General features: G+C 46.5%; 4 protein-coding genes and 1 long non-coding RNA gene across 9 annotated transcripts; 3 read left to right on the plus strand and 2 right to left on the minus strand.

The window, feature by feature from the left end:
• Positions 1-9,657: 9,657 nt before the first annotated feature.
• On the minus strand, positions 9,658-13,040 carry LOC135423749 (uncharacterized). Its single transcript, XR_010434941.1, has 3 exons — positions 12,973-13,040; positions 11,332-11,441; positions 9,658-11,188 (listed from the first exon to the last, which is right to left on the minus strand). It is a non-coding gene; the product is annotated as an uncharacterized LOC135423749 (long non-coding RNA).
• A 104-nt stretch (positions 13,041-13,144) lies between these two features.
• On the plus strand, positions 13,145-68,324 carry ITCH (itchy E3 ubiquitin protein ligase). 5 transcript variants are annotated; one of them, XM_064674294.1, is made up of 25 exons: positions 13,147-13,244; positions 35,889-35,979; positions 38,228-38,366; positions 40,323-40,447; positions 41,528-41,665; positions 43,778-43,820; positions 45,897-46,066; positions 47,206-47,440; positions 48,654-48,749; positions 50,017-50,191; positions 51,120-51,186; positions 52,650-52,734; positions 54,197-54,325; positions 54,998-55,070; positions 56,016-56,087; positions 56,687-56,775; positions 57,392-57,551; positions 57,827-57,960; positions 60,510-60,650; positions 62,404-62,524; positions 63,466-63,570; positions 63,773-63,869; positions 64,222-64,294; positions 64,913-65,051; positions 65,357-68,324. In XM_064674294.1, exons 2-24 carry the CDS (start codon positions 35,910-35,912, stop codon positions 65,010-65,012), a joined length of 2,637 nt encoding a protein of 878 aa, XP_064530364.1. In that variant the 5' UTR covers positions 13,147-13,244; positions 35,889-35,909; the 3' UTR covers positions 65,013-65,051; positions 65,357-68,324. The 5 variants fall into 5 exon arrangements, with proteins under 5 accessions (XP_064530367.1, XP_064530364.1, XP_064530365.1 ...); XM_064674295.1 differs by having other exon boundaries at positions 65,899-68,324; XM_064674293.1 differs by adding an exon at positions 18,019-18,117 and having other exon boundaries at positions 13,175-13,244; positions 64,913-68,324.
• A 1,674-nt stretch (positions 68,325-69,998) lies between these two features.
• Positions 69,999-75,708, plus strand: DYNLRB1 (dynein light chain roadblock-type 1). Its single transcript, XM_064674298.1, has 4 exons — positions 69,999-70,095; positions 72,601-72,676; positions 74,025-74,192; positions 75,205-75,708. The coding sequence occupies exons 1-4, from the start codon at positions 70,093-70,095 to the stop codon at positions 75,246-75,248; spliced, it is 291 nt and encodes a 96-aa protein (XP_064530368.1). The 5' UTR covers positions 69,999-70,092; the 3' UTR covers positions 75,249-75,708.
• Positions 75,709-80,510: 4,802 nt separating this feature from the next.
• Positions 80,511-98,174, plus strand: MAP1LC3A (microtubule associated protein 1 light chain 3 alpha). The gene is made up of 4 exons (XM_064674299.1): positions 80,511-80,651; positions 90,717-90,772; positions 96,478-96,584; positions 97,113-98,174. The coding sequence occupies exons 1-4, from the start codon at positions 80,612-80,614 to the stop codon at positions 97,273-97,275; spliced, it is 366 nt and encodes a 121-aa protein (XP_064530369.1). The 5' UTR covers positions 80,511-80,611; the 3' UTR covers positions 97,276-98,174.
• A 16,656-nt stretch (positions 98,175-114,830) lies between these two features.
• On the minus strand, positions 114,831-117,683 carry LOC135423754 (uncharacterized). The gene is made up of 3 exons (XM_064674301.1): positions 117,356-117,683; positions 116,381-116,542; positions 114,831-116,004 (listed from the first exon to the last, which is right to left on the minus strand). The coding sequence occupies exons 1-3, from the start codon at positions 117,452-117,454 to the stop codon at positions 114,925-114,927; spliced, it is 1,341 nt and encodes a 446-aa protein (XP_064530371.1). The 5' UTR covers positions 117,455-117,683; the 3' UTR covers positions 114,831-114,924.
• Between the last annotated feature and the right edge of the window lie 4,213 nt (positions 117,684-121,896).

Below are 121,896 nucleotides of genomic sequence, written 5' to 3' on the forward strand. Positions count from 1 at the left end.
CAGACTGTCGGAGATACCGAGGAGATGATGGAGGTGGACACCCAAGAGTTAGTAGAAGAGATGGAGGTCGATGTTGTGGAGGAGATCGAGGAGATGGATGTGGACCAGCAAGATGAGGAGGAGGACATGGTGCTGGGATGAGGACAGTCCCCCAGCAGCACGACAGGCACGTCCTGGCCATGCCCTGCCCCAGGGTCACCTGCTGGGTGTGCCAGGCTGGGGGCACAGGGAACACCCAGCAGGGCCCGACTGCACTGACCGTGCCCTTGCTTTTCTTCCAGGACTGACGGACCTGCCGGCCATGGAATTGACCCCTCTGTACATATGTTTTTCATTTTCTTCTGTAAATAGGTTTTATATTATTCACTTTTAAGGAAGATTGTAGTTTGGATAGAGAAAATAGTTTAAGAAGATAGATTTTTATTTAAGAAGATAGTTTTTTCATAAGTCAATAGCTTTTTTAAGAAGATAAGTTTTCTTTTTAAGAAGATAGTTTTTTAAAGAAGATAAGGTTTCTTTTTAAGAAGATAGTTTTTTAAAGAAGATAAGGTTTCTTTTTAAGAAGATAGTTTTTTAAAGAAGATAAGGTTTCTTTTTAAGAAGATAGTTTTTTATTAAGTAGATATTTTTATTTAGAAGATAGTTGTTTTTATTAAGAAGATACTTCTATTAAGAAGATAGTTGTTTTTTCAAGAAGATAGTTGTTTTTATTAAGAAGATGGTTGTTGATAGTAAGACTGTTGCCATCAAGAAGACTCTTCCTTCTGGAAAGAAGAATGCTGGAGTTTTTAAAAAAATTAGGAAAAAGTCAATAAATTCTGTAGACGTCTCTGATATGTTGTTGCTTTATTGTCCTTCTGTAAATACATGTCAAAGATTATTGTCATTACATGGGCCCTTAGAATGTGCCCTCTCAGGCCAGCCCCCCCCGTGTGCTGGGCTCATCCCCAGCCCTGGGGGCAGCAGGGCAGGGGGGGTTCTGCCGCTCTGCTGCGCTCTCAGCAGACCCCACCTGCAGTGCGGCCTCCAGCTCTGGGGTCCCCGACACAACAAGGCCAGGGAACTGCTGCAGCAAGGCCAGACCAGGCCACCAAGGGGCTCAGGGCACTCGAGCACCTCCCCTCTGCACACAGGCTGGCAAAGTTGGGGCTCTTCAGCCTGGAGAAGAGAAGCTTGTGTGGAGACCTGGGAGAAACCTGGGGCCCCGGGGAGGCCTCAGTGCGGCCGGGCAGGAGCTGAAGGGGCCCAGAGGAGAGCTGGGCCAGAGTGTTCAGCAGGGCCTGCGGGGAGAGGACAAGGGGGGATGGCTTTACACTGAAGGAGGAGGACTCAGCTTTGATTTGCTTTAGGAAGATGTTCTTTTGCACTGTGGGTGTTGAAGCCCTGGCAGGGGCTGTTCAGAGAGGCTGTGGATGCCCCATCCATGGGAATGTTCAAGGTGTGCTTGGACAGGGCCCTGAGTAACCTGGTGTGGTGGAAGGTTGTTCAAATTTGAAGAAGATGATTTTTAGGGTCCCTTCCAAGTCAAACCAGTCCAGGATTCCATCATTCTACAGTCTCCATCCCCCAGTGTGGAGTGGCCTTGGACCTCCTGTGACATCAGAGCTGCCAGAGCTGTGCCCGTGTTCCATGTGGAACTGCCAGGGCCCGGCGACGAGCACAACGCAGCCATTCCCCTGCTGCCAGCGAACCTTCAGCAGCTCGCAGCGAACCCCTGTCACCTGGTCCAAGACCACCCTTCCCCCTGCTCCAAGACCACCTTTCCTCCTGCTCCCAGCGCCCTGTCCTTACCAGCTCCCTGATAGTCCGTCAGTCCGGAACTCTCCCTGCTGACTGGATCTCAGCATCGCTCCTGCAGGATGTGCAGTTTTGTCCCAGTGAAGGTACAGTGCCGTTCCATGGAGGTGGGCACCCCATGACTACCTGGGATGGCATCCCCTGTGGGGATGGTTTGGGACAGAGACCCCTCTCTGAGGTTGTGCTCCCTGCTGCAGGGTGTCAGAGACACCGAGGAAGCCATGGATGTGGACATGGATGGCGATGGCGAAGAGAGTATGGAAGTGGACCTGGAAGAGCATGTGGAGGAGATGAAGGTGGACACGCAAGAGGAAGAAGAGATGGATGTGGAAGAGGAAGGCGAGAAGGAGGAGGCCATGGTGCTGGGATGAGGAGAGTCCCCCATCAGCAGCAGGTGAGGCCCGTCCTGGCCATGCCCTGCCCCGGGGACAGCGGGTCACCTGCCACCAGGCTGGGGCTGGGCTGGGTGGCCCCGCTCAGGGACACGGTGCCCCGTGCCCTGGATTGTGGCGGCACAACCCCCAGCCCCGGCCTGCCCTGCGCCTGCTTTGGGCCACACAAGCCCCGTGCCAGCGCCTGGGGCCCGGCTCCCATCCCCAGCCGGGCTCAGGCCTGGCGCCAGAGTCCCGCTGTGCCCAGCGTGGGCCAGGCTGGGGGCACAGGGAACGGCCAGCAGGGCCCGACTGCACTGACCGTGCCCTTGCTTTTCTTGCAGGACTGACGGACCTGCCGGCCATGCAATTGGCCTTGCTGTACATATGTTCTCCATGTTGTTTCCTGGTTTTGTACATATGATTTATATTTTTATATTTTAAGAAAATATTTGATTTTATGGAGAAGATAGTTGTTTTCTCAAGAAGATAGTTTTATTAAGAAATAGGGTTTTTTTATAAAAAGATAGTTTTTTAATTAAGAAGATAGTTTTTTGTAAGAAGCTAGTTTTTTATTAAGATGATAGCTGTTTTTAATAAGAAGATAGTTGTTTTAAGAAAATAGAAGACTTTTTTTTATTAAGAAGATTGTTGTTTCTATAAAGAATATAGATGTTTTTATAAAGAAGACGATTGGTTTTATAACGAAGATTTTTGTTTTTACTATGAAGATTCTTGTTTATATAAAGATTTGATACTGTAAATCCATTCTGTATAGCTGTTTACTGCGTTGTTGTTTTATTGTCCTTGTGTAACTCCGTTGTCTGGGGGTGCTGGCACGGCCCCCCGGGCTGGGGGTACCTGTGCCCAGAGGGGTCCCCCTTGGGAAGGTGGCGGCCCTGGGCACTGCTGGTGTTGCTGGGCTGGGGCAGAGCGGTGTCCCCAAGAGCAAAGCTGTCCCCAGCACACAGGGGGGTCTGACATGAGCGGCCCCTGCAGAGCTGCCCCAAAGCAGGCAGGAAAGCTCCTGCTGCCCTTCCTGCTGCAGCCAAAGGGACTGGTGGGGCGAGAGCCAGGATCAGGTCCCAGGGAGGCCAAATGCCAAGGGATGCCCCGAAGGCCATGGCAGCCTTGGGAATGGCTGGAGGCAGGATGTGGGGAGAAGGGTTTGGAGCTGGAGGGGCTGATGTTTAAGGCTTTGAAGCTCCAAGCACTCTGGGCTTTGTTTCCCATCCCCATGGCATTGCCCTGGGCCGTGAAGGAGCCCAAAGGCCAGTGAGGGATCCTTGCCCTGCCCCGATTCCTGCTGCTGGCAGCGGGCACGGGCCCATGTCCCCCACTCGGGGGGACACGTGGAGTGGGCAGCACAGGCTGTGTTGGGGAGAACCCGGGGGCCCTTGGTGTGAGGGTGCTGTTTCTGGGGTGCCATGGGCCCCATGGGTGCAGGGTCCTGGAGGGGGTGCGGGGTGTGGGAGCCGTGGGCGCTGCAGAGAGTGCCGGGGGATGCGATGCTGGGAGGGGCAGGGCTGGGGGATCCGGGGCTGTGGGCGAAGGGGATGGGCAAAGGGGAGTCCCCAGGTGATCCTGCCTTCTTTTTCCTGCAGACATGGGCCAGGTTTAACTCTCCCCTGCCAGAGCTGCCTTTTGCTTCCCCTGCAGCTCAGGAGGGAGCACCAAAGATTGCCTGGGTTGGATCCAGCTTTTCTCATCTGGGGACGTTCATTCTGCCACAGTGACTTGGTTTAAGGAACTCCCTCACACTGGGGTTCTGACAGAAACCCGAGGAGGAAAACTGAGCCAGCAGAGTGCTGGCCTTCACAGGCTCTCACTGCCAGCCCAGGGCACTGGCACAACACCCAGCTGTGCCCTCCCAGTCTGCAGGGTCCCCGCTCATCCAGCTGGGCTGCAGCCCCTTCCCCAGGGGTGGCACGTGTGCCTGCTGTCCTGGCACACACAGGGAAGGGGACAGAGCAATTACTCCTGTCCTTGGGGCAGTCCCAGCTTGCCAGGGGCTGGAGGTGGTGCCCAGCCCCAGCTCCACCCCGTGTGGGACAGGACAGCAGAGCTGATGTGCAGGGAAGGGCAGGGCTGGCCTGGGAGGTGCAGGTGACTGAAGAAGTGTAACAGAAGAATAAGAATGCTTGACCCCTTCTCTTGCAGGCGTCTGGATTCCTGAGTAACTTCTGTGTTATGTGTCAATCCCTTTTCTAAGGACCTTCAGGGGGAGAGGGAGTGTCAAGTAATGAGGACAAAAGGGATCTATAGCAACTCTTCTGCTTTAAAGCTTTCCCCAAGGTACCTGTAAGCAGCTCTGAGGGTGGCACTGTGCAGTTCCAGAGTTCTGAAGTTTGTTGTAGAGCCCACAGCATGGCATAAGTTCTTTCTCCTGCTCCTGCTCAACAGCACAGTCTCCTCTTTTCTCCTTTGTGGCTCAGAGCACTGTTAGTTTGGCAGCTTCAGTCCAAGCCTGGAAGGATCTGCAATAGAGAAAGAGGTGTTTGCAGGTGACTTCTGTGCAGGTGAGAAAAACAGACAAATATTCTTGGGCAGTGCAAGGCAGTCTGTGTTTTACAGATGCTGCTGGAGCTCTGTGCCCTCCTGGTTGCACGGGGCCCTGGGAGGTGTGAGTAGTGGGGAATGTGCTCTACAGGGTGAGCAGGGGATCCAGGGCCCTGCCAGCCCCACAGGTCCCACTGGATGCATTCCAGACAGGAGGCAAACATCTACGGCAAAGGCTCTTTTTGCCAGGAGAGCTGTGGGGTGGTGCTGCTCTCCTTTGGCATTCACCTGTTCTTCCTCTTCCCTTCATCATCACTCACCGTGTTCAATGAGGACACATCAGCTCCACCTGCTGTGAAGGTGCTCCAGCCTTGACCAGACACTCCCAGTTGTCTCTGAGGCCATGAGCAGTGCTGAAAGAGAAGCCACACAAGCAGCATGGTTTGCCCTGAGCCTCTGATTTCAGGGATTGACACCTCACAGCACACAGTATTATACTCCATTTTCATGGAAGTGAGTATTCTGAGCTCTGATGACTCCTACACACCCTGGTCCTTTCATTGCTGCTGCCACTGGTGGATTTGGGACACCAGATGGCGCAAGACAGGCACAGAAGGGAGGGAATAGGATGGAGTGAAGAAAGAGGAACTGGAAAAAAGGAGAGTACAAAACCTGACAGAGTCCATGAAACAGTAACAGGATTTTATTCACGTTATACACCCTGTGACTGTTTCATTTACTGTAGGAGTTCAAACAGGGAAATTCTGGGTTGTAAATTTTTGTATCTCACTGGCACTGAAAAGCTGAAACTCAGGGGAAAGAAACCCACTGTTTTAAAAATAAGAATATGACATTTCTTCAGAACTGTATTTCAATAAAGACTGGGCTTGTTGGCATGGCTGTGAAGTGCTGCAGATGTCAAGAGCAGGAGAAAACATCAGCTTAAGCCTCTGTGTAACACAGGTGAGATATTCACACAGGTGCATCACTGACCTTAGAAAATGCAGCACTATGCCCAATACTCTGACAAAGCACCCCGTGCACATCTTAAAGTGGTACTCACAGAGGAAGAAATCATTCATTGTTGTATTCTGTACCTCAGGTAGCCCTTGCCTGTAAACTGCAATGATTTCATTTTCCCACAAACTTACATATTGCACATATAAATTCAGTTCTGCCTGTGAAGCACAGTGATATTGTGGTGGTGGCCTTCAGGAGACCCTGGTTAGGAAACCAATGTTGTTTTACCCTGCTTGGTTAGGAGTGAAGGAGAATCCCCATGGTGAAGGATGCAGATGAAAGAGGAGGTGTGTGATGCCGTGCCAGCCAGCACAAGCCATTCAGTGCAGAGGGACACACAGCCTTTGATGATCCAGTTAGATCATACTGTGGGAAATGCCACAAGGTGCCTAATGAAGACACTGGTGGTGCATCACTGGTGTCTTCTAAGTGAAGTGTTTTGCTCTGTAGCCTCACCCTGCGAGGGCCCCAGCCAGCAGACGAAGGTTGCAGGATCCCTTTTCCATGCCCATGGAACTCAGCCTAGCAGGGGTCCCGTGGGGGATAGAGCCCCTGTTGTTCATGCCTTGCATTGGCTTGAATTGAGTGCTGTTACAGGCAGCAAACATACACTCAGAGGACTCAGAAACGTGGTCCAGCTCATGCCACAGGTGAACTCCCTGCCTTCAGCGTCGACTCTGAGACATGCCCAGTTTCGTGGTGGCAGAGCTGGGTAAATGGTTTGGCTCAATGGTCTTAGAGGGCTTTTCCAGCCTTAATGATTGCATGTATTGTCTCGTGTTTGCACAAAGTCCTTCCCAACGTGATTTCCCACTATATTCTTGCACAGAATGACACCACTGGGGATCCAGTTCAGTGTCTCAGTCCACAACAACGTTTATATTACTGTAGGAAGCATTTGCATTCTGATGATTAGACCATTTGCCCCAGTGAAATTAAATCTGACACATTCCAGATTTATGCAGGTGACTTTCTCCTCCCCTGCCCTCTGAAAAGTCTCCTGCACTCTGCCAGGTCCTGATGCTGGTGATGCCATCCCTTCCCACAGCAAACTGCCCGACAGAGGGCAGAGGAAGCCTTCCTTTGGCTTCCCTGGGAATGAGGACGAGCAACATTCCAATAGGAGGTTGGTATGATCGAGCTGGTGCCTTTTGGGAGGAGGACAGTTAGTCCAAGGGTTAAAAGGAGACTGTATTTTTGTTGCAAGCACACTAGAAATCATTTACTTGTGATCATGTACTGTGCACACCCAGTGCAGGCAGGAACTGAAGCAAGAGCCAGGAGATAACAAATGAAATACTGTGAAGGGAAAATTGGACTAATTTTATTACCTCTTGCCTCTTATTTCCCTTGTACCCTCAACAGGAGGAGAAACACCAGGTTTTGTTCCTTGTAGGAACCCTGGGGCCAGCCTGTAACACAAGAGGCTCGTTCAGTCCGTGAGAGCCTGAGGCTTGGGGTTGGTGGTAAGTCAAGTGCATCATCTTCTCCTCCCTCTCCAGCTGAGGGCCAAGCCCTGGGCCTCGCAGAGCGAGTTTAACCAAGTAAATTCTCCCTTAATACATCCTGGGAAATCATGAGCACTGCACCTGGTATGTTAATGGCATGTGATGGGACTGGTACAGCCACCTTCCAGCACCTCGCTCTTACTCACCCGAAGGTTGCAGTTCAGTGCACACAGAGCATAAGAAAGGCTGGATGAAAAAAATTAAATGAATGAGCAAGATCACTACTCAGCCAGGGATGTTCAAAGCCTGGACTGTTAGTCCAAGACCAGAGGCTTTGTTCAGAGCTCACAAGTGTAAAGCTGCAGCTCCAAGGGACCAACTTAGTGAAACTTGACCTCTCACTCAAAAGGACTGATAGCTTGGGTGGGGTTTTCTTTGCAGTGGAGGACATCGAGGTATCCTAGCACAAGATGCTACATAAGGTAAAGAAGGTACAGACCCCTGAAGCTGATAATGGCTTTTAAAGAATTATTAATGGAAACCAGCTTTATTTGACTTTGGATCAAAGCTCAGGCACTTAAATCATTCCTCCTCCCTTTGTATTAGTCTTGACATCACGTGGCTTTTTATCAGCACCTGTTCTGCTCTGAAACACCAGCTGATTTATACCAGAGCAATTTGCAAGGAGGTAAACCACTCAGGAGGTGAGTCAGCCTCTGGATGGAGGTAATTCACAACTGTTTAAATGAGGGAGGTGATCAGGATGGGATGGGAACAAACCTGGGTCTAAACAAGAGCTGTCTCTGCTAACCTCTCTGTGTCAAAACCTCTTCTCCAAAAGCCTGGCAAAAGCAGGCATCCAACTGACACTGAGTATGTATTCCCATCCTTTGTGAGTCCTTGGTGCACCATCCAGAGGGTAAAGCTGTAACTGGGATCCAAGTGGTGCCCGGGGCACCCTGCACACCTGCCTCACCAAGGTCTCTGTGGAGGCGAGAGCTGGACAGAGCCATCAGTTAAGAACTGCACGGTTGTTTCACCTCTCCCAGCACCAGCATGTCGTGTCTTCTGCTGAAAACTCCCCAGCACATTTCTGGTATCGTGTTTTTCACTCCCAGCAAAAAATAATCTTCAGCCTTTTGCGTGGGGAAGAGAGGAGCAATTTTCTCAGTAGCTTCTCCTTCCTTTAAAATATCTACATATCTTGGTTGTGTCATTTCCGTTCCCAAGACACCTAATCACTCCCTCCCACTTCTCTGATTATGCACTGCAGAGCAATTGAGTAATCAAATACTTAATTAAATAGCCACACGTCTTTGTTATACCCTTTAATTAGATTACTTGGAAATAATAATAGCTTCTCACCAACCTGAAGGGTTCGTTAATTCCTTCTGCAGATAACAGGAAGTAATTTATCTTTTCCTACTGATATTTTTCTAAATCCCAAGTCAAATGAATCAATTCTGATTTAAAGTCAATTAGAAAGAGATGCACTCTGACACTACACTGTTATCTTCATGAGTGGAGTAATGAATTCAGACTCCCATAACAAGGCAGCGCGACAACATTTCTCCTTTCAGAGATGACAATTTCAGGACAAGAAGTCTGATTATAAAATATAAAGCACTTCCTGCAATAATTACTCAGATAACAAAACACTCCAGAAGACTTCTTTATAAGAATAAGACTATATAGTATTTATAAAATGCTTTGACATCCAGTAAAGAGAAGCAATGTGAAAACAAAATACTCCTGCGTTTCTAAATCACCAACTTTACACAGCCTTAAGTCAGACCGAAGCATTAAGCCACTGTTAAAGACTGAAAATCGCTCAGGAGCTAATGGGTGCTGACGACACCTGATGACTGTTGCACAGTCATTGTGTGATCCTTGCTCGGGGCTGTGTCTGTCCCAAAGCAGATAAACATCCACACTCCCAAAGCTGCCTCCGTGGAGGGATGGTCACTGTGCTCTCCTCAGGACCAGGACCAGCTTCATGTTGTCAAGTTACACAGTGACAGGGACTGAGGTCCAACGGGAAGGTGGAGAAACCTCTCAGGAAACCAAGCAAAGGCAAATACAAGGGGTGAAATTCCAAACAGACACATGCAGAAAAAAATCAATCTATGGGTCATCAAGCACTTGACCAGGGCATGAAGAGGCTGTGGGATCTCCATCCTTGAAGGTATTTGTCTCTCAGCTGTGCAACCTTATCTAAGCTGGTTCTGGTTGAAGACCAAGAGGCCACCATGGGTTCCTTCCTACCTGAGTTGTTTTGTATTTGTGTGATGCTGACAGGATTTTTGTGTGCTTCACTAAAATAAATAAAATAGAAAACATCAAACACTTGTCAAGGAGAAAGAAATGCAGTTCTGTTTCCAATTCTGACAGCAACTTGCTGGACAACCTTTAGGAAATCATGTAATGTTGGAAAGAAGAGCTTTGTCATGTGTGAGGTCAGTGGAGTTGGCTGAGAGTCAAAAAAGGGAGAGAATTGTGAGAAACAGAGTCTCGGAGTAAAATAATTTTTCCAATTAGAATTTATTATATAGTAGAAGCAAGCAGGGCTGGGTGGCAGTGGGGTCTTGCTCCTAGACTTGCCACTCTGATACAGTTTGTGTGCCTGATATTTATTTCAAACATCCCATACATATTCATTACATCACAAACATACACATTTTACATCACTATTCCAGGTATTCAACATATGTTTATTTTTAGAGCTAAGACTAATTTGTTATCTCTACGACAAGTTATAAATTCATATGTTCTTTGACAGAAGGCACCAGCAGGCTACTGACCCGACCTGGTTTGGACATAATTCCTGGCTAGGAGGACAGGGGAGGTGATGGTCTGGTTTATGTCTTTATGGGGGTGTAATTAAGTTTTACAATCCGTTTGTTTCTCTTCTTTCCTGAGGTTACATTAACCCATTTGTTTCCATTTGTTTCCTTTGCTGACACGAATTAGGACTTGTGTTTATTACAGAATGAAGGCAGGGCCTAATTCAGGAGAGAGGATCCCATACTCTGGGAATAGTAGAATAACAAGTGTGTTCAGTGCTGCTCTTGTCTCAGCCCTTTAGGTGAGGGAGCCCAGAGCTTTGAGGTATCAGAGAGCAATCTCCATTTGCAGACTTCTGCTCAAAAAATCTATCAGAATCACAACATTTTAATGATCTTGCAGGGGGGTTTTTATTACCACATGGAAGATTCAAACATGGAAGCAATTTATACAACTCTGCCACACAAATCCTTGTCCTCAGTGGTTTCCCAGTCAGGTCCCAACAGCACTCACTGGTGTGCCAGTTCTGGCTGCAACAACTGGATAAGATTTCATTAGGGATTTGAATATTATTATTATTTACCACAGTCCAAGTGAGAATAAATGCTACACATATTTTGTCATGAGAAACAATCTCTGTCCCACTGACCAGTCTGGATTGGACTGAGAGAGGCAGGTAAAATACTATGAAAATTATAACATATTATCTTTAAAAAATTAACTCCCAAAAGCACAGATTCATCCCATCAAACCTGGCAAATCTGAAAGCCTATAAAGCATTCACAGTTTTCCTAAATAGTCTTTGTACAAGATTATCCTAAACAATTGTGGCAAACTGCACCCAATTTCTTGGGGTTCTTACTAATCAAAAGAAAGTTATGACAGGGGATAGCAAGAAAATTCCATCCTGCCTGGGGATCTTGCAGTTATAAAAAGTACAGGGAAAAAAGAAAATAATCAAGCATTCTCCTCCTTTCCCCAAAGTAAAATGTTGGACACATAGCTCTTCTACCACTCAATTATATTCATCTTTGTTTGTAATGTATTCTATGTTAATTATTTATTTGTTGTTCCAGTTCACTGACAGGCCATGATTTTTACCAGGGAAAATGATCTCTGAAACAGTGTGAATGTGAGGATTGTTCCACGTTCCTTTTGTCCTGGCAAACACAAACTGATCAGTAGTCTGTGCACCTGGAACACATTCTTTTTCTCATGAATTTTGGAGAGCAGATGGCGCCAGTGGAACTTGACTGGAGGCATCAGAAGCTGAAAAACAAAGAGATTAGGGCTGCTGGGGTTGAACAGCAACCACTTTTCTGAAGTGCTGGTTGGGAAGAGGAGGGGAAAAATTATTACAGAGAGGCCAACTGATGTGGTGTCCTTGAAAAGAGACACTGAGTGTTATTCACCTCTGCTGGGAGACAACAAATCCAGCAGAAAGGAAGCCCAGCTGTGCATATGTGGAACTCCAGCTGCAGTCAGAGCCTCATTGTCCAGGACAGGAATTGGTGTCACAACACTGGACGAGAGACAACTGTTTATTTAGGTGATGCATGAGACAGAAATCTCTGTTAATTTTTATCATCATTAATTTGAATAGACCATTAACTATTGGAACTGTATGTGGTCAAATATTTCTAAAGGAACATAAAGACTTAAAGGTGCATAGAAAAGCCTTAGAGGGAAAAAAAGAAAAAAAAGAAAAGAAAGAAACACCTCAAGAACTTATTTCAGCTCTTCAAGTTGTTTGTTCTCATATAGGGCTGTAACCTTGGCTCCAAACTTGCTTCCCAGGGACTTGCACCTCTCTGACAAAGCCACACACCTGACTTTTCCATCCCCCCAGGCTCTGGCTGGGCAGCACCTGTTGTTCTGTGCTGAAATTCAAGTGATTTCTGTGCTGGAAGTGATGTGCACATGTGCCTTGGTCAGTTGTAACCACAAATGGTTGATTGGTATCGAGACATGTGTTGGTCTGTTGGGGGAAACAATTGGAGCTGTTCTCTTGAATCAGCAGAAACACTTAATTGTAGCTGTGAGATCTTATTGGAGTTTATGTGTGGAAGGCATGATGGATTTTCACATCCCTACCCGTTGTAAGAAAATGCTAAACTTTGCTCTTGCAAAGAATGTAATTTTTCCTGAAGAATTATTGAGGATATTCTCCCACTCTCCGAAAATTAAGGAGTCTTTTATCTGGTTTCAGCGCATGGAAACTGAACTCTCTCATTCCTCATTGTCAAAAGAGGAGATGTATTTTAATTTTTATGCGTTCACTTATGCAAAAATGCATTTGGGTCAAGAAAAAATACAATGAAAACAAGAAAGGTGTTACATAAAAGCTTAATAGTATCAATAGCTGAAGTCTCTGAAGTGGATACATTAAGCAGCAAAACCTTCACTGTGTGTCCCAGAGCCCTCCCGGCCACCAGGGATGCTCCAGCTGCTTGGCAGTCAGAAACTCCTGTTACCCAGGACATCCCTCTGTGCTCTGGGAGAATTCCAGTCATAGCTGTCACTGCAGTGCCTGGTGCCAGGGATGGCCGTGGGTTCCTCAAGGTGTTCCTGCTCCAGCCCAGCCCACAGCGGTGCTCTGGTGAGCAGTGATTTTTACTGTTGTGTGGGTGTGCATATACATATATATGTATATGTATATATACTCCGTGTGTGCATATAGAGTCACAAATCATAGAGTGGTTTGGGCTGGAAGGGACCTCAAAGCTCATCCAGTCCCTCCCCTGCCATGGGCAGGGGCACCTTCCACTGTCCCAGGTTGCTCCAAGCCCCGTCCAACCTGGCCTTGGACAATTCCAGGGATGGGGCAGCCACAGCTCCTCTGGGCAACCTGTGCCAGGGCCTCACCATCCTCACAACCAAGAATTCTTTCCCAAAATCCCATCTAACCCTGCCCTCTGGCAGTGGGAAGCCATTCCCCCTTGTCCTGTCCCTCCAGCCCTTGTCCCTCTCCAGCTCTCTTGGAGCACCTTCAGGGACTGGAAGGGGCCCTAAGGTCTCCTGGAGCTTTCTCTTGTCCGGGCCGGCCTCCCCACCTCTCCCCGCCGCCTCCACAGGCCATGGATGCCGAGGACACGCGCTGGACACCAATGGATACCAGGGGACATCCCGGCCCCTCCCGGCCCGCACCGAGCATGCGCGGCGCCTGTCGCGGGGCACGCCGGGAGCTGTAGTCCCTGCGGGCCACCGGGGGGGCGGAACTCCGCGCCTGCGCAGGTGGCGGCCGACTTTGCCAAGTGCCTGTGGGAGGCCGGGCGGGCCGCGCTGCCATCTTGGAGCGAGGGACGGCGGAGCCGCGGCCGCGCCGGTGAGCGGAGCGGGCCGGGGGCCACGGGGGGTCGGGGAGGGGGGTACACGGGCCTCTGCGGGCGGCGAGGGGACACGCGGGGAGCGCGGGGCCGCTGCAGGGGGGCCCGGGCGCGGAGGGGCCGCTCGCCCCGGGAGGGGCTCGCTGAGGGCGGTCCCGCCGCCCGGGGCAGCAGCGGGGGCAGCAGCGGGCCCTCCCCGCGGGTCCCGGGACCCCCGCACTGCCCGGCCCCGCCGCCTCCTCCCCGCTCGGTGCCGGCGGCACCTCCGGTCCCGTCCCCGGCGGTGCCGCGTCCCTGCCCGGCCGGACCCGCCGGCCTGTCCCGCCCGTCTGTCCCGCCCGTGTCGCCGGGAGCTGCCCCTGAACCTCCGGCCTGCCGGGGACTCGCTGCCCACGGGGCTGTGCCCTCCGCAGCCCTGCCGGCACAGCCGCCTTCCCCCGGGTGTGTGTCCCCCCTGTCCCGGGGCTCCCTCCTGGGGCACGGGGGCTCGGTGCCCGTGTGCCGGCCGGGCACAGCCGTGCCGTGCGGGAATGTTCCCCGGCAGTAAAGCCCGGCTGCAGCCAGAGGTTTGTCCCGAGCCGTGTTCCCTCTTGTAAACACGGCGGAATGGCAACGCTGGTGCCACCGCTCTGTTTTGGAAACAGGGACAAGTTCTGGCTGTTAACCCTCCCGCTCCCGACCGGGCTGCCTGTGACCTTGTGTGCCGGTAGCGTACACATAAAGCAGACGATGATGTTTGAGGGTGCGTTTGTCCAATTTGCTCCGAGAATTCAGCTTGTTTTAATAGCTGTCATTTGTGGTGTTAAACAGGCCGAGGAACTCCCGATCTGTGTGTGGTGCAGAGAGAGGCAGGTGTAGCATTTGGGGGGTGTGTTGTGTGCCATCCTTTACCCTTGACGCTTCAGGAGACATCCCCAGCACAACTTATCTCTTTGGCTTAGAGTTGAAGAGCTCAGAAACCAGGACATTTTAGGCTATCCTTTCCCAATATATTACTGCTTATTTTAGTAAGTTTGTCATTGTTTGGTCTCTGCTACCCTGCCACTCAACCTTTTCAAAGAGAAAAGGAGAGAGATCTGGGCTGCTGTTTGTAAAAAGACATTCCGTGTGGAGAAACAGTACATCCAGCTACTGCTTGTATTTACCTGAGAAGAGGTGCAGGCATTTAAGAGCAAAACATGATCTGCAAGCTGTCTTTGGTTCTGAGGATTTTAATGCTTAAAAAAATCTTGTTTGAAAAAAAATTAATTCTTTTCTATCTTCTTGAAGCAGAGGCCCAAACCAGTTCTAATTTAAATACAGTTAGATTGCTATTCACTACAGCTGTTTAAATCTGAGCTTGCTCTAGTGTGCATTCTGAGTTATGATTTAGGGGACATTTAATCATTACACTGAATGCTTTCACCTCCAAGTGATCATTGGAATAATATGTAGCATTCTGATCCAAACTGGGTTTTCTTGTCTTTAAAACAAGAGCTGATACAGTACATGTGAAAGATGATGTTGCAGTGGAAAATAACTGAGACTTCTGAGAGCTAACTTTGAAAGCTTCTTACAGATTAAAGTTATTTTGGGGCTTAAGAGAGATTGAGAGAAGATTATTTATATGAATTTATTAGTTAAGGAGCATCACCTCTTTTTCTTCCCTCAATTTACTCACCCTTCCTGAAGTTTTGTTTCTTCTATGGTGGAACAGACCTGAAACATGAAGTTTCTTTGTTTCTACATTTCAAATGGTTTGGAGAAGTTAACTATAGAATAAATAAGCTCATAGGAAGACAGGTAGTAAAGTAGCATGATTCTCTTGTAGAGTTTGAATTAATCATTGTTTCTAGGAGAGTGTGCCTTAGACTGCTTGAAAAATAGGTTTCATTTTCTCCTATTTTACAGTATATGCAATAGATATTGTTTTTCAACAGCATTATCAATCAGTGATAGCCTCAACATCTTTTTTGAGTTTAAGCTGTTTAAACAAATTGGTAAATGTATTCAACCATACTGAAGTACTTTTCATGTAGCAAAACCAATTTAATTTCTGCTTAGAAGCAAGGAAAGGAAGGTGCAGGGTTAGAGAGAAGAAGCAACCCATGCACATGGTAATGGTGAAGCTTCTGGTTGTGCTGTAACTGGTGGAGTTTATTTGTAAGCCCTTTTGCTTGGGTGTCCAGTTGTGCTCATGTCACGTTCCAGTTTTTATCACTGTGCTGTGCTGAGGTGTAACTGTGGGAACTGCTTTGTGCCCTCACACCCAGGAAAGTGAACCCTGTGCAGAACCCAGAGCAGGGCTGGCCTCAGTTCCTGGCTGTAACTGCACTTTGCCCAGCTGCAGGAGCCCTTTGAAGTGTGTGCTCGCCTCAGAAGAGGAAGTAGACAAGCCATGATTATGGTTTAACTTGGGAGGATTCTGTTTTTCTAGTTATTTGCTTTTTACTGTCTCGTAAACTGAGTATTTTTAAAGGTTTTAGGTAGTCCTTCTTGGGTTTGGTTGGACTGTTACCTGAGCTAATTCTCTGTGCAGGTTTTGGAGAGGGAAAGGCAGTTGTTGCTCTTCATCCCTCTCCTCTGAGGAATAAAGCAAGAGAGATTTGGGCATTTTCTGTAAGTGACTGGTGTTGGGTTTTACTGTAGTGCAGAGTTGCTGGAGCTGAAGGACTGATCTTTTTCTTCATAAGTATTGCAAATTACTTTAATTTCTATTAAGTGATTAAGTGTATTGCAACAAAGTGGGAAAAAGCAGTTTAAAGAAGCCAAGGCCCTGTTTCATATGAGCAGCTCTCGAGTTCTGCCTGGAATTTCTCCTTTTACTCTACCAAAGCATAGCAGGTTTGTTCCCCACTCTGAGGAAACACGAGACCAGATCTTGTTGCACCGGTAATTCAAATAATTTTTTCATACTTGGCAGCATGTTGCTGTTCTTTTTTTTTTTTTTTTTTTTTTTAAAGTTTCATTACAGTCCTTCCATTTAGGAACTGATAATTCCTGCCTTCCACCCACCTGCCTGAGCTATTCTCAACTCTGCTGCTGGGAGAGGCACAGAACTACTGCCATGTTTGCATCTGCATCATTGATTCTGAACTTGGAGCTCACACTCAAATGCTGAGCAAGAAAAGGCCCATTCTCTTCTGGGGGATTGTTAAAGTTTTATTGGGTGGAACCTTGTTTCTAATCCAAAAGTGAAAGTTGAGTGACTCTCCTTTACTTGAAATGTGCAGATCTCGGGTTCTGGGTTTGGTAGGTGGTGATGTGGGAGCTGGAGTTTCAAGAGGAATGTGTCAATATGAACCTCTATAAAGTCTTCTGTTCTTTATAGATCTAACTTCTTGTCAAGAGTACCCTTCAGGCATACTAAGTGTTAGCTGGATACCTGGTAATCTTTTTGAAGTTTATTACTAAGGAAAAGGAAGATCAGGTAAAGTTTAAAGTGGTCTTGAAATAGAAGAAGACATGATAAGACAGGCCTGTAATCTGGTTCTGATTTACTCATTAATTCATCAAGTGGATAGCCATTTGCAGGGAAATATCCATCAAGAATATAATGTTTGTGACTGGGAACATGTTCCTTTACTGAAAAACAAAACAGGCTCTTTGATTCTCTGAGTTTCATGTGATTGGGGTGGAACTTTTGCCCGGGCAAGTCATTGATAACTTACTGCCCTAGTTAGCTTTGCATGTCCTGTACGATGGGAAAAGCAAAGGAAGGGTTGTTGCTGAGCAAGCTGAAGAGATGGACTGAGACACAGAAGAGTGGATTTGTGTTAATTTTTAACATGCTTTTGGTCAGCATCCATCCTTCGTGCCTGTTCCAGTCCCCAGTGCTAACTGTCTTTTAATTATGTATTAATAATTTGCTCTTGCTTAACTCTTAGAGTGCTCAGATATCCAAATTGTTATTTCTTTCCTGCTGGTTTCATAAACACTTGAATGGATTAAGACCTGTTGCTCTGAATACTCCATTTGTTCTTTTCTGACACCTTGATTTTTGTTCTTCCAGTGCCATGAGCTGCTGCTCTTTTGATGGAGTGAGATTTTCTGTATAAGGATTCCTCATCTTTAAAGTTTATTTGCTTTGGCTTGTCAGAGCCTGAATTAACTGATTATTGGATCATTTGGATTAATTTTTCTTGGTAGGACTTGCCTCTCTTAGTGCGTATACCTTGTGTGTTTATGTGTGTGTTTATTTGCTACTGCTGGAAGTATGTCACTTCAGGGACTAGATAACAGATGTGCTGGGCAATATATCAACATGTTCACACCATGATAATGTGTTTGGCCTAATCTTTAACCAGGCTTGCTATCCTCTGGGAAAGTGTGGCATATTTTCACCAGCTTTTACCTGAACAGCCTTTCCTCTCCATTCGAGACCTCCTGGGCAACCCTACATGTGAAGGTTTCTAAACTGAGAGAAAAGAAAATATGTGAGCTTAGAAAATGAAAAAGTATCAGAGTGACACCGATTTGCTTTTCGTCTCAGGATCCCAGAATGGTTTGGGTTGGAAGGGACATTAAAGATACCAGTTCAAAGATCACAAAGCTGCTTTGGTTCTTAAATGTCTGTGATTGACCCAGTGCACATGTTGTCATCAATAATGAAGTCTTGAAAGCAGCTTCTTATTCCAGCTGTTTGAAGGGGAGTGATGTGTATGATGCTTACAGGAAAGAGGAGGGAAGTGCTGAAGGTTTAGTAAAGCACTCTGACCACCTCACTCTATGTTGAAAAAGTTTCCAAACTAAACCTATCTATCCGGACTAAATAGCTGTCACCTGCCTTCTCAGGTGAATACTGGCCACGTGTCACATTTCTAATTCCATTTAAGTGTTCATCACCTAAGGACACAGAGGAGAAGTTAGAATCCAGGGGCAGTACTTCTGCAGGTAATTGGCATGTTCCCTTTTGTGCATGTCAAATTGAGTTTGTCACTAAGATAACAGAATCCTTTTTACCTTTTGCAAGCATGGCATTTCCTGTATATTAACAGCAATTTCTAGAGCAATGCTGCATTTATTAAACATTTGCCTGAACCAGATCTAGTTCAGGTCAATGAATAAGCTATGGCAAGGCAGCAGTGTTCTCATTGTTCTTCTATGCACCCATTGGATCAGGGTATTTAACCCCTGTTCTGAAATCTAGTTTGGCCAGGTGGATTTGCTCTGTGTGGAGACCTGTTGACATTGCTGGTGGTTTATTTATTTTATATTCTCCATGGTTTAAAGGTTTTAAACATAGCCCTGTGAGGTGTGGCATATCATGAGTTTGTTCCTTTCCTTTCCACTATCAGAATTACAAGACTTATGGTAGTAAGTACTCTTAGTAAGGTTTGAGTTATTAAAATAAAAAATAACATTTAAGGAAAGTCTTGCTTTCATCTGGGATGTGAACAAAATAATACAGTCCTGAGGGGGATATTAGAGGTGAAAATGCTGTCAGACTAATGCCTGTTCACTTTGAAGCTGGGAAGCTGCCCAGTGAACTCTACCTTTGAGTGGAGGAAACACCAGCAAAATGGAATTCCCAGTTAAGGGTGGGTGATAGGGGAGGTGAGAGAGGAGGGACTTCAAAGACATTAATGATAGGAATGGGATCTATTCTGAGAGAAAGCCTATGTCACAGCTGGGATTCCTTTGCTTTCTGCAATTTCACTTCCTGTTTTTTAAAATAGTAAACTTTCTACTTTGTATTTTGCATTTCTGCCTTCATGACTTCTAATCAAACACAGTAAGGCTCTAATGTATCACAAACTAGATAAAGTGGTGGAACAAAATTTAGAAGAGCAATTGTCAGAACTCCTCACCGGGTTGAGACTCAAGGATATTTTGCTGTTTAAGAAGGTCACTGCACAGCATTATAACCCTGTGGACCTGTACCTTTATTCCAGGGTTCCTTTTTGGTTTGCCCCATGGTGCCTGGACAGGGAAACCGTGATGGGGGGGCTGTACTGTGTGGGATGTTCACACCGAATTACTCCCCCTGCATAGTGTGCTTTGCCAGGACATGCAAAATATGCCTATTTTATGTAAAAAAAATTTTTTTTGCAGTTCTCAAGGCTTTTTTCTTGAAGATTTACTGGGTTTAGGCAGCTCAGTGACTGTCAGTTTAGCACTGGAACTGGCACAAAGGCAGGGAAGGACTGTGAGACCGTGTGAAGGGCAAGGTGGGCTGTCCCTGTGGCACTGGGGAGCTGCTGGAGGGGAACTCCCGGGCTGCACTCCCCTGAGGGCTCAGCAGCTGCACTGCTGACACTTGTGCAGTTGCCTCTGGCTCACTTTTTTGGTTTAGTTTTAGTTTAGGAGCCAGTTCTAAACTTCTTCACAGTCCTGTGGTCTTCCAGTTGGCAGTATGGAGAGCCCCTTGGAACTGAAGGGTGTAATTCATGTTTGTTGTTAGCAGATGGTCCTGTTCTTTTTTTTTTTTAGTGTGCAACTGTCAGTTCTTCATACAGAAGGTCTAGGATGTAAAGACTGTCATTCAAGGATTTCATTTATTACTATAATTGGAAACAATGGGTAACCCAGAATTTCCAAAGTCTACTTTACCTGCTTCTAAAGGGCAAAGGAATTTTAGGGCAGCCCCACAAAAACCAAGATTAGGGGAAATGTTGGGAATATTGAAATAGTGGTACAGTCCTAAGCCACCTTTTCCCTGTTGTTTCTCTTTTATTTTTCAGAGAGGCATGAGCTGGAGCATAGCAGGCAGTCAGATTGTGCAGGGTTGGGATGGTTGTGTTGTCCCCTCCTGACCATCTGGTCACTTGCAAAAGATTCTTGGGAAGCAAGTAATGGACTTCCATTGCAATGAGAAAACATGAAGATGATTCCTCTGGAACTCAAGATTTTGCTTGCAGCAGTTTGCAGTTTTGGAAAAGACAGTGACCTGTAGCAGAATTTCAGATAACTCAGGGTTGACTTAAATAGTCTCAATACTTTTTTTCCCCCAGAAATTCTAATTTCCATTACATCTTTTGGATTTGCGTGCTCTGCTGTAGTAATAAATAATTTAGGTTGGAAAGATGCAACCTTTATTTTTGGCTGACATTGGTTTTCACACACAGGAATATTACTTTATTTTATTGCAAATACTAGATTTCCAGTTCTACTTTATTTGATTGTGATGCTTAAGAATATTCAGAGGAGCAGCTTATTTTTCTCATGGGGCAATATATGTGTAGTTATACCTCGGTACCAAGTTACCTGTGAGAATTTCAGTGCTTGCTCTTACAGCTGTGTCAGAGTTAATCAGCAGGAACTGCCTCACACCATCGACTTTGCTAAAGCACAAACAAGCAGCAGGTGACCAAGAGCTTTCTTTTTCGAGAGATTTCAGATCATCAGCACGTTACAGTTGTCCCTGGTAGCAGGGAATGATTCATCACTTCTTTGATGAGCCTCCCAGGTTGGATTGCAGAGCTGTGCACTTTGTTTTGATTTCATTTATTGCTCAGGTACCTACAGTGACAATCTGTTCAGCAAGGTTTTGTAGGCAGTGTGTTTCTCCTGAAAGCTCCATGGGCATTTTTATCTGTGCTCTTGGGAGCAGTGGAGCTGTGTTTGAGGCTCTCTTCATTGCTGCACCCACAGAGGGAGGTACCTTGTACTCCTTGAACCTTCCTCAGTGCTCCTGGACACTTAAAACCAGGTGCACTGTGTTCTGGACAGTCCTGCACAGCACATCCTGAAGGATCATGTTTAGGTTCATGCAGGCACTGGAATTATGCTTGTGGAAATTGTATCTGCTGCATTTGAGGCTTCCAGGTGACGGGATCAGGGTTTCCAGTCTTTTAGTAGGCAACAGATCTTACCAAAGGCTGCTTGTAAAAACCTTATTTAAAACAACTGTAAGGGCAGGTGAAGTTGCAATGACCCCAGGTAATGCTGTAATTTAATGGTGAAGCTTCCTGGGTTTTTTCATTCCCCAGAGTTAAAGCCTTTCTGCAGGTTTGTTTAAGTGTGTGTACAAACCATTGATAATGAAATGTAGCTCTGAGAAAGGAATGGGGAAATGTGTGGAAGCAGGCACTGAGCTGTAAACAAGGAGGAAAACTAATGGCCAGAGATGATGAAATCCTGTGTGGATGCTGTCCTCTGTTAATAACTGAATGTGTTAACTGCTGCTGAAGAGGCTTATTCCGAAGCTGCAAGGTGGGTGGTGAAACAGAAGGTGGTGGCCTTGTATTTTGTTTTACTGAGCGAGTTTGTAGCAGAGAAATTGTTTCTTATTGACACTTTGAAAATAACGCCTTTGAAATGCCTTTAAAAATAGCTGTGATACAAAAACCATTGGTTTCCCTCTGATTCCAAGTCACAAAATAACCAGCCAAATTAGTTAAAGCTCAAGTGGTTCTCCAACATATCTACTGATGTCAGTCTTTTATCTCTCTTCCCGTGAGCATCAAATTAAGTTCTGCAGTTTCTGAAATTTGCTCCCGAAGGTTAATGATTTCTACCTTTTAATTGGAAAATATCATAAAGCATAATGTGAACTGTGGTGCTGTGTGGGTATGTCTGTACTAGTGAGATAGGGGAGGGAAATGTGGGAACTGGAAACGAGGGAAGGTTAGTGGATATGTGAAAATCATAAGGTTGATGTGGTAACGTTGATGGGAAGTTATCCACTTGGAATGCAGCTGTTTTATGCCTCCAAAATTAAGTTACCTGTATATACATCCCTGGGATTTTTGGCAGCATCATTTTTGTTTGGTTTTAGTATCAGAAGTGAAACTCCACTGCCATTCCCACTGAAGTTTGGATTCATTTATATAGACACCTAGGAGAAGCTTTTAGAAACTGTTAGAGAATCAACATCCTTTAAGTGACACTCCAGCCTAAATTTGTCACACATGGGATATTTTTAATGTAAAATAGAGTAATTAGTTTGATTGAAAGTGCTGCAGAGATTGGGACAGGAGCTTTAAAGAATCATGGGAGAGATGCAGAGCAACATATGGATAAATGTTATAACAGATTTGCTTGGGTGAGTTTTTACCATATGAGTTAAAATGAAGGAAATATGTAGAAGTATCAACAAGTTAAGATGTCTTTTCAAATAAACAGACTATTAACCATGATATTCAATGACTTCTCCATCTCTGATGTTGTGTAAATAATGACAGGATACCACAGGTTCCAAGGCAGTGATATGTAAATGTTTTATGAGGTTTCTTATCAGGGCAGAAGAGAATGAAAATCAGCCAAGAGAGCAGTGTGCATGTTAAGTGTCCAGTAGCATTTTCCTGTTGGGACCTGGCCTTGATTTCTGCATATTCTTCAGTCTCATGTTACCTGACTGTCAGTAGTTGGAGCAGGTAACACTTGGGTCTGTACAGTCCTGCACATGGTGTAGAAGATTGACTCAAGCTGTGTTGCTTTGTTCTTTATAATAGAGAGCAGCAATGAGGGAAATGGAAGTAGTTTTTAAAACTGGGAAAAAATACCTGGTGTAGGTTTGTGCATGAATTTCAGAGTAGGACTTGGGAAAAGCTGTAGAAATTAGAGGGACACTGAAGATGAAGATTGCTGAACCTGAAGAAGGTGTAGTGCTGACTGATGCAGTCTGTACTATTCAAACTAGTAAAACATAAACTGGGCACTGAAGGAGAACCTCAGTTTGAAAAAAAAGAATAACCTCTCTAACTCTCTTGATAGGTGTCTCTTTAGAGGAGGAATCTGCAGCGAGACAGACATAAAGAGAACAAGCAGGAAGAACAGGACAGGAACAACTGGAATTATTGAGGTAGTTTTAGGGGACTCAAAGAATCACAGAATACTTGAGGTTAGAGGAGACTTCTGGACATGGTCTGGTCCAAACCCATGTGCTTAAAGCAAGGCCAGTCAGAGTGGTCAGTAACGTGTTCAGTCGGGTTTGGAATGTCTGAGGATGGCAACTCAACCTCTCTTGGCAATTTCCCCACTGTTCAGTCACCTCAGTAAAATAAATAACTCCATCCCATTTTTACATTGAATTTCCTGTGTTTTAATTTGTGCCCACTGCCCATTGTCCCATCCCTGAGCACTGCTGGGGACAGCCAGCTTTTTAACCCTTCAGGTATTTATACACGCTGATAAGATCCTCCTGAACATTTCTCTTTTCCAGGTTTACAGTCCTGGCCCTCTCAGCCTGTGCCCATATGTCGTGTTGCAATCACTTTGTCATCTCTGTGTCCCCTGGCTGGTGTCACACCAGCACATCTGTGCCACTCTTGATGTGGGGAGCCCAGAATTAGAGTTGAAAGGAAGGATGACCTTTCCTCTCCTGCCAGCGATGCTTTTCCTGATGCAGCCCAGGCTGCTGGTGACCCCTTTTTCTGCTGTGAGGAAGCATTGCTGCTTGGTGTTCAACAGCACCAGTGTTTTCTGCAGAGTTGTTTTTCTGTCCAGCTGCCCCCAGCCTTTACTGGTGTGTGGGTTTATTCCTCCCCAGGTGCAGAACTTCATGGAATTTTTGTTCCATCAGCATATTTGCCGAGAGTGAGCTTGGTCCCATTGTCCAGGTCATAAATGGAGAAGTTAAACTGCAATACCAGGAGTGTGGAAATTCACTCACAGGAGTTGAGGGACCTTTTTGCTTTATTGTGGCACAGTGTGGACTTCACTGAGCCCAAATATGACTTCAGAGAGTCATTAGAAAGATTAATTTTGATGAATGATTTTCTCTGGAGCATAGAATGAAAAGCAAGTTTGTTTCAGTTGTTCAGCACCTCTGTGGATGCTGAATACTGCTGGAAATTTATCCTCCTTCTTAAAAGAAATATTTATGCTTACATACAGTACTCAGTTACTGCATTTCCTCCCACATGAGACAGGTAGTTCTGTGGTCCAGTTCATCACTTAGGCCTCAGAAACACAGTCTGTTCCCCTGGTCGATGACACAAATACTTTGTGCTTTGACAGACTTTTTTTTTTTTACCTACAGCACTCATCATTCAAGTTAAATATATGCTTTAAATGCAATCTTGATCTATTTGACTAAAAAGACTGTGATTTTTCCCTTAGTTTTAACTGCTGTGGTCATGTCTTTCTAGTAGTTTTGTAGAAACAATTTTCTAGCCTTGATTTTGTGCAGAAGAAGGGACAAAGCAGATCTGTCCCAGTGATGGAGAGTGGGAAAATTGGGGGTTTCCTTTTTAGAATTTTATAAAGGAAAATATGCTGAGAAAAAATCTCCTCTGGAACTGTGAAATGAAGTGAAATGTGCAAGCCTTGAAGGGACTGAGTCACATGGTCACATGTGAAAATACTCCTGTCCACACTGGGGGAATGAAAGGAGGAGAAGAGCAGTAATGCACAAGAGAGAGCTCCAATCAGTGGGTGGAACTGGGACCTGTGGAGGTTTCCACAGGGCCAGAGTGCAGAGAGGACTAGGGCAAGGGAAACAGGGAATGCATCTTCATTAGTGTTTTAATTGTTGTAATTCATACAAGGAGTGTGAATCCACTGATTGTTCTCACAGACCACACGTGGATTGGACTTGTGAAATGAGCTTGGGTCAAGGAAGCTGAGCTGCTTTGGGATGAAACTAAACTGGAGGCTGTGGTGCTGCTGGTGTGGGACTGAGGACTCAGGGTAGAGCTGTTCCAAACTAGAGCTCCAGAAATGTGTTCCCTGTGGGTATTGGGTCTGCCTGGCCCCACTCCTGGTACTTCCCTGCTCGTGGATGTGGGCACAGCTCCAGCAAATCCGATTAGGGGAGGGATGGGGAGAGTTCAGAGACCCTCACCACTGGGAAAAGGCTGTTAGCACTGTAAGAGAAGCTGTAACAAAAACCAGGTCTGCTACAGTGTTTCTGAAAGGTGTGGGCAAGGAGTTTTTAGGATGATTACAATACAAGAGGTGAAAATGGGTCTGTAAGAAAAAAGGGATCTGTTTTGGCAAGTAATTCCCTCAGTAAGCTTAGGAGCCGTAAGACAGTGCAATGAGCTGATACAAGCTAAAGGGTAATTATTTTGAAATGCAACTTTTAGAAAGGAATTATTTTAATTTTCTGTGAATGTGTTCAATATGAACAATTGTTGAAAATGAAGAAGCACTGAAGGTCTTCAAGAAGAAATGAAACAAAACAGAAAGAAACCCAAATTGATAAAAAGGAAAGCATTTATATGGATTGTTATTAATAAAAGGCACAGAGGAACATACATCTTAAGGTGTTAAAGGAATAGCTGTTGCATTTACTAAGTCCAGAATTATTTTTGGAAGACAACTGGAGAGTGCTTCCAAAGGAGTTAGCTTGGGAACTCTTCTCAGTCTTTCAGCTGAGAGCCGTATGAAATGAATGTCCAAACGTGTAGTGGAAAAATTACTGCACTTCTGTGAATTAAATCATGTAACAAAATAGATCTGGTTTGGTTTGTTTGTTTTAACTTTTAGATTTGTCCTGTGGTTTTAGCAAAGTAGTTTGATATATGGTTTTATGAAGTAAACAGTCTCTTATCAAATGGAAGCTGCTGGTGATTGAACTTGATTGGAAGGCGTCCCTTAGGCTGGAAAAAGTTGTCTTTGGAGTTCACCTCTTTGCTCACTCTTTTTCCACGTTATTGCAAGTACGAAGAGCAATGACATTTCTAAGGACTGCATCTCTAGGTAACTATATTTTAGCTTTCCTGTTCAATATGTTTGTTTCTTTTGCTAGGTTTCAGCAGCAGTGTGGCCCGGAGATGTGTAAGGGCAGACATGCTAAGGATGGAAGGCATTGTGCACCTTTATGCCTTAGGAGAATAGGATATATGTTTGTGCAAAGCCTCAGAGCCACTCTCTTTGTTGGCATTGTATCTGGAAAATGAACATCTAGTAAGATGCCTTGATTATAACTTGTATTTTGCTCCTAGTTGAGTGTACTGAAAGTTAGAGACACTGACATTGATGTTAGCCCTGTTTTGGGGGGGTGTTGGACAGGATGATCTCCAGAGGCCCTTTCCAGCCCAAATGTGTGATTCTATTAAAAAAAAAAAGGGTGGGAGAGGAAATTGGAAACCAATTCCTAGAAGTGTGTTCTTGTTTTAAGATCCCCTTGTCTCCTCCTGTGCTCTTTCAGTAACACATTTTCACTTACATTATTTTCAGATCGTTTTTAGGCAGTGTTTTGGTTAAATGCACAGCATAAGGAGAACAGAAATACATGGGAAGGGTCTGAGAGATGAAAGGATAAATTCTGCCTGGTAGTTGTTTAGACTGTGCAGAAATGCCTGAGAGTAAAACCAAACACACTTTTCTCATCCTGGGTGAATTTTCTCACAAGGCTTTGTACCACCACTTCAAAGTCAGTGCCTGCTCAGTGTATTTTGTCTCCTTAATTTCCTGGGCATTTCATAACAGGCAAAATTTTGGGTTTTTTTTTGGTGTATTTTTATCTTTTCAAGTTTTCATCACGTGTTTTACGTGAAATAACTTTTGATCCTTGGATATCTTTGTTTTAAATATGGAAATGTTAATTTCCTGACTATTTCTCCTAACTCGTTGCGTTGCAAGAAAATTGTTAAAACTGCAAAAAGAGGAGTAAAAGGAGGGTAATATAAATTATCTCTTCCCAGCAATCATGAGTTAATAGATTACAAGTACGAAAATTGCTTAAGGGGGGGGAAATAACTTAAACTTTTGACGTGATATTTTTGATCTGGGTGATCACATTAAGATTATATTGTTGCCCTAATTAAAAATTAATTGAATAACATGAATAAGTAGCTTATAGCTTGTGGATTTATGTGACTGTCTCCCTCACTACTGTGTCACACAGCTGAAGCAGTGATAAGCAGAGGCCTCCAGAAAAATTCTTTCCTTCCCTTTCCCATAGCAACAGGCAGGAAGGGACTTTGGGTAAAGTTCTCAAGATTCCTTTGCATGCTGTCATGGTAAGGTCTAAAATAACCTGTTGCCAACACCACCATGAATATTTGACTGAGGTGCTCCAGGCTGGGATTTGTGCTTTGTAGGAGCATTAAATGCTTTTGGATACCTGCTCAGCTCCCTGTCAGCTCACAGTTTAACAGTGGCTGCTCACAACTGTCTGGCCACACTGTCTGCTTTTCCCTGCAGAAAATTGTCTTCCAAGGTTTCCACTGAAAAAAAATGTTGGTTATACTTTCTAGGTGCTTTCTTTGTAGAAACCTGGAAATAAAACAATTGGGGTTTTTTAGAACTGTAGTATAAAAGGGTTTGTTGCTTGTCAGGGCTCTCTCACTACAGGCCTGCCCATTACATTGCTTCAAGCTGTCTTTTTCTCTCTCTGAGGAAGGATGTCCCTGAAGTTATAGCACAGATTATTTTTTTAACCTGTATTTCCAAAAGGTCCATTTGGGACATGGGTCACAGTACAAGGAAGTGAGAGAATTAAGAGGGAGGGCTGGCATTAATTTCTACAGGACATGAGAGTTCTAATTGCTAGAACTTGATGCCTTTATTTTGTTAGAGGTCTATAGTAACAGTCTAATGACAGGAATGTGTATGGTCAGAGGAACTTGGGTGTTTGGAGATGCTAAAAGGGTATTTCCCCATGGAGTTCACACCTTAGGGCTCCCTTACTCCAGCAGGAAAAGGCAACCAACAGTGAGTTAGAACTCTTGACCTCCAGGGTCAGCTCCCAAAAGAGGGGGACTAGAAAAGAGTTTTGTTCATCATGAACTAGATAAAAGAGCACAGACCTGTGTAACTGAGCTTTTACCTTGTGAGTGTGTTGCCAGCCCGGGATAACACCTGGAAACTTTCAGCCATATCTGGTTTTCTTGAATGAAAAGCAAAGTCTTACCTTGCTACCTGCAAAGCAGCTGCTTCCCTTGCAGTCCACATATTGTAACTTTGTTCTGGTCGTGAACTCCCACTGGAAATTTTCCTGAAATCTCATCACAAAAGATGAAACATAATTCTGAGTCAGTGCAGTATTGTATTGAAGCTGTATGATTACAAAAGATTTTTTTAAAGGAATTTTTAAGGCCAAAATGAGTTTCTAAAAGCAGTGGTTTGTAAAATGCAGGAATTAATCCAGTTAATGTCCAGTTAATACCAGTAAATCCAGCAATTTAAAGATCTGTTTAAGGTTGTGGTAGTTAAATTATTCCAGTTTCACTGTCTTCTCCTTTGTCTTCTCAACATTGGTTTAATTCTCTGTCCTGGGGTTACCAGGCATGTTGAGTTTAATTGATCTTGTTTTCCAATGGTGGTATTTAGGAACCAGCCATTTCAAGGATTGCTCTGTTTCAAAGATTACAGCAGTGAACCAGTTTTAGCTTAGTGGTTTGCATATATGAATTGTTGTCCTCTTTGAAATGGATTGTACCACGAGAAGGAAATGGCTGAAACAAAAATAGACCATCTCTTTGTTTTCACAAATGGTTTTAATTATCCTGTGCAGCTCTCTGCAGTGGCTGCTCTTGCCAGGCTTTTTGGAATCAAGGCATATGATGTTCGTGTACACTTTTGTCTTTTTTTCCCCTCTTAAAAGTTAGTAGAAGTTAACATCCTCATAGTTAGAGAGGAAATTCAGTGGAAAGGCAGCTAAGTTGGTGGCAATGCCTGTTTGGTCCCTTTTGTCCTGCCTGCCACAGTTTTAGCCAAAGAACAGCCTCTGGTTGGGAATTACTGATGTACCACTGAAAGAGGGAAAAACTGTCAAATTACGTGGTTTTTTTCTTTGAATTTTGTGTGTTGCAGTTCTGTTTCTTTATGTGTCTTTTCCCCAGTTCTTTTATTCAGTGTCAAATGCTACCTGTGTGTACCAAAAAGTCAGATGAACTCTTTCTGCTGAGGTGCAGGTTTTACAAGGAGGCTTCTCGCTACAGAGAAATGCTAATGACTGAATTCTCTGTAATTTTGATATAAGTCTTCAGTTTGAGAGGCCTGAAGACAGTTTAATTTGGATTGCAGGCAGTGTTGGGAGCATTTTGCTCTCCTCTGAAGTTGATGGACCAGTTTTTCTAACCAAGGAACGCTGGTGATCCCAGGTATTGAGGGAAGAGTTACAGTGTGAATATCACTGAGTGTCTGGCCACAACATTTCCAGCCTTACTCTGCCTTTCCTTGGGCAATGTCTTTGTTTTGACAGGCAGGTTAAATGTTTTTCAGCATTGCCATCTTAGAAACTTTGGATTCTAAGTGTTCAGTTTGGATTCTAATGTTCAGTTCTCTTTTGAAGTGGTAGATATTTAGGCAAAACAAGGAATCAGCACTCAGGATTACTGTTGCATAAATAATTGTTTCTTAAAAAGTTGTCTGAGGCTGTTAGTGTTTAGTTCCTTAGTCTTTGCTGCTGTAATTTAAAATCTGTTGGTGACACAGCCCTTTTTTGATGCCTTTGTGGGATATCCATGTGCTGTCACACTTTACCATTCACGGAGCATTGAGGTCGCGGGGAACTGATAAAACCCAGTGTGAGACTTTACAGGAAGGGACTGTGGTACTGACTCTTCAGATCTCACACTGATTGTACTCACTCACTCTCATTCTCCCACACATTTCATTTACTCCTCTCTCTCAGACCCCAGGACATTTCCATGTGTTTAGCTGGGATAGCCAGTGTCACTTGTGCGCTCCAGGGAGGATGGAACTGATGGGATCTGTCGCTGTTTATCTTGCTCTGGCTTCCTGTTGGTGACAACAAACTACTTCATAGACAGATATTTTATATCCTTTGGGAGTCAAGAGCTGTTTTTTGCTAGTCCTTTGCTCTAGAATCTGGCTCAGTTCAGCCCCCATAAATCTTCAGTGAGGGCTAATGGTGGTTGTTTTTTCCTTATTTGGAATATCCGTATCTCTAAAGCTACAGTATGTTTTCCTGTTGGGCTGACAGGAAAAGGAATGACATATGTGATGTGACATAACCCTGCTGGCAATTTGCTCTTTGAGGCACAGGCTGTTTTGCTGGCCAGGCATCTGCTGAAGTCTTATCAGAGCGAAGGCATCCTGGCCTTGACACAAACACTCCTCAGTTTTATTCCTGCAAGGAGTGTCTTTTGTTATCAATCAAAGCCATTTTAGCCTTTGTTTTGCTGATTTTAGACACACATTTCCATTTCTTCTTTGTTCATCTCAATGGAACATCTCCATTACATTCTCTACAAGGTGTGTTTGCTCATAGCAGGAAAAGATTCAATAAATTCAGTTCTAGAGAACAGATTCAGATAATCTCACTTGTAGAATTAGACCTGTTGATTTAGAAGGGCTGTGACTTCTGACTCTGATACATCACTGTGCTTTGAAAGGGTGCAGAAATGATCCTCTGTAAAGAGATGTAAAAAAAAAAGTGATTCCTGTGTTGAGCCAGAAGTACAGTGGATTGTATATGCTGTATACATGGATCAGATATGGAAAAAAATCAAAGAACACAATTTGAAGACACATAATGGATGAAGTTTCTGCTGCAGTGTCAAGAATTTCTCATTAGCAAGTCCAGTGTAGAAACGGGACAAGAGTTGGGCACCTCCTTTCCTTTGTTTTGTGGTTTATATATCTTGCTTTTCCCTCCTTGCAGCCTCTGAAGGTCATGTCACTTGGTTTGCTTCCCAAACTGATTAAATTGTATTTCCCACAAATACATTTTTAGCCAGTGTATTGAACTGGCTCCAGTGTTATCTCTGGGTCGGGATCTCCCTGGCTGTTCCCAGTGCAGCTGTACCTGGGTGACCTGAGTGTGGGGCTGCAGGGAGCTGGGTTTGTGCTGCCTCTGCCAGGGGAGACAGGACCACACAGCTCAGAACTCCAAGCCAGGGTCATATTTGTTCGGAAATGGGCATTTTCAATGTCAGCAGTTGTGATACAGCACAGGCTGCTTGGATTTTCCAGCCTCCCCAGTAAATGGGGGTAGTGCTGCTCTCACAGCAACACCAAAGGAGCCAGGCTGCGCTTTGTGTTAAACCCTCTCTGTTCCATCCCTTATATAAATATCCCTTGATGCAAACCTCAGGATTGCTTCCCTTTCCAACCTGTACTCAACACTCATAATCTGTGTCTATTCTTTTCTCCCTGGTTGATTACTCAGCAGTCTCTGCCTTTCTGTCTGTCTTTTGATTTGTTTGGGCAAACCTGACCATGGCCTAAAAACTTATCTTAAGGGGGGGAAAAGTGTAAACCACTAAAACCAGCTTTGTCAAACCACATTTTACTTTAAAGATGAAAGTTGAACAGTTAAAGTAACTGCAAATTTGCTAAGCAAGTAAGTTGCCAAACTTGCTGTCTCTGCCTGGGCTCTGTGTATTTACAGCTAACATTAAAGAGAAAAACCCTTTTCCACAATATGCATATCTTCAGTTAAAAAGAGGCTTCAGTGTTTTGGGGGAAGGAGAGAAAGCATTTCTCCAATTTCTCACACATAAAGTCCACGTATTATCACATACCCGCTGGTGTTACATCTTACATGCAGTTTTGTAAACAGAACTTTGTATATTTTATGCTCTTTCCAGAAGTCTCTATTCCTGTGACATAGTGAGGTTTTCAAAACCATTGATAAAATTACCAGGTGTGTGAAAGAAATCTTTTCATTATGCAATTTTTTGTCTCTATTATTGAAGCAGCAAATGCACTTTGAATTAGAACACCTGTAGAGAGCAGTTGAGCCTGTTCTTAAAAGTAATTACTAAACATAAGGCTCACAGCAGCCAACAATGTGCAATTATTTCAGTATTTTTTGAATTATAAAGAGCATGTACCAACATATTTTCAAAGCTGAGGGTGTAATACACAGTCACAGGGTTTCATTCTCACCTATGTGTCTTCGATTCTTTTAAATAAATATAAAACAAAATTCCTGTGACACTAAGTCAGTTCTTTACCAGATGAATTCCATCACTGAATAAAGCCAGATAAATTGGTGTGACACTGAAGATCTCTCAAGCCTTTGATAGCATTTTTCTTCTGTTTATACTGTCTGATTTTTTGGGGTAAGGAGCTCCTTCCAAGCTTCTGGGATTAAAATGCCCCAGCAGCTGGAGCAGGTTGGCCCAGCAGCATCCCCACTGCTGGGAATGCTCCAGGGGGGGTTCAGACAATGCCAAAGGATGCTTGGTCTGAGTTTCCTACTGTGAGGCAGATTTATTTAAAGCACCTTTGTTCCAACCTGCCTGAGTACCAGCAATAGCAGAGGCAATCATGAAGCTGAGCATAATTTCTCTAACAATTTACATGTTAGAGTAGGATGTTACAAAGCTAAACCTCCTGGGGAGTAGGTATGGAGCCACTGAAGAGGTTCGGGCAACCATTTGAGTGGTTTATTTTTAACGACAAGATATTCTTTCTGAACTGTGTCTCCTTATATGCCAAAGAATTTGTCTGGTTCATTTCTGAGAAAATTATACTTGTGTGATCGTGCTCTGAATATCCATTGCACTGCCCTGCTCTGTCACAGCTGTCAAACCTTTCAGCTTTCATGTTCCTAAATCTCAGATTCTGGTGGGTTTCTTGGAAGTGGGTAGCAGCATCTGGGGGAAAAATGACAGTAGGAGTTCACTATAATTTAAAACAAAACCAGAACAACAAAAAAACCCCAAAGCAAACCCAAACCACACCAAATCCCTAAATATCCACGAAGATGTGTGTAATTTTCTACTGCAGAAAAAAACTTAAATGTGCATTCTCAGTTGTTTGAAATTATAGTTTCAACCTGTGAAAGTACTTGTTGCATTACACTGAATTTATAAAGACATTTGCTTTTCACAGAATCCTAAATATTGTTTGTATTGTAATAAAACTAAATGGAAATACTTTAATAATGATTGAGGAGTATATGTTTTCTTATTTTGTTCTTAAGTTTACAAGTAGCCCTAGGCTGGTTTTGGATTGAAATCATCTGCAGTGTTACCATTAAAAATAAGCTGTTAATACAGTAGTTTCTTGCACACAAATTAAATCCGTTTGGTGTATTTGTTATATAAACAAAGAGAAGTAAAATGCTAAACTTTAATTAAATACAGAAATCAGCTGGATGTGTGTGACTGGTGGGGTTATTGCTTTTTGCACTCTTTGTGCTTCTTTCGAAGTCTAGTTCATTGATCCCATGGATTCTTATTTGGCTAATTAATCTATTGTAGCTTTGTTTCCTAAGAAAATGAGGTGTATGTGATTCCACCTGCCAGTCCTGCTCTCTTCTTCCTCTTTTCCTGTGTGTCCCACTGCAGACTTCCTTAATTACTGATCCATTCCAGCTAGAAGTGGATGGAGGTGAGTTGTGAAAACTCTGGGTAGAGTATGTCCAGGCATGGCAGGGAAGGGACTGGAATTAGTGCCCAGCTGAGAGAAAAGCTGCAGTGGGCATTCAGTGATTACTCCTGGCTGGAAGCCTGGCATGGAACCAGCTGTTCCACTTGTGGAGCCTTTTTCAGCCGGCACTTGAGGGGAGTAGAAGAGGCATTGGAGTCAAGGTATTGGAAAACATGGAAAGAGAAACAGGGCTGTTGAAGTGCAGGGCACTTTGTAAATTGCTGCTTCTTCCTCTGGAACTCTCCTTTTTCCTGGCTGATTAATGGATCTTGCTTTAACTGGATTTTTAGCAAGCGTGCCAAAAAACTAAGGCTCTTCAGTTTTATTGTTCAAAAATAATTAGAAACTTTCTGGCAGCTGAGAGAACTTAAACAATGTGTAATGTATTTTCATGGGTTTAGAAATATTGGGAGGCAGTAGATTCCTGGGATTTTCCTTGAGCCAGTCGTTGGTGAAGGCTTTGTCTCCTGACACTCACTTGTACCTCCACACGTGTTAACTTAGGAGGTGGCTGCAGGACACTCATTTCAGAAGGGATTAAGCTGCTGGATTTTTTTGCACATTCTCAATGAAAATGCTCAAGTGTTCCTAGAATCATTTTAATAAGTGTATTTGCAGGTTAGAAATGAAAGTTACCCTTCCCATGTGCTTCTGAATGACTGTTGTGAGGTGTAAATGCTTATTGTATGAGTTCAGTGATCACAGGTGTGTTCTGTGCAGTGTTATTGCTCCAGGTGGGAAATAGCAGCTCTTCTGAAAATCTGAACTCCTCCAGACTATTTCAGTGCTGGTCTAGATGTGATCTGATTGTTCTCCTGAAATGTAAAGGATACCCAGGGTGTTTGGTAGAACCAGTCACAGGATCAGAGTTAAGAATTGTCTTCTAAATGTTTTAAATTTAGGGTACTTTTTAAATACTTCTATTAAAAGCCTTTTCACTCTAGCACAATTTAAATTTGTGTGATTCACATCTGAAATTTAGTAATTGAACTATTAACACCAAATACTACTGAAGTGAATGGTTAGTACTGGTTTTGGTGGTGTCACATTCTGCAGTGGGGAGCACTGGCATCAGCACGTTGTAGGATGCAAGAGCTTCCCATTTCCCCACTTCCAAATACCCATGGAATTACCAATTTCACAGCAACTGTCACAGTATACAGACTTTTGCTTCAAATTGCAGCCTGTAAAAAGAAAGTTGCCATATTCAGATCTGGTCTCCTGGTACAAATTCTTGTTTGCTTGGCCCAGAGAGGCTGGGCCTGCCTGAGGTGAGATAAACTGCTGTGGTGTTATCAGCTGGTCAGGTCACACACACAGCCTTCTGAGTCGAGGCAGGGAGAGCAGCAGCTGAAGCCAACACGTTCCTGTCCTTGTTGGGGTCATGCTGTGTGCAGAGAATGCCCTGAGAGCCAGCAGGTGCTGCACAGAGGGGCAGGGATGCTTTGCAGTGGGTTATGAGCAGTGTGGAAATGTCCCAAAGGAGGGAGCACGGCAGGACAGGCAGGGATGGAGCTGTATCCAGCAGGCAAGTTGGAGTCTTCAATAATCCATTTGTTATCCATTGGTTTATGTGCTGTGGAGTCTTATATCTAGTTCAGCTGGGAGGGGATGTTGAGCTGAAAATGTGTTGTAAAAATGGAGAGAGGAATATCTGGATATTCCAAAGGGATGCCTGTTCTTAATATAACAGCACACCACTTCATTTCTGTTGGTGATATGGAAGCTCTGTAATGTGTATTGTCCACTTCCTCCCCTGCCCCCAGAACCAAATACTGAGTTGAGTTCAAAGGGTAGGAGGGATGTGTGCTGCCTCCTGGGTGGGAGGATCAGGCCAGCCCAGGTGGGAGGGTTGGGGTGTGTTAGCTGTAGGAACTGAAGGTTGTCTTGCCCTCTTTCTAAAGTGATGTATTTCCTTCTCTAGTTGACTGCTTTGTAGAGTTACAGCCCATCTGTAGACTTGATCTGACCAGGGGAAAACAAAAAACATACAAAAGCTGGTAGCTCTAAATTTGAAATTCACTTTTTAATTTAATAATTTATTTTCAGTCTTTTTGCTGCACTTGTGGATTGTGGGTTGGTTTGTTTGTTTTGTTGTTTTTTTTTTTTTTTTTAAAAACCAAGTAATACTTGTCATGGGAAGATAAACTTAGCCAGGAGTTACGACATCAAAACAGGCAGGTGTTCCAGACATGAGAGGTACAGCAAACTTAGCAATTAGAACATCATTGACTCAGTTAATTGGCAAATTGAAGTGACAAAATCAAAAGACCTCTTTTGCCTTGGACCTGAGCAGTTACAGGTTGTGTAATAGAGACTGAGCCTTTTGCAAAGCATATTCTGCACTTTGGGGGAGTGGAAAGGAGCTGGACAGACAAGTGTGGAGGTTTTGCTTGCAGAATAATGTATCTACAGGTGAAAAACCAGATTAACCTTTGATTTTCTGAGGATTGAAATGTTTATCTTCTCTCTCCATCCAGATTCAAGATCCAGCCCATATTATGGCTGGCAGTGGGTCCAGATCAGGACCAGCCAGTGGGTTGTCCATGAAATCACAGCTCCAGATCACTGGTAAGCCTTTTGAAATTACATATCATTTCTGGTTAGAAATGTGGAAGTGTTTTTCCCACAATTAACCCGAGGTTATGATGATGTATTTTGGGAAGTTTTGAGTTGTACAAAGCCCAAGAGAAGTCACACAATGCAATTGATGGTGTTATGCTGTCAGTACTTGGTAGAAATAGAGCTCTTTTATTTAGGATTTTATCTTAAATGCATTTTGAAATGATACATTTTTGTGTAAAAGAGAAAAAGGAAGGAAAAATTCTTTTTGAATGCTGTTTAGTAAATGGTTCAGAGCACTCCTCTTGGAAATGGAATAATGCATTATGATACTGCTTACACTTACTGAAACCTGGCAGAATATCAAATCTGACACTTTCTCCTGACACTCTTCTCACATCTCTAACTAAGTGAACCTGCACTGCTGTTCATTAAATTTGACTTATTGCTTCTCCCTTGTTACGTGTTTTTATGCCCACCATTGCCAAGGAGCTTTAAGAAAGGTGTTGGTGAGAGTATCACTGTAATTGAGCCCCTGTGGATTGTTAGGGAATGGATTTACATGGCATGCTTTGTTTTTTGTAGTGCCTCACCAACAGAGCAGCTGTTGAAATGGAATTACCAAGGTTGCTCACTTCTGCTCTCTGGCAGATTTAGCTGAAGCACTAAAGCTGAATGGGAGATCTGGGGGGATGTGCAGGTCTGTGTTGAGAAGCATCAAGAGTAAACTTGGCACCCTCAGCGTGGAAGACCTGTGGAAATCAGAGAAATCCTGTCCCTGCAGGTTGATGTTGGAGAGAAATTGCAGGAGGTTTGGAAGGAGGTCCATCCTCCACATAGGGGTGGAGAGCAGAGCCAAGGATTGAAGTGGTGGTTGATGCCTCAGGCTTTCTCCAGCACAGGCCTGGGACTCACATAAAGACAGGGAAGTGGAATGAATGCCTCAGTGTTTGGAATTGAGACTACTGAGATATTTGAGCAGTTCTGAATTTCTGTAGAAGTTCAGCCACAGTCTGCAGCCAACTATTGCCTGTGCAAGCAGGTGTTCCCTGCCCTCTGCCCTGCCCTCAGCTCCCCCTCCTGCTGCCCTCCTTGGTTTTGAATGAACTTTCAGAGTGTCTGGGGAAGAACAAACCTTCAAAGTAGGGACAAATCTGCTGATTTCTGCTGCCTCAAGGAAGGTCTTGAGATAATTAGTGGTGTTGAGGCAGAGGTGCTGGAAACAGGAGGGGAAGGGATGGGGAGCTGTTTGTGAAAATGAAGGAGTTAATGTCTGTGAGGTGTCTGTAATACACAAAGAGTTTCCCTTGGGAGCAGCTCCCAGCAGTTTATACTAAGCTACTTCTGTAAATCTCTAAAGGAGCATAGACTATAAAGGGAATCTGGGCAGATTAGCCAGATGGGCCTGAATTAGTCATCCTTGTTAAGGAGGTAGTGAGTGACAAACACATAGGAGAGCCAGTTGTTCTTTGTTAGAACAGTGAATTCACTGGCTGATGGAAATGATAGTATCTTAAGTGCTCTTTTGTGAGTTTAGTGTTGCCCAGGAATCCAAGAACACTCCTGGGAGTCAGATGTCAGGTGTAGACCCATGTCTTAAACAGAGGCAACATAACCACTGTGTTTGGAAAGACAGGAGCATTGCACTCGATGTTGAATGCTTAAAAAAACATTTGAGCCCCCAAACCCACCAACCAAAAAACCAAAACCACCCACCAACCCCCCACATTAAAGCTCGGGGGCTGCAAGGCCTGTCCAGGTTTGTTGTTTCTGTAACAGGAGGTAGTCACTGAAATATGCCTTCAGCTTTTCTGTAAGTTTGGTTTGATACAGAAAACTTCACACAAAACTCTTTTTCTTAATGATTTTCTTTTCATCAAAAGTGGTGGCAGCTTTCCACCTTCATAAGAGGCAGATCATGTTTTGAGCTTTTTAGCAAGCAAGTGTAACAAACTCTAGGAATTCTCTTGGCTGGTGATAGACAGGAGAAGGTTGTAGAGGATATTTTCTGCTTGCAACACCTGAGCACTTTTGTGGATCTTGTACTGATTATTATTAATTATCATCTGATGTTACATATTTTAGGCATTTGTGTCAGCTTTAGCATTGTCTAAAATGATCTGAAACGCAAGAACATTTTTATCCATCTAATGTGGTCTTTTCCTTGAATGTTACTGTCAGGCATCAATGACCTGACACTTGAATACTGAAGCACACCATTGAAAAATAAATTATTGGTTTTTCTCTTTCTTAACAGTGATTTCAGCAAAACTAAAAGAAAAGAATAAATGGTTTGGACCTAGCCCTTATGTGGAAGTCTCAGTAGATGGACAGTCAAAGAAGACAGAAAAGTGCAACAATACAAACAGTCCAAAGTGGAAACAGCATCTTACAGTGTAGGTTTGGTTTCATTTTCCAATTTGTTTGAGCTAAATTAATGCACCTGACAGTGGACTTGAAGGTTGTATTTTTATTTTAAGCAAAGTGTGGAATGTTACATGCCATGGAGATATTTTGGAGCAAATATAATAGAGTCTGGAATGGATATTTACAAACTATTGCATTGTGCTCAGTGTTTATGAGGGAATAAATTCTGTATTAATGTATGTGACATATCAAAGGAGCTCTAATTCTGTGAGTAGTAAGGGCAGTAAGGTAATTTAATATTTCAACAGACTTTCCCGTGCACATTTTTGTTGTCATCCTTAAGGTTACAGTTTTTCAGAAATGCTGTGGCTGAAAAGTGTAGCTGTTCTTTGTGTACCATCTTGTGTGTACCATAGCACAGGTAGTTGGCTCTGTCTTGTGCACCTCTGAACTCCAGCATAAATACAAAATTCCCAGTTAATTTGTGCTTCCAGAGTACAAAACTAACGTCAGATTCAAGATGAACACGTCTGTTGAGGTTTGCTTGGCTCAGTATTTGTGTTGTAGAGGATAGGAAGTGTGAAGCATGGGAAAAAAAGATGCACAGGTTCTACAAAATTTAATTTGATCTTTAGAATGGGACATGGAACTAACTCTGGGATAAAGGTCAGTCTTGTGCTTGCACATTGGAGGGGGACTTTTCACAAGGGCAGGTAGTGACAGGGCAAGGGGGAAAGGCCTTGAGCTGAAAGAGGGAAGGTTTAGATTGGATATTGGGAAGGAATCCTTCCCTGGGAGGGTGGGGAGGCCCTGGCACAGGTTGCCCAGAGAAGCTGTGGCTGCCCCATCCCTGGAAGTGTCCAAGGCCAGGTTGGACAGGGCCAAGAGCAACCTGGGCTAGTGGAAGGTGTCCCTGCCCATGGCAGGGGGTGGCACTGGATGGGCTTTAAGGTCCCTCCAACCCAAACCATTCTATGATTCTGTGACTTGCTTATGCTTAAATTCTAGATTATTCTTCTTGAAGCACTTGGACATTGCTGCCTTATTATTGAAAACCCTTTTTCTACCTATTTATTGTAATTCAGATCACTCTGAAGTTTTAGTCACTACTATTGCATTGAAAACAAATGTATTAAGAAAAGCTTATGCTTTTACATGCATATCAGTGTAGCTGAGCAGAACTTTCTTGTAGCTTTTAAAGCTTTTTTTCTTTCCTTTCTAATGGAAATGTTTGTGGCTTTGCTGTGCAAGTCCATACAGTAATACATGGGTCTGTTTTGCTCTCATTGAGCAGGAGCTGAGCAGAGACACTCCAGGCATATCAAGTTCATTGAAGATTACACTAATGCTGCTTGGAGCTTAGTGAAGGAAGTTGTTTTTAGGAAATTCTTTGGCACAGCTGCTTACATTCAGATTCAGGATAAAAAGGAAAAGTGTAATGGCTTCTTCAAATGGGGATGGACCGTGGGTTCCTGTTCTGGGAGGCTGTTGGTTGGGTGGATCTTCTGAAGGGATGGTCTGACTGGGGAAGTCTGGGCTTATCAACCATGTACAGGTGAAATTAATGAGAAAATAAACCTGTATCTGTAATACCTGTTTCTCACAATTAAAATAATTGAAAAATACATCAATGCTAGAATGTTCCTTATAGAAAAAGAGTATCAGTATTAAAAATTGCTTTGAAGTTACTGTTATGGAATTTACTATGTATTACTAGGGAGCTGCTGGAAGGTTTTCTGTAGATATTTCCCCTAAAATAGTAGTAATATAAAATGTACTCAGTCTATGAACAGCCTTGCAACAGTCTTGATTTACGTGACATACACATGACTGCACATGAGAATGTGATAAATAGAAATGGTTTGATGTTACCCCCATTTTTGCTTTGTTTTCCAAATAACTTTGTGACAGCTGAAGTAAATGGCTCAGTTCACCCACTTCCCCACCAACAAATGCCCTTACAGTGCTCAACTTTTCCTTTTCAGAATTGTCACTCCTGTAAGTAAATTAAACTTTCGAGTCTGGAGCCATCAAACATTAAAATCTGATGTCCTTCTGGGAAGTGCTGCTCTGGATATTCATGAGACACTGAAATCCAACAGTATGAAACGTAAGTACCGGATTAACAATACCCTGTAATGCTGCAGAATTTGTGAGGAATTGTCTGTTAATGAGCAGCAATGCTGTGTGCAGCCCTGTAGATGGCCCTTAAGAATCCCTTTGGGTGCTATTAGTTGATTTCATGAGCTTCCTCCTACTTTTTCAGTCATTTTTTTTGGTTATACACAGTCTGGCGTGGTGTCACTGAAAACAGGATGTTTTTCACTTTGCTGGTGTGTGCAAGAGTGAGTGAAAGGCTAATTAAAGACAAGTCTTTCCTTTTCTATAGCTTGAAAATGAGACCTCTGATATGTTCCTCGTACTAGACAGGAAATGTGTAAAGGTATTTTTGTTCTAAATAATGCCATGGGGATATACTGTATTATTTCATACATCTTAGAACTTTGGGCATTATGTGCATCCTGGGAAGCTTGAAGGAGAAATACAGGATTCTGCACACCCTGGCTGCTCTCCTGACATCTCCTGTCCTGCTGGACCTGGGTGAAAATCCCCTTGGATGTCTGCATTTGGTGTCTGACACCAGGCACCTGCTGGAGTTCACTGGGGTTTGTTTTAAACCCTTTCAGCAGGAATGTTTATTTACAGTTCTGTTTCACTGAAAACCAGTTGTTTACCCTGAATATACCATTGATCTGGAGCTATGATGGAAAATCTTCACATTCTAAATGTGAATGTCATTAGATTAGGGTGAAGCATTTAAGTCAGAAGATAGAATTGATATCTGTTCTGTATCAAGAATAAAGTGAGTTAGACTTTCTAACTCTCTATTGAGGACAGGTGCATTAATTGCTGCAGAAATGTGAGGCTCAATCTCTGCTTTAATGACAGTCCTTTCTTTAGGCAGCAACAAGCTCATGCTCCAGTTTGCCCCTTTTTGTGGAAATAATAACTTTCTACTGGCACATGAAGATGATCAGTTTTACCACACAAAAAACAATGGAGAGGCAGAGCTGTAGCTGTGGGGGTTGTTTTGGGTTATTTTCCCCCTTGACCACTGTGGCCTGTGGATAAAAAGCCCTTTTTCATGCTGTAGTAAGATGAAGTGCCCTTGTTCTCTGCTGTGTTCCAGTTGAGCAGGTGGTGGTGACGTTGCATCTCGTTGGAGACAGAGAACCAGCAGAGGTGGTGGGGGATCTGTCGGTCTGTCTCGATGGGATGCAGGTGGATCCCGAGCTCCTCACCAACGGGGAAGCCTCAGCCTCAAGAAGTAAGTACCTTTCAATTCAAGCATGCCCCTACACATCTGCTGTCCAGAGCTTTTTGTTGGGAAGCTTTAACCCAGTGTTGTAATGATAATGACAGCAGCAGTTACTGTAACTTCCTGTTTGTAGAGACCAGAAATCTCACACGGTTTTATTTGAGGTGGAGTCGTAGTTCACAGGGAAGAGCTTCAGCCTTACTGTAACAAAAACAAGATCAGCATCTCTGTTTTGTGGACTTTGCAAACTTTTATCTAGCAATCCCAAACTCTAATGAAAGTCCCTAGCTTCCTGGGTTTTAATAACATCATAAACGGAAAAATATTAACTAAGTTGGTTTGATCTCGCCATCATAGTAATAAGTATTCTGCTCACTAGGAGACATGGGCTTATATTAATTTTTTCTTAAAATAGCCCATTTAAATAAAGTTATTCATAGATTTTAGTTCCCTCTGGAGAGCTACAGAGAGGGATCCACTTCCTGTTTAGTTGGTGTCTTCGCTTTAACTGAAAAACTTGAATACATGTGAAATGTCTAATACACAAAAATAAAAAGGTAAAGAATTTTAATTCCACTGGTGCAGGACAGGGAGTGGAGCATTTCTGAGATAATTGTACATTGTGAGGTAGAACTAGACAAGAGGTTATTTCTCCAGAAGGCAGCATGGGAGGCTGACTGCTGTAGCAACCAGCTGGGCACTTAATTGGCAAGTTTTAGGCTTTTGGGTTGTAGGGTTGGGGTTTGTTTTTTTTCCAAGAACTAGAGGAAGTTACTGTGAGATTTCATCTAAGTATCATAAGAAACTTGAATTAACACACTAGCTTTGTAATCATTATTTCTTAAAGCTTTTAGTCCATTTTCTTTGCATCTTTTTAAAGGGATCAACCACATGATCTGACTGTGTGGGATTTTTCTGTAAATAAAAGCCGAGTGCTGGGTATGTGTGGGGCTGGTAGAACAGGGCTGAGATGCAGTGACAGAAATACCCAGTGGAAGTAACAAATTGACCTCTTATGCAAGACTTGATTTTCATCTGTGCTTTCTTCCATTACACAAAGTTTACCTACTGGGAAAAAGGTGGGAAAAGTTATGCAGGTAGTGGAATTGAGTCCTCTGTGCAGGTTTGGGCTCAACAGACCAAGGCAGAAGCTCAGCAGAAGGTTCTCAGATGATCAGGGGACTGGAGCCCACAAGGAGAAGGTTCCATGTTGGAGCAGTGTAACACACTGTACAGGCTGAAGGGACGTCAGGCAAATACCTTGTTTATGGAGTTGCTTTATGGAGTGACTTAAGATTTCTCTTTCTGGGATTAAATCCCTTCCATGCACAGGCCACTAACAGCACGTTATCCTGAACCTTTCCATGCCTACATCCTTGTCTTTGGCCTAGATCTGCCTGTAGTTCCCATCAGAGCTGAGAACTGATTTCTTTGTTAATGACAGGTTTAATTCTATGGAAATAAACTATTGGTGCCATCTACATGAATGAGCAGTTCTGTGCTGCATATTCAAGGTTTGCAAATGCTGGCACAAAAGGCAAATATTTCCAAGCTGGCTGAATAAGTAGTTGCAAAGCATTTGCAAATCTAGGCTGAGCTGCTGTAATTCTTTTGGAGTGCAGCCATATTTTGTACCTGCTTCAATGCCTTTATGTTAAATAATTTACTGAGAAGGGGAAGGGTTTGGGCTAGAGAGCCCCAGAAAGCAAAGCCCTCAGCCAACCAAAGAGAAGATTTTTGAGAAGTTTTTGTCCTTTCTGCTCTGTCATCACTGAAAGGGGGAGAATATGAAAAGCCAGCTCCACTTAAAGAATGAGCATTGTTTTATACTGCTACAAAGGCAACTTTATTAAACTGTGTGTGTGCTGGGGAATGTTCATACAGTCAAGTGATATCCTGGTATATCCTCCATAAGATGGAAGTGTTACCATTGGTTTAAAAAATGGTACTCACACACAGCAACATGCAAAACATACTGGCTTGAAACACAGTAGATAAGCAGCACATGGTGTCTGACCTCCACACTGGAAAGAAGTGTGAGCATTAAAGGTGCTGCTTTCCTTGGAAATCATTCCAAGTGTTGCTTATACTTCTGTTGTCTTTCTCTTCCCGGTATTTAAGGTCCTACACAGAGTGAAAGCTCCAGAGTAAGGACTGATACACGGTAAGACTTTATTCCTCTTTTTTTCTATTCAACCTTTTAGTGTTCACAGTTTTGAAAGAGGAACTGTGTGTTTTATAAAGGAGACAGTGAAAAATTTCTGAATATACCTTGCAGCAGTATCTGCTAAGATCTGAGCATGTCCTAAACAAAAATACTATATTGTTGTATATTCACATATATTGAAGTGTTTGCCATGTGAACCCCATCATCTGGCCTCAGTTTGCCTTCATACATGACTGATTTTTGGTTTTTTCCCTTCATGTTCATCTTTCTCTCAAAAAAGATAAAAAGTAAAATATATATATATTAAAAAAAAAGCCAAAACCAAACAAATAAAACCCACTGGTAAGCTGGTGGCACTGGTTATTTTTACACAGGTTTGCTTTATAGCATGGAGGTATCAGAATTATATTTAGCTTTGTTAAGATCCCAAAAGCTGTCTGGCACTTACAGTGTTTTAAGGTCGATAGGGGATTATGAGCCCTGCTGCTTGGTAGGATAAGTGTGTGACCAGCACCATGTTACTTGAATTAGTTCCCAATACTACAAGTATTTTAAGGATCTGTACAGGACACACAACATTACTGGATGACACCTGGAGTAGCCAAGTTAAATTTCAGTGGTTTTTTTAGTAGACTGTACCCTTGGCTATGTTGTCTGAAGTCTTCCCATGAAAGTTTATTTTTGTTCTGTTTGTTTTTCATGCTCCAAAGAATGTTTCTGTGCTTGGGTTTTCAGAATACCTGAGTGTGTAATAGGATAATAATAATAATAGTGATTTGGTTTTAATACCAACTGGGGGGTTGGTCATTAAAGGTCCCTTGTGAGGATCATGTAAATGATCAGGAGAGGGACTTTCTACAGGGGAATATAGTGAAAGAAAAGGGTGAATGGCTGAAACCTGGTGAAGACCTGGGCTAAAGCCCTTACAGACTGGAGACGACTAATGATTTGTACCCACTTTCATAGTCATTTACTTGGGGGTTGGTGTGGTAGGAATTACGTGCACCACAGCTGGTATAGAGCAAAAGTATGTTTGACAGTGATCCTGAGATCAAATGTACATGGTTCTACTTGGTCCTGTTAGACTTGTAATTACTTAGTCTTACCTACTGGTTTTTATTTTGTGTACATTTAAAGGAATGTCATTTTAGAGGTACTGGGCTGAAACTGTAACCTCTGGTTTTATTACTGATGACCTATGTGTTTGACCTGTAAATCCAGTACAATTTTAGTTGATTTTGCTCAGCATATTCTGAAAATAAAATTCTTTAGAATAAGTATGTAGGTACCTGTAACTCTGCTTAAAGAGCTACAAATATATCAGAATAATACTCTGCTAGGTATAACTGAACAGCACAGAATGGTCAGTATTGCTGTGTAGTTTCTTAATTCCTGTAAAGTTGATCAGCTTATATTTGTAGCTGTTGATCAAAACTGTAATGCTTAGTCCTAAATTCTCCAGCCTGTTCAAGAATCGAGTTTAGGGGTAAATTTGGTATATGTGTAAGTAAGTGTTCTAAAAATTTGAAACACTGTCTGTGTTGTGAGTGTCTGCTAGCCCTGTGGAGTGCAGGCACACAGGCTGTTCTCAGGTCTGAGCCAGCCTCTCATCTCATTAGAGACAGGTGGAACTTATGGGCAGAAATAGCTGAGCAGCAAAAGCCAAAGCCTGGACCCAAAGGCAGGTGTATTGAGATTTTGGTGACAGATGTTATATATACCTCTGTTTTACAACCTTTCCGTTAGTTGAGGTTTCATGTGCCTCAGGAGATCAGATGTTTTTACAGATGCAGAGGTCTTTAAAATTATTGTGGATGTAAGAACCTCCCTTAGTTGTGACTGTTGCGTCCTAGTGTCTTGCACATGTCTTTCCAACCCCCCTGCAAGTGTCCAAGGCCAGGTTGGACGGGGCTTGGAGCAACCTGGTCAAGTGGAAGGTGTCCCTGCCCATGGCAGGGTGTTGGAATGAGATGGGCTTTAAGGTCCTTCCCACCCAAACCAGTCTGTGATTTATAAAGTTTGATGTCATCTGTGCACTGTTAGGACACTTCTTTGTGTCTTTTCTTGCAAAAGGACTAACTCAAATGGCCTTGAAAGCTCTGAAGAAGCTGCTTCCAGTGAAAACAAGACTGTTAACGGCAGTGACTCTCCGTTACTCACCAATGGAAGCTGCAAACCTGCCAGACCCCCCAGGCCTGCCAGACCCCCGCCCCCCACTCCCCGCAGACCCCCGTCGGTGGCCGGTACGTACCTGGGGCTGCACCCCTGGGGTGAGCACAGCTCCTTGTGCTCCTCCTGTTTAACTGCATTTTGATGGGAAATTCTTTGGCAGGTAACTTCTGAAGGAGTATTTTTTAGCTTGCATATATGGTACATGTTTAATTGTTGTTACCAATACTAAAAATTTCTTGCTTCCGCATCTGCTCCGTGGTGGTTGCAGTGATCTCCACACAGAGTGGAGCTGGGGCCAGGAGAACACAGGGGAATTCTACTGCTGCACTAAAGCACCCACTGAGGCTGAGAGGGAATGTACTGCAGGACTCACAGAACTGTCTCAAGTTGTTAATATTGTGTTTTGAAATACTAGTTATTTGTTTCTACGATTCTAGTTAAATTCTGTTAATTAGCAGCACTTAAAACATTCATTACTCTTCCATGCTGATTTTTTTTTTTAAACTGTTTATTTAAAAACTACAAAACTGGAAGATCAGTAGTTCTGAAAAGTTAGTTGTTGGTTTTGGGGCAACTCCTTTACCCCCATACACTGCAATCTGTTTCAGTAGTCAAATTATTACAATTGATATATGCTGGTTGTGGATAGGATCTGCAATACAGTAAATACCTTTTAAAGATTATCCAGTGCAGTTAGTTAATAAGGCCTGACTTGTATTAAACTTCTAACCTCACCCACCAAATGGCATACAGATAAAACTGAAAACATTTAAAGAATGTATGTGTTCTCCTCCCATTGCAATAGTTTCTTTTGTGCTGTATGAAATCTTTTCCTGAAAATTTTATGCTTATCATCCCTTAAATTACTATTCCAAATAATAAGTGGAAAATAATTAACTCATCTATGCAAGGAAGTACATTTTTGTTTATCATCATTTAATGTCTACAGAATGCAAACAACAAGGTAAATATGATTTATTCTACCAGAAATATGAAAATTGTGCCATTCGTGGCAGTTCTTGGCATTTTTACAGTGAGACAGAACTGCTCTTTAGATTTTCTGTGAGCTGCAAGCAGTGGCTTTGTGTGCACTTTGAAACAGCAGGTCTTGCAGGTGTGCTTTTGTGACGTACAGCTTCTGCAATGGGTTGGTGATAAATGTCAGTCAGAAGGTTTTTCCTTTCTTTCTCTGGTGTCTCTGACATCCCAGCGAGTGCAAATGGCCCTTCATCCACGTCCACGGAGAGCGACGGGGCCAGTGCAGGATCAGTGGCAGGAACAGCCTCCAACACTCCTTCAGAGCAGAGCCCTGAGGGGGCAACAGCTGCGACCACAGCTCCTGCCACTCCTGCCCTCACCACTCCCCCCGTGTCCAGACAAGTCCAGCCAGTAAATCCTCCACCCCAGGCACTTTCCACAGTCAACCAAGGTCCTCTTCCACCTGGGTATGGCTTTCATGACTTTTTTCTCTCTGTGTGTGAGTGCTGACATTTCTGGTTTTGCTATATTTTACTTACAGTAGGTGTAACAAAACATTGATAACATCTGCCTTTTGCTGCATGACAAAATCTCCCCTGAAAACCATTTGGTGGTTTTCATAACTGTTTTGTCTGGTTGGTCTTCAAGCATTCAAGAAAAGAATTACTCTGTCAGATATTTTTGATAGTTATCATATGTTCCCATGTCAGTGAAACACAGGTTTTAAATGGTGTAGTACCTTGTGGTCTTCAAATTAGAATGAGATCAGGCAGGAAAATATTGGTACAGATAAGTAGAAGAAAAGCTACTGTGGTGTCTCCTGAAGATTTGGATTTCATACTGCAGCTCCTCATGGTTATGTTTCAGGCACATGGGGAATTGGCCAGATGGTTGGTTTGTTACCTCAAATCTCTCATTTAGATTCTAAACTTAAAAAAAAAAAAAATAAGTAAAAGTTTCTGGAGTCTGAGTGATGGAAAGTAAAAGCTTCCTGATGTGAATTGGTGAAATACCTGCCTTAATTTGCAGATAGTTGAACCAAAAGGTAGGAGAGGTCTAAATAACCTCACAGAATAACTGAAATATAAAAGCAGTCTTGAAAACGTCGGTTGTTGCTTTATCATTTTGATTTCAACAGACATGGCAAATTAGCATGTTCTTTTTTTCCCTGTGATGTTACATGTGATGCAAATACAGGGGTAAGTCATTATCCCAAATGCTGCATAGGCAGAAAATGTGAGCAGTGCCCTTATGGTGAACTCTGCATATATGTGATCACTGCAAAATGTGCATATTTTTTAGGATTTATTGAATTAATGCTACTCTAGAAGGGGATTATGATCTAAAAGTGGTTCTGTTCAACAGGTTATTAATACACTTGATACTGAATACAAAACTTCACTAAAATTATGCACCTAGACATAAATTTTAGCTTCAGTTTCCCAAAAAGTCATGTAGAATGTTTGGTTTGTTTTTTTTTTATTTTAGTTGCCACAGAATCACTGTTAATATGAACACTGTGCCACTTCTGATGCACCTCGTGAGCCAGGTGTTAGTTACAAGCATTTTATTTAGAGAGAAGCATTTTATGAAAACAGATGTTTCTCATCTCTGTGCTGTAGAGGAATGGTTGGAGTAGTTTGACCTGGAGGAATACTAAAATATTTGATCTGTTTTCAGTTGGGAGCAAAGAGTAGACCAGCACGGTCGAGTCTACTATGTAGATCATGTTGAAAAAAGAACAACGTGGGATCGGCCAGAGCCTCTTCCTCCAAGGTGAGCCAGGATCAGCCGTATGATCATCTGGAATATCTCTGGGGTTTTCAGGAACAAATTGCCTGACAGTTTACTAAAGCTAGACAGCGTGTTGGTAAATAGAAATGTGAACCCAGTGCAAATGCTGGCTCCAGGTTGTCTCTGAGGAGTACATGGTATGGAGAAGGGCTGAATGTCCGAATTCCCGTCAAAGATTAAGCAAGTGCATCTTTACTGACTGAAAAGTGGATTTCAGTTAAAGACAGTAGACACCCCCAAGTGTAAAAGAGAACCAAACCCACAGAAAAGTATTTTGGGATTGAGGTAACTATCAGCTTGAGCAGGAATGCTCTTGGTTGCCTCTTATCCTGAGGTTACTGTTCACAGGCCTTTGATCTTGTCTCAGGGTTCCCAGCTGCTCATTTACTATGCACATAGAAACCAGCTTTGGTTATTAGGCCTTTCTAGTTCCTGGCAGCAGAACAGCCTGTTTTAGTTCACAGTTGTTCTATGTTTCTTAAAAAATATAAGAAAAACACAAGAGCTATTTTGTTGCACTTCATTCATCCTCAGGTGGTTCACACAATAGACAGACAGTATTACAAAGTAAAAATGTGGAATGGGGAAAGAGCATGTTATTAAAGAACAAAAACTGGCAGACAGTCTCATAAAGGGAGCCCACTTGTCATATTTCAAAATATTTTGAACTCTTTGAGAGGATCAACTACTGTATTACTTAAACTTACTCAGAATGTTATGTTTTCTTTCAAGTTTTGTAAATAGTACCGATTTCACATGAACTGATAATTAGAAAGAAACTCAACACAAAATCAAACCAATACACCAAACCCAATGCCAAAACCTTCCTTTTCTGCCAAATCAGAGTGTGAGGGAGTCTTGCATTGAACAGCCCAAACTGCCAGGGGTTTTGCTGTGTCTTTCGGAGAAACCATAGACTTGTGTTATGGGCTGGGTGGGATGACTGACTGCAGTGATACCAACACAGTATGGCTGGGGTTTGGGCAGCTCTTAAAAGCTATTTCCAGCAACCCTAAAAGTAGAGAAAACGGAATGAGTCTGACTTTTTATAGTATGCAACAAATAAAAGCGACTCTCCTAAAACAACTTCAGCTCTGACATCATTTCAGCGGAGGGTCCAAGGGGGAAAAGCTGCTGCTGAGCCCGTGCTTTTTATTCCCTCCCCACCCTGCCTGTTGCCCTCAGAGTGCCCCTGAGCCCTTAAACTGCTGCTATTCACAACCATGGCTTGTGATTTTTTTTGCCCAAGCTGGGAGCGCCGGGTTGACAACATGGGCAGGATTTATTACGTCGACCACTTCACCAGGACGACGACGTGGCAGCGGCCGACGCTGGAGTCCGTCCGCAACTACGAGCAGTGGCAGCTGCAGCGCAGCCAGCTCCAGGGGGCCATGCAGCAGTTCAACCAGAGGTTTATCTATGGGGTAAGGACCACAGGCACCACCAGCAAGGTTAGGGTGGTTTTGGGGTTTGGGCATGTTTGTGGGTGACCTTCCCCCACAAAGACACCAGGCTTTGTTATGGTTTGTTCTTTATCCCAGTACAGTGTCTGTGTGTGTGCTGTGGCAGGGAGGGCTCACTGTAACCCTGGTTCATGTCCTTGTGATGACATGAACTAAGTGACATTACACATGCAGTGGAGTGGGGTTTAGTTGTCAGTTGAATGCAAGTGGTGTTCTGTGATAAAAATGTGTGTATGGTATCAATAAAGCCTTTGGTTCAAATCAAACTGCAGCTGAGTAGGAAGCTGGTTTATTTGTGTGGTATCTTGTATTGCCTTGGGCAAACACCTGGGAGGTAAACAAGCTCACAGACCATACATTTCTGCTCTGGGTAAAATGAACCATGCACAGTGAATGTTGTTAGGAAAGCAGGGAAATTGAAAACAATCCTTCCAGAATTTCAAATCCATTGTTTGCCTCTGATGAATAGCAGACATTAGATCACTGCAACTCATGCTGCCCGTTTATCAGGAGTGGTGAAGGTTGTGAATTTGCTGTAAGTGTGAGAGTAAAGTGGAACCCCTAAATGGTGGTAGGGAGATCTGTACTGACTGCAGGAGTGAAGTGATTTGCTTTCTGATTGTTTTGGGTGCTACTGTACTAATTTCCTCTTGCGTAGGCAGGGCCACCAAACAAAGAATAATTATTTCTTGGCACTGTAGTTAATTAAGCATGCCAAGGGTCGGTAAAATAGATCTTCTCTGGGGAGAAAAAGAAATTATTGGCATCTTTGCTTATGTGTAATGTTAACAAAAATGCATGTAATTCAACAGTTCAGGATGGCTATGGCAGAACATCTGGAAAGCAAATGACTAGTCATTAATGCCTCATTTGTTTGTGTGACTTGCAGAACCAGGACTTTTCATCCACACAGAACAAAGAGTTTGATCCTCTTGGCCCTCTGCCACATGGATGGGGTAAGGCTGACTTGAAAGTGGTTTGTAATGCAATGTAATTAAACATTAAAGCATACTTCTGCCAAATTATTTGTCAGCTGTTCTAGGCTAGTTTTAAAAATTAAAATCTGGATTAAAAATATTTTAAAATTAGATCTAGTCAAATGTGCTGTTAAAACAGAGTCCTGACAAGGATATGCCATTTCAAAGTAGATTAGAAACTATAAAGTATTTTGGTTTACTCCCTGTAATGAGCATAATAGTTTCTTTCACACTGTCATCCTTTTATGCCTTTTTTTGGGCAGGATCCCCCCACTATCCTGTTCTTGCTAAAAGAGGCTCCAAATCCTCTCTAAATCAAACTGCCAAATTCCCTTTCCAAGCCAATTCTTGGAGAGTTTTGTTGGTCTGAAAATGTTTTTTATAATGACAACTAACCCCTTCTTGACTTGCCCCTCTCCCTGGAATGAATCTGTTCTTGTACTTTACAGGGTTGAGAATTTACAATTAATATAAATCTGGGTGAGGTATAGTCCAAAAATGAAAATGTAAAACTAATTTCTGGCGTGACTGTCAAGTAGATATAAGAATTCAAGTTTTATGATACACAAGCAAAGCTCTCAATTGTGGAATTTTAAAGCAAGTAATTACTTGGCAGAGTTGGAGCTGCGTTTTTGGCTCATCTGCCTTTCAAACAGAACTATTTGGATTTTTAGTCCTGGTATTGATGCAATTTCATGCCATAAAACTGTTGTTCCCCACACTTATGCTGAGGTACATTACCAATATAGTGTTTCAAAGGAAGGTCTTTGGGCTGACATTGTCCAGGCAATGGCAAAACTGAGTTTCCACATCATGTGGAATTCTGTTATAGCATAATTCCATGGACAAGTATCTACTTCCAGACTTCTCTTGGAAACTGAAGCTTTTGACCTGTGGTAGTCAGATTTTTCTCATTTTTATAACTTGTTTCTCATGCAACACTAAATAGAAATGGCACGAACTGCAGAATGGTACAGAAGAGCAAGCTGGAGCATTCCTCCTAAGCTTTGTTGAACTGTGGGCATACTTTAATCTATATGAGAGAAAATATAAACGGGGTTTCTTGGAAACTGCATTGACCATTTTTCATCCCCTGCTCTAATTTGGACACGAGGCCCTTGTACTGTCTCGATACTCGTGTCTACATCTGTTCCCTGTTCTGTTTGCTGTCTGTGTTGCTTGTCAGGAACATCACAATATTCGATGCAGCTGGAGTTTCCTGTGGACAAAACAGCTCACACTTGTCCTTTTTTCCAGTTAACTTTTCCTGCAACTGAAAAATACATAACACAATAAGGAATAAGGTCAATGACAGTGAAAAGATGTTGGATCAGAGGAGGTGCAGAGAAACCTATGGCAGGGCCTGGTGATATCATTTGTTTGATGTAGTCTCAGCAATATGTGAAGTGGTACTGACATTTTTTCCCTCTGCATCTTTTCAGAGAAGAGAACTGACAGCAATGGCCGAGTGTATTTTGTCAATCACAACACACGGATCACTCAGTGGGAAGATCCCAGGAGTCAGGGGTGAGAAATCAGTTGGATCTTCTTATAAGTCTGGAATGAAAATGTAGCAAAGTAGTGGGACTGGGAGGTGGGAAGTGCTGCCCACAGGTGAGGCGTGGACTGTGCCACACAAATGTCAGACAGCTCATGAGAAAGGTAAAAGGTATTAACCAAAATGGAAACTGTCACAGTATTACTTAGTAATACTACAATTACCAGGGAAGTCTTGGTCAACAGCAATAAGCTCATTCCCCAGAAGGACCTTTTGCTGTTTCTATAAGTAATCCCATATGTCTCAGCATTGTTGTTGTTGGAGGAGGGAGAGATTTCTCTTGTATGGTGATGGGATAGTGCAGAGTCCTGAGTAAGACTTTGCTTGTTTCCTAGACAGTCACAGAATCATAGAACCAACTGGGGTTGGAAGGGACCTTAAAGCTCATCTCATTCCACCCCCTGCCACAGGCAGGGACACCTTCCCCTAGCCCAGGTTGCTCCAAACCCCGTCCAACCTGGGTAAGAGACAGAATGAAGACAAACCTAAGAAACTGCAGCACCCCTTCTCACACCTTTTTAAAAAAGGAGGGGAAAAAAAAAAAAAAGACACAGAGAAAAAGCGCTGGAATTCTGTTTATTTTGGACTCTGCCATTCAGAGTCTTTGAGGTAAGGAATGGAGGCAGGAAGCTGAGGGTGAACTGTTCAATCCTAACTCCTGTTTGAGCTGAAAAATTCCATTTGGTGAAGCAACTCCATCTGTCCTTCAAGGAGAAGAAGGGGAAGGGGAATAGCCTAGTATGTGTGAGGGATAATAACTGTATCCAGGGATAACTTTTCCTGCCCAGTTACCTCTGCAGCAGCTGAGTCTGGAGAACACTGTTGCTCTTAAAGCAACCCAACAACCCACTGTTTAGGATGCACAGTCAGGACCATGGACCTACACGGTTCCCTGCTTGTGGAGGGAAGTCACTGTGGAGCCCTTTGCAGGGACCCTACTCAGATCTTCCAAATACATTTTGTTTATACCAAAATTGAGTTGGAAGTTGTCAAAAAATTATGCACAATCAGTATTTACATTTTCTTTTAATTTTGTCATTCTGAAACACATTTTTGGCTGCTGTCATTATACACAAGATACCAAAAGCCACTTATTAAAACAGTGTCACTTTTGGAGTAAAAACATAATAGTTAGAAGATAAAATTCTGTTGTTTGTGGAGGAAACAATGACACCTGGCTTACATTTTCCCCTTAAGTTTCTTTTATTTCATGTAGTGCAACCAAATGAGCTAATGTTTACTTCAACAGTCACTTTGGTCTAATTGGGAGCTGACTGCAAATTGAAGAGGGTGAAAAAAGGCAGCATAAATATTGAATGGGAAGTTCCTCAATCTGTAGGTTTTCTAGACCTGCCAGAATTTTTACTGTCTCAGGTGTTGTTCAACTGACTTTAAGTTGATGTGTTACCATGTTTTTTCTTGTGTCCACAGTCAGTTAAATGAGAAACCCTTACCAGAGGGCTGGGAAATGCGATTTACTGTGGATGGAATTCCCTATTTTGTGGATCACAACCGCAGAACCACCACGTACATAGATCCCCGCACGGGCAAGTCTGCTCTGTAAGTGGGCTTAACTTTATACCAAGCTTTCAAAAGTGAAGTTTAGCACACATCATTTTTGAAAGGTTTATTTTTTTCCTCTTACTACATTTCTAGGCAGAAAGTTTTACATGTAGCAATGCTTCTTAATTACCTGGGCTTTTTCATGCACTGATGATAACTCCCTGGAGAAGGCAGAGTTCTGAACGCTTAGAATCCTTCTTGACAAGTAGTGTGTGAGATTTGAGGGTAATGCAGGAGCTGCATCTGTCCTGTTGATGACCAAATCCTTTCCTTACACCTACTAGTCTTTCTCTTTAAAAATACACTCCACCCTTTCTTTCTTTGATATTTTTTTTTTAGGAGTAAAGTTAAAACCGATATTTAACTCCCAACTTAAATTAACTGTATGTCATCACATCCTTATTGTTATAGACTTTTTTACAGGTAAAATTTAGATATTGTTTAAAACATACAATGTGTGCATTTCACAATTGACAAAGGAAGATTTATTTATTTTTTTTTAATTTAAAGCCAAGAAAATTACACCCCAAAATCAAAAATTGTGACTAAGAATGTCCCAACTAGATAGCCAACTGAGGCATACAGCTGTATAACTAATACATTTGCAGGCTTTTACTTTGCTTACAAACACACTTGTGAAATGCATTCCCCCCCTCCTTTTGGTTCCAGAGACAACGGGCCCCAGATAGCCTATGTGCGTGACTTCAAGGCCAAGGTCCATTATTTCAGGTTCTGGTGTCAGGTATGGATCCATTTCTTGGGATTTCTTGCATTTTTGGGTTGTGCTTACATGCTTTAAATGCTTCAGTGCCTTGCAAATACACATAATCAAACTCCTTTAAGCTTAAGGATGAGTTAAATTAGGAGGGAGTAAACACAGGACTTGTGTAAACTCATGGAAGCTTTAAAGCGAGGTAAGCTATGGCTTTAAAATGTTTTAGAATAAAGGAAAAACTCAATTTCACTACTGCTTTTGAAGTGGTGGGTTTCTGAATAGTGTTTTCTTTCTGCTGTTAATACAGGAATATATGGAGGCACAGTAATTTATGGTTAATACAAGATCTTCTTTCTGTAGAAATGCTTCTGGTAGAAAATGCAGGGCATTTGACACACAACAGACACGTCTAAGCACTGAAGAATATACTGTGGGGCATGTTAGTGTGCTCCAACATAATTCCAAATTCCAGTGTGTCAGTCCTGGTTTAAATATTCCAGTCAGTTTAAATATTCCAGCTTTCAAGAGTCAGTGAATTATCCTTTGAAAACACTGGAGAGACCAGCCTAATTTCTCACTTTGGATTCTGTGCACTATAACCTAAATTTTCTAATTTTGTGTTAATAGAATTCCAGAATGGTTTGGGCTGAAAGGGACCTTAAAACACACCTCACTGAACCCCCTGCCATGGGCAGGGACACCTTCCACTAGCCCAGGTTGCTCCAAGCCCCGTCCAACCTGGCCTTGGACACTTCCAGGGATGGGACACCACAGCTTCTCTGGGCAACCTGTGTGATAGCAATTTGTTCTTGGAGTAAATTAAAATTCAGATATCTTGATTACCGGGTTTATTTTATGTGGATTAATGAAATTCAACTGTGCCTTTTAATATATACTACAAATAACAGTCCAAACTCAGTATTGGAAACTTTAAGTGACTGTACACTTCACCTCTAAAAAATTTTCTTTCAGCAACTGGCAATGCCACAGCACATAAAGATCACAGTGAGCAGGAAAACATTATTTGAGGACTCCTTTCAGCAGGTATTGTGTTAAAACATGATATAGTGGGCATGAAAAATGGAGTTATTTAAATTTGTCACATATTCTTGATCCTTTAATGTCTTGCTAATGAGACTGACTGAAAAATACTAACTTAATAGTTAGGCTGATATATTAAAAGATCATGCTAAATCATGAAGTTCTGGCACTAGACTGATTCATCTAACAGAGAAGGTGTTTTATTTTTTTAAGTTTTTCTTCAGAATGCTTTAAAACAGAGTTAATTTTGAGGGGAGCACTGGGGCAGAGCAGCTCCCCATTCTCAGGAAGGTTTCATGTTGTGCTTATGTTTGGCACACTTTTCCTCACAATATGTTACATTAGCATGGGCAATGTGCCAAAGTACATTAAGTGGATCTTAGTCTGGGTTTTATGGGTCTTGAAGTGAGTAATGAAATAGTTAAAGCAAAAATTGTTAATTCTATATAGATTATTAGTTGCAAAATTCTTGGTAATGTCTCTAGACCTAAGGCCCAGTTAAAATTTTTCCAAATTATTAAATTGTTAGCCAATAGTAATAATTCTAGCCAGTGCTTGTAGTTGTTTTCTTAAAAAGAACTGATTGTTTTTCTTTTACTAAGATAATGAGCTTCAGCCCTCAGGATCTCCGGAGACGTTTGTGGGTTATTTTCCCTGGTGAAGAAGGTTTAGATTATGGAGGTGTTGCAAGGTAACTACACTGAAATGGCAAATAACAGCTTGTTCTGCAAGTGATGGTGTGAAGGCATCCCCAAAGGAGATATTTCAAACTGCAGTGCTTTCACAATACTGAAGTTTATTCCTTATCTTTCCTCAGAACATCTGAGGAAGGCGGTTCTGGAAGATGTGTTTGCATGTCTGTATTAAATCATTTTCAGTTTGCATTAGGAATGACTTTAATCATCTCAGTGATTAAAGAGATGCAGTTCACTGAACTGCAATGAGCCTTTGGCATAACTGTTAATCTCAGAGTAGAGTAGACTGAAAAAGTGAACAGAAATCTACGTTTAAGTCCAAAGTCTTCAGTGGAATGGAACCAAGAAGTTCATATGTTAATGAGCATTTCCCAAAGCCTGAATGTTTAGATCAGTAATGTGCTCATTTAGACAAGGATGTGTTTTATCCAAGCCACTGCCAGTTGTGTATCATTGTAGCTTTGCATTTTAATTTGTAGTTTGCTGTAGTTTCCTTGGGTGTCAGTGGGCTGGCTGCTCTCTGGGGAAGGACCATGCCAACACAAGTTACCTGCAGTAATTTCTGCTGTGTCATTATGTTGAAATGTGTTTTTATTGTTTGTGTGATTTCAGGGAATGGTTCTTTCTATTGTCACACGAGGTTTTGAACCCCATGTATTGCCTGTTTGAATATGCAGGGAAGGATAATTACTGCTTACAGATAAACCCAGCCTCCTACATCAACCCAGACCACCTCAAGTACTTCCGATTCATCGGCAGGTTCATTGCCATGGTAGGTTCTGAAGCAGAAAGGGACTCTCTCCTGTAATGTTCCTATAAACAAATATTGTGCCATTATAAATGGACAATTAAACAGTTCATTTTTGAGCTGAAATTCTTATCAGGTGCTTGTATGTAACTAAGCTAATTCAGCATATTAGCAGTCACGATATCCATGTGGGTTTAATTCTTTGGCTGTCAGATTTCATGGGTACAGAGTACAGAATGTTGTCATATTAGGTATTCAGTCATCCTTTGCATTATTTTGTCTGGTTTTGTGTTTTGCAGGCTTTGTTCCACGGGAAGTTCATTGACACTGGTTTCTCTCTGCCATTCTATAAACGGATCCTAAACAAGGCAGTAGGACTCAAGGATTTAGAATCTGTTGACCCAGAGTTTTACAACTCTCTCATCTGGGTAAAGTGAGTTTGACTTGATTTTGTTCTTGAAATAGCAATACAATGTTTTTGATTTTCACTTGTATCAAGAAGGAGGTGTAAATTTATTACTAAAAACCCCACTGAGAAGTATAATCTCTCATTGCAGAGCAGAATGGAATTTCTACTGGAACTTTAGATACACAAAGAATAATTTGCTAATGCAAAAGCCTTTCTGGTTCATTGACTATTCTGTGCAGCATCTTGGGGTCCATTTTTGCTGGTTTTTAGTAATTCTAGTTGGACATAGAGGTGTGGAGTCTTGAACTTTATTGTTACAAATAAAGTGGCTTCAGTAAATTTCTGTGAGACTTTTCAGATAACTGATTTAAAAAATCAGCAAAAATCCATTTAATGTTTCTCTAGTACCTGATTTAGTTAGAAAACAAAAAGTTTAGTGCTACAGTAACATGAAGTTAACAAATGTAGTTTATTATTTACTACCATGTAATTCTTTTGACTTTAAGGTTAGTATTGAAGATTTAATGCTTTAAGGAAGTTAATGCTCATGTATTTTGCTAGCTGTCCTGGGTTTTTTGCTCCAAGCTTAATGATTCCATAGCATTCCTACATGCAGCCTTTCATGTCTGCATGGTCAGCCACATACCTGTCTGTCCATACTCTTTTGGAGTCTTCCTTCTCTACTCCTTTGCAGATTCCTCTCCAGAGAGCAGCAAGTAAAAAGGATGTGGAATTTCTAGGCCATTATTATTTTGGAATTATGTATTATAAATATTTTAAGAAAGAATTTTTAAAACCCCTTAGATCCAAAGCATTGTAATTCAATACTGATTTTGTAATAGGAGGATGCCAGGATGATAGTCCATGGTTGATGTTCACCATTTGTTTCTGTAACAGAAGCGATTTTCCTTTCCCAGCAGTTAAAAAATAAATTAGAAGGGAAAAAGACAAATTCAGTTAATTTTTCTTTTTTTGCTTCTGATCCAGTAAAAGCAATTTAGCAGAAAAATTAGTCTTTCTTGTCACTAGAGACATAAAACATTTTACTTAAGAATCATACAAAGCCAGAGTAGTGTTAAACACGCTTTGAGAAATTCATAAAAGGTGAGGATAGATTGGGTTTTGAAATGCACAACTAAATATAAACCCCAGGATTTTCATCTCCTGTAGTACTGAATCTTGGAAGCATTTCCTTGAATACTGAGGAGGGGAGAAAGCAGCTGTATGATCTGTTTAAGAATTGAGATAGGGATTTTGGTTTGATTTTCAGAGCAGTATGTTCTGTACTCCATGTATGTGCTGTTAAGGTGCCTTCACTTTAATTCAAAGCAATTTCTGTAGTGATGAAAATCTTCTAGACTGGAATCCAGGAAGGGCTTTGCCCTTTCAAAAAAACACTTAAGGATGTGAAAATTGGAGGAAAGCCTTCAGAGCTCTGAGAGGGGACACACAGAGCCCTCAGTACAGACCCAGCTGCAGTGCAGCTGACCCTGCTGCTCTGAGGAAGGGACTGCACATTTATAGGGGAAAAGAATCACATCTGTCAGGGCAGACATCACTTTTTTCCTCACCAGAAAAGCAAATTTTATAACTCTGCAGGAAGCTTTCAGTAGCTTTGAGTTCCTTGACACAGTTTGGAAGACTCACAGAATCACTGAGTTTGGCAGGGGACCTTTAGAAGTCATCAGTCAAACCTCTGTGCACAAAGTGAGCTACAGCAGGTTTCTCTTCTTTTCAAAGGAAGGGGTGATTTTGTCATCATCCATCCATCTGAAGCCTTCCCTCCTCCCCCCAGGTTTCCTGCAGTATTTTGGAAAGATGAAGTTCAGACACTCAGTTGCACCACGGGGCTCAATAAACCACAGCCATGCTTTCAAGACTGACATTTGTGTGTTACAGTTCAGGACAAATATCTTGAATTTGCACTTTATTTCAGAGAAAAATGGTCATCAAAACCTCTGCATATGCAGGCAGTTCTTCACAGAAACATGTATCAACATAGAAATTAGTCTTGTACCTGTTACCCTTCTGGCTATTAATGCCTATAAAGAGAAGAGAGTTAGTTTAAAGAGAATTCCTCTTTAACAGTATTTGTACTTAATTAACTTAAGAGTTTGGGACACTGTAGTATATGTTTACAAAACAGTGCCATAAAAAGGCTGGAGTTAAGAGATTATTCATTGACCATGAAAAGTGGCTTCTCACCTGCTGTTACCTGTCAGTGACAGCTACCTTTGAACACATCCTTGCATTAGCTGAGAGAAGGGGCAGTCATGCCATGGAATCTGCAAAAATAGCATTGCTTGAGAAGCTTCTATTCCATAGACATTCCTCAGATCAGGAGGTAGTTGGTCAGCCTTGTGGTTGCTAAATTTGACAGTTGTGCTGATCAGAAGTTTCCAATCAGGAGTACAATTCATGTGTGCACATTGGCAAAACGAGTCAGGACTTCTTGCAAAGCCATAATTATCATGTGCTCCACACCTTTTATCTTCAGGTTCTTCATGCTCATCTCCTTTATTGCATACAAGGTCTCAACATAATTATTTAAAATTATACTTTTTTCCTTACAGAGAGAATGACATTGAAGAGTGTGGCTTGGAAATGTTTTTCTCTGTTGATAAAGAAATATTAGGTGAAATCAAAAGCCATGATTTGAAGCCAAATGGTAGCAACATTCTGGTCACAGAAGAAAACAAAGAAGACTACATCAGGTAAGAATAAGTGAAGACTTTAAAATACTCTTTCTGTAATTTTCTTTCTTAAGTTCTGGCAGCAAAAGACCATCTGTGTCACTTGAAGCATTGCTGTAATTTTGTCTCTGAGTAATTGCTGATGTTGGCAAAAAGTGACACTCGTTTGGATCTCATGTTTGAAAGAGGAATATTGGTAGAAATAAGTTTCTAAAATCGTCTTTTCCCAAAGACTGTGGTTAGAAGAAAGTCCACTTTTTCCAGAGATATTTAAGTTTAGCAGAACACCATCACAACAAATATGAATGTCAGGTATTTCATGAAAGCTCTGCACATGTTAATTACTGTAATTATATTGCTTCAGAGCCTGCTGATACTCTACCCAGCCAGTGGTTTGGTTTGGGGTTTTCTTTAAGAACATTTCTGGATGCTTTCCTGATGATTCATATTTTTAAAAAATAGTTGCAATTTCATCTAGTTTTATCTGAACTAATGTCACAGTCTAATTGTAACAGGACAGTGTTATGAATGATCTCATAAATTGTATTCTCATAAATGAAGAATTATATTTGCAGTGCCAGAATGTTTTAAAGCAATAGATTAGGAGAGAAGGAGCCTAAGAGCAATTAAGTAATACAATTGTGAACAGTGACCTGCTCTGTCCCTAGACATCCCCTCCTTCCTCAGTGTGCAGCAGTAGAGAAGCTCTGATTTAAGGTGTGAACTTCAACACACAGACTTGGAGGATGTGCTTGCAAAAAAAATCACACATAGCAGGCACAAACTAAACTGAGTCACAGGAGAGTTTTCCTGTTTGTTATGATGTGTTCTGGAAGGCTTTTTCCACGGGCAGGGGGAGGGAGAAGGGAGTGGATTCTGTTTTCATCACATAAGGAATCTGTGTCACTTCAGGGATTCACAGGAAAGGTGGTGTTTGCAGAGGAAACACACTGGCATTTGGCAGGAGGGAGGATCTGCAGAAAATCATTCCCTTCTAGTTTGTAGGAACTACAAAGTTTGTAGAAACTCCCTTCTAGTTTGTAGGGAGAGCTCAGATTCCAGTTTCACTCACTTTCTGTTGTCTTGCTCTTTATCTGCTTTAAATCCCCCAAGTTTCTAGGATTGAAATAAGAAATAGCCACCTCTCCTTTAGGCTCCAGTGCTCCTGACAGGTTAGGCTTGGATTTAGTATAATATCTGCTTCTCCTTGGGTTCAGGTTCTTTGAGTCTCCTGTCTGCTTTTCACCCTTTTATTAATGGAGAGTGGAGTTTCTGCCACAGAGCAAAGTTTTATCCTTAACAGAAACAAATATGGAACTTCCAAAGGGACACAGTCATTCTGGTAAGCCAGCAGTCCTGCTTGCTCTTTCCCAGTACAGCTTGACTTGGTTTTTACCTTGTCATGGATCATGACTGAGATTTCTGGGGAGAATATTGGGCAAAATCAACTCTGCATTTTGAACTGTCTTCAAATACCTCAGGACTGCTGTGCTCTCACGGAGGTAATCAGTGAAGAGATGCTGCCTCCTCTTTGAGTGTAAAATACTTCTGTAGGAGAATAGTTGGACACTTCAGGTTTAACTGAAAGAGCAAATGAAATCCTTTGCACAGAGTAAAGGTTACTAATGAAATTATACAATGCTCTATCCCCAGAACTTTCCAGACTTTCTGTATTTTTTTTAACTTAGCTTACATTTCATCTCAAAACAGGCAAAGATGAGGACTTGGGTTAGCACTGGCCATTTAAATTACCCTTCTGTGTCTTCTTTTCCAGGCTAGTAGCAGAGTGGAGACTTTCCCGAGGTGTTGAGGAGCAGACACAGGCTTTCTTTGAAGGCTTCAATGAAATTCTGCCACAACAGTATTTGCAGTATTTTGATGCAAAGGAACTGGAGGTAAAGGATTGTTTGGCTATTGCTGGATCCAGCTCATTACACATGAAATACTCTTAACTGCAGTCAGTACATGTGAGGAGCAGAGCTCACTAAAGCTGACACCTCTGTTTTATGGAGGAAACTTTATGGAGTACTATTAGATTGGTGTGTTTTCCTGAACTTGCCTCTTAGCAACCTACGTAGATGTTTCTAAAGGCCAAGATTCTGTCAGCAGAAATTTCTTACTGAGTTGCTTTTGTAATCCTGAGCAATTTGATTTGGCTGTTTTCAAAGAATGAGTAACCTGACAGAAGGGGAGATAAAGCCAGATATGCAATGAATGCTTGCATATAGATTGGACCTGGCTCTAGATGGGTTTGATCTCTCAAAATCACAATTTCTGAAGCATCTAAAAAACAAAAACATCAAAACAAAACATCCTGTCCCTAGTGGAGAATTTTATGGCTGGGCAAAGATAAACTGTTCTGGCTTGAATTGTCTGTGTAGAATCACAGAGGGGTTTGGGTTGGAGGGACCTTAAAGCTCATCTTGTCCCACCCCCTGCCATGGGCAGGGACACCTTCCACTGTCCCAGGCTGGTCCAAGCCCTGTCCAACCTGGCCTTGGACACTTCCAGGGATGGGGCAGCCACAGCTTCTCTGGGCAACCTGTGCCAGGGCCTCCCCACCCTCCCAGGGAAGGATTTCTTCCTGAAACTGCAATCAGTTACTTATGGCAGAGATGCTTTTTATTTTGTAGCCTCTCCAAATAAACTTCATGAGCTGTCAATATTTTTGTGTAGAAGTTTCAGATAAAGTTTAAAATCAAAGACAAGTGTACTGTTATTGGAGGTGCTGCTCAGGGTGGGTGCAGCTCGTGTGCTGCTTTGCTATGTGGGAGGTCACAAAAGGAAAGTGATAACTTGTACTCATGCATGTATTTCCTTTTCTTCCCCCCCAAAGGTGCTTCTCTGTGGAATGCAAGAAATAGATCTGAATGACTGGCAGAGACACACCATCTACAGGCACTACACCAGGACCAGCAGGCAGATCGTGTGGTTCTGGCAGGTTTGCAGACTTTGGTTTCTTGTCAGACCAGCAGAAGTCACAGAGCACAGCTACAGCTCAGGGCACAGAACCCTGAGCACACCTGGAGAGTGCAAATATAAACTGTTACTGCTGATCCAGCTGTGGCACTTGTTTGTCTGTGATTATGATGATGAATATATGAGTATCAAATCAACTGTTTGTTTCAATTACTGTTTTTCAGTTTGTGAAAGAAATAGATAATGAGAAAAGAATGAGACTCTTGCAGTTTGTGACTGGAACATGCAGATTGCCAGTGGGAGGATTTGCTGACCTCATGGGTATGTATTAATAACCCCTCTAATGCAGCAGAGACTTTTTAAAAGAACCAAATTATATATTTGTGGACATTTTAAGTGAATTTTATAATGAATGCTGTTTTGTAAGCCCTGCACATACTTGAGCTATAATGGCAAAAGAGATGTATTAAGCTTCAAAATCACTTCAACTGATGCATTTTACCACATGCATAATTTTGATCCAGGCAGAGCTGTATAATGAGACATTTTTCTGTGCAAATAAGGGTGATCTTTTCTTTGTTTAAGCCTTGCCTATTCCAGGTGTATTATATAGTATCATATAGTAATACAAAGGTAGCCAGACCTATACCTTGTCTATTGGAATTTGTTACAGGGAGCAACGGGCCCCAAAAATTTTGTATTGAAAAAGTTGGAAAGGAAAACTGGTTACCTAGAAGTCATACCTGGTGAGTACATAAAAACCCAGAATATCACTATTGCTCTGGTTTTTACTGACCACAACCTACTTGGAGATTTTAGTAAATGGGTGAAATACTGAAATGACTGGAACTCTGTAAAAGCAAACACAACTTACACCAATAAACTGTGTTGTTGAATAATAGCTGATCTTCTGGAAAACTCTTATAGCATGGAGTAGATTCCATTGCAAATTCCATGGATTTGTGTGTTACTGAACACTTAATTAACAGTACTGTTTAAAGAGGTTTGTTATTACTGCACTCCACGTCTTCTTAGTGAAGGAGCCACATTCACACAGTCTTCCCTAGGGAAAAGGTCACTTCTACTCATTTCCTCAGGTTTTACCAGTTAGTAAAACCACACAAATTTAAAATTTCAAATCTGAATGATGACTCTAGTTAACCAGGTAGGAAGGGTTAGTGAAAACTATCACTGTTCAAGCACTCTGCTCTCAGAAATACATAAATTTATGTCAATAGTCAGCTTTTCACAGGGTATAAATCCCAGTATCCATCTGCACAGCAAAAATTAACCTGTTCTCATAACGGATTTTTTGTGACTGTTGAATTCTTTGTCAGTACGTAAGTTTTTTTCTTTATTTTCAGTTTCAATCGCTTAGACCTTCCACCATATAAGAATTATGAGCAGTTGAAGGAAAAGCTGCTGTTTGCAATTGAAGAAACAGAAGGATTTGGGCAAGAGTAGCAAAAATTTGCACCTTGAAGAATGAGAACTCCACACGATGTATGTTCTTCACTTCTTCTGCTTGTTGCACACTTCATTGTAAAGTAGACTTGACTTGGATTTATTTAACAATACTAATGTGTAAATAAATGGATGTTATCCTGAGGTTATCCACATTAACTCTGGATTTCTACTGAGCACCTTCAGAAATCAAATGAGCAATCAGATAATGGCTACAAGTGACTAATGACCGAAGTAGAGGTTTAATACAGCTTTGGGCTCTGCTTTGTTTTACCATTCATTAATTAGAATGTGTCCTTAATGACTGACAGATTTTTAACAATAGTTTTGTCTTTCCTTTTTAGTAGCATTTTTTGCTACTGGTGCACTGGGAAGTTCATTGGTAGCTGCAATGCTGCAGCAGCATCCTGAGCCCTCTCCACAGCAGTGTCAGAGCCAGCCAGCCTGGATCCACCTCTGTGCTGTGAGCAGCTCCCGTTCCTTAAGCTCCTTTTTCTAACTCAAGTGTGGCCAGACTGTTTTTCCCCACCTGGAGTCTGCTCACGTGCCAGCTGGACTCAAGCTGCTGTTAAGGGGATGTCAAACTGTGGCACAAATGCAGGGCATAGCTTGGCTTTGGTTTATCCCAACCCTGCTCCTGTCAGCAAAACAGACACCTGCCCAAAGTTGCTGGAACTGCTCTGTGCCCTCCGAAGGATTCTGATCTCTTGCTGTGTAACACATTTTAACTCTGAAATCAATATTAACACTGTGGTACTTCACTTGTTTTGCAAAAGACGAGCCCACCTGGGATTGCACTGATTGCCTTGAGGTCCCTGTTTGCAGGCTGATGTTTGTCAGCAGTGTTAATGGACATTGTCCTCGGTGTTTTTCCTACGTGTTGCAGTCAGTTTGCTCCGAAGAGTTCGTTGGGTTCTCAGGAAGAGGTACAAAACAACTGGATTCAGAAAAGGATCCCACTCATCATCTCTGCGGATGAACTGATGTGTGAGACTGGCTGAGGCCAAGAGGATTAGGAAGTTCAGGCATGCATTACAGGTTTCTGAAATGCTGGAGCATCAGTAAATAGCTCGATAAAGTTTGAAACTAAAGTTTTTGGGAAGGTGTCTAGGCTAATTCACCCTCAGCTTCTTACAGCTAGTAACTTTTGTAGTGGGTTCCTGTTGGATTAACAGCATCCTTTTAGAATCTCTTAATATTCAGTTCTTTTCTGGTTTAAAGAACATGTTGCATTTTACTGCTTCTTTAGACTGAATGCACTTTTTGAGTCTGGTCAGCCCTTTCCCTGCCCACAGGCAGACGCCAGTGAGATGAGCTGTAGCCACAGGGAGATGTGACACTTGAAGTAACATGTAGCACATATGAAAGCACGCCTGCAGTTCAGAGCAGTGTGGCAGGAGCTGCTTTGAAGACTGTTCTAGATAACAGAGCTGAAACAGGACAGTGGGAAAGTGTAAAACAGAACTTCCAGTCTGGAAAAGAATATTTCTTTCCTGCTGTCCCATCCGTCTGAACTGTGAGAGGGAAGAACTGCTTGGGGTCTGAGAAGAACCAAGGCACTACAGGTTTTAACTGACTTAGGAGCGTGTCAGGGCGAAGTGGTAAATGCTCTGGGAGGGCAGGAGGGTGGGGCTGGAGTGAACAGCTGTTGTCAGGCATATTCAAAGAAAGGCCCAGGGAGGGTTGCTGGTGATACAGAAATGCCCCTCATTTTAAGTTTCGTGATGGTGAGAACTCACCTTCATGGTCTGACTGGGAGGAAAATTGCCAACTTCAACATTTGGTTGTATTACATTATACAGCTCATGAGGAGAAAAAAAGCCTTATATATATTTTCTGTTTATATTAATTCTTATGATGAAATGTAGTTATCTAACATATTTACAAGAGAGAGTAAACTAAGCAAGATAATGCAAGATTAAGCTATGAAAAATAGTCTATGTTCTGCATATTGCTTTACGATTCATGTAGGGAACCTAGAACTATTGTTCATGTATAAATATCACCCAAAAGGCTGTCAGCCCTATATTTTTAAAATAAAGAATAGTTATAATTGAAATAGCCTTAGCCCTAGTTCTATAGGGTTTGGCTGTTGAATATTTTTATGGTTGAAATGTTTAGTTCAGGAAAAACATACCTGCTTGTATATATTTTTGATGTCCAGGATTCCACTTATTCCATTGTTTCTTTTAATTTAAATGGCATGTTTATATGTCTTTTCTGCTGTACCAGGATGGGAGGAAGGGGGCTGGATATCCCAAGCACCAGATATGATTTAAAAATATTGCAAATAAAGAATTCATTGAGAGGGGAAAAATAAAACATGAATAAAACATTAGATTTGGCCAAAATATAGAAAGCTTAAAGCAACTTCACAGTGTTAAATTGGCAATATTTCTGAAGACACAAGTTCAGATTCCTCAGGCATTTGACTTGTGAATACTAGCAAGTCTGTAAATTCTTACAGCATGTTGTGTTGAAAAAAAAGGAATTAATATGAGCCAGTGGTGCACTTTTCAGTTCTTTCTGGGGATCTGGTGAAGCAATACAGGGATGAGCCCAGAGCAGCCAATGTCCCAGATAACACGTTAGTGTGGATTGGATTCACAAGTGAGATTTTCAGCAGAGATTAATGAATTTGTCTCCCACTGCTTCAACTGATTTAGCAACCTGAGCTGCATAAAGTCATAGTAAGTTACAAACATATGTTTATATGCAATCGTCAACTGATCCTAATTATCAAGTACTAAAAGAACTTTTATTTAGAATTTTCCCTCGTGAGAGTGATGTGAGAAAATGAAATGCTGAGAATTAACAAAGCCTTATTGTTTTGGGTAGCTCAGGAACTGTTCATATACTAATGACATGCACAGTAAATACATCATGTCTTCATCTGACCTAGTATGGAAGTTTGGGGTTTTTTTAATCCAGTTGCGTGTGTTTAAAAATAAAAAGCTTTTTTTAATTATTCTGAGAAAAATAAAACAAAAAAAATGCTTGTTTAATTTTTAATTTTATTTTTTTTTTGGTTTTGCATTTTATTACATGCTGCACTGGATTTGTATTTTCAACTCTGTTATATTGGTATCTCCAGCCCCCTTTTTGTGGTGTCTTTTAATTTTCTCCAAGATTCACTGTTTGTGTATATGTGCTCTAGTGAACTCGTGAAGAAACTGGGATCAGCAGCACTGGATTGTAAAATACTGTACTGAAATTCATTGTCGATATTTCCTTGCATTGTAATTTCAAATACTCAGGTAACTGTAACAGTATCTCCATAAGTCAAATACTTTTATAAAACTACTTAAAGAACTGGTAGTTCTGGTCATTTTTCCTGGTGTGTGATGGAACATCCGTGTGCAGATGAATTGTTTGGGGTCGGGCTGCCTGGGGTTGTCCTTCTAGCAGAGTTCTTTGGGAATGTTTCTTTCCTGAAAGAACACTGTTGTTAATTGCACTGGAAATTTATTAGGAGCTTTTGGACTCAATTCCTGGATTTTTAGTGCTTGCAGATGCTGCCCTGCAGAGCCAGTGAGGGACGTGGGCTGGAGGAAGGTTCTGCAGGAGCCACAGTTGTAACATTTCCTTATGGCACTCTTGTAGGGATAACAAAATGAGGAATGACACTGCAAGTGGTTAGGATTGACAGCGTGCCACAAAGGAGGGGGAAAAAGCTCCAGTGAGCCCAACCAGGTTTGTGTGTCCCTGATCCTCCCTGAAGGGAGAAGTGGCCTTCACGTTCTCCCTGTCATCAGGAGCCTCTCCTGCCGGCCTTGACCTTTCCCAGATGACTGAAATGGGCTTTGCAGTGACATTCCAGCTCCTCTGTGCTCACAGGGACATCCCGTCAGGTCTCAGGAACCTGGTTATGTCCCATTTGGTCAAATGCTCCCTAAACAGGTCATCCTGCCTGGTATTCCTTGCTGCAGGCCTTCCCACGGGGTTCTCCCTTGGCTGACTTTCCCAGGTGTTCCCACAGGCCGGGTTAACACAGTTTTGGTAGTGGCAGCAAATCCCAAGGATGACTTTCTGTGCCAGGTAAATACAACAGCTATTGCCTTTTTCTGCAGCAGGGATGTTGGAGTTGCTTCCTCCAGGCCTTGGATGGGAACCACTTAACAGCATCCTATAGTAAGTTGTGGAAACTGGATGATCATCAGGGTCCCCTTCCAACCCACACCATTCTGGGATTCTCTGATAAGGGAGATGGGGAGTTCCCCCCCCTTCCCTGGCTGCATCCCCTCAGCTGCTGCCAGAGCCCCCTGGGACAGGGGCAAGGTGGGGAAGGCCAGTCCAAGGCATGGTACACCCCAAATCTCTGGGATCTGCACCCCAAACCCCTGGGATGTCCCTGCCACAGCCCTGGGGATGTGTGTCCTGAGGGTAACCGCACCTCCTGCCCCTGCCAGGGAGAAGGGATGAGTGCTCTGCTCCCCTGGGGAAGGGTCGGGGATGGGCCACAGTCTCGTGGCAAAACAAAATAACGCCCTGAAGAACTGCATCCCACGTAACCCCAGCTGTGCTCTGCTTGAAGGGAGACGTAGAATGGTTTGGGTTGGAAGGGACCTTAAACAACATCTCATTCCACCCCCTGCCATGGGCAGGGACACCTTCCACTAGCCCAGGTTGCTCCAAGCCCCGTCCAACCTGGCCTTGGACACTTCCAGGGATGGGGCAGCCACAGCTTCTCTGGGCAACGTGTGCCAGGGCCTCCCCACCCTCCCAGGGAAGGATTTCTTCCTAACATCTGATTTAACCCTACTCTCTGTCAGTAAAGCTATTCTGCCTTGTCCTGTCACTCCGGGCTCTTCTAAACAGTCTCTCCCCATCTTCGTTCCCTTCACGTACTGGAAGGCTGGAGGTTATTTGCGGGATCAAGGAGCCGCTGAGCCGCCGGGAGCGGCAGCCCCGGGGGATTTGGGTGTATTTGCGGACGTTTGTGGTGTTTTGGGGGGGATTTGGGTGTGTTTGTGGTGTTTTGGGGGATGTCGGAGGATGTTTCCCCGGCGCGGTCCCGCCCCGCGCTCGAAGCGCTTCCGGGGCAGCGGCGGGGCCGAGACGGGGCGGCGGCGGCTCGACAATGGTGGGTGAGGCCGGGCCGGGGCCGTGCGGGGCCCCAGAGCCGCCCTCGGGGGTCCCTGAGCACCCTCGGGGCTCCCGCGGCCGGCGCGGGGCGGGCGGTGCCGGTGCCCCCTCGGCACGGGCGGGTCCGGGCACGGGCGGGAGCTCTGAGGGGGCTCTGAGGGGGCTCCGAGCCCCCGGCCCGGCGCGGGGCCGCGTTTTTGCGGGGGATGCCCCAGCCCGGGGTCTGTCCCGTCCCGGGAGCTCGGGGGGGCCCTCGCCCTCCCTGTCCCCGAGTCACTGCGGGAAAGGCGGATCCTTCCCCCGAGCCTGGGGCTGGTCCCGGTGTGGGCAGGCGGGGGGACCCCACAGCAGATCCTGCGGCTGCCGGGGCACAGCCTTAAGGCTGGGAGCAGGCAGGAAAAAGGGACTGTTTGGGGCTGTTTAATGTTCCGTGAGGCCCGGGATGTATTGTGATTTTATTGGAGTATTCCAAGAAACTCGGGATGAATTGATTCTATTGTGATTGTGTTGGAATTTTCTGTGAAACCCAGGATATATTCCTTCTACTGTGATTGCGTCGGAGCTTTCTTCCTGCCCCAGGTGTGTTGTTGTTCAGGGCATATTCATGAAATTCGGGGATCAAAATACGTGTCAAGAATTTGTAAAGGAATAAGTGGTGACCTGGGCTGTAGGTAGAGAATTGAAGTTATCTGAGGAGATGTGTTTTTTAGGCGAACCCAGGAGTTCAGGCTTTCCAGATGAGAACAGGAAGATAAAGGCTGCTGTTTGGACGTGTAGCAAAGGGTATTTGACGGCAAATTGGCGATAGGAGAGTGTTTATCCTCCTTTTCCAGAGTGCACCTCTCCTTCCCTATGTCTCTTGTAGTTATCCAGCACTTTGTTAAGATAGTTTTTATTTGTTTGACAAGTTAAATATATAATTTTTTTCCTCAGTAATAATTTTGCTGCTCTGGTGAGCTATACTGGCTGGTGAAGGTGTTGGACAAGCCCCAGGGTGGGAATAGGAGAAGCAGGATCTTCCCAGGTCAGCAGCAGTGAACTGTAAGCCCATCCCTCACCTGGGAGTTAGATCAGCTCTTGGTGGTAGAGGAAATTAAAAGCTGGTATCCTTCTGTATGGCTGCTGCTTTGCATCCAAATGTTTTTAAAAGGTCCTGTGAAGGAAAGTATTTAATGAATCAGGACTTAAATACTGATAGTAAGAAGTCAAGAGATTACTTCTTAATTTCTTAAGAGATTTGCCATCATATTTCTGTCAGCATTTGTGCACCCCATAACTTGTTCTTCATTTCACTCCCTTTGCCTTCCATTTGAAAATAATCCAGCATTCAGAAATTATCAAGAGTTTTGTTGAAAAGACTGAATCTTTCTGTGCTGTGTCAGACAGAAAAACCTCTGCTCCACAAAGACCAGCCCGGGGGGTCCCACCCCTGATCAGGCACAGGTCGTGTTCCCAACAGCCTCCCGAGGAAAGTGGGTTAACAGTGCTGGGGCTGAGCTCGTGTGGTGTTGTGAGGACAAGGGCTCTTCCCAGGGAACAGGGCTTGGAGAACATGGCTGGGCTTGTTTGCTGAGGGAGGAAGTGCAGAGGGTTGTTCCCAGTGCCCAGGGAACGCAGCCTTGGCCAAATGCCCCGCGTAGGTCTCACCTGTCCTGCTTCAGGGGATTCCTGTCTCCCTTCCTTGACCATTTCTGTGGGACTCTGCCTTGCAGGATCTGAAAGATGCTGCCTGTCTCTTGGAATATTGGAATAAAAAATGCCCTGTATTTCCCCAGCTGTGGTGCTGAGGGTTTCCCACCCTGTCACAGAACCCAGAGTTACATTTTGATCTGTGTATTGTAGCAGTGGAAGTTGTGCAGAAGGTACTGAAACCTCCTCTGACTTTGATGGTCTTTACAGAGAAGGCAAAGGGACTATAAGGGCCTGTTGCCTTGGCCTTGTTTGCATTTTCCCTTTTTTAAGCTGTAGTTTTTTATTGGTAGTGTTATAATCTTGCAGCCATCCCAGCATGACTCAGAATTATAAGCAAATAATGTTTATTAATTGCTTTCCCCTCACTTCTCTTATGAGTAATTACTCTTAACAGTCATTTAATAAAAGGGAAGGTGATCTTGCACCCAGAAATGTGTCTTTTTCCTACTTTTTTCATAAATTCCATATCTATTTTCAAACATTACTTTTGTCTCACACCCAAATTGTAGTGGTCTGACTGCAACTTCCAGCTGCAAGAATTCACTGGGAGGGTTGGGGAGGAGGAGGGAGGGAAAGATGAGAGGGGAGTTCCACGTTTCCACAAGGTGATAATCACAAATGAGCGATGAGCAAAGACAGACGGAAAACAACAGCAAAGGTCCTGCAGAAAAGATGGTACCAAAGCACAGCCACTTTGCTGTACTGTGTGTGTTTGAATCACCCCTGTGCAGCTTTGCTTTCAGACAGAGCCCTGGTGGGAGGCAAACAGCAGCTGTAACCCCCTGTTGACCTGTGCTTTCTCTGTTTGCAGGCTGAGGTGGAGGAAACACTGAAGCGAATCCAGAGCCAAAAGGGAGTGCAGGGAATCATCGTGGTTAATTCAGAAGGTGCTGTGTCAGCCTCGCTTCTCTGAGCTGTGACTTATTCTAACCCTGTGCTTGGGGGGCTGCTCACTGTGCCACTTCGCTTAGAGTCTGGCTTTAGCAGGGGTTTCTCTGGAAACAGAGCAGAGAGACTACAAGGGAAAACTGAGTTCCCATTTCTGCAAGCTCACTCTGTTATTTTAGGAAATAAATTAAGATAATTTACAAAAGTTTTGAAATACTTGAGTTATGCCAGTGTTTGAGACTGTGTCTATCAAAACCTCTGTCAGTAGCACTGAGGCTCTCATGACATGTGGAGTCTTGCTGCTGTGCATGTCCAGAGTGCTGCTGGCCTGGCAGACTCAAGTTCCTCAGCGCTGTTTGGTGCTCATGGCCTTGCAGGACTCATCAGGAAATTGTCTCTTTTTGGAGTCATTGAAGGGTCCAACAGAGCAGCTGCTTCGGAGCACTCTGAATACACTGTGAGCAGCCCTTAGAATTGTATGATTCTCAATTAAAATGGAATATGTCCTAGAAATGATCCTTAGAAAAGATGACAGTGGCTGTATATGAGTATACTGAGGATCAGATCACTGGGTACCTGTAGCTTGTGTTCCTGCTCGCTGCTTTTCCTTGGTGGTGAGTAATGGGCTGTGCTCTCCAGGCTGAAGCTGCAGCTCTTGGAACCTGCAGCAGTGGTTCTGCCCTGCCAGGATTTAGCTGCTGCATTGTTCTGACACCTGAGCTGGGTTTGACTGGCTCTTTGTGGGAAAACACAGCTAATGGGTGGCTGAAGTGTAGGGGAGAGAAGACTCTGGCCAAGCAGTGTGTCTGCCCTCCTGGCTGGTGACCACTGAGGCAGGGACCTCACAGGACTGCATCACCTGCTGTGGCTGAACGGTGGAGCCTCAGCCTTGGAGCTGTGGGCTGCAGCAGCTGATGTCCTGTATAATCCCAGGCCCAGCGTGGCCTACGTGAGTCTCATTTAACTGTGGTGGTCTGGAGCCTTTCTGAAAGAAAAAGGTGTCCCCAGGCAGGAGAACCAAACTGAAACATTGGTATTTCCTCTCTCCTCTGCAGGTGTTTATTCTTGTTGTTATTTATTTCTAACTCATAAATAAATAAATGGAAATGCAAAGGTAGAGCACTGATGCTACTGCAGGTAAACAGTTCTCACCTACACTCGTGGTCCCAGATCTCAGGTTTTCCACATCTCATTGCTGTTCACGTTCTCCTTTTGCCTTTCAAAAGAACACTCCTGACCCCCGGTGCACAGCAGCATCTCCTGAGGTGGAACAGCCACCCCGCTGGACCTGGTGGTGCCCGAGGTTGTGGAGTGTTGTCCCTGAGCCCTGCTGTGCCTTTCCTGCAGGTATTCCTATCAAAAGCACCATGGACAACTCCACAACCATCCAGTACGCCGGGCTCATGCACAGCTTCATCATGAAGGCGCGGAGCACCGTGCGGGACATCGACCCCCAGAACGACCTCACCTTCCTGCGCATCCGCTCCAAGAAAAACGAAATCATGGTTGCTCCAGGTAAAGGGGAGCGGGAATCAGGGCACCCAGCAGGATTGTTTTCTCACTGCCAGCCTGGGAGAAGCGTTCTGCCTGCTGCTGTGCTCAATCCCTTCTTGCCAGGGAGCTGTTCTGCTCTCTGCAGAGTCAAAAGCTTTTGTCACGGACCAAAGTTGGCTTTGTTGTGTTTGAGTGTGGGAAATCACTTCCCTCATTTCTCATTGATCAAAGGAGAAGGCATGAAACAGTGCTTGAGAGCACGTTGCAGCCTCTCATGCTTTGTGTTTTTCAGTATAAAACCCCAGGATTTGGAAAGGAATATGTTTTGAGGGCAGTTTCCATTCAGAACTGTGGACTGAGTGAGAAAACAAAACAGTCCTGATTTTCCAGTTCTGAGGAAAGTATTAGAGCTACATTGTAGCTGTAATGATGAGTCCTGGAATACAGCAACAGCAGCCTGCTTTTCAGGAAACATTCTCAGTATTCCATCAAATTCAGCGAGTGCAGTTCCCTGATGTGGCAGGAATTCAGCTTCTCCCTGTGTACTCCATGTGGATGGTCCTGATGGAGAGGCCAAGGAGGGGATGGCAGTTGCCTCGGGCACAGGTCAGGGCACATCTTAATGCAGGCTCTGGTTTATGCTGGGGCAGCCTCTGATTTCCACAGGAAGGATGGAAAGATTGCTCCAGGAAAAACAGGACTGCAGCCCACAGTAAGGAGGGAAACCACTGCCTTGCACTGCTGGCTTTGATTCCATCATTGCATGTGCCAGTCCCTGTTGTTTCCTGGCACAAACAGGATTAACTTCAGCTGCCTTGGGAACATGAAGTTTCTAAAACTGAGACTTTTTATCATAAAACCCATAAAATAAGTGATCTGACACACAGAGCCCGTTTTGCTTGTTGAGAATCAATATCAAGGCTCTGGAGTTCCCACAGTGTATAAGGGAGATGTGAAAAATGTTGGAATTTACTGTTTCTGTGAACAAATATCAGCAATGAAAGAATAATTTTCTTTTTTTTTTTCTCTCCAGATAAAGACTATTTCCTGATTGTCATCCAGAATCCAACTGAATGATTGCACTGACTTGGTCTGGTTTTTTTCCACTTTGCCCAACTGTTTTTTTTTAATTTAATGGTGAAGAATAGAGCATTAGTGTTAACTGTGCTGTGCCACTCCAGTAAGGTTTGGAAAAACAAAAGCAGGTGGTTTGCTGTCCACAAACAGCAAAAATGGCACTTTTTTTTTGTATCACAAGTTATTTCGAGGGAGAGCTGGTGAGTTAGAATTGGGCAGTAAAAAATGCAACAGATTCTTTTAATAGCTAAAAAGATAATATAATAAAATTCTAATAATAACCTAAAAAAGGCTATTCTTTGTATGCCTCCATGCCTCTGTCACCACTGAGCTCTGCTTTGACACTACTAGTTTTGAGTGGCTGTAAATATGACTCTGCCTGTCCTCTAGTTCTGTCTTACTCTGTTGGTTTTACTTCCAAAAGGTCTGACCATATCATATTAAAATATGTCACCAGTGACTGGTTTTGTCTTATGTGTTTTTCTTCTGGAGATTTTAAGTATTCTGGTGATTGACTGACTTTTTATTCAAAAAGTAGAACCTTCCTAGGACTGTTTTTACCTGTCTGTTGCTTTCTCTGAACAAGGATTTGCTCTAAGGGCACTCACAATTGCCTCATGTTGGAGCATTTTCCCACCTCTTTCTTTCAGTTCCAGACAGAATTTTCATGGCCAGGTAAGGCCATCGAGGCTGCCCCTGGAGCTCCCAGACTGCCACTTCAGTAGCCAGTTTGACCCGGTATCTTCCTTTAGTATTTTTTGTTTGATGGCCATTAAGGACAAAAAAAAGTCATGTGGTCCCTCTCAAGTTACTAAAGGGGTTGTTTTGATTGAGTTTTTCTTCAAAAAAACCAAAAAAGAAGCAGGGTTGGGGGTGCTGCAGGCAGTGCAGCTTTGGAGAGTTCAGTAAGAATGTTGGTGTTGACTTGGGCACCTGTGGCTTTCAGAGCTCAGTGGTGGGTGTGTGGGCACTCAAACAGCCCAGGGAACCTCCATGTTCAGCTTTTCTTCTGTGCATTTTAACACCTGGACATTAATTTACAGACTGCCTCTGTCTTTTAGGTGGTGTTCACGACCCTGAAGGCCAGAAATGCTTTTTGAGATTTGTAGTCAGCCCTGCAGCATCTGGGTCAGGGTGATTTACAGCATTTGAGGTGTCTCAGCTGCCATCATGACTCAGTGTTGGCTGCTCCTGTTCTTGAACTGTTTCTCCCACCTCCTTGGGTCTGGTTTAAGCCATTCCACCAAAGCAGGGAATAGGGTCTGGAATCCTGTTTGGCCTTTGGAGCAGCTCCTGGTACACAGCAGGTTGTACAGTGCCTGTGATCTGCAACAGTTGAATGCTGTCTCCCAAGAAATGACCTCCAGCAAGCTGAATTCTGGATAATAACAGAGTAGTGAGGCAAGGCAGGAGAAAAATGTGACTTTAGTGATCTCTCTCTGTTATTGTTCATAGTCCAGAGAAATGTTTCCTTGGAGGTGGTGACCTGCTTATGGATTTTGGCTTTCTCAAGTAGGTGGTGGTGTTACTCCCCTGAACAGTGAACCATCTGTAGTGCCCTGCATTCTTTTGGACACTTCCTTAAGGATAACTGTCCTGCCAGTGCCTTTGTGTCATAGGAGCTTGGGAGAGAGAGTGTTGAGGTGGGTTTTGTTTAAAACAAGCTGTAACAAATAACCTATTGCAAAACAAAGATCACGGCCTTTTTCTGGGTTGAAATCATAAACTTGCAGTGAAATGACTCAGCCCCTGCTGTGTGCTGCTTGGTTTGGGTTGTTGGGGTTTTTTTCCCAAGGGCTGACGTGAAATATACTCAGGAATTTGAATAAAAGGGTCTTAAGAAGCTGGGTTTGGAATCTGAAGGAGCTTGTCAAATCTATCGGGGCAGGGCCTTGCTAGTGCCACCTTTACACTTTGCATCCAAATTAATTCTGATTTATTTCTAAAAAAGGAGAAGGGGTGGAGGAAGCTGAAGAACGACAACTATTTAGTTACTTGCTATGGAGAAAAAGTGTCTTGGATCAGGAGCATCAGAGGGTCACAGAGCTCTGACCTGCAGCAATTTTCCTGTATGTAAGTTCAGGGGAGGATTTCACTTTCTTTGAGTTACCTTAAATAGGGCCAAAACAGAGATGGATGGAGTTGAGCTTCTTGTCCTGTGCTTGCTGAGTCTGGGCCTGGTCATTGTTATGGTAAAACCATTGTCAAATTGAGGAAGAGTAGAAAAACAAGCATGATGGTTCCAGTCCTTTTTCCTGGGCAGAAAGCACATGGATCACAGGATGGCCTGAATAGCCTGTGCCCCTGTGCCTGGGAGCTGCTCTGTGGAGGGGCTGGGGACTGACCTGGTTTGCTCTCTTGGAGAGAGGCAGAGGAAGCATCTGCTGCTGGGATGTGGTAAACAAACCCTGAGACATTACCAAGGTAGTGAAAGGGAGTTTGGGGAGTGGCTCTGGGCCATGAACAGCAGCCCTTGAGGCCCAAGGACGTGCTCTCCTGTGCTGACCCTGCTCTGAGAGAAGGCTCTGGCAGAGGAATGGAGGTGACCCTGCAAAAGCTTGGCTTGTAGACACTCATCTTCTGAGGAGCTTGTGTTGGCTCCAGTGCCCTCCCAAGCAACTCTTCATCTGCCCAAGGTGGCTGATGACAGTGCTCCTCCTCACTCAGGAGCTGTGGCTGCCCCATCCCTGGAAGTGTCCAAGGCCAGGTTGGATGGGGCTTGGAGCAACCTGGGCTGGTGGAAGGTGTCCCTGCCCACGGCAGGGGGTGCAGTGAGATGAGCTTTAAGGTCCCTCCCAACCCAAACGATTCTATGGTTTATGTTTGATCTCAACACTTACATGTAACTACATCTCTGGGGCATGAAGGCAGAGCCCCTCTCACTGCTGGGTTGTGCTCGTGTGGGCAGAGCTGCAGCAGCTCCTGTCAGCCTGAGAAGCTGTCAGCAGGAGAAGCCTTGTCAGCAGGAGAAGCAGAGGCAGCTGGGGCTGTGCAGGGGCCAGAGCTCAGGCACTGCCCTGCCAGCACAGCCTGAGCATCAACACAATTCTGCTGAAGAAAACACACTACCAGCATCACAGGATTTCTCCAGGGACATTTCCCTCGCTGGTGTGGCTCCACAAGCACCCAGGAGTGCTCCTGGTCAGCACAGGTTACCCTGTTGGAATGCTGGCAGGTGGGAAGCTCCTTGCTGGTTCCAGGTTGTGTCAAGACAGCTCACTGGTGCCTTTACCTTTGAGTGCTCCAGGGGGGTTGGGATCTGAAATGCACCTCCTTAAGTGAGGAGTTTTGCCAATGGCATCAGTAAGACCAGGCAGGAGAGGCACTAATGTGTGCAGAGTTGATCAGGAAGCTGAGGGCTGAAGGGTGTATAAATCACGTTGTGCTGTATTAGAAGTAAAACTTCCTTGATCAATGTCCCATTTCTGTAAGTACCTTAACATGCTAAGAAGCTCCAGAGCTTCAATGAAATGGGGTCTTTTCTCCTTCTCCAAGTGTATGAATAATCTTCTGTGGAATTATGGCCCCAGTCCTGCAACAAGGTCTGCATGGACAAAACCAGGGATGACATCACTACATTGGAAAGAGTTCCACATTCCTCTCATCGAAAAGGGGTTCACACTTTATAGCAATAAATAGTAAACCCCTTTGCCTGAGGACACAGTGTGTAAGGTTCACCTTTCCATGTCTGATTCATCATTCCTGCTTTCCCTTAGGTATTCTCTGATTAACAGGACCTATATCAGAGGTTAATGTCTCTCCCTGTATCTTAATTATGAAAATGAGTCTGAAGAGATTACACTTCCTTACCAGCTTATTTAACTACTGCTTGGTCAAGGAAAATCCATGGCATTGGCCATGAAAGTGTTTCCTTTCTTGGGTAAATTTGACAAGGAGAAAAGAATTTGTTCAATTCTCATTAAACATATTTTTCTTTTAATTGGTGACACAAGAATCAGAGCAGTTCTTTACCAGCTGCATCTTTCATGTCCTTTTTTTACCAAGGCTGTACTTAATCCTTTAACATTTTGCATCACTCATGTTTGGTGCCAATTCACAGTAGCAGTGAGACCTTGCTCCAACATGATACACTCCTGTTGCAGTGTACAGCGAGGAGGGATGTTAAACCTGGTTCTTGGTGAAGCACTGACGCTGTGTTTGCAGTTGTTTTTGATTCATTTACCAGCTCCAGAAATAGCTGCCCTATTTGTAGTTGTGCTGCGGGCTTTGAAATATTCAGCACAGCCGTGGCTCTGGATGCAGCAGGGAAAACAAGGGGCTCGTTAGCTGGCAGATGATCGGGGAGACGTGGGAATTGCAAATGTCTGAGAGTCTGTGTGAGGGTGGTTCGTGTCCAGATTTGCTGTCTGGAATCTCCCAGGCACAGCCCCGGGCGGAGCTGTCTCAGCTGTATCCCTGCACAGTCCTTCCCCTCCACCCACCTCACTCCAGCAGCGTTTCCTCCCAGTGACACCTGGAAGGTGTTTGATCCAAGATGTCCAGAAGAAGCCACTGCAGGCCAGAGTCATGGACACCTGTGTCCTGTGAGCACCTCTGGAAATCCCAGCCCAGGAGTCCTCCTGCTGCCTTCTCTGGTGTGCTGCTCTGAACAGTGCAGGTGTTTGGGGTCCCCTCTGACGGACCGTTGTGTCCCCTCAGGGGATGGTGATGCTCTGCCATGGGGTTCCTGCTGACTGGGCACGGCTGGCCCCGTGTCACCAGCAGCCCTGTCTCCTGTTGGGGGCTCATAAAAAAGAGGGAGAGTGACTTATTACACGGGCAGAGAGTGATGACAGGACAAGGGGGGACCGATTTGGACTAAAAGAGGAGAGTTTTAGATTAGATATTGGGAATAAATCCTTCCCTGTGAGGGTGGGGAGGTCCTGGCACAGGTTGCCCAGAGAAGCTGTGGCTGCCCCATCCCTGGGAGTGTCCAAGGCCAGGTTGGAGGGGGCTTGGAGCAACCTGGTCCAGTTGAAGATCTTCCAGGGATGAGCTTTAAGGCCCCTTCCAGCCCAGCCCAACCCGTGATTCCATGATTTTCACAGCATTCCCAGGTCACTGTCACCCCTTCCAACCCAACCCAACCCAACCCGCGATTCCATGATTTCCATGGCACCCCAGGTCAGTGTCGCCCCTTCCAGCCCAACCCAGCCCCGCGATCCCACGATTCCCACGGCATTCCCACGGCATTCCCACGGCATTCCCACCCCGGGTCCCTGCCGGGGCAGCCCCGCGGGGCGGGCGGTGGGCGGGGCGATGGGCGGGGCCGCGGGCGGGCGAGGCCCCGCCCCCCGGGCGTGCGGCGGTGACGTCAGGCGGCGCAGCGCAGGCAGCGGAGCGGCCGTGCCGGTGCCGCCGCGATGCCCTCGGACCGGCCCTTCAAACAGCGCCGCGCCTTCGGTGAGGGGCCGCGCCCGGAGGGGGGGCGGGGAGGGACGGCGGATGGATGGATGGAAGGACGGACGGACGGACGGATGGACGGGGGGATCAGCGGGTCTGCCCCGCGCCCCCCCCGCGCTGCCCCCCGGCCGCGGGCGGTGCCCGGAGGGGCGGCGGGGCCGCAGCAGCCGCCGCTCGGTGATGTCACTTCATCCCCCTCCGGGGGGGCCGCGCCCGCCCGGCAGAGCCCGGCGGTGTCGGGGGTCCCCGCGCCACCCCCGTGTCCCCTCCTGTCCCGGGAGGGCACCGCGAGCGGCCGCGGAGCCCGCAGGGCGGGATCCCCCCGGGGGCGGTCGGGAGGGGGATGTCGGGGGGTCGCTCCCGGTGCCGGTCGGGAGGGGGATGTCGGGGGGTCGCTCCCGGTGCCGGTCGGGAGGGGGATGTCGGGGGGTCGCTCCCGGTGCCGGTCGGGAGGGGGATGTCGGGGGGTCGCTCCCGGTGCCGGTCGGGAGGGGGATGTCGGGGGGTCGCTCCCGGTGCCGGTCGGGAGGGCCATGTCGGGGGGTCGCTCCCGGTGCCGGTCGGGAGGGCCATGTCGGGGTGTCGCTCCCGGCTGTCAGAGCAACAGCGACCCCCCCCCCCCCAAATCGCCGTCCCCGCGCCCCGTCCCGCCCCGCGGTGGGCTGGGTGGTGCTTCCCGAGCGCCGCACACCCTCTCCGCTGGCCCTTGGGACCCAGAGGGGTCGGTGATCGCCCCGTGCCAGCCCTTTGTCAGAGGGGCGCGATGGGCAGGCTCAGGAGGTGGGGAGGTGACCGTAGAAAGTCCCCGATTTTATCGCCAGACCCCACAGTGGGGTCAGACGGAACATCGGCCGCTGTTGCTGTTGCCCTTTGCCAGCTGGCACGGGGAGGGCTCCGTGTTCCTGGCAGGTCACAGCCCTGGGGGGCATCAGTTGAGCTTTGCTGTCTGTGTAACGCCGAAATCGGTGTTTTCGTGCCGAACAAAGCCTCGTGTTGTGCCAGTTACTGCCCAAACGCAGGTGAGGGCGTGTTCCCTACGTGAGTTTTAAAATTGGAGCTTTTTTCCTGCTGAAAACTGCTGATCCAGACCCTCGCTGCTCTCTTGGAAACTGTAAATATTTGGTATTTTCTTGGCACAACCCTTCCGGCCTTGAATGCTTACCCAGCCCTCCCCTGCCGAGGGAACACGCACAAACAAGAACCAGAGGAAGCCTGGGTGCCCCGGGGTGCTCACTGGGACCCTGCTGTGTTCTCCTAAACCACGCATTAAAAGCAGTGAAATCCTAAATCAGCCCCTTCGTAACTACCTACTGCTAAACTGGTGAGAATCAGCTTATTATGGTCAGGAGGAGTCTGGTTTGCCTTTGTGGATCACTCAGACTCTGTGAGCCAGAAAGAAAACAAAATCCAAGGCTCGGAGTAGTTGAAAGAAAGCAGGATTAAAATAGCCCCGGAGGGACGGAGGGGGGTGAGGGAGTTTGGTGCCGGCAACTGCAAGTGCTCCTTGTTTCTCTGTACTTTCCTCTGCCCTTTTGCTCTCTCAGCTGACTGGGCTGCAGAGCTGAGCCAGGAGGAGGAGGAGGAGGAGGAGGAGGAGGAGGAGGCCTGGCAGCCCCCGCAGTTGCTTTGGGTCAGGGCTGTAATTGCTCTGTTGGAGAAAGTAAATACGGCTTGTTTTTGTCTTTGAATCATTACACAACAGGAGCAGGAAGCGATTGTTTACAATGCAGTTGGAGGGGCTGGTGGAAAACATCACCAGCGACTCTGTGTCCTCAGAATGGCTTAATTTTTAAGGCTTCGAAACTTTACAGAAGTGGAACAGTTCCAAAAAGCCAGAAAAGGCAGAGTCAGGGATATGGCTGTTTACAGAAGGCACCCAGGCTCCGGTTTCATGGCAAGTGGCTGCCTTAGCTCTTGGTCTGCCACCCTCACTGAAGATTCTGCTTTCTTCAATGCTGGTTTTCCCCATTCTTGTATTTTTGCGATTTGTTTTTCTGTAAATTTCTCCTGCTTGTTCATCTGCTTTGCCCTTGGATCTCTCCTGAGAGAAATTTCCTGTTTTCTATTCATTCGTTGTGGACTTGAAAAGGGGACTGGCTGGGAAGTGGCCGGGGTTTGATCCAAGGAGTGTGGAGGGCATGGAGCACTGACCCCTCCTGTGAGCTGAGGTGCTGCCAGTGGTGGGATTGGAGCTCTGAGAGCTGGTCCTTGTAAGGTCTGCAGCAGAGTGTCCTTGGGGGTAAAATCTGACAGTACCCTCTGCATCCGTGTGCTGCAGACGCTGAGGCATATTCAGATGCACTGGAGGAGTCCAAAACAATTCCCAGAACAAAGCCGTGGCCTGTGTCAGAGGAACAGGGTGTCCTGGCAGCAGCAGGAGCGTGGGGCTGCCTGACACCGCTGCACTTCCTGAAAAGAGCCTTGGGAGCGTTGTCCCACTGCTCCTGAAGTGGGGGTTTGGGTCAGGCTGCCAGCTGTGTGTTCAGTGCACACATAACAGCGTGGTCACGGCCGTGGGCCTGGGTGCTGGGCTGTCAGGAGAACCAGGAGCAGCTCGGCCCCGTGCCCCAGTGTCCCGCTGGCACAGAGGCAGGAGCACACGGACACGTGGGGGGGCAGCTGGAGCCCCTGGCCTGGTGACAAACGCCGGGGTTTGACCTCAGCCTCTCTGCACTGCTTATTCCCCATCCCAGGTCCCATCCTCTGGGAGATCTGCCTTTAGTTCTGGGAAACCACTCCTCTTCAGAGGAAAGGCAACGGTGGGTGTGGAGCTGAATTCCCCGTGGCTCTGGGGAACAGTGAAATGTTGAAGTCCCTGGGGTTTCATCTCATGTGAGCCAGCCGTGCCTGTTCTTGTGTAGGGACCAGCAGTGGATGAATTGTCTGCTTCTCACACCATCCACAACAGTTCATCTTGGCGTTGGCTTGGAAAAGCATGTGGAACTTGGTGTGAGGTTGCTCAGTGAGCCCTCCTTGGTCCTGAGCTGGCCCTCAGAGTGTCCATGCACTGGCAGTTGTGCTTTGAGAGCTGGGATCCCTTGGGAGGAGGCTGCTGGTGGGAGCTGCTGCTCAGCTGCCTGTGTCTTGGATTAATTACCGAGGACATTCCGTGACATGACTGGATGTGGGGTTAATTATCAGCGCTGAAGAAAATACTGCTGCAAGAGGAACTGAACAAGCTTCCAGAACAAATGCCAGCCAGACATGTAGGCCACAAATTTTGATTTTTTTATTTATTATTATTATTCTTTTACGTAACACAAGGTCCTGACTGGCAGCCAGGAACAATAAAACCTGTGTGTGTTTTGTTCGTTACTTAATACTTTCTTCACTACAAAAACTTCAGCTCTCCCCCTGAGCCAGCAGGGTGGAGACTGGTGAATCCAGGAGCTGTCAGGCTGGGAGGCTCTGCCACCGAGGAGCCATGAGCCATAAGTCATGTCCCTTGGCTTTGGTGTTCCTTCTGTGGTCAGCCCCAGCGGTCAGGAGAGTCACCTGGGAGGTCTCTCGGTGTGCCACCCTGCTCCTGTGGCATTCTGAGGTCAGCCTGCAGCTCTAAACACCTCCAGCTCTGTGCTCATGCAGTCGTTTGCTGCCTTTTGTGCTCAGAAGGTGGTTTGGAAATAGGCTGTGAGAGGAAATGAAGGGATAAATTCCAGACTCTGGTGTCCGGCGCAGCTGCCCAGAGAGGCCCTGGAGCCCTGCGTGTCCAGGCTTGTTTGTGCAAAAATAGCAGCGACCCGGGCAGGGCAAAGGCCCTTGGTGCTTGCACGTGCATGGTGGGCTGCACCAAAATACAGCCCTGGCAGGAGTGCCTGGCCTTTGTCTGAGCAATTTGAAGCATCCTGAGTAGTTCTGAGAAATCCAAGTGCATTCCTGCTGTCTTGGAGGCTTATGGTTGTGAAGGTTGTGCAGGTGGAAGGTCACACTGGAGCTGGAGGGAACCCTTGCAGAGCAGCCTCCTGAGGGCTTGTGCAGAAGGAACTTGCTGCTCTCTTTCCAAGAACAGTGAAACTGTGATTAAATGTTGAGCAAAAAGCCAGTTGCTTACCTGGAACTCTGATGTAAATACTCTGTTTGGCATCCTGAGGTGGCACAGAAGGTGTTTGCCCCCCATGCTCAGGGGATGCAGTGAGTTTTAAGCTTTTTGGATGATGGAGGTCCACTGCTCATCCTGCACATGGAATCCCAGAATGGTTTGGGCTGGAAGGGGCCTTAAAGCCCATCTCGTTCCACCCCCTGCCATGGGCAGGGACACTTTCCATAGCCCAGGTTGCTCCAAGCCCTGTCCAGCCTGGCCTAGGGCACTCCCAGGAATGGGGCAGCCACAGCTTCTCTGGGCAACCTGTGCCAGGGCCTCCCCACCCTCCCAGGGAAGAATTTCTTCCTAATATCCCATCTAACCCTGCCCTCTGGCAGTTTAATGCCATTCCCTCTTGTCTTGGCAGTGCAGTGGTGCTGTGCAACCAGAGGACAAGTGTCTTGACAGGAATTTGGAGTTCACAGTTGTTGTGTGGCTCTGCTTGGTCATGAGATGAGTCCTTACCATGGATTTGCCAGATGCAAATTCCTGGAGCCAGGCTCGAAATCATATCCATTACATTTTGAAACTGCTAAAAAATATGAAGGTGTTTCTTCTTTGTGTTTTAAAATCCATTTTCAAGCTCTACTGTGGAGCCAGCAATATTGGGAACTTATGCAAATGAAGAAGGCTGCTGAGATCCTTCTGCAGTCACAGGGCCCCAGGAGCCTGGTGTTCAGAAATCCTCCCAGACATGGCATATCCAGCGCAGCTGGAGCGATGGGATGGACAGTCATGGAGACAGAGCATCCACTTCCATGCTGGCAATACCTTCTGGGGGCAGTGGAGCATCAGGCTCCACCTGTGCCATGATGAGACACGTTTTCTGTCCGTTCAAAGCCTTTAGATTCAGTGCAGTGTGGGTTTGGTCCCGAGTCATTCATCCTGTCCGGAGCCCCCAGCTTTGCAGACAGGAGAATTAAATAAACTCAACAATCAGAATCACTGTCAGATCTCTGCAGTGCTGCTGTCCCACATAGCCTAGGACAGACAGCCTTTTTTGGTGGGGAGGATAGATGCCCAGGACATGGTCAGCCTTGCACATTCTGCCCTCCCTTCCTGGATGTGGGAATCTCCTCTTGCTGCTCCTGCAGCACCACTGGCCTGAGGAGGAGCACTGGGCCAGGTCAGGTCAGGTGCTGGGTGAGCCATGACACAGGCACGAGGGTGTTTCCTGGTGGTTAGAGGTGTCTGGCCTTAGGGTGATGTGATACTGCAGAAACAGTGAGTGATGTACATCTGGAATGACCTGCGTGACTGGCCTGTGTCTTCAGTGCTTGCCAGCTCATCCCACACATATCCTGATTTCAAACCATCCAATTCCACCTCTCCTTGCAGAAAATCTCTCGGGGAAAGATCTGTGTTCTGTAGCAGCCCTCTGCCCTGGGACTGACCACAGCAGCTTTTTGAAGAAACATGTTCATTTTTGGCTCTGCTTCAAACGTGAGGCAGATCCACCCCCAGGCAGAGTGTTTGTGTGGATGGCAGAGAGAAGGCCACAGCCTGCTGCAGGTGCCAGGGATATCTGTACACTCCCTCCATGCCACTGGCAGCTGCACCTGGAGCCCTGGGACACAGGGAGAGGCTCATGGCTGCATTGCTGGTCTCTGCTTTGCTCTCCACACACAGCCCTTGCTCAGCTCAGGAGCTGTTGACCTGGCAGCACGTTGATGACGTTTCCAGGTGGTGTCTTTTCTTAATGGTGTTTTCCTAACAGCATTCCTGCTGCTCCTGCAGTCCCTCTGCTGCCCTGGGGCAGCACCAGTGCCTGACCAGTGTTGGTCTGGTGTCCCCTGAAGAACGGTGCCCCTTACGCAAGGGCGCTGCTGGAGAGCTCGCCGCGTGTTTTCCTTCTGTCCCACCATCTGGATCTTCTGCCTGCTGAGGCTCTTTTGCATCCAGGACTGTCCTTTCATCCCGTGTCTGCACAGTGCCCAGCACAGCGGGGACCTGGCTCCTGTGGCCAGGGTTCCTGGGCACTGCTGATAAAAAAGGTTAATGTTTGCAAAGTGAGGCTTGAAATTTTCCACTGTTCTCCTCAGCTGCTGTGATGATCTCATCCTGCATTGCCATGGGATACGCACGCAGCGTGCCTGCATCTTTGGGAGAACAGCTTGGGAAGGACCTCAGTCAAGAAAACAGCCAAGATTCTGGTGTTTTGGGCAATTTGCAGGCTTTGCTGTTGGTACTTAACAGTTGAAACAGCAGTTGGAGGAGAAATAGGCAATTTCCTGGTGTATGCAATGCTACAAAAATACTCCTGTCTTTCCATAGGCTCTAGCAGAGAATTTTCCCTGGGAATAACCAATGAAAGTGTGTGGGTTTGTCTTGCTGCCGTCCTGAGCTCTGACATCCCAGCACTGGGGAGAAGTCTGGCTTCCCTCGTGGCAGATGTGCAGTGCCCACCCCTGGAGCAGGGATGGGGCTCTTCCCTCTGCGTGCAGGTCATGGCTCTGTGCTCAGCTCCTTGGAACAGCAGCTGCCTGGAGCCCCTGCAGTGGAGCCCCTGAGCTGCTGCACTCAGGTGTGATGCTCTCCTTCCCCTCAGGGAGGAGGGACCACAGGAGAAGAATGTGGATAGGGACAGGGTTGTGTGAACAGTTCTGATTAGTTTTGCACATCAGCTGAGGATTAACTGCGCCAGGTGCTGCAGGAGAGGGGAAAGTCTCAACCTTGTGTTGAGAAAGTCACAGCTTTGGTTTGGGGGAGCTGCAGGAGGAGAACAAGGCTTGTAAAATCAGGCCTGTTGTGTGTGAAATGTGAGTGTGCAAACACTGAGTGCCAGGGTGGGGGATCATACCTGTCCACACGAGAAGGAGCTCAGGGGCTGGGCTGGCACCTCCAGACGTGTCTCCCTCAAGTGCCCTTTAAGTGTTTTCCCTTTTTTCCTCTGACTTAGATTTACTGTAAATACACTAAAATAAGGGTGGTATTTATAGCTGTTCCTGCTGTGTGATGTTGATGCTTTGATGAGTCACAGGATCAACCTCTGGCTCCCAGCCCCGGCTGAGGAGGGTGTGGGGGACCATCACCTATTTCTTGCTGGAGATCTCTTCTGCCTGAATTCTTGTGCACACAGAAATTACCCTCGTGCAGGGTTTGATGCAGCTTCTGCTGACTCCCAAGCCTGTTTCCTTGGCTATCCAAGGCAAGGATGGGACTGAATGTGCTCCTTAGCAGAGCTCCAGATGTCCCAGAAACTTCAGCTGGTGTGTTCAGGCACCTGAACACCTTGGGTGGGGTTGCTCCTGACTGCCTTCCTGAATGAAGTTTCTGAAATGGGCATTTCCAGGGCAGAGGAAGTGCAGGGCTTGAGGTGCTTGTAGTTGCAGTCACAGGGACCTGCTGGAGGGATCCAGCAGCCCCTGGAGTAAAGCTGCACCTGCTGTCATTGCACTGTTGGTAACAGTCAGTCCCCTGGGCTCAGGAGGGCTCCAAATGCCCTGGGCCCTGCTGGCCAAAGGGATCAGGTCCTGGGCACATGGCAGGTTTTAAAGGGTGGGAGAGGGAGCTGCCACTGCGGTCCAGCAGACTTGAGGGTAGCTGAGAGCTCTGTCACTGGTGGCTCATGCCCTTGATTCCTGCTGTGGAGTCAGCAAGATCTGGAAGGAGCATCCTGCAGCAGCGGCCTCTGCCCAAGGCACCTGGTCTGCTCTCCTCGGGGGACAAAGGGCTGGGGTGGGATCCTGAGGCACTGATGTGCAGCTGGATTGAGGATGGACCATTTTACTCTCTGTGTGGCATCTTTATCAGTGTGATGGGCAGGGGGCACCTCTGTCTCCTCTGTGGAAGTGAAGGTGGTGATGGCTTGTGCCATCTCCTTGTGCTGGCGTTGGTGGTGCTTCCAGGGAGCAGGAAGGGGTGTCTGGTGTGTGGCTGCCCTTTTGCAGGTGCATCCTGGGCTAGCTGGATGCTCTGAGATTATCTACATTTACTAACCATGATAACAAACTCCTTCTCAGACCGTTCTCACCATTACCTGCATCACTGGGGCTTCTTGTGCAAACAGTTCTGTGACCCTGCAGGGCAGAGCATGAGGTCTAGGGAGTTCATGCACATGGTCATCTGACAGGATGCAGAGAGAAGCAGGATAGGGTGGATACTAAAGCTGGGAAAACTGGCCAGCCAGGAGGACACAGCTCTGTTAACACCCAGAAGTCTGAGTTGGCTGCAGTCAAAGTGCCTGAAGTTCCTATGCTGGTAGATTTTGTCTAGTCATGCTCTGGATCTCCAGCCTTTGGGATGCTCCATCCTGCTGCAGCCTGTCCACAGTGGACACGTGGGAGGGGGGCACTGCAGAGAGGGGCAGATATTTCTGCTCCATCTGGGTGCTGGGTTGGGTGCTGGGTGCTGCTGTCACTGTGTCCTTCAGCATTCCCAAAGAGGTGTCCCTGTACCAGCATCACGTGTGGTGCTGATGTCTGTGACTCCCTGCTGACTGGGACCTCGGGGGAAAACTGTCTGTGTCACAAGGATAACTCTGGATCCCTGGTGCATTGGATTGGGTGAAAAGGAACCATGAGGAGCTGCATCTTCAGTCATAAACTCCAGAACAGATATGCCTGAATATTTCATGAAATCCAAATAATCTTGCTCTCTGTGTTGCTTGACTTGGAGTCTTGCAGAATAAAAGGTCTAGCCATTCCTAGCAGAGGGATATTTTCCCCACAGAGGAGGCAGAAATGGTGCTCAAAGCGTTTGTGGTTTGGTGATTTTGTGGCCTCGTGGCCTCTAAAGAAACTCCGGTCTCTTCCTAAAGTTGTTTCTAGCCAAATTCAATGTATAAACAATAAGGATTTATTGAGTGCTCAGAGGAGAAATGCTCAGCGTTTCTGGGGAGAAAACACTCAAACACAGGTGCTTATCCTGCCCTCCATGATCCTGGTGGGTCATGAGGAATGGGGGCTGTGTAAGCTGGGAAGAGGAGTTGGGCTGGTGCTGGTGTGTGTGGCAGGATGATCCGATGGGGGATCCTCTGATACCCAGATCTCACTTTTCCAGTCAGTGCTTAGTCACTGACCCTCACCCCCGGCTCACCCACCGTGATCCACAAAACTGCTTCCCCTGGGCACTGCAGGTGGGCTGCTGGAGGCTGTGAAGCACTTCCCAGAGGAGGTAATGCCAGGAGGAGTGTAGGTGTGTGGTGTCCCAGGAGGAGCACACACAGAGCTATACCTGGCTCTGGCACTGCTTCTTTGTGCTGCTTGGGGTTGTGGAAAGCAGAGGACCCTCTGCTAAAGCAGTGAGGGGCATGAGAATTCTCCTGTAAGCTGGAGGAGTGTGCAAGCTTTGTGTGCTGCCTGTTGTGCGTGTCAGTAAACATGAACTCTGGGAGCAAATGGGTTAGAAAGTGAGAACAACTGCAGGAAGTCTTTTAGTACGTTGGTCATCTCCTTGCTTAAGGTTTTCTTCCTGTATCCAGGTCTAGAAATACCTTCTGTCAGGCCAACAGCTGTTGTAGCTGCTCTGTAGATCTGTGCTAGTGAAGGAGTTCTTGGCAAGGTGTATCTCTTGTGGAACCAGGCTCTGTGCCAGACAGTGCTTGGAAGTGCACAACAGGCAGAAGGAAATGGCTAAAACCCAGCCCCAGTTGGAGAATCATCTCCCTGGGGAGAGCATCCAGGAGACACAAAGAGCCTGGACTTGCCGAGCTCAGACCCCAAAGCTGTGCTGCTGGTGGATTTAGGTTAGTTTTGTTATCCTTATGGTCTCCTTTCATTTTGCTGGTTTCCAGGTGTGCTGCCCAGGTTTACCAGGCAGGGTGGTGCGTCCCATCCTGGAGGGATTGGTTGGGGCAGTAGGAAGCAGTAAAGGGTTGGTCACTGGAGGCTGACCATGCCCAGAAAAGGCCTGGTGAGCAGACCTTGCATTCCTTGGGCAGTGTCCCTGTGTGTCAGTGTGTGGTTTGCAGGGTGGGTGCCTCAGCTCTGCCTGAGCTCCCCCACACAGGTGTCTCTAACCCCGTTTCTTTGCTCTCCCTCCAGCGGATCGTTGTAAGGAAGTTCAGCAGATCCGAGAGCAGCATCCAAACAAGATCCCGGTAAGTGATTGTTCTCACTGGGCTGTGTTGGACTTTGTTCTCAGGACTCCTCTGTGCTGCTGGGTGGCCTCCATGGGGCTCACAAAACTTTGCTCCCTGGAATCAACAGAGGATGGTCTCCATGAGCCTCCAGTGCCTTGTGTGTGCCAGCTGCTCCACAGCAGACACGTTCTGTGCAGTGCAAAGTGCAGGCTGCCCCTAAAGCCTCATGTCTGCCCTAAAGGCAGGGGACTGATTTGCTCTCAAAACTATTTCCAAGCTAGTGCAGCAGGAGAAAACTCTGAAATGTCCTTTTATTGGGTTGTAGTAGCTTCTTGACTTCTGGATGACCTGGTAAAGATTTCTCTCTGCCCAGAGAAAGGTGTGAGATGATCTTTGCTGTGTTGAAAACACAGAGGCTCTGTCAGGATCATTCATACCCCTTCTGTGCTTTCCCAGCACCTGTGGTTGACGTGCCCAGGTGAGACCCCGTGACCTTCCTGCCCATGTCACACCTAATGCACCATGTTGCTCTCTGGCTGTGAGTGTGCTTTTGAGATTCTACCTGAGTATTTGCTTCTCTTCCTGAGAAGGTGGAGAACCTAGAGGAATGCCCCATTCTTTGGAAGTTTTCAAGGCCAGGCTGGATGGGGCTTGGAGCAACCTGGCCTAGGGTGTCCCTGCCCCTAGAGGGGGGGTTGGAACTAGACAGCCTTTAAGGTCCCTTCCAACACAAACGATTCCATGATTCCATGAAATTGGGGCTTGCTGAAGTTACTATTTGCGATACCATAGCATGTATGACCAAAAAATCAGGATGCATTCCTAGTTCAGCTCCCTCCCAAGTGTTGGATGAACATCAACCTTATCTTAAAATTGCAGACTGTCTCTCAGTATTTGGCCTTCAAGGCTGAATGTCTCAAACTGCTCCTGACCCATCCTAGTCCACTCCTGCCTCACTCTTACTTTGATTTTAGCACAGTGTCTTTCAGCCAAAAGAATTCTTTCTCTTCCTTCTCCCTCACCATCACTGTGGTGTCCATGTGTTGCCAGCTCAGCAGGGCAGGGCCTGCCCCTGGCAGCACACTGGGTACCAATACACCAGCTCATCAACACATTGATTGACCTCTGCTTTTAACACACTTTCAATGCCATTAGACTGGCTCTGTGTATCTCCAGGGCTGTGCCAGAACTAAATGCAGTGCCTTCAGGCTCTGGCAGGAAGGCCAGGCTAGAAATAAGTTGTACAAAAAATGCAGTCACTTGCATATATCAAGTCACTGTACACAGATGTGTGTTGCCTGAGGAATGGACCAAAGGAGCCAGAGCTCTGCATCCACAGGCACAGTTTGGTGGCTTTACTGGGACGTGGTGGGAGAGCTCCCATGGCTGGAGTGCTCTTTGTGCTGGGGTCAGCACCACGTGCCCCAGGAGGAGGTTTCTGTGTCATCAGGACCTGGCACTGGTGTGTTTGTGAGGGGAGCTCTGTGTGCAGAGGTTTGGCCGTGGCAGAGACCTGAGCTCTCCACTCTGCCCCTCGTTCAGTGCCCTGAGTGCCAGCACTGGGAGAGGACGAGGGGCTCGGCTCACCCCTCAGCTGCTCTGCTCTCCTGGGCTGAGGGACACGGCAGGAGAGCACAGGATACGTTTAGCTGGAGCACTAAAAAGAATTGGGGGTGAGAAGGCTGTTGAAGGCCTTGGGGGGTCCAGCCGTGTTCTTGTCACTGGTGTCTCTAAAGGCCTGGCCCCAGTTAGACCCCAACAGCAGTTTGGTGCTGTCTCTCCTGTTTCCTGAGGCAGAATTCCTGCAGGTGACTGTGCACAGGTGTCAGTGCTGGGCAGTGATCAGAGCCTTGTGCAGGATGGAGCGTGGTGTGGGCACTGCTGTAGGTCTGAGCAGCACAGGGCGGGCAAACTGGCTGTGGGAAGGTTCTGGTCATCTCTGGAAGGCAGGAGCTGTGTTTGCCAAGTGACTGGCTTCCCTGGAGAGGCCCTTGGAATTAGCAGGAGGGTTTGAGCCCACAGCCTGGGGGAGTTGGGGAGATTGATGGTGGGCCAGGTCGCACACACCCTTAGTGCTGGCAGAAATCACAGCAAGGCACCTGCTGCCCTCCTGCATCTCCAGTTTCCACTCAGGGCCCTTGGGTGAGTCCCTTTTGCTTTGACAGGGGGCCAGGAGGATTTGCAGAGTGCATGGCCTGGCTGTGTGCCCAGGGAAGGGCATGTCTCTCCTGTTTCCAGGAGTGTACTTCCAGAGGAGACTGAGGAAGGGGCTGTGCCACATGTACATGGAGGTCTGTGTGGGGAGACGGCTGTGGTGTGTCTGTCTGAGCCCACCAGAGACAACCTGGACCCTGCCTGAGGCATGGAGTTGTCTGCTTGTGTTTGAAGAGAAATCACATGCCAGGACACCTCACTGGCACAGGTGATTTGGAGACAGGCAGGAGCCAGGGGCTCCCCAGTGGTTCCCTGTCCACCTCGTGTTAGGGGCTCCTTTGTTGTCCCTACATTTCCCAGAGCTGACTGTGCTTCCATGGTGCAAAGTCCTGACCACAGGCACATGCAGCTCTTGCTGAGAAGGTGAGGTGGTTGTGTTGGCACTGAGGTGCTGCTCGAGCCCAGCTCTGCTGGGAAGGAATCTCTGGCTGCCCCTCACAGGGTAGTTCCTGCTCAGGCAGTCAGAGCAGGCAGAGAACTTCCAACCTTCTCGCTGGGACCCCCATTCACAGCCTCAGCAGATGTTTTAGAAACCATCTGCTGCCCTGTTAGAGGGCATGGGGCCTGTGGCCACCCATTGCCCCTGCCTGCTGTCAGCCCCAGGGTTCTTTCTGGAGCCCACTGAACCCTCAGAGAGTCTGAAATCCCTGGGGAACAGCTTATGCTGGGCAGTAACTGGAGCAAACCATTTCCCAAAGCCCTGCAATGGTTAATTCAGCCAGGCTGGTTGGTCATGGGCTGTACAGCTGCAGAGGGGACAGGGCCACCCCTCATGCTGGTAGGGAGGGCTGAGGGGGCGTTTGGGCTCTGGTTCATCTGACACCCACAGAGGAGCACAGAAAGGCAGTGGCAGGTGGAGGGATCCCAGATATTGCCCTGTCCTGGAACAGTGGTGGTTGGAAACCTGAATTACAGACTCAGAGCAAGGGACAACTTTCTCTGGGTTCCTGGAGGGCTGTTCTGGGGAGCTGCAGACTCAGCATCCAGGGCTGATGCAACTCCTGATGGGTCAACACCAGAGCACTTTTTGGACTGAGAGGGGTTACTGTGTCTGTTCCCACTAGAGGACCTTCACCCTGCTCCCACAGCTGGAGTGGCACAGGGTGAGGCTCGTGCTGCCTGTGCTCGGGTGAGTGCTCTGTGTGTCTGTGTCAGCCTCTGCCTGGCCACGGATATCAGGGAGTGTGTTCATACACACATTTGTGCCTGTGCCTGCTGGGAACACATTCTCAGCCTCACTGCTGGTTGGACTTTGCCTCTGTCAGGCTGCCACATCTGGCCCCATTCCCTAGCAAAATCCCTTTCCACCTCTCCAGACCAGCCCCAGAACAAGGGCTGTGTCTGTAAATGCTGCCCAAACCCCTCCTGTGGTGGGACCAGGACCCAGGCTCTGCCCTAAGCCTTTCCACTTCCCACCTGTGCCCACTTGTGTGATTTCTGCAGAGATCTGTGATGGGTTCCCTGTGCAAGAGCAGGTGTCCCATGCTGAGGAAGCCCCTCTCCTGGAAGAGGATCTGGGATGGAAGATGGCTGTGCACACACACCCTGTGGCCAGAGGGATGTAACATTAGCATCTGATCATGTTTTTCCCTCCAGAGCAAGACAAGAACGTTTTGTCCATTGGCCACCTGTTCCCATAGCTGAGTTACCCAAATAGCAGCTCGTGTTCTGGGAACAGAAACTCTTGGAGCTGTTCTCCATGAGAGGCTCTGTGTGTGCTCAGGGCACGAGGCAGCTGCTGCTCTAACAGTCAGGACATCCTTCCCAGCCCATTTTTGGATTAGTCAAGAGGCTTTTTTTTGGGGATGGAACTGGCTGGTAATGAGAGACATCTGCTCCTGCTCATATGAGAAATGAGGCATCACCCAGGTGTACAGGGCCCCCTCTGCAGGTAGAGGTGGATGCACAGACAGCTGCTCTATAGCTGTTCTTTTGTGCAAACTGAAGGTCCCAGAGCTGCCTCTGTGTTTCTCAGTGGCCACAGCAGCATCTCTGTCTGTGGCTGGTGTGAGTGTCCAGCCCCTCGAGACCACTCCTCTCCCCACAGCCAGAGCACTGCCTTGTCCATGTAAGGCTCAAGTTCTTTAGTCACAGCCCGTCCTGCAAAGGGCTGAAGGAGGTGTCCCTGCTGTTCCCTGGGGACCTTCACGTGCTGCTTGTCTGGCCCTTGGCTCCCTGGGTTCCCCTGGGCTCAGCTTCCTCAGGGTGAGGAACCCTCTGCTTCCTCTGCAGAGGGTTTTCGGTGCAGAGCTCTCAGCAAGGCCCTGGCACCCCTCCCTCATCCAGGCACTGCCTGCAGAGGGGCTTGGCCCATCCTGGTGGGCCCTGAGATCAGCCCTGAGGGGCTCCTCAGACATTCCCAGCTCACTGGTGACCCCGCAGTCCCGGCTGGAGTGTCAGCTCTGGCTTTGGGATAGGCTGGCAGGAGTTCCATTGCTGCTGCTGCCAGAGGGTGGGGTGGCAACAAAGGCTCAAGGGAAAGGGAAGTCGGTGTTCCCAGAGGTTCCCTGGTCCTTCTGGCTCCGCAGAGCCATCTCCTGGGGATCCTCCTCTCTGCGTGCTGCTCCATCCCTCCCACAGCCATTGGCAGTTTGAAGTACAAATTTCACTTGTAAATTTGGAAAGGGCCTTGGAAAATAAATTATGGGAATTCCTTGCCTTATAGAGAAAAATAATGTTCAGTCTCAAGTGGGAGAGGGTGATGGGCTGATGAGTATCCAAGTGTCTCTCTGTGCAGAAAATAGCTGTGTACTTGAGAGATGTGAGAATCAGAGCATTTCTGCAGCAGGGACGGATTAAGCTGTGTAAGTTCTTTGCTTATTTTAATTTTACCTACTAAATTAATTTACCTGTTTTAACTGCCTTCCACTTTATTCTCAGACTACAAATGGTACCTTTCCAGGCTGGTTTGGAACAGCAGTTGTAGCTGTTAAGCAGCAAAAGGCTTAACAGAAGAAAATCGTTATTTATAATAGCAGGAAAATGGAAGAGCAATCATTGTTCAGCCGTTTCAGAATGTAGGGTGGTAAGAGATTTCCCGGGCAGGAACTCTCACAGGGGAGGACAGGCTGGGCTGTCCCTGGGGTGATTCTGTGCAGGAGTGCCTGGGAAGCTCCTGCACAGTTGGGGTGGCACATGGGAGGAGTGGCCCTGCTTCCTGATCCTTCTTGGAGTCAGTGTGTCTGAGTGTTAACACAAGGAGTGGGACTGATGAAATCCAAACTCCCCCTTGCTGAAGGAATGCCCTGGGTGGCTTCAATGGGATTTCTAAAAACTGCTTGTCTAGGAATATCTGCAGCTGCTCCTGAGCAGGCAGAGTGATGCTGAATGGCAGCAGGAAGGAAAGGGGAAGAAAACTGTGCACCATGAGCTCAGTTCTGCAGCTCAAGCCAGCAAAACCTGTGGGTTTGGCCAGTCTGTAAGTGGTGTTGGATTTGTGTTTGGCCTTGAGGCCAGTGCGTGGGGGGCACTGTAAACATGACTAATTCTACCCCTGCCTTTCTCCCCAGGTCATCATTGAACGTTACAAAGGAGAGAAACAGCTGCCAGTGCTGGACAAGACCAAGTTCCTTGTCCCAGACCATGTCAACATGAGTGAATTGGTCAAAATAATCCGGTGAGTGGGGTGGCCTCAGCTGGTGTGTTGTGAACCTCTCCTCACCCACAGGTCACCCAGCACAGGGTGCTGGGGTGAGGGTGGGGCAGAGGCAGCTGCTGAGGGCAGGGATGGGGATTTGGCAGCCACAGCATCCTTGTGTGTGGGGGACTGAGGGGGCAGGTTTTAGCACCTGCTGGAGGTCTGTGACCACTCCCTCATAGGGACAATCAAGAGCTGATGAGGGGGGCTTTAGTCCCCTCATTTTATCCTTCAGCTCAGAGGGAAGAGTCCCCTCTGTTTTGCCCTTGCCAGCAGCACTTGCAGAAGGGGGCTTTGTGAGTTCCTGAGTCAGGAGGCCTTGGAGCCCCGAGCTGCTTAGCTGGACTCACAGATACCACGTCCTGAGTGGTGAGAGGAGGTCCTGAGGAGGTCCTGGCTGTGCAGGCCTGGCCCCAGGTGAACAGCGTTGCTGGGGAGGTGGAACTGGCTGTCAGGGCACCTGCCCCGGGTGGGCTGACCCTGCCCCTCCTGCCCTTACCCCCACAGGCGCCGCTTGCAGCTGAATCCCACCCAGGCGTTCTTCCTGCTGGTGAACCAGCACAGCATGGTCAGCGTGTCCACCCCCATCTCGGAGATCTATGAGCAGGAGAAGGACGAGGATGGCTTCCTCTACATGGTCTACGCTTCCCAGGAGACCTTTGGCTTCTGAGGGCTGCTGAGGGGTGGCATGTGGAGACAGATGAACTGTGGCGCAGAGGCCCCCGGCCTCGGAAGACAACGCAGCCAGAGGCTCACCAGAGGGGGGCTGTGCTGACCCCCTTCCTCCCCCTCCCTCCCCTCCCCATCACCCTGTCACCAAAGAGGCTCGTGGCGCGTGTTGGACTCGCACAACCCTTCCCTTCCCCTCCGTGTAGGTCAGTCCCGCTCCCTCCACACCCGCCTGCGCAGACCCCGCGCGGGGCCTCGGCTTCCCGTGTCCCCCCCGTGTCCCCCCCGTGTCCCCCCGTGTCCCCCCCGTGTCCCCCCCGTGTCCCCCCGTCCCCCCCGTGTCCCCCGTCCCCCACACTGCTCTCGCTGTGCTGTGTGTGCGTGTGGCGCGTGGGAGCTGCTGCCAGAGCAGGTGTGGGCACTGCCACCCTCACCCAGCACAGGGAGAGCCTCCCCCCGAGGCACCGACAGCGGGCAGGAGGGCTGCACAAGCAGCAGACAGATGTTACCATTGCTCCCGAGTTTTAATTGATTTTAATTACACCCATATCAGATTCTTGGTGCTACTGAGTAGATTGTAGGCGTCTCTGTAGGACTGTGGATAATGTATATCCTTTAGGTTAATTTTATTGGTTTGTTTGTTTGGGTTTGGTTGGTTGGTTGTTTTGTTGGTTTTTTTTTTTTAGGGATAGATTGGAATGGGGAGAGGGGGGGAATCTTTCCTGTATTTCTGTAGGTAAATAAATCAGGCTTCATTGCACTTTAAAGCATAGTAGATGTCAGAGTGGAATTTACTTATAATTTATACAGGTTTGCCATCTATAGTGCTACTCCTCCGTTGACAGTTGTACCTGGATTGTCTTGTTTCTTTTTTTTTTCTAATAAAATTGATTTCCCTTCTCTCTGTCTCCCCATTGCATGCAATTTTTCAGTCTCGGTGTGGCAAGGAGTTCACTCAAGGAATGTACTGATTTATATTTGCTATGTTCCTGTCCCTGTTTCTCATGTATTAGACCAAAAAAATGTATATGATAAAATCCCCCCAGTTTAATCTATACAAAGGTATATATATAAATATATATATAAAATAAACATAAATTCAAGTGGTGTCTTGTAGGAATGTTCTGTTCCCATCTCATTTGTCTGTGTTCCTGTTCCTGGTATAAATGTGATGTGTGTTCCTCACATTCCCTGGTGTGTGTTTGTGCCTGCCCAGGCTTGGGAGCTGGTTAGTCCAAGCTGTGGAAAAGCAGCTGGTTGGAACTGAGGGACTGAGGCAAAGGGGGAAGGTTGGCTTAGAGACCAGAGCACTGGGCAGTGATGCAGGAAACATGGCTGCCCTTGCCCTGCCTGTGGCGAGTCTCTGGTACTTTGACCAAGCTTCTTCATCTGGGGAACAAAAAGTGAGGTTTGCAAAGCCTCTGCTTTTACGGGAACCTTTGAGCAGTGCAGGTAATCGTGGATCATCCTGAGCCCTCCATCAGACCTGTTCTCCAGCCAGAGGTGGGGGCTGGTGGTCATTTGGCAGGTCAGTGTTTCACTGCTCCTTGGCTCTTCTACTTCCTTTGCACTGCCCAGCAGAGAAGGGTTTAGGCACTGATGGCCTGAGCTGCAGCTGACTCTGTTGTTGATGTCCTACACCTGCAGGGAATCTTCTGTCCAGGGAAGGAGCTGGTGTGAGGGACAGATTCAGCACAGCACAGAGGTGGGTGGCACTGCAGGGAGATGTTGGAAGCACAACTCCCAGCAGAGTGTAGGGGAGAACAGCTGCCCCACTGGTCACAGAATCATGGAATCAACCAGGTTGGAAAAGACCTCTGAGATCATCAAGTCCAACCCTTGATCCAACCCCGCCGTGGTTCCCAGCCCATGGCACTGATGCCACATCCAGTCTGTCCTTAAACACCTCCAGGGATGGAGAATCCACCCCCTCCCTGGGCAGCCCATTCCAATGGCTGAGCACTCTCTCTGGAAAGAATTGCTTCCTAATATCCAACCTAAACCTCCCCTGGCAGAGACTGTGCCCTCTTGTCCTTCTGCTGCCTGGGAGAAGAGCCCGACCCTCACCTGGCTCCCCCCTCCTGTCAGGGAGTTGCAGAGTCAGGAGGTCTCCCCTGAGCCTCCTCCTCTCCAGGCTGAGCCCCCCCAGCTCCCTCAGCCTCTCCTCACAGCACTTGTGCTCCAGTCCCTTCCCCAGCCTCGCTGCTCTTCCCTGGCCCTGCTCCAGCCCCTCCATGTCCTTCCTGAGCTGAGGGCCCAGAGCTGGACACAGCACTCCAGGGGTGGCCTCACCAGTGCTGAGTCCAGGGGCAGAATCACTGCCCTGCTCCTGCTGCCACACTGTTCCTGAGCCAGGCCAGGATCCATTGGCCCTCTTGGCCACCTGGGCACACTGGTCCTGGCAGCTGGAGCAGCTGTGGGGATTGCCCCTTGTTAAGCACCAGCCTGGTGGTATTTAAACTCCAGTCCCTGCAGAAAGGTCCTCTCCCACTCTCCTCCAGGTGGGATGGGTTATTGCAGGTGAGCCAGCAGCCCAGGTGAGGCCTCTCCCTGTGGGAGGTGCTAAAGGAGTAGCAGATGTGCTTCAAGAGCTCCATGTCTTTCTTGTGCTGGGGATTCCAGAGCTGGAGACAACTCTGCAGGGGGGGTCTCACCTGAGTGGGACAGAGGGGCAGAACCCCCCCTCACCTGCTGCCCATGCTGGGGGATCAGCCCAGCACACAGAGGGGTTCTGGGTGCCAACACACACGGCTGGGACATGTCCAGGCTCTCACCCACCAGCACCCCCAAGACCTTCTCAGCTGGGCTGCACTTTTTGCTTCCCATGTGATACTGTCTTCAAGGTTCAACCACTTCCAGGATCTCTCCTCTTACTCTTTTTCAGGCTGTTCTTTGCTGCTCTTTCCTCCACTCTGCCCTTAGTTCCCAGTGAGTTGTAAATAAAGGTGAATAACAACTGGAGTCTGTCCCCAGGGGCACCCGACAGCCCTGCTCATTCCTACCCACTTGTGTCACTGGGGGCTGCATGGGCCTGGCCTCTAATACCTGCAGGTTCTCAAAGGTCTCTGAAGGGAAATGCTGCTGTCTTGCCCACTCCTCCCTGTGTGGGAGATGAAAGTGGGCCCTTGCCTTGTCCCCCCTCTCTGCTGCCCTTTCACCCACAACCTTCAGAAAGTGCTGCAAGAAACCGCTTGAGCACAAGGGCCTGCCTGGGCTTTTCATGGGCTGATGCCTCTGGGCATTGCTTTGGGCATTGCTTGACCAGTGGATGATGTTACCTGTGCCAGACTGGCTGAAAGGATGGACCAGACCTGGCCAAGCCAGCCAGGCTGACCCAGAGCTGAGCCATGCAGGTTGTGTGGCACAGCTGATGACTGAGGCCAAATGGTGGAACCATCAGGGTAGGAGGAAGGTGAGGTTTCTGTGGGGGCAGTGGAACACAAATGAGCCTGGGACAAGGGTAGGTAGGGCAGAGTGCCAACAAGCAAAGATACAAATGCGTTGGGTCATTTCCCTCCTGATAGAGGAGGGGGGAAGGCCTGGAGATGAGCATGACAGCTTAAGAGGGCACTTTCGGTCCCCTTTGGTGCCATCTGCCTCAGCACAGAGCTGTATGTGTGTCCTGATCCTCTTCATGTGTGTGTGTCCTGATCCTCTTCCTGTATGTGTGTCCTGATCCTGTTCATCTTCAGGCCACACAGTGATGCTGTGGAACAGCCTTGGGTGAATCTGTGGTGATGCTGTGAGGTAACTCTGACTGACTCCAGTGTTACCTTTATTTACAACTCACCAGGAACTAAGGGCAGAGTGGAGGAAAGAACAGCAAAAAACGGCCTGAAAAAGAGTAAGAGGAGAGATCCTGGAAGTGGTTGAACCTTGAAGACAATGTCACATGGGAAGCAAAAAGTGCAGCCCTGTGAAGAACTTGGAGGTGCTGGTGGGTGAGAGGCTGGAGATGGCCCACCACGTGTGCTGGCACCCAGAACCCCTCTGTGTGCTGGGCTCGGGAGCAACTCTGAGAGGCTGAAAGTCTCTGCATGTCACACTGCACCCACCAGTGACCAGAGCCATGAGGGTGTCCCGTGTCACCTGGTGACTGTCACCCTGCTGCCCTGCTGTTGTCCCCTCTTGACAACCTCCCCGCAGGCCCCACCCCTGCTGCTGCCAGGGCCACCTGAGCCCCTTGGACTCCAGGCCAAGCAAGCCAAGCTCCCCCAGCCCCGTCTTACAAGCTGTGTGCACCACCCTGGGGGTCCCCAGGACTGGCTTCAGTTTAGCACAGTGTTTCTTGTCACCAGGGAGCCACAATCACAGGGGGGGTTGGAAGTGTGGTGGGAAAGAGCCGAGCGGGAACCAATGCTGCCCTCCAGCCACTGGCCACTCTGTGTGGTCACTGCCACCACCCTCACTGCCAGGGTCCGTGGCTCCTGTGACCTGAGGGAGGTGTCTGGGGTGGCTGTGACTGTTAGTAGGAAGTTCCAGGATGAGGAACCACCAAAGACTGAGACTGTGGCACAGCAGGGAAGGAAATTCCTGTTGGAGAGCGGGGTGCTCCCACTGCTCCCCTTTGGGTGAGCCCTGGCATGAGCTGCTCAGACTGACTCATGTGCACGAGTCTGGGCCTCCACCAGTGTGGTTTAACCCCAGCTGGCAACTAAATACCACACAGCTGCTTTCTCACCACCCACCCCTTTCTCCCCTCTCCCCTGGTGGGCAGGAGATTTGGAAAATATAAGTAAACAGTTTAATAAGTAAAACACAATAAAATATGAAGACATGTCTCAAGTCCTTGAACCTCCAGGTGGGGGAGAGAAGAGCATGTTTGAGATCATCTGATGGAACTGACTGGGCACAAGTCTGTGGGGCCTGATGAGATGCCTGCCAGGATCCTGAGGGAATGGGCTGATGGGGTTGCCAAGCCCCTCTCTATCCCACTTGAAAACTCAAGCAAAGTCCCTGGGGACTGGAACTAGGGAAATACTGCTCCTCTTTTTAAAGAGGGGAGAAAGGAAGACGGGGGGACTACAGACCAGAGAGCCTCGCCCTCTGTGCCTGGGAAGATCATGGAGCAGATCCTCATGGAAGCAATGTTAAGGCAGAAGCCAGACAAGGAGGTGACCTGAGACAGCCAGCACAGCCCCACCACAAAATTGTGCTTGACCATTGGTGACAGAGCAACTGCAACAGTCGACAAGGGGAGGCCGACCCATGTCACCTGCCTGCACTGGTGCAAGGACACAGACCCACACAGCTCGTCTCCAAAGCAGGGGAGTTGGGTAAGGGGCTGTAGGAACAGATAGAGGCTGGGGAAGGAGCTATAGGAACCCATAAAATCTGAGGAAGGGGCTGTTGGAGCTGTAGAGCCTGTGGAAGCTGGAGAAGGGGCTACAGCCCATAAAGTCCAGGGGAAGGGCTATAGAAACCACATGGGTGGGAGAAGGGTTATGGAAATCCATAGAGACTGGGAGAGCAGGGGGAGGGGGCTACAGGAACACAGGGGGCTGGGGAAGGGACTACAGGGAACCATAGGGGCTGGGGGAGAGGAAGAAGGGCCTATAGGAATCCATAAGGGCTGGGGGAGAGGCTGTAGGACATGTGGGGCTGGGGAGGAGCTATAGGAACCCATAAGGGCTGTGGGAGATGGGGAGGGGCTATAGGAACCCAGAGAATCACAGAATGGTTTGAGTTTGAAAGGACCTTAATGATCATCTCCCTCCAACCCCCCTGTGTGATGGCAACCTCCACAAAAACTATCACTATATGATGGCAACCACCACAAAAACTATCACTATATGATGGCAGCCACCACAAAAACTATCACTATATGATGGCAGCCACCACAAAAACTATCACTATATGATGGCAGCCTGTCAGGACCTGTTTCCAGCAACACTGCCATGGCAACCAGCAGTGAGGCCCGTTTCTAGGGGCAACCTTTACACCTTTACATTTAAAGCCCACTGGGGCCCTGGTCCTACACAAGTGGCCTCCCACAGGCCTCTGAGGACCCTGAGGAGATGTCAGCACGTACTGACCCAAGAGGTCCACCTGGGGTCTACCTGGCTGCCAAAACACGACAGTTCTAAAGCTGCTGTTTCGGGGCTTTGTAATCTGCTCTCTCATTTTGCTGTTCCAGATTATACACAAAGCAATAACAGATCACACATCACCAGTGTCCTGGTACAGGATTGGGCCAGGTTTTCCACACACCCTGCTATCCTCAGGGAAATGGGATGGTGGAGCATGTTAATGGTCTGTTAAAACATTCTCTGAAAGCACACAAATCTGGAAGGGATGAAAGGTTACCCTCTGAATCAGCTAAACAACAATAGAGGCCAATGGGCAGGCCTGTATTGAGGGCTTTCTTGAGCTCCATGTCTCTCAAATCAGGTTCAAATAATAAAATTGATGACCTTCAGGACAATCTGAAGATGGGCCAGCCAGTCACGGTCAGTTACACATAGGACAAGGATGTGTGTGTTTCAAACCCCCTCTGACAACAGTAGAGAACACATCCAGCTTTCCAACCCCTCAAAACTTACAAAACTATGTATTTGTGACTTTACTAACATAGCAGGATGTGATTTTAACTATTGCCTAGGAGAAACCGTGTTACAGAACATGCACAACAACTTTATGTTACACAACAATTCATCTCCAGCACCGATTGAAAGAGACATTATCCTGGTCAAAAACCTCCTGGAACATCCTGACCTGCACAAGCTGCTACAACAGCTGAAGAAGAAAAGTCAGAAGACATCGATCAGTGTCCATCACAATATGGAAAAGACTCATCATGTTGTACCAGTCCATTAGGATACATGCCCGTAATAAAAACAAGTACAACAGGCATTCAAACACCACAAAAAATCTTTTACTGCAGTGAGAATAAAAAAAAGCTAGCAAAGAGAATCAAAAGCTAAAAAGAATACAAAATAACTGCTTTATCAGTTGGCATTAAAACAATACTATGAACAGCATTTAATACAGTAGTAACTAGGAAAAAAAAAGGGAGTTAAAGGGATACCAAAAAAAGGATATTAAAACAATACTATAGAACAGCTTTTAATACAATATTAATTAGTAAAAAGGAACTAAAGGGATACCAAAAAAGAATCTTAATGCAATATTACCGGTGTACAAATAGGAATGTTTGTCTCTTCCTGTATCTTCCCCACTTGTATGGCTCAAATGCGCCACTGCATGGACCCAAATGGCCACAGGGTGTTGTCAATCCATAAGTCCATTCCTCTAATAACATCAATCCCTATTATATATTCTAATATTTTTGCTACCATTACTCTGTAAGGTTTTGGTGGATGGTCTGCTATTTGTAGTGTTATTTCCAGCATACACTCCTGAACTACCTGTTCCCCAAGGCTCCGTACAGGTGCTGGGTCCCCCTTATGTTTGTCAGGATTGCCGTGAATAACAGAGACCTCTGTCCCAGTATCAACCAGTGCCAGCACAGTTTGCTTGTTCTTTGTGGACCAATGTATTGTACAAGTGGTAAAAGGTCGTTGATCCTCACGAACACGGCAAACAGCAGGGGACTGCACTGGGGCTTGGCCACACCCCTATTCCAGTTTATGATGCTCCTCGTACGGAGGAGTGTTGGACTTTGGTGGCTCAAACCCTGAAAATACTGGATCTGTGTTACAGAACTGATTGACTGTCTCCTGCATCTCAACCCAGGGATACGTCTGTTCTTGTTTTGTAGCTCTTCTAATTTGGTGCTGTCTGGCTAACCTCCATAAGGCTTCTGTTGGCTGCCCATCCATATCTCTTTTGGGAACTCCTTTTTTAAGTACATCTTGAAATAACTTAGTTCCTTCCCCTTTTCCTCCTTCCCCTCCTCTCTGGTTTTCACTGTTATCTCATTTATTTCCATGGTTGGCTGTTCTGTCTGTGTGTGGGAGACCTGGAAGGTCACCGAGTTGCTGCAACCTCTCTACAATCCCTTCTATGGGTACCCCCGGGTTAGGCACTAACAGTGGAATAATGTATGGTTTCCAGGGTAAAGGACAGCCCTCTAACAGTTTGTTTTGCATTACTGGAATTAAAGGCTGTTGTATGTAAAGTTCGGGGCTCTGCAATTCAATAGCTACTTTCATCGCTTCCCCTTTCAATATCCTGATTGCTTGATGAAGAGTTACCCAGGATGAACTTCCATCCTGCCATGATCCATCATTGGTAAAACAGTCACTAAAACATTCAGCAATAACTGAAACTAAAGTTTTACTAACTCCCTGTTAGCTGTGACGTCACAGGGAAGCACGTGATGTCACAGGGATGATATAATATCACAGGAGAGATGTGATGTCATATGGTGGTTGTGACATCATAGGGGAGGTGTGATGTCACAGGAAGGATGTGATGTCACGGGGATGATACGATATCACAGGAGAGATGTTATGTTATATGATGATTGTGATGTCACAGAGGAGCTGTGATGTCATATGATGGATGTGACATCATAGGGGAGATGTGATGTCACAGGGCAGGTGTGATGCCATAGGGGACATGTGATGTCACCGGGATGATGTGATGTCACGGGGAGCACATGATGTCACAGGCATGATATGATATCACAAGGGATGTGATGTCAAGGGAAGGATGGATGTCACAGGAAGGATGTGATGTCACAGGGTAGGTGTGACATCATAGAGGAGCCTTGATGTCACAACAAGGACGTGATGGCACTCCAATAAAAGATTTTTTTGTGGTGTTCAAATGCCTGTTGTACCTGTTTTTATTCCGGGCATGTATCCTAACGGACTGGTACATACATTGGCGCAGTCGGCAGGATGCACGGTGGAATAAACAGTGTTGTGTGGGGAAATTTGTTGGTGGAGTGCTCAGCCAACGAAGCTGTGTCCCTGCATGAGTGGTGGAGGGATCTTCAGGTGGAGTTCACAGCCTGTAGAGCCACATCCCCGTGTGAGTTGTGTGAGAAGGGAGATTCTCAGGTGGAGAGCACAGCCTGTGCAGCCACGTCCCTGTGTGGGTGGTGAAACACAGAGTTCAATTAACCCTCTGGGTGTGGGCACTGGGGGTGCCCGTGACTGTGTTTTATATGTTTTGTTGGTTTTTTGCCTGTTTTGAACCAGTTTTTGTTGATTAAGTTACTATATGGGTGACAGTGCCTTTGTTTTATATGCTTTGTTTGTTTTTCGTATATGGGAGGTAGTTCTGAGCAATTAATTATGAATATACCACACTGCTTAAGACCTAGAATTAAGATTTGTCCCTTTTGCAACTGTTCATTATATGTACGACTTCTTTGTAATAACTGCAATAAATATATCTTGGGACCTAGAGGCATCCAGGAGGTAAGGCTAGATTGGACTCTAAATTTCTATTGTATTTGATGTGGAGCTAATCAAAGCCTAGAAGATACACAGGGGATATCATATCCTCCCTGTGACATCACAGCTCCCCTATGACATCACACCTGCCCTGTGACATTACATCCTTCCTGTGCCATCACATCCTTACCTTGACAACCCATCTGCCCTACAACATCAGAGATCCCCTGTGACATGCATTCTTCTTTGACATCACATATTCCCTATGATGTCACTTCCATCACATGACATCATACCTCCCCTGTGACATCACATCCTTGTTGTGACATCACATATCTCCCCTATGACGTCATATCCATCATATGACATCACAGCTCCCCTGCAATATCATATCATCCCTGTGATGTCATGTCCCCTCCTATGACATCACATATCTCCTGTGATATCACATAATCCTTGTGACATCACAGCTCCCCTATGACATCATACCTTCCCTGTGACATCACATCCTCCTTGTGACATCATGCCCTTCCCGTGACATCATACCTTCCCCTATGACATCACAACCATTGTATGACATCACTTGCCTCCTATGACATCACACCTCCCTCTGATATCACACCTGCCCTGTGACATCACATCTTTCCTGTGACAACACATCCTCCTCTGTGACATCACACTACTCCTATGACATCACAGCTCCTCTGTGACATCACATCCTCCCTGTGACATCACATCTCCGCTATGATGTCACATCCATCATATGACATCACAACTGCCCTGTGACATCTCATCCATCCAGTGACATCAGAGCTCCCCATGACATCACATCTCCCCTATGATGTCACATCCATCATATGACATCACATCTCTCCTTTGATATCATATCATCCTTGTGATGTTACATTGTCCCCTGTGACATCACATCCTTCCTGTGACATCACAGCTCCCATGTGACATCACATCCTTCCTGTGACATCACATCTCTCCTGTGACATCACATCCTTCCTGTGACATCACATCTCTCCTGTGAAAAACAAAACCCAGTCAGTCCGATCTAGTCTGTCCCATATTCCGCCCAGGAGCCCTCCACCAAACCGATCCACCAGGTGGGGGGAAACCCATTTTCGGGGTCTGACACATCACAGCAAAAGGGAAAACCCCTCAGTGGATATTTCCACGAGTTACTCTGGCATCAACCAAAGGACTCCCTCCAACAGTCTCTGGAATAACACTATTAATACAAATTGGCACAGTTAAAGGTTCGTGGTGGTCAGGGACAGGGCCTGGCTGCAAAAACACACTTCAAACAACGTTAAAATTGTTGTTAAAGCAAAGCAAAGCACAAACCCATCCACAAATACATTAGGAAGCAAAACCCTGCTCTACTCCTTCCAAGCAGTGACTAACACACAGAGCTGACACTTCCCACCCAGCACAGGCGTCCCTGAGGGGGAGTAAGGCAGGTTCAACCCCTCCGTTGATCCAGTTTCAATGGAAATCTCCCTCCAATTCTTTCCCCATTTCCAACTCTCTTTTATGCTATTTTGGAGCTTGAGGGTTTTTAATGAGAAGTGCTACAATTGTTTCTGGGTGCCTGAGGAGCTTTGTGGGGCATCGTGACCTTATCCCAGCTAGGAAGCAGCAGCTGGAGTCTCTTTGCCGTCTGGGAAGCAGCAGCTGGTTTTCCTCTCTAATTCTTATTCTGTGTTACCTTTTATCCTTATCTCTCTCTCCACACTCTGGGACCATTTCTCTGGCTAGTCCAGGTCCCCCTGGATGCCATCCCGTCCCTCAGGTGTGTCACCTGCCCCGCTCAGCTCAGTGTCACGGGCTCAGGGTGCCCTCCATCCCTTGGCCTCCATCATTAAGGAAGATGCCGGACACTGGGGCCTGGAGTGAGGAATTGGAGGGTGTGGAGTCCAGCTGGGGATTCCTTGCTGGGGATAAGGGCACGGACAGCGGGATTGGGAAGGGGGCAGCAGTCCTCAGCCTCTGGAGGTGTCTCGTGCAGAGAGGGAAGGACAGGAATGGCTTTGAGAAAGATCTTGCAAATTCCCAGTGGAGGAGGTGCCCAGGATGTGAGGGAATTCCCTGTGGTGGGGGCAATCACATCCCCTTGGGGTGCAGGGGCTGTAAATGCCCCCCCTGAGCGGCTTCACCTCCCTGGGCCCCTCCTCAATCAACGTTCCAACAAACGAGGCAGGAAGCAGAAATGGGTAAAAGGAAAATCTTCCAGGTCACTGCCGGCTCCTGGGGAAAATGCAAGGCAAACAGTCAAGTCATTCAGCTGAGATGTTTTCCCAGCTGCCCCACAATGGTCTCTTGTGTCTGGTCAGGGGCCTGTAAGGATGGAAGGTGTCCCGGAAATGTCCCCAAAGGTGAGTGGAGAATTGAGGCTGTGGCAGGTGCCGGGAGCCCCCGCTCAGTGCCTGTCCTTGATCTCTGCCCACGGGGGTCCCAGCACAGAGGGGCCTCTGAGGCGGGTGGGGAGGGAGGGACAGTGGGGCGGGAAGGTGCCATCCTGCTGAGGGCCAGCACTGGGCCCAGGGCAGGGCAGGGCCATCCCTGGGGACAGGGGCACTGGGGCAGCTTTGTTTTAAACGCCAAAGAGCATTTTGTATGTATACATCATTAGTTAACCCTAAAAAACTCTGTGGCATCAACATCATCTACTGTCACAGAGTCAGCCCCTTGCTCCATTAATTGAACCATCCACATTTGTGCTCACTCCCCAGGTTGCTGAGAATATTTAGATAAAAGATTGTTAATGTCTTCTGGGGAGAAATCAACAATCTCATCCTCTCACTTGGTTACCCTGATTATCCACCACAACCTTCCATTGTACAACAGGGGCTGCCCTTCCTTCATGTGTCAACTCGTTTGTTGTTGATGGCTTCCCTGAACTTTCTATAGAATCGTCTTCATCAGAATCATCACTGCTACTCCATACATTACCATCCCACTTCTCTGGGTCCCAATGAAGGGCAGTGACTACAGCCTGCACCTGTGGCCCCCCATCACTTTGTTCTATTTTCCTTTGCCTGTGCTGAATAGTTCTCTCAGCATATTTCTCAGCTAAAGTAACACATTTATCTTCTGCCCTGCTCTTTTCAGTTTGAAGGTCAAGCAAAGCCTGGCGTTGTACCAATTGAGTGGCTCTTACAGCATTCAGCTGCTCCTGCAGTTTGTTGTTCTTTTCCAATTCCTTTTGCAATTTTTCCACAGTTAACTTACATGCAGTGAGCAGCACACCCCCCATATGTCTGGCATGTTCCAGACAAATGCTTGATTTAGTAGTAGGGGTTCGTGTAAACTGCTCCCAGTATTGCAATACCTCCATCAGGATCTGCTGTCCCCAGCATTCAGGGGAAGTCTTTGTACATGATTCCCATTTATTCCATAAGGTATTCCATGGCTCCTGCCCCCATTCTACTAATTCACAGGGAGGAGCAGTGGTTTTCTTGGGTTCATTGCCACCTGTGGCCGACCCTCCTAACCACTTCTCCATCTTAATCTACTGAACGTTCTCACTAACAAATACAATAACAACAGAAGGTTATCAGTTTCAAACTAGACACAACACCTATACACAAATTCACAAATACGATTTCAAGCTAAATACAAGAAGACACACCAATCCACAAACTGTGGCTCTTACACCACAAAGAAATCTAACCACATATACACATCAAATCTAAAGTCTGTGTTTGTACCAACCACAGAATACACACACAATAATAGCTCCGAACGGATCCTCAAAAAGACATATCTCTGAATAAAACAACAATAAAACCTAACCCACTGAGTGTCTTCTAGGCTTTGATTAGCTCCACATTGAATACAATAGAAATTTAGAGTCCAATCTAGCCTTACCTCCTGGATGCCTCTAGGTCCCAAGATATATTTATTGCAGTTATTACAAAGAAGTCGTACATATAATGAACAGTTGCAAAAGGGACAAATCTTAATTCTAGGTCTTAAGCAGTGTGGTATATTCATAATTAATTGCTCAGAACTACCCCCCATATACGGAAAACAAACAAAGCATATAAAACAAAGGCACTGTCACCCATATAGTAACTTAATCAACAAAAACTGGTTCAAAACAGGCAAAAAACCAACAAAACATATAAAACACAGTCACGGGCACCCCCAGTGCCCACACCCAGAGGGTTAATTGAACTCTGTGTTTCACCACCCACACAGGGACGTGGCTGCACAGGCTGTGCTCTCCACCTGAGAATCTCCCTTCTCACACAACTCACACGGGGATGTGGCTCTACAGGCCGTGCACTCCACCTGAAGATCCCCCACCACTCATGCAGGGACACAGCTTCGTTGGCTGAGCACTCCACCAACAAATTTCCCCACACAACACTGTTTATTCCACCGTGCATCCTGGCGACTGCGCCAATGTATGTACCAGGCCGTTAGGGTACATGCCTGGAATAAAAACAGGTACAACAGGCATTTGAACACCACAATCTTTTATTGCAGTGAGAATAAAAAAAAACTAGCAAAGAGAATCAAAAGCAAAAAAGAATACAAAATAACTACTTTATCGGTTGGCATTAAAACAATACTATGAACAGCATTTAATACAGTAGTAACCAGGAAAAAAAGGGAGTTAAAGGGATACCAAAAAAAGGATATTAAAACAATACTATAGAACAGCTTTTAATACAATATTAATTAGTATAAAGGAACTAAAGGGATATCAAAAAAGGATCTTAACGCAATATTACGGACAACTTCTAACACAATATTAGTTAGTAAAAAGGGGAATTAAAGGGAAATACTATGGACAGCTTTTATTACAGTATTAACTAACAAAGGGGAATTAAAGGGACACTAAAAGGATATTAAAACATTTGCTTTCTCGGTTGCTTCCAGTCAATAAACTGTGCTTACCCACACAGACAGGCCAGGGCCATCAGGATCTGCAGCAGCTGGTCGGTGCCCATCCCTTAGCGGGCGTCCCTGCAGAGCAACACAGTCTCGATGGCAGGATGAGCATCGCTCACCCCAGCAGTCCCGACACCCCATTTTATCAGCTCCACATTACACCACGTAGGGCCAGGACGCAGTGTAAGGTGATGCCTGAGTGGCAGCCAAACCCCGCCTGATCATCACCTGAGAGCAACAGTCTGTGCGTGCCCTGCTGTAGGGCAAGGGGCCAGCAACCCCTGCCCACATCATCTTCCTCTCACCATCATCTTTCTCACCCCTATGTATGACCTCTACCATTGTGTTTCAAGGGTAAATGTATCTATCTTGCAGTATGGGGCCAAGCCAAGGAGGAACTCAGCTCTGATAATAGGGGACATCAAGTTGACTTGCTAAAAAGCACAATGGACCTTTCAGTTAACTTGTGCCATGAAGTTACATTGTACAATACTCTGGATGGTTTCACATCCTAATATAATTTCTTTCTCACCCCTCTATGCTCCATTGATCATCTAATTCAAAAGTACCCCCCTTACACATGTCCTAGAATGAGTGAGAAGAGATGGAGAACATCACTGATGAGTAAACTTTCAAGGGTGGTCCCCAACTGCCACAGGCTTTTTCAACCTAATGCTACATCCTGCTGTTAAGATATCGATCCCAACTGGGATTTGGTTTGTGTTAGTAACTGCAGTGTGTGTAAGAGTGCAGTACCTAACCCAGCAATTGAGAAAACTGACTTGTCCAGAAATACAAAGGTTGAAGTGAAAGATATGTGTTCGTTTTGCCAGAACCAGATGCTATGTTTTATTTAGTAGATATTGCTAAGTTTTAACATTTCAATGTAAGAACTAACACCTTTTAAGTCATGTGAGTTAAGGTGACTGACAAAACATTGGAGACCAGTGTTTCTCAACATATTTGCCAAAATACTATACACATACACTGTGGATACCTCTGTTTGATAAGATAGCTCTAATTTATTTAATAAGAAGTGTGCAATACTAGTAATTGTGTAGTAAATAATTCCAGTTAAAGCTTTTTGTCCTTTCGACCTTTTGTCCTTTTCCCTGTAAATATGCTGAGCAAAGGGGAAGCAGTAGCAGTCCTTGCATGAGCAAAAGGTGCCAACCTCCAACTGACACAGGTGGTCTGTACACGACAGAACCTCTGACTGCCACCCCACTTGGATTGCATTGATCCAAGAGGGACAACATTTGAACAGGGAAGCAACCTTGGAAAATAGAGCAGCTGGAGATTGCTTGTTACTCCAGGCGTGAAGATTTGGAAGGACTTTATTGTTTTCAGTCTCACAGATAACAATAAACCAATAGAAGCCAAATTTAAAAACTTTAAAGCTTTGGTACAAAACATAGGACCCAAATGGGATAGACAGGTGGAATGGCTGGTCAAATATATTTCCTTCTGTTACCTCAATATTGAAACAAATTATCAGTTTGGTATTAAAGATATTCAGAGTTTTACTTGTTGGAGAGATCACGGTCTGCTGTTTTACTTAAGTATGGCCAACAGGTCTTGCTCAAATTCATGGATGCAAATATGATTCTGCTCCAATTTAAAGTGTGCAGGGAATGTTTTATACTAAATAGCTCCAATATAAAGGTGGCTTTGAAGACATGAGCAAGAGAATGTGACCAACAGCAACCTGCCCATACAAATGAGTCTGTTCTTAGAACAAAACACATCAAACTGCCTGAAAGCAGCAAGGTTGCAACAAAACTGTACAAACTCAGTGAATGAGTATTTACTGTGCCTGACTCCACTTGCTTGGTGACATCTTCCCTGTAATGCCTTCAGGGCAGGGCTGGGGTCACACACCAGGGCTGGGATGAGGGCCCGGGCATGGCCAAGCTCCTGCTCCCACAGAATCACAGAACGGGTCACGTTGGAGGGGACCACAGTGGGGCATCTGGTCCCACCTCCCTGATCCAGCAGGGTTGTCCCAGAGCACATGGTCAGTCCAGACAGTTCTGGAATATCTCCAGTGAGGAGACTGCACACCCTCTCTGGTCTCTGTCCCAGTGCTCAGTCACTGCACAGCAAAGTTCTTCCTCATGTTCAGGTGAAATTTCCTGGGCATCAGTTTCTGCCCATTGCCTCATGTCCCAGTGGTTGGCATCACCGAGAAAAGCCTGGCTCCATCTTCTTGGCACCCCCCTTTAGAGATTTATCCACATTGATTCAGTAAAAGTGAGACAGGAGTGTCTCGAGGCTGCAGCCAGAGACAGGGTGAGGCAGCCCCGGCCGGGAGCGGGTCCGTGCGAGCCCCTGCCCAGCACCCTGCGGGGAGAGCAGTGCCCGCAGAGCCGCCCCGGCCCCTCCGCTGCCTTCCCGAACCCTCCGGCTGCTCCTTATCCCATCACACAGGGAAAGGACACGCCCTTGACGGGGGTCCTGCTCTGCCATGCGGCATCCAGCCAGTTTAACCCCCCCTGCTCACAGACCACACTGATGAGCAGTTGCAATATTCTGCCCCAAATGGACTGTGAGTTTGCCATTCCAATCCAGGGCAGGGCATGAAAAAAAGAGAAAAACCCAGAACAGAATCCAGAGTGATCTTGCAGGGCTGGAGCAGCAGAGGGAAGATGTTCTGCCTGCTGGTATTTTCCAGTGCTGACCTGATTGAGAAGAGGGTCTGAGGGGCCAAGTTGTCCAGGAGCAGAGCTGGCTGCTTGCAGGGAGCATTTCCCTCCCTAGTGCTGGCTGTCTGGGCAGGGAACTCTGGTTTGGCCAGGCAGGAGGGAAGGACTCCTGGAGCCTGGGGGAGAGGGGTGCTGCTGTGCAGAGGTGAGGGTGAGTCCTGCTGATCCTGAAGGGCTGGAAATACCTGCCTCTGGGCCTCCCCCCTTTCCCTGCCTCCCTCCTCCGGACAGGCGAGAGTCGAAGGACACCTGGCAGAGCAGTCCCCACGTGGAGACACCACTGTCCATGCCCTGCCCAGCAACAGCAGGTATTTGAGCAGAGCTTCTGGGGGAGCTCACTCTGAGAAAGGACCCTGGAAAAAGGATCACAGGGCAAAGACCAGCACTGTCCTTCACACAAGGTGAAAGGCAGGCTGCCTCAAACAGACCCATCCCTCCACTTGCCTGACAGCAAAGGCAAGTGGAGGGATGTTACATGAGACAAAAATGCTGGCCATTCCTCACCTCCCTCCCTCAGATGCCCTGTAAAGTTGTGTCTCAGTGAGACTGAGGCTGCAGAAGAAGATGGGACAGGTTTCAACATGAAAAACCCCCATACACAGTTTGGCCTCCATCAAGGAAGCACAAGCAAGCCCTTGGCAGCAAACTCTTTATTGACAAAACAAGGGTGTGGGTCTGTGTTTGCTGTCCGGGGGCTCTTCACCTCTCCTGCCACACACCTCGCTCTCCTCAGACGGGCTGTGGGTGCACAGCTCTGTGCCGTGCTTCAGCCTGGGCAGGGGGCTTCGGCCCTGCCGGAGGGACGGGCTGGAGGGGACACTCTGGGTCCCCAGAGGGGAGGGTGTCCTCAGCAGCATCTCTCTCATTTCCACCTTGGGGTGTGGGTGGGTTTGCAGCAGGCCCTTGGAAATTCCCTTTGGGGTTTGGTGCAGTCCCAAGTTGACCAAGTCGCTCCAATAAAGACTGAACAATCCGATTTGCCATGGTCTTTATATCCAAAGTGTTGGCTAAGGCTGTTGGATTAATTTCTCTCTCCAAGTTCTCCTCCACTGTTGCAAGAATGTCAGCCTCCAAGGTTTTGTCATAGCCAGTTCCTTCTGCACGCTGCTGTGGTTCTAAGGCAGGCAACTTTGCTCCTGTGGTTGCTTCCAGCCTCTGCTGTTCAGATGCTCTGGGGACTCCTGACTGCAGCTTTTTCTTGGACACCTTTTTGCTGTGAAGCCCCAGGATTTCAGTGTACTCAGAGACAGGGCGTTGTTCTAACCAAAGAGCTAGGTAGGATTTCAAGAAGTAGCGAGCACTATTAACAGCTTCTTGGGTGAGTTTGTCAAGCCAAGTGTGAAAACGTGCTCTGTCTGAAGCTTCCTTGGATTTGTCTGCTCGGGTGGTTCCTCTATCAACAGGTCTGGCTGCTGCCCCTGGCTTAGCAATTCTGGATTCCAGATGGTCCCCCAAGTCTTCCAACACCATCGCTACAAGCTCTTGGGCCACCACTTCTATTTTCTGCTGGCGTCTTAGAGGTTTCTCAAAAGGCCCTGGTTTCCTGCAGATGTGAGAAGACTGCCCTCTGATCCCTCGGGCAGCCCTCCTTAAAAAGGTGACATGCTGATCCCGAGGAACCATCAGATTCCCAAACACTTTGTGCGCAACCATATTGACCAGACATTGGAGCTTCTGGGCTTCTGCTGCAGTTAGTTGTTCCTCTGCCCATGAAAATATATCTCGCCGTCCCAATATCTCCTCTGCCTGTAGCTTGAGCCTGGTCAGGTAGTCCCTGTACTGATTGAACTCCTTCACAGTGCAAACCACCTATGGAGGGATGAGGGCAGAACCCCCCAGGCACTGTCAAGCCATGCAGAACTGCCCTCCCCAATGGGAGGGGAGCTGCTCCTCTGCTCACCATTGCCCCCACTGCCCCTGGTGTCAGAGCCCCCGATTCCCCCCGGCCAGGGCTCCTCGCCCCGGCTCCAGGCCTCGCCCCGGCTGCCTCCTCAGCACACGGGCAGCGCGGGGCAGCCTGAGAGGAGCAGGGCTGGGACTTCCCAGGGGGATGTTGGCACCATTTCTGCTCCCAGGGAAACCAGCCCACAGCCCTGCCCTCTGCCCACAGCAGGCAGCTGCAGCAAGTGCTCTGGGAACCCGCTTGGAGAGGGCTGTTCTTGATCAGCCCAACACCCAAACCTACATTATTGTCACGGGTGACCAAGCCCTGTCTCCTCAGCAACTTCAGGACATCCTTGCGATGGTGGTAGTCCCGCAGGTGGGGGTCATGCAGGCAGTTGTACTCTAAGCTGAAGTGGTGGCTGTAGGGATCATCCAGGGAGTAATAAAGACATGGACCTTGAAGCTGTAAGAGAGATTTTCCAGAGTATGAAGGAGTCAGGAGAGAGGAGCAAAGAGGTGCCACATGGTACTTGTGAAAAGGTGAAGGTACTTTGGAGACCAACACTTCTCTCCATTCTTCTGAAGGCACAGAGACCCACAGAGCCAAACTGCAGGGCCAGGTTGGGTTGTGATGGGCTGGGGGAGAGAAGACAAACCTCACCAGCAAATTGGCATCTTGTGCCACCAGGAAGAAATGCTGACCCATCCACAAATGAACCTTCAAGTGAAAAGGTCAAGCCCAGCGTTCAAATGCAGCCAATGGAGAATGCAGGAAAGAGTCTCCTTGGCTTAGGCAGGCCCAAGGGCTGTGCCGACTGACGCTGCCACCGGGAAGTCTCTGCCCTGGGAATGAGCAGCACAGGCTGCAGGAGGAGGAGGACAGTGTGTGCATTCCCCAAGAAGGGAAGGCAAAGCTGCTCCAAATACACCAACAGGGTGAGCAGGACAAGGCTGGAGTCCCCCTCAGAGGTGCCCCAGAGCCCGGCTTGACATTGCTGGGTGAGCGGGAGGGCGCATTGCCCCGGCACCCCAACACAAAGGCACCTGCTGCAGGTGTGGGCCCTGCCACACACGTGCACCGAGCCGGAAACTAGTGCAGAGAACTGACAAGTCCTTTTTCTCTGCGTTCCAGGGAGCTTGAGCTTCCCTCCACTGCCCAGCCCTGTCCGACTGAAGGGCTGCAGCTCCTGCAGAGCAGGTGGGCACAGGAACTCCTCTACCTGATGGGGACCCCACCAAAGAGGAGAGCTGATCTACCCCTTTCTACTTGCTTTACCTTTTCCCCCAGCTTTCCCCTGGAGAAGACAGGCTTGGATCTGGGTTTCACATGGATCCTGAACCCGATTGGGAAGTCCAGCAGGTCAAAATCCATCATCTCAGTAGCTCAGTCTCACAGGTGCAGTGCTCTGGGGCCGAGGTGCGAACACACGGACACCCAGGCGTCACCCAGACGTCAGCTCCTGCACAGCAGTGCTCTACAGCCCCTTCCAAGAGCTCTTGTGGTGCTGTGATCCTGAGCAGTGCTCCACAGCCCCTTCCAAGAGCTCTCCTGGTGCTGCAATCCCGCACTGTCTCCTCGGGCTCGAGGCACAATAGCTGGTGTCCCAGTGAGCGGCTGAATACACCCATGGGGCATTGTGACATCATGGTGATGCCACATCACTGCATTGTCACACCATTGCGTTGACATCCCGTCACACAGAAAATGTTCACCAAACCCATGGATGGGGACCCTCTGGAGGCCCCTTTGGACAGGCCTGTGGGCCTCTCATTCTGTCTAACCCCGCTGAGAGGTCCTTGATGTACCCCCTCCTGAGGTAATCGATGCCAAGGATCCAGAGGGCCTCTGGGCCAATCACAATGGGGTGCTTTTCCCACTTGTGCCCTGTGAAACTCACTTCAGCCTCTAATACAGACAGCTCCTGGCATCCCCCTGTCAGTCCAGAGATCCCGATGGGTTCTGCACTCCTGTGCCTCGATGCCATCAGTGTGCCCTGTGCACCAGTGTCTACTAAAGCTTTACACCTCCGTGGATCTGCTGTGCCAGGCTATTGAACCCTCACAATCCAGTAGGCCCAGTCATCCCTTTCCTCCTCCTGGCTGAAGGCAGGGACCCTCCATTCCTGTTCCTGGTCAAAGTATTCACTGTCTGACCTTTGTGATGCCAGACCAGAAATCCCCTCTCCAGGATCAAAGGAGCTGATTTCAGTCCTTTTAGGTCTGGGAGATCCATGATTGTCTGTAGGGGGTGTGTCTAAGGTACGAGGGAATGTACCAGGGCGAGAGTGCCCGAGGGACCATGTGCCGATATAGACAACCCTCTTGGCAAAGGAAGTCACATGGGTTTAAGGGATAAAAGTAGCACTGAATTTGAAATAAACCTCTTTGTTTTACCACCTCACAGAGAGCGTGTATTTTCTTTATTACATAAAGACACGTGCCACCCTACATGTGGCGCCCGTACTTGGGGCTTGAACCTTTATTAGGTCAGTTTAGATTACCCTGAATCAGGAAATTCGTCGGTAGATTCCGGTTATCGCATCGATTAATCCGATGCGGGGATCTTTCACCGAAAAAAACCAGAGACGTCTTTAAGCCGTTGTCTCAGCAGAGTCTGAGAAACGTAATCTTAGTTTAGTGAGCTTGAAAAAATATCAGGAAAAGTGCACAGGAACAAGAAGAAAAGAAGAAAGAAGAAAAGAAGCCGAGAGATCGGAACAGCAGGCAGCCAAAGACAGCGGACCGGGGTCCAGCATCCACCAAAGCGAAACTGCTGCAGCTCCGTGCTGCCGCAGCCCTCGCCCACGCTCACCTGCCGCCGCTTGCAGCCGCTGCCAGCCCCAGCCGCCACCACTGCCGAAAGCCGCAGACGCCCCGCGCCGAGGAGCCCTGCCGCCGACGCCGAGAAACTGCACCGCCGCCATCAACGCCGAGACGCCGCAGCCTAACCACACGGACCGAGAACCAGGAGAAGCCAGCAAATAGACAAAGACTTTCCAGCAGCGCACGTCTACAGCGCCGAGACTTAAAGGTAAAATGGGACATTTTTTCTCCACTGAGATATCACAGGACGCAGATGCACTGGGTATCCTGCTAAAACCATGTCACATACAAGTCACGAGGGCTGAACTAACAGAGCTTGTACGCTTTATTAAGGCAGCTGTCCCTGAACTGCCATTAGTTGAAGCCCTTCACATAGAAATATGGGACAAAATAGGAAACCTTATAAAACTGAAAGCCCAGGGGGGAGACCCCCAAGCTAACAATGCTTTTCCAGCCTGGCAAGTCATAATGTCTGCACTAAGCAGAGCACACAAATGGACAACACATGCATCCAACGCCAACACACACCCCCACTCACACTGCTGGCAACAGCCTGACTTTTAGGCGTAGGAACTCAAACACACAAAGTCCAGCGGGGGGAGGGAGAGGAGCTGTTCGTGACTTAAGTTTCGGGTCAGGAACCGGGAGCCAAGGGGATGCAGGTCGGTGGGAGGGGACAGGGCCTGTGATGTGAGATCCCAGCCCATGGGACCAGCGCAGAGGGCCCCATAACAGCGATGGGGGGGTAACCCAGCATATTTGCCACCCTGCACCGTGGATGATCGCCAGCCACGTGCCCCGGGGTGGGTGCCACCATCCTGCCCGCCACATGGACTGGAAACTGACCCGTCTCTCCCGACCCCAGCGCTGCCCCATCCCACCCATAGGCACAAAGGGGGAGGTAACCCTGTCCCCTGCTGCCTCCACCGCCCACCACCACCCCCCCACAGGGAACGGGGTTCACTGGGGCCACAGGGGGGGAGGAATGGGGGATGAGGAGGAGGAATCCGGGATGGTTCTGTTGGGAGGGAGCGAGGTAGCAAACGGGGAGGGACCGGTTGATAGGTGGGGTTTGTGTAGAGAGGAGGCATTACAAGTGGGAGACATGCAAGCAATCAACGCGTGCCCCATCGTTATTGGCCCACATCAGAACCGTCGATTCCAACCTTTACCACAAGAACTAACAAATGAATTGAGACAACTAATAAGGGAAACTGGCGTGTCCTCACCTAACACCCTTGCATTTTTAGAGACACTGAGTTCCACCTATATTTTTATGCCACATGATTGGAGGACCCTACTAAAAATAAGTCTTAATAACACGCAATACAACGTGTGGCTGACCGATTTTAGGGAGAATTGCTCTGCTTATGCCAATGACCCACAGGCAGGTGTAACAGCACATCAACTCACCAGGGAGGGTAATTACCATTCAATAGACTCTCAAACTGGGTACAATAGGGAAGTATATGAGGTTATAGCTAAACATGCAATGTGAGCTATGAGGAAATTACCTACATCAGACCGAGACACCAATTTATCATTTACAAAAATAATGCAGGGCCCAACAGAACCATACACCCAATTCTTGGTTCAGCTGCAATCTGCCTTAGATAGGCAGATTGAAAACGAGGAAGCCAGAGAAATACTTAGCAGGCAACTGGCTTTCGAGAATGCGAACCCTGACTGTAAAAGAGTTCTGCAGACCCTTCCCAAAAGGGAGAGCTGTAGCATTGCAGAACTGGTTCGTGCCTGTCAAGGGGTTGGCTCAATGGCACATCAGACTGATTTATTGGCAGTAGCACTGACTGCCCAATTAAGAGCACAGGAGGGAGCCAGACCCAGAAGTGGTTGTTACACCTGTGGTGCCCCCGACCACTTTCAAAGAGATTGTCCTAGGAGACCCTTAGCAGTGGCACCCCACAAGCACCCAAAATCAAGGAGGGTGCCAAAAAACTGGAGGCGAGGGGTGTTGTTGCACACCCCAATGCAGCAAACAAATGCGACACAGGGGAACGGGCTGGCAATTTGTGCCCCTCCACCTCAGCCAGCGCTTTGTGCCCCCCCACCCCAGCCAGCGCTGGGCTGGACTTATCCAACAGGGACACAGTCTTCATAACTTCCACTGAGGTAGCGCTAATCCCGACTGGGCGTTGGGGTCCCCTTAGCCCAGGGGTACACGCACTGCTGATTGGAAGGTCCTCCACTACCAAAATGGGTTTATTTGTGCTGCCTGGAGTGATAGACTCAGATTCTCATAGTGAGATTCTAATAATGGCCTGGACCCCTTCACCCCCCTGTTTCATTCCAAAGGGACAGAAAATTGCCCAACTAATCCCCTTCTACAGTGCATCGCCTGCAGGGGAGGGGGAGAGGGAGCGGGGTTCAGGGGTCTTTGGCAGCACAGGACAGCCACAAGTTTACTGGGCAGCAGCCATCACAGTCACACAGCCACTCATGACGTGCCAAATTAATGGGCACAGATTTACAGGCCTTGTGGACTCAGGAGCTGATGTTTCCATCATAAAGGACTCCAAATGGCCACTTGACTGGCCCACTGTTTGCCCAGCTGCAACCATTCAGGGGGTGGGAGGCACACAAAGACCCAGACAGAGTGCCCAAGTACTGTCTTGGGACCAGAGGGACAAACAGCCAAAGTAGCTCCCTTTGTTGCTCCAATTCCATGTACACTGTGGGAGAGGGATGTTCTCGGGCAGTTTGGCACAGTCATGCAAATTCCTCCTGCAAGCAGCCAGGTTTTTCAATAGGGGCCATTGATCAGCCGTCCCAAGCACCGATTAAGCTGGTCTGGAAAAGTGACCAGCTGGTCTGGGTAGACCAATGGCCTGTGAAAAGGGAACGGCTTGAACATTTAAGAGAGTTTGTAAGAGAACAGTTAGAAGCAGGACATATTGCGCCAACAAACAGTCCCTGGAATACTCCCGTGTTTTCATTCCCAAAAAAAGTGGAAAATGGAGGATGCTGCAGGACTTA

This window comes from Pseudopipra pipra, chromosome 17 (assembly GCF_036250125.1).
Source record: "Pseudopipra pipra isolate bDixPip1 chromosome 17, bDixPip1.hap1, whole genome shotgun sequence".
Taxonomy (NCBI): domain Eukaryota; kingdom Metazoa; phylum Chordata; class Aves; order Passeriformes; family Pipridae; genus Pseudopipra; species Pseudopipra pipra.

Excerpts from the sequence above, each read along its gene's own strand:
- DYNLRB1 (XM_064674298.1), top strand. Across the intron at positions 72,677-74,024 it reads CATCGTGGTTAATTCAGAAG|GTATTCCTATCAAAAGCACC; the intron begins GTGCTGTGTCAG and ends CCTTTCCTGCAG. Across the intron at positions 74,193-75,204 it reads CGAAATCATGGTTGCTCCAG|ATAAAGACTATTTCCTGATT; the intron begins GTAAAGGGGAGC and ends TTTTCTCTCCAG.
- LOC135423754 (XM_064674301.1), bottom strand. The coding sequence starts at position 117,454 with ATGATGGATTTTGACCTGCTGGACTTCCCAATCGGGTTCAGGATCCAT. Across the intron at positions 116,543-117,355 it reads GGGGAAAGCTGGGGGAAAAG|CTTCAAGGTCCATGTCTTTA; the intron begins GTAAAGCAAGTA and ends TCTCTCTTACAG. Across the intron at positions 116,005-116,380 it reads TGGTCACCCGTGACAATAAT|GTGGTTTGCACTGTGAAGGA; the intron begins GTAGGTTTGGGT and ends ATCCCTCCATAG.
- ITCH (XM_064674297.1), top strand. The coding sequence starts at position 35,910 with ATGGCTGGCAGTGGGTCCAGATCAGGACCAGCCAGTGGGTTGTCCATG. Across the intron at positions 41,666-43,777 it reads GGAAGCCTCAGCCTCAAGAA|GTCCTACACAGAGTGAAAGC; the intron begins GTAAGTACCTTT and ends CCGGTATTTAAG. Across the intron at positions 46,067-47,205 it reads CAGACCCCCGTCGGTGGCCG|CGAGTGCAAATGGCCCTTCA; the intron begins GTACGTACCTGG and ends CTGACATCCCAG.
- MAP1LC3A (XM_064674299.1), top strand. The coding sequence starts at position 80,612 with ATGCCCTCGGACCGGCCCTTCAAACAGCGCCGCGCCTTCG. Across the intron at positions 90,773-96,477 it reads AGCATCCAAACAAGATCCCG|GTCATCATTGAACGTTACAA; the intron begins GTAAGTGATTGT and ends CTTTCTCCCCAG. Across the intron at positions 96,585-97,112 it reads GAATTGGTCAAAATAATCCG|GCGCCGCTTGCAGCTGAATC; the intron begins GTGAGTGGGGTG and ends TTACCCCCACAG.